Source organism: Artemia sp. Qi Xiang Cuo, chromosome 6 (genome assembly GCF_049724085.1).
Source record: "Artemia sp. Qi Xiang Cuo chromosome 6, ASM4972408v1, whole genome shotgun sequence".
Classification (NCBI taxonomy): Eukaryota; Metazoa; Arthropoda; class Branchiopoda; order Anostraca; family Artemiidae; genus Artemia; species Artemia sp. Qi Xiang Cuo.
This window is the reverse complement of record NC_142799.1, coordinates 18,321,942-18,466,120: the sequence shown is the minus strand read 5'-3', so window position 1 is coordinate 18,466,120 and position 144,179 is coordinate 18,321,942. Positions and strand designations below refer to the sequence as shown.

At 35.8% G+C, this 144,179-nt stretch overlaps 2 protein-coding genes across 2 annotated transcripts; both read left to right on the top strand.

Annotated features, from left to right (window-relative positions):
• Positions 1-25,333: 25,333 nt before the first annotated feature.
• Positions 25,334-55,547, top strand: LOC148950943 (uncharacterized). The gene is made up of 4 exons (XM_089090962.1): positions 25,334-25,350; positions 46,049-46,159; positions 51,820-52,121; positions 55,431-55,547. The coding sequence occupies exons 2-4, from the start codon at positions 46,114-46,116 to the stop codon at positions 55,545-55,547; spliced, it is 465 nt and encodes a 154-aa protein (XP_088947088.1). The 5' UTR covers positions 25,334-25,350; positions 46,049-46,113.
• Positions 55,548-56,446: 899 nt separating this feature from the next.
• LOC148950942 (uncharacterized) lies at positions 56,447-130,521 on the top strand. The gene is made up of 16 exons (XM_089090961.1): positions 56,447-56,785; positions 56,945-57,222; positions 57,960-58,119; positions 60,820-60,946; positions 68,113-68,371; positions 73,016-73,208; positions 77,355-77,586; positions 90,457-90,563; positions 94,772-94,978; positions 99,430-99,558; positions 106,779-106,851; positions 112,616-112,676; positions 115,891-116,300; positions 124,695-124,871; positions 126,027-126,203; positions 129,439-130,521. Exons 1-15 carry the CDS (start codon positions 56,447-56,449, stop codon positions 126,197-126,199), a joined length of 2,925 nt encoding a protein of 974 aa, XP_088947087.1. The 3' UTR covers positions 126,200-126,203; positions 129,439-130,521.
• The last annotated feature ends 13,658 nt before the right edge of the window (positions 130,522-144,179 follow it).

The following is a 144,179-nucleotide window of genomic DNA, read 5'->3' as shown; positions in this document are numbered from 1 at the left end:
GGTTTCATTTATTCTTCAATACTAATTTAAGGCCGTATTGAGCTTGAATTTTAACAGATATTTGTATCTGCTAATTTTAAGTTTAAAATGGCCCTCAATTTTCTTTGAAAAACTTATTTTTTCGAAATTTTTTTTTCAGATAAACTTTTGTTCGCTTTTGATTGCAAAAAGTTTCAAGTTTTGAAAAATTCTTTTTTTCAAAATCAAACTTTGCTTTCAAAATCAAATGTTCAGGAAAGTATCAAAACTAGCATCAAAGTAACAATATCAAAGTAAAAAACTGGGTTTGTGTTCACCTTAGAGTTTTTATTATCAGATTTTTCAACTATTTTTAACTAAATAGCTATCTCAAAATTTTTATCGGATGGGTTTGGGGAAAGAAAAGCGTGGGAGGGGGATGGCTAATTGCCCTTTGATCTCTTTTGAATCTTTACAAATGAACTAGAAATCTCCATTTTCAATCAAATGAGCCCTCTCTGAAGTTTATACAAGCATCCTCAGGGCACAACTTACAACCCCCGGGCACAACTTACAACGCCTGTTCCTGGGCCTTGGGGGGCTGTGTTGACCCTGGAGTTTTAATATCTGATGATTGAAACTATTTTCGACAAAATATCCACCTCAGAAATTTATCAGATAGGTTTAGTGAAGAAAAAGGTGTGGAGGGAGAGGGGCCAGTTGCCTTCCGATCTCTTTTGACTCTGAAAAAGCGAACAGAAAATTTTTATTTCAAATCATATGAGCCCTCTCTGAAGTTTATACGAGCATCCCCTTCATAAAAACCATCTACGGCCCCAGGACACAACATATAATTTCTGCCCCCAGGCCATGGGGAGTTGTGTCGATGGAGTTTTTGCTATCTGGCCTTTGAACTATTTTAAGAAAATGGATATCTCAAAATTTGTATCGTATGGGATCGTGGAAAAAGGGCAAGTGGTGGGGCTAATTGCCCTCCAATCTCTTTTGACTCTTAAAAGTTTAACTAGAACTTTTGAGTTTTAATATCTGATATTTGAAACTATTTTTAACGAAATGGCAACCTCGGAATTTTTATCGGATGGATTAGGGAAGACAAAGGCGTGGAGAGGGGGAAGAGCTAGTTTCCCTCCGACCTTTTTTGAGTCTGAGAAAGTGAACTAAAACTTTTAATTTCCATTCATTTGAACCCTCTCTAAAGTTTATACGAGCATCCCTTCCATAAGAACCACATATGTCACCAGGGCATAGCTTGCAGTGCCTGCCCCTGGGAACTGGGGGGTTGTGTCAACACTAGAGTTTTTGTTATCTGACCTTTAAACCATTTTTCAAAAAATGGCTATATCAAAGTTTTATCGGATGCATTTGGGGAAAAGAGGCGTGGGAGGATACTTGCCCTCTGATCTCTTTTGACTCTTAAAAACTCAATTAGACCTTTCATTTTTTTTTTTAATCAAAAAAGGCCTCTCTGAAGTTAATACGGGCCTCCCTTCCATTGCAGCTATATATGCCCGGCGGACATAACTTACAGCACCTACCCCAGGCCCTGATTGTTTCAACCCCAGAGTTTCCGATATATGATTTTTGAACCACGAAAAAATGGGTCTCTCAAAGTTCTTATCGGATGGGTTTGAGGAAAATAGGACGTGGAGGGTGGAGGCTAGTTGTCCTCTGATCTCTTTTGACTCTTAAAAAGTGAACGAAAACTTTCAATTTCCAATCAAATAAGCCCTTTCCGAAATTTATACAAGCATCCTTTTCATGAGAACCATATATGCCCCCAGAGGCCCTGTCCACTTACAACGCCTGCCCACGGGCCCTGGGGGTTGCGTCGACACAGGAGTTTTTCTTTTCTTACCTTTGAACTATTTTTAACGAAATTGCTATCTTATGACTTTTATCAGATGGGTTTGGGGGAAAAAGGTGTAAGGGGAGGGGTATTTGCCCCCAGTTATCTTTTAACCCTTAGTAAGTGAACTAGAACTTTCAAATTCCAATCAAATGAACCTTCTCTGAAGTTTATACGAGCACCCATTTCAGAAAAATCGTATACGCCCCCAGGATAACACTTACAACCAGTGGCACTATTTCAGAAAACCTCAGGATGAGGGGGGGGGGGGCAATGATCAATTTTGGGCTTCCGTCCAGACTCAAAATATAAGTACTCTGTTTGGAAGACTACTCTTGAAATTATTCTTCAAATAAACATTAAAGCAACGTAATTTATTTAGGCTTTGCCTTTTGCAACCTGGTTAGGGACCAAAAAATTGTTACAAGATGAAACATTTACCCCACAAATTAAAGACTGAATGTTACGTGCAGTTACTAAAGCAATTAATATCTCCTTTACTTTATTTTTGCGAAGTCGTCCACAAGCTTTTCAAAATCAAACTCCTTCATTGCAGACTTTTCAGAGGACATAAGGAGCTAATGCGAAAGTCGCTCATTGTTCATTGCTGTCCGAAGGTAATCCTTCACAAATATCAACACAGAGAAAAATCGTTTATTTGAGCATATTTTGAGTGGGAGTGTCAGGACTACCCTAAAACCTCATCAACCTCAGAATAACCTTCTTTCAATCCTCCCAAGCTTTCGAAAAGATCTAAAGCGTTTGCCGGTTTCTATGGATGCTGCGAAAAATATACACGAGCTATCAAAGCTTGACTCTTTAGCTCTATAACATTGATGCAACCCTTATTAAAGCATGTTGCGACCTCAAGAAGTAAATTTGTGTTCAAGAAGTCTTCGGATATGGGGTTAAAGTATTTTGTGTCTTCTGGTACTGACAGTTGGACAGAAAAACGTTCTTCCAACTCATTTACCACTCTCTCCAAAACCTCGTAGAACACTCTTCGGATTTTCTTTTCTGTTCATGCACCCTCAGATTCAGTGTGGTGCTTTCCAAGTGTTGATGTCGTCAAATAGTCCCAGAGTTTTCCGAACATCTTCTGACCTCTTTTTGATTTTGCTTGTATAGTTGAAACAAGAGCGCTTGTTTCCCATAGATCACCTCCAGTATTAATAGCCATTCCCTGAAACTTACCGTATAGGACTCGAAAATACTCGACATCACGTATTGTCTTCAGTTCGTTTTTTGTTTTGGTAATTAAAGTGCAGGCACCTGAAATGATCAGATCTGAGGCCGGCAGTTGCTCAGAAAGAGGGTTGATCACTACAAGAGCTTCGTGAATGACATGCAAACTGAATATAAATGGAAACGACTATAGTTGATTCTTAAGGCCCTTAGCTTCTGCTGCTTCCTCCCGGTCTGAAGATTCTTGAATAATCGAGTGTCTTCAATACTGTTTGTCAATCAAAGTCCTGTGTCAATTCTGAATTCTTGGTCAAGCTTCCTAAGACCATAAGCGGGCGTGCCTTATTTGCCTCTCATTCCAGGCAATCTGACAGTTCTATGTCAATTTTAAATTCTTGATCAACCTAACTGAGACTCTAGGCCGGCATGCCTTTCCAAAAACTAACACACAATTGTTTGTCAAATTAGAGAGTTATACTTACTCCCACCATTTACCCGTGCCATTTAAACATTTTCGCCTCTCAATTACTCGGACTCTGTATCTTGGATTTTTTCTATAATTAGCCATGTCTTGATGCCTCCTGTAAAATACTTGATTTTCAATTCAAGTATTTTTGATTTATCATTTTGATCTTTGAGGAATAAATTTGAATGGAACAAAAAAATTAGGAAAAGAAATAATAAACGAAGAGCTTCAGAGTAGAAAATTGGGCTCCGCAAAGAGCGAGGGAGGCCATGGTCCCCCTGTCCCTCCCTGCAAATGGTGCTACTGCTTCCAATGCTTGCCCCTCGGGCCCCTGGGGGGTTGTCTCGATATCAGAGTTTTTTAATCTATTTTTTGAACAATTGAAAAAATGCCTATCTCAAAATTAGTAGTGGATGAATTTGAGGAAAAAAGGGTTTGAGGGGGAGGGAAGTAGTTGAAAAGATTGAAGAGGAACCCTTCATTCTCTTGACTATTAAAAAGTGAATTGGAACTTTCAAGTTTTAGGGCGGGGGGTGTATTAACGCCAGAGTTTTTCTTATCTGACCTTTGAACTATTTTTAACAAAATGTCTATCTCAAAAGTTTCATCAATGGGTATGGAAAAAGAAGGCGTTTGGAGGGGGGGGGGCTAGTTGCCATCGGATGTCTTTTGAATCTTAAAAAACAAGCTCGAACTTTCAATTTCCAATCAAATGAGCCCTTTCTGAAGTTTATGCGAGCATCCCTTTCATAAGAACAATATAAGCACCAGGGCACAACTTACAACACCTACCCCCGAGCCCTGAGACTTGTGTTGACACCTGAGTTTTCGTTATCTGACTTTTGAAAATTTTAAACAGATCTGGCTATCTCAAAATTTCGGATGCATTTGGGGAAAAAGGGGCGTAGGGGGGGGGGGGCTAGTTGCCCTCCAATATCTTTTGACTTTCAAAAAGTGAACTAGAATTTTCAATTTCAAACTAAATGAGCCCTCTCTTAAGTTCTTACGAGTATCCTTTCCATAAAAACCATATATTCCTCCAGGGCATAACTTACAACGCCTGTCCTCGGGCCCTAGGGGGCTTTGTCAACACCGGAGTTTTCTTTATATGGTCTTTAAACTATTTTGAAAAAAAATGGCTATGTCACAGTTTTTATCGGATGGGTTTGAGGAAAAAAGGGCGTGAAGGGAGGGTACCTAGCCCCCAATAGATGCTCTCCGATCTCTTTTGACTTTTAAAAAGCGAAATAGAACTTTCAATTTCCAATCAAATGAGCCCTCTCTGAATTTTATACGAACATTCCTTTATACGAACATCCCATAAGAACCATGTATGCCCCTTGGGCATAACTTACAGTGCTTGTCCCTGGGCCCTTGGGGGTTGTGTCGGCACTGGAGTTTTGTTGTGTGATCCTTGAACTATTTTTAACAAAATGGCTATCTAAAATTTCATCGGATGCATTTGGGGGAAAAAGGGTGTGAAAGGGGGGGGGGCTAGTTGCTTTCCGATCGCATTTGACTAGAACTCTCGATTTCCAGTCGAATGAGCCCCCCTTGAACATTATACGATGATTCCTTCCATATGAAGTGCCCCTGGAAAAAAAAAAAAAGTAAAAAGCCTAAATAATAAAACATTGGAGCCGTAAGGCCTTTACTATAGGCAATGCTATAGCGTTGCCTTTGGAAATTTAGACTAAAACAGGACATCACTTTTTAGAGGGGGAATCGCGTATTTGATTTCCAAGTCGCTGTCTTACCAAGTAAGAAATTATATTGATGTTTGGATAGAAGGTAAGTTTGAAAGTGTTAGTCTGGAATTAGATTTAGGAAGTAGAAAACTTTTCATTAGTGTCGTATATAGGCCACCAAGTGCTAGCTGGGAAGAATTGGTGCCTGGGTTTGATCAACTTGCACTTGCGGCGTCTCGGACGGTCTAGATTTTATTTGTATGTGAAATTTCAATTTTGATCTGCTTTCATAGAATGGAGTGAATCTTGATTTTTTTAATCTGATATTTTTCAAGATCTTTAGCCCCTTTTGAATATTCCAACACGTGTTACGAGTCATTCGGCAACTCTCATTGATAATATTTTTGATGGTTGTAAGTATCTTGACCGTAGTTGTGCTGATGCGATTCTATATCCTTGTTCGGACCATTTCCGAGTTGTCACAACGGTACCTTGGGGCCGAATAAAAAGAAATTAATTAAAAAAAAGTAATCACTCAGCCGTTAAATAGATAGTTTAAAGAGGTTTGGTGAAGCAGCATTAGAGGTTTCGCTAAGCAGCATTGATTTTAGTGAAATTTCAGATATGAAAGATGACTCTTCTGGTGGATTTGACCGCATGATGGGGATCGTACAGCCAATATATGATACGACTTGCCCATTGAAATGTTTTAAACCACAGAAGAATGAGCCAATGAAGCCCTGGATAAGTACGGAAATTCTTTAAGTGTCAGATTTAGGAAATCAATTGTATTTGGATTATTTAAATAGTGAGTGTGCCAAAAAACTGAAAGAATTCAAAATGAATACGCAATAAAGTAAACTCGATGAGAAGAAACGCTAAAAAAGAATACTTTGTGAATCAATTGAGTTTAAATAAGGAACTCAAACGATTTTTTGATAAATTGAGTTAAAAAATTCTGGTGCATTCGACCGGATGATGGGGATCGTACAGCCAATATATAAAAAGACTTGCCCAGTGAAATGTTTGAAACCGCATAAGAATGAGCCAAGGAACTTGGAAGGCTATTAATGATCTATTACGAAAGAAGAAAGAAGCTTCATCCAAACTGATTCAAGGAGAAAGTGTTAAAGATGAAATGATTATTACTAATAGATTTACTGAGTTTTTTTCAAGTATTGGCCAAAATGGATAGACCCATATAAATCCTTCCCTTGTTTTGAACACTATTTGAAACAGTTGTGCATAAAAAGATTAATGATCAAACAGTTCATGGTAACGAGCTGTAAGTAAGGAGCGACCCGACCCAATAGTAACTAAAACTCTAAAAAATAAAACTTTGATGCCAATATACATCAAAAGAATTAAATTTTTAAGCTGATTTCAAATATTTAGGTTTCATCAAGTTTAGTTTTACCAGTCAAAATATGAACCTGAAAAAATATCCCTTATTTTTGAAAAAAAGGTGGAAACTCACCCTAAGAGTCATTAGAATCTTAATGAAAATCGAACCATCATATTCAGTGTTCCAGAGAACCCTACTGTAGAAGTTTCAAGCTCCTATCTTAAAAAAGTGGAATTTTGCATTTTTGCCAGAGAAAGATCACGGATGTGTGTGTTTTTTTTCCCCAGGGGTCATCGTATCGATCCACCGGTTATAAAATATCGCGAGAGGGCTCAGTAAACGGAAATTAAAAGTTCTATTGCCCTTTTTATGTGATCAAACAATTGCAGGGCAATTAGGTCCCCTTCCACGATCATGTTTTTAAAGTCACTGGATCAAAATTTTGAGATAGCCATTTTGTTAGTCAAAAACCTAATAAACATGTCTTTGAGAATGACTTAATCCTCCAGAGTCCCAGGGAGAAGGGCTGCAAGTTTTTATTGAAAATAAACTTTTGAGAAAGAGTAAAACTTTAGCGTAAAGGGTATGGCGTTGAGAAGGCGACAGCCCCTTTCATATACGGAAAAAATTCTGTTCGTTTAAAGTTTTAATGTCGCTACTTACTTTCAATTAAAATACTTTTTTTATTTAATTACTTTACGAAAATGGGGATGCTAAGTAAAACCCAGTTCGGCTCTAGGAAAGGTCACTCGACGTTGGATGCCGTGCATTCACTCTTTGATATTGGGAATAACTGCTTTGTACTATTTTAGGTGAAACTTTTTTAGGTGAAATTCCTTTGACTATTTTTATTTATTTTAGAAATGCGTTTGATACAGTAGATTTTAAAATTTTAGTCAAACGTCTACAATCCCTTGGAGTTAGTGGTAACAATCTGAAGTGGTTTGATCGTTTTTTTAGCGGTAGATCTCTTCAAGTAGGTAGAACTTTGTCACATGTGCATAGAGTGCGTTATTTGGGTTTCCAGCTTGATTTGAATTTGCTTTGGAGGCCCCATAGTGATCTTGTTGCAGTTAAAGTTGCTAGAGGTCTAGGAATTTTGCACTGATTAAAGCATTTTTTACCATTTTCAGTTCTTCTATTACTGTACCATACTATTGTTGCGCCTTATATTTTTTATGGTTGTGTTCTTTGGTCTAGTAATTCTTATGCACATTTTAAAACAGTGCATATTCTTAAAAATAAAACAGTGCGTCTTGTTGGTAATTATGTATAAAATGTAAATGATACCTCGTTGTGCTTTAAGAAATTACGAGTGCTTAATATGAGTCAGATTCGCAATTATCAAGCTGCTATTTTTACTTATTGAAGCTGGAATGATCTACGTCCTAAGGGTTTTACCGATTTTTTTCGCGTAAATTGTTTGCTCCACAGGTATGCGATTAGGGAGGCGGATAATTTTGTTGTTGAGTACCGAGACATCGCACGTGCAGGTTTCGGAATTAGGTATTTAGCTCCAGCTATTTGGAATGATATCCCAGCTGGTATTTAGGAGGCTGAGCATATTGGGTTATTTAAAGCAAAAGTTTAAGAAACATTTATTGGGAGAGGGTAGTTAATTTTTGCATTATTTGTTATTTGAGAGAGTGTTTTATACCATTTTTTTTAGTTTCTTGTAAATAATTTTTGCTATTGGTTGCAAATTTGAGGATTGCAGCGGTCCTTCATCAGGTTTTTCGAGCCTTCCCCGGGTGGTCGTGTGCGTATATAATTTATTTTGTAATTATTAGTTAATAAAATAAATTTGTCAAACTTATTGAATTTTGGATGTATTTTTTTTAATAACTTCGTCAAATGTGGAATCGCATTTCACAGTAACTTTATCGGAATGTTACTTAAGTGAGTTGCTTTCAACACACTTACCGGCATTTTTCTTTCCTAAAACATCTCGTTTTTCTTATATAAATTTTGCTCTCTTCAGAATACAGCTTTTGACTTTTTTTTCACTATTTCACCTTTTCTCCTCTCTTCCCTAATTTTGCATCGTTACTATTATCTTATTAGGATTTTGCAGGTTTTTTCTTCGTTATACTTTGTCAATTTTCATTCTAAAAGAAATAAAGCTTTGTCACATTAGTTCAACTTTATGATGGATATACATTTAGTGGTATTTTATACCTGCCCTAAAAGCCTAAATTGAGAAAGCTAAATCAATTGGTCTAACCCCTAGTTAATTAACCAAATATAAATCCATCGGTTGATCTGTGCATGAAGAACACCGAATGTATTTAAATGTATATATATATATATATATATATATATATATATATATATATATATATATATATATATATATATATATATATATATATATATATATATATATATATATATATATATATATATATATATAAATATATATATCTGGCGATATATATAGCAGAATTATGCCTGGCAACGCTAGTGCGATCACGTCTCTTAGCTATTCTTTGCGAAATAATATTGTTTCAACGGCAAAAGCTACCGATTTCGCATAAATCAGATATCAATCGACTCCCTAAAATTCAGTTAATCGACTGTGATAAAAATCCCGACTTCAAACTTCCACCTCGTCTCATTACTGGATTTTTTATTTCAAACAAAATAGCTACTCCGCTGAGTAGTGTTGTCAGAGACTGATTTTTGAACTTTTGTAGGTGTGCCCGAATTTTACAGTACAGTGTTGCCACGTGCTGTAGTGAATGTACAAAAGTCCAAAGCCCAAAAAAAGACAACAGTACCGATTTCCCGAATAAGCAAGCAGAAGAGGGGAGGTTTCTTGTTGCAGGTGCCGTCGTACCTGCCGGGAGTGGGGTCTCCCTTAAACTGCGGGGAATAGGTGGCAAGAACCTACTCTTCCCTTGCTTATCGGCGCTGAATATGGCACAGACGAATTTACATCTCAACCCAATCCTGAACTTTCTCCAGTCAAACAGAAAGCTGGATCTAGCGTTGCTGTCGAAAATGACTTGCAATTTCTTCGAATTAACAGCATTACAGGACGCCTAATTGGAGCTCATTCAGATAACATTCCCTGCAAGAGCCTCTCAAGCTACGAAAAGCTGAACAAAAGATTTAGCGACATCAGAAATCCTGGATTTGCTAGCTGAATACTACCCGAACAACATCTGACTTCCAAATTTTGTCATCACTCATCCTTCCCATGTCCCACAGGTCCCCGAGAGCAATTTCTCTATCGTGCTAGGAGAAATATGGGACCTGAAGAGCTCTATGTCCGTGGTCAAGCAGTATACGACTGGTGTTAAATTGACTGCCTGCCCAGACATTGGTGCTACAGCAGCAGAAAACAACGAGCAACCGATTTGTACTGTAATCGTCGAAGACGCTTCATGTATGGACCCCCTTACTGGACTACAAACATTTGGTCAACTGCAGTCTGAAGATGGCATACAAGGGGTCAGACAACTGAGAAATAATAAGCTTCAAGTCAAATTCAACGACGATGTAAAATCCAAAACTTTTTGTAGTGAGGCCTCTAGCGTCCTTTCCACAAAATTGCCAAGTGGCAGCCAAAATAGCATAAAGTGCAAACTGAGGGAAGAAAAATCGTTTAGCATAATAAGAGGACTTTCCATTGATGTGGACTCTAATGAACTGGTAAAGCATAATGCAGGCTTTGTAGAGGAAGCTCTCCACTTCGGACAAAGCGAAACGGTCAGACTGACTTTCAAATATAAACTGACCATGAACTTTTCCATGTCTAACGGAATCAAGCTTGGATAAGACTTTTTCCGGGTAACGAAGTACAAGCAGGCCCCAAGAAGATGTTGCAGATGTCAATAGCTACGACCATCACATTGAAAATTGCAAGAACAGTCCCAGATGCTCTATATGTGCTGGACCTCAAACTAGTAACAAAGACACGCCATGCAACGAAAACCCTAAATGCGTTTCTTGCGAAGGATCTCATGTCTGCCTTTAGCCTAACATGCCCTAAATTAAAAGAGATTCTGAAAAACAAGAATAAACAATGAATAGGTCTCTTAAAAATTTTAGTCTGAATATTAATGGTTGTCGCAATAAAGAAAATGCCATAGACGATCTTCTCCAGATTTATGATGTAATGTTTATCCAGGAGCATATGCTTTCTGGACTGAACACAAACTTCCTAAACAGATCCCGGTCTCATGATGTCTTCATAGAACCCGCAAGATCTATGGCAGGGCGTCCGTCCGAAGGCCTGGTAATATACGCTAGGAAGGAACTATCGGCTAAGCCGTCGATTAGAAGCAGTAATCTATTATGTGTCTCTGCTGAGGGAATCGAGTTCATCAATGTATACATGCCCACTAACTACAACAATGCTGTCTCTCTAACGAAATTCTCAAAAGCAGCAGATGCCCTTGGACGACATTTGGAGTCTCTTGAGCGCAGTGGGAGTAAGTTGCTAATAGATGGGGACCTCAACTGCGACCCTGTTAAGGACCATAACCTGTCTGATATCTCTCTAAACTGCCTCCAAACCTCTTACAATATCTGGCCGAAGTCCCTGGATTTTACTTACACCCATACTAGTGGTCATACTTCAAATATTGACCATGTACTTACGTCCACATCCATCCCTGGTCTCCCAGTTACAGTTTGTACTGACGATCCAATTAGTGACCATGCCGGAATTTTGTTCCACCTGCATTCAGCACAGAGCACTAATAACGCCTGTTCCAGAAGGTGGGTCTACAAGCAAAACTGGCAGAAGTTTAATATTGTCCTACATATTGCCACTGTTGCTTTGGTCCTTAGTTGCATAAAAGTTCCGTTTCATCTACTACGTCCTGGTCCTTCCAACACGGCAGCCTCTATTGAACTCAACACTTACTATCATCAAGTTACCCACGCTCTGAAAGCTGCTGAATCGAAGCGGTTCCTACAAGAAGATTCAAAATTGGGACAGAGAAACCGATGTGGTCCGAATTCATTGAACTGCAGACGGCTAAACGACCTGCTAAAATGTGGCTAAACATTTGGATTGCTTGCGGAAGACCATTAAGCGGGACTGCCTTCGAGCTGAAAAGGAGTACAAAACGCAAATACAAAGCTGAGATGAAAAACTACCGTATTATCGGGCAACAGTTCACTGAGAACAAGAAATCATGGCGAAATCTAATTAGACCGGACAACCGTGCATCTAATACTTCCCTGACACTGCATGACTGGCACTCTTACTATACTTCGGTATACGGAGACGAGAATCTTGCCATAACCGACCAGTATGAAAAGGAAGTCACCAGCTGGCTTGCACGCTTCTCGGGACAGCGCTGTGTTGTTCCCATATCCCTGGAAAAGATCAAAATCGCGGTCAAAAAGGCACTTTGTGAAGGAAAAACTGGGACAGATGGCGTCGGTCTCAAAACAAAACATCTCAAGCACTTACCTGAAAGTTTTTATTCCCACCTTTAGCTTATCTTCCAGATTTGAATCACCAGGAGTTTTATACTAAACAGTTTCCTGAAAGGAGTCATCACTTTCTATCACAGAGAGAGGAAAAGATCCCAATGACTGTAAATCTTACAGACCCATAACAGTCTCTTGCATCCTGAGCAAAGTATTTGAGTATGTGATTTTCTCCGAGCTGGATAATGGAGATTTTGGGGATAATCAACTTGGATCCCAGAAAGGTCTCGGTTGTCCAGAGGCTCATCGTCTTCTTGCTAACGTACTTATGGACTCAGAGAGAAACAAGTCGCTTCTCCATATGTGCACTAGAGATATTTCAAAAGCGTTTGACAGCGTCAACCACATGCAAGCAATGAATGCTCTACTGCTGAGTGGTGTAAGTGCGAGCAAAGTAAAAACATTGAAATTCTGGTACGAAAATTCAATAGTTTCTGCTAAATGGAAAGATAGAACATCAGATCCCGCCAAAATCAAGAGGCGTGAGGCAAGGGACAGATAATTAAACAAAAATGGAAAATTTTTCCTCCAGTTCAGTCAGGGACACTAATTTAAAGAAGGCTGTTGATCTATTTTTGGTCCAGATTTAAAATTTTCTTCTGTCACCAGTTATTTATAACTCGAGTCAAAATCGATCAACTGCTACTGTTAAACCCTAAACTGTATTCGACTTTTGACCCTGTTTTTGTTTCTTTTTAGGCAAGCATGAGGTTGTAGACCTAGTTTCCAATAATGATAAAAAAGATGATGATAACGGTGCTAGCATGGTCGAATTGGAACCGGATGATGATAGCAAAGATGATGATAACGGTGCTAGCATCTTCGATTTGGAACCGGATGTTAAGTCTGTGTCGGAGCTGGATGGTCAAGATTTTGAGGTATAGCTTATTATTGGTCGGTTCTAGGGATATTTTTGTCGGTAGATAGACATTACCGACATAGAACTGAAGCTTCCTGTCCCCTCTTCAGCTGGTGGAACCGGTCGTGCAGTTCAGGGGCTTGTCTTTGGTTGTGATCTTTCGATGTACGCTTTAAAATGGCAATTCTAGTTGAAACCCGGATGCCCGTGCAATGTTCCTGGCTGATTTTTTTATGCGATTTTGAGTTTTCATATGATTTTGAGTGATTATGTATCATTTTACACGAATATTCTGTATTTGGATAAAGTTTAATTGCTTAAAACTGTCTTGTCCAAGGTCGCCCCATGCCTGTCCAATTTCACCCCGTGCACGGGGCGAAACTGGACACTTGACAAGGTCCTATTTTCATAGTACTCCCGCTTCAGGGTGATCTTTAAAAAATCTGAAAATAATTCACCATTATTTGCCAGACTTTTACCTTTCTAACGACCCACACTAAATTGTTTTATGTCAATCCAGTACCTAGTTATGCTTGGAAAACTAAAAAGTGTCCCAAGTTCGCCCCGTTCTCCCCTATATATATATATATATATATATATATATATATATATATATATATATATATATATATATATATATATATATATTATATATATATATATATATATATATATATATATATATATATATATATATATATATATATATATATATATATATATATATATATATATATATATATATATATATATATATATATATATATATATATATATATATATATATATATATATATATAACTGCTACTAACAACTCAGAGCAGCACCGAGTCGCCTGAGGCCAACACAGCTACGCAAGCTCCTCCTCCATCTCAATCTATTGAGAGCCTCCCTTTTCACCTGCCCACGAAGTTTCCGTTTCCTTTAAATTTGTCTTTATGACTTCCTCCCGCCCAAGACGAGGAAGACCTGTTTTCCGTATAGCCCTATACGGTTGGCCAAAAAGAACAATCTTTGGCAATCTGTCATCCTTCATCCGCACAACGTGCCCTAGCCACCTCAACCCTTCTCTCATTATAGCCCTAGAGAGCGGTATTGAACCACATTTTTCGTCTAATCTAGGTTTACAGACTTATCTTCCTATTCTTCCAAACAATTCTCTTCAATGTGAAAAAACACCCTAAGCCTCGGCTATTCTACTTTTAACATCTTTACTGCTCCCACGATCTTTACTAATAATACTACCAAGATAAGTGAAGCTGCCCATGTGATCAATTTTTAAATTACCCAACGTCACCTTTTCATCTTCACTTATTCCTAGCCTTAGTGACTTAGTCTTCTTAACATTAATTTTCAAACCTATTCTAGCACCCCAAACTCACAAAACCTCTAAGGCTTTATTCAGTTTGTTCACACTTTCTTCTAGGATGCTTAAATCATCAGCATCATTGAAGTCCAGGAGACTTTTTCCTCCCAATTTTTTTTCCGTGGTCTCCCATTGCCTTTCCTGTGCTCCTTAAGACAACGTCCATCAAAATAATCCATACAAAAGAGGATGGAACACAACCCTGCTTAACTCCTGATTTAATACAAAACTAGCTGCTAACTTCATGTCTTACCTTAACCGCAGCATTGTTATTCTCGTAAATAGCACAAATCACTTTAATGTATTCGTCTGGTATACCACACAAGGATAATACCTTTACTACAGCTCTTCTATCAACAGAATCGAACGCTTGCTCATAATTTATAAAATTGAGGACCAAAGGTTCTTAACAACTCAGGCACTTCTTAATTATTAGCCTAAGAGTGGAAATTTGGTCGACACATCCTTTACTTTTTTTTTAAACCCAAACTGTTCTTCTCTTAAAAGTTTGTTAACGGCATCTCTCAGTATAAAAGTATCATATTACTAAGTAATTTATTACCAGATTACTACCAAAATTACCTAAGTAATTTTACTAAAATTGAGTCGGTAAAACCGTGGCGCGCAGCGCCGCGGTTTTACGGACTCAATTTTTGAAATGAATAAATGAGATGAAAGAAAGTACTGAAAGTAGATTAAATCACAGGCGTGACATCCACTGAAATCTAGATCATCCCCTATTCACGAAAACCTCGATGTCAGTCGGTTAATGAGACAGACTATTGTACCTACTCAATTTTTATATTTGATTGAAAGGGGCCACTATCTCGATCTCATTCGGTAATTGGAGCGGCAAAATCGACCGGAAACAATGGATGACTCAATGAATATTTATTCGGTAGCAACTTGTTGAGAACTTCCGGCTTGTGAATCATCGGGGTTCAGTTCAGTTTCACGATTGACTTCAATTGTAAAGAACACATTAACAATAAAAAAGATATGTCAAGTTTAAGGACAAATCGCGTGAAAATAAAGTGCTTGGTGCGTAAAAATATTTTCGATAAGGATTACCGTAAGCGTCATAACGCCAGTTTTCATAAAAATGAACCTGAGCCGAAATGGATCCTAGCGACCGAGCAGGTAGTGACTAACCCATTTGCTGCATCAGCTTCAAAGAAAATGAAATTGGCAGTTCATTCCAACGGAGGAAAAGGTAAGACATAGCCTATACAATTAATTATTTGAAAAAAAAACTACGTTTTTTAAAGAGTTAAAGAGGCTGAGTCACAAGTTCGAACCTTAAAACGTACAGGGATTAGGAGGTACAGTCGTGGGGCTGCCGCCCCCCAACCCCCCCCCCCTTTTGCACCCTTTAAATAAAAAAAAAAGTTTTAAAACTGAAAGTAAGGAGCGACATTAAAACTTAAAACAAACAGAAATTATTCCGTATATGAAAGGGGCTGTACCCTCCTCAACGCCTCGCTCTTTGCGCTAAAGTTTGACTTTCTCGCAACTCTATTTTTGTTAAACAATAAAAAACTGCAGCAACGGCAGAAAGAAGTTTCAGTAAACTGAAATTGGTTATGACACGTTTATGTGCAACAATGGATAATGACTGTTTGGATTATCTCCTCATGATGTGCTGCGAGAACGACATTGCTGACGAGCTGAAACTTGACAAATTGCTTGAAGTCTGGTTGTCGGCCAAGCCAAGACGGTTGGCTTTTTAATTCAAGTTAGTTTTTTTCATTCTGACTCTTTTTATAGATACTAATTGAAATTCTAAATTTCTTACTTTGGCTAATCATAATATCATCATACCTCTCCTCATCAATTGCTTTATTCCACAAGAAAAGAGCAAAATCGTTTACTATATCAGAGGATAGTATAGCCTATTAAAGATGTGCCTCTCGGGGCGGATCGGGCTCAATTAATTCAGGAAAACCATTGGAGTTCTTATGATAGCGATTCGGTATTAACACAAAGCACAAGAAGTAAAACTCAAGTTTTTTTTCTAATAGTTAACAAAATAAAAAAAAGTCGGTAAAAGTGACCAGCCAGTCGGTAAAATCTATTGGCCCCCCCCAAACATTTTGACTAGTAAGGCCCCTGCTCCGGAGAACATATAAACAAGCATAAACAGAAGGGACATTGGATATATGCATGGGTAGGTACGCTTATGGCAGAGGAAAATAATTGGTATGGCTATAATAAAGCAAAGAGTAAAGGTAACATTGGTCTAAGAATCGGAAGAAAAACAAAGAAGGAATTTATAAGGATAGTCAAGGTAAAAATATGTTTTATTTTAACAATGGCATAATGTGATTAACACAAAGATAATTTGATTTGAATCAAGTTATCGTTTTGGTTAAATAGGGGGGCCCCACCTACATAGAGCGTCAGTCAAATGACCACGTCAGTCAAATGGCTCACTAGTATAAAACAAGATTGGTATAAAAAATATTCGTGAGTTGTCTGAAGCCAGATGGAGGTATGGCGCCTTACTAGATCCGTCAATGACCTTGCTTGCATAATTTGGTGTATCTTAATTATCATGCACATTTCACAATTAGCGAAACTGTTGAAAGTAAGAAAATAACGAATTACTACAAATTTTCTGAAAGCAAAATATTATAATTTGCCGACGGCTTGATCGAATACGGACTATGATCTTTGATTTTCATTAATATTATGGAAAGTAAGCTTTTGTGCCCTGTAGAATAGATTTAAATGTATATTTGTCCAGTTTTGAATTTTCTACAGAGACAAATTATTAACAAGGCGGATAAGGACGCTGTTGTTAAACTAGCAGCAAAATTCTACGGAAAAGGTGCATTTAAAGACACTATTGAAGTCTGCCGTGATATTTTTAAGGTGGATACTCTTAAGAGGCGCCGAGGCTCACATCAGAGTGCGGGTGTTATGGTGGACTTTCAAGAATTGCTATCGGACTGAATCTCGAAAGATGATCCTGTTCTACAATTTGTAATTATGGACCCGTCAGATGTTCCAGTTTTTCCTTGCAAAACAAATACTATTGTGGCATCAAGATGAAAAAACTGTATTCGAATGCTAAATTTCCTGTTCCAATGTTATTTTTAGTACTTTACCTGCTAGCATGCAGTCTTCCGACCCCACTAAGCAACGCGAGTTTATTTCAAATTTAGTATGCTTAAACAAAGTCGACCATGTTGAGCAACGGACAGATAGGCTACTGGTGTTTATTAAAAATATTGATTTAGCCGCATCGGTGGTAAGTTTACTACCACCCGGTATACGCATCAGTGCTAAGGTCGTAAAGAAGGAACGTTTAGGAATTATACGGATTGAAAAGGGATTTGACGTCAGTGAAAGTCACATCAATTCGGTTGATGATAGGCTGGACAAAAATACTGAAGTAAAGTGTCCATACCATTAATCCAATGGGAATTTGTTGCGTTAAGCTGATAATTGCGATAATCTAATAGCCTCATTATAAATCAACTTCGTATTATTCCTAAATTTGGTTGATATATTTTTTACTTGTTGTTTCTTCCATGAAAATATCATCTAAAACGTTTTGATGTAAGTTTACATCCATCCTATCCTGTAGCTGTTTCTGAAACTTGTTCAGGCGGCAATGCATATGACGAAAAACATTTTCAAACAGTTCGTGGTAACGAACTGTAAGTAAGTAGCGACCCGGCTCAATGGTAACCGAAACTGTAGAAAACAGAATTTGATATCAATAGATGCATCAAAAGAATCATATTTTAATGCTGATTTCAAATATATAAGTTTCATCAAGTTTAGTTCTACCTATCAAAAGTTGCGCACCTGAGAAAATTTGGCTGATTTTCGAAAAAAGGGAGAAAAACCCCCTAAAAGTTATAGAACCTTAATGAAAATCACACAATAATATTCAGCATATCAGAGAACCCTAATGCAGAAGTTTCAAGCTCCTATCTACAAAAATGTGGAATTTTGCATTTTTGCCAGAAGAAAGATCACGGATGCGTGTTTATTTGTTTGTTTGTTTGTTTGCTTTTTGTTTTTTTTCTCTCAGGGGTGATTGTATCGACCCAGTGGTCCTAGAATATCGTAGGAGGGCTCATTCAAACGGACATTAAAATTTCTAGTGCCCTTTTTAAGCGACCAAAAAATTGGAGGGCAACTAGGCCCCCTCCCACACTCATTTTTTTTCCAAAGTCACCCGATCAAAGTTTTGAGATAGCCATTTTGTTCAGCATGGTCGAAATATAATAACTATGTCTTTTAGAATGACTTAATCCCCTGAAGGCCCCGGGGGAAGGGCTGAAAGTTATTAATTTTACCCAATGTTAACAAATAGTATCGTTTATCACGTTTCAGAGAGGATTTCAGAAGTTTTCAGAGAGGATTTTTTCTGGTAGTCGAGGGGGGGGGCGGGGGTAGGGGGTTATGTCGGAGGATCTTACAATGAAGGAATTTTTCATGGGAGAAGGGACATTGCTATGAAGGGGGCGCCGGATTTCCCAGCATTATTTAAATAAAGATCAGAAATTATATTTATAAAAAAAAACAAGTTGTTTAACTGAAAGTAAGGAGCAACATCAAAGCTTAAAATTACAGGAAACATTACGTATATGATTGAGTTCATCCCTTGGTTAACACCTCACTCTTTAAGCCAAAGATTATACAGTACTTTCATAAGAGCTATTTCTTCTAATTAACGGCATTTGTGATTAAGGGTTCATTTTTAAAGAATTGGAAGAAAATTCGAACTTTAGCTTAAAGAGCAGGGTATTGACTAGGGGGCGAACCCTTTAATAAACCTATTAAAAATATAAGAATATAGAGGTTCGTTACGTAAGCTAATTCGTAAGTTACGTATATTTATTACTAATAAAAACGTTCGTAAATAAAAATAAACAGGTTTCGAGAAAGCCATTTAACCAAATAAAAGTAAAACTGATATTCATTTTTTTTTAATTATTCATGTACGGTGAGCCAAAATCAAAACCTGCATTAATTCAAAAACGTTCAAAAATTAAATAAAAACAAATCAAGTTTTTTTTAACTGAAAGTAAGGAACGACGTTAAAACTTAAAACGAACAGAAATTATTCGGTATATGAAAGGGGCTGTCCCCTCCTCAACGCCTCGCTCTTTACGCTAAAGTTTGACCTTCTCACAACTCTATTTTTTTAACAATGAAAAACTTTAGCGTAAAGAGCAAGGCGTTGAGGAGGGGACATCCCCTTTCATATACAGGAAATTTCTGTTCGTTTTAAGTGTTAAAGTCGTTCCTTACTTTCAGTTAAAAAAAACTTGTTTTTTTTCATTTAATTAAAACAAGAGACTATTCCAGGTAAGAATTATCACTAATCAACATTTCATCCGATATGTTAACAAGTGACTTTTTTAACTATTCGAGATTATAAAATCCAAACTTGCCAAACTGCCTGAATTATAATACCATAAGCATAATTTCTGCTATTAGTTCCCACAGTTAGATCTTTCGGAAGTGATGCTAACAAAATCTGGGACCACAGTAAATTAGTAATAGTAAGCTCAGTGTTAAAATTGCCACAACGCAAAATGGCTTTACAAGAAGCTCATATCTTATGAGAAATTTTTAAGACACTTGCACATGCTTTAGCAAAACGTTCCTTAGATTTTTCGTTTCTGTAATTAGTAGGCATATAGCTGCAATAATAATGGTATGACCTAAATCAACCACAACAAAACTACGATTCGTTTCAAGAAAAACACACTTAAGGCTCTAATTTACTCCAATCATAATACCACCAGAGGGACGACTTCCTGTGATATTCACAAGACGAAAGAAGAACTCTTGTTTACAAGGAACTTCCAACCAATTACTATTAACGCCACCTAACTGGTGCTCAACTATACCCACTATTTTGAATAACAGAAATATTTGGGCTAAAACTCCTTACTTATTTCTTGTTCCATTTCTGTTCTGAAAAAAAAAACAGGTTTAAACTGTCCGAGTCGGTACAAAGGTCCATACCTGTGGGGGGGGGGTGGAATCAGCCTCAAGCTTGAGCACTCGAAGTACTGGCAGGCATATGGCTTTTCAACACGGCACAGGAGAAGCTGTTGCTTCTGTGATTTCCACCAAAATGAGCATGCATTATCATGGCTATTAACATGGACCCCGGCATATTTACCACATTTATGTTCGTTCATACATTCACGAGCAAAATGATCAAAGCCTTGGCATTTATAGCAGTGCTTGGGTCAGTTCACGGGAGTTGACACCCGGAAAAGTGAACAATAAATTTTAATGCCATGCTTTAGAACGATATCGAGATCTAGCTCAGACTTAAAGGACAACTGCATGACTGAACTACCTCCAAAGCGCTTTGCTTGTACAACAGAGTTAACTAGAGCTGGAATAATTTAATTTTCAAATTCCTTTTCAATCCGTATAATTCCTAAATGTTCCTTCTTTACGATCTTAGCACTGATGCGTATACCGGATGGTAGTAAACTTACCACCGATGCAGCTAAATCATTATCTTTAATAAACACCAGTAGCCTATCTGTCCGAGACTCAACATGGTCGACTTTGTGTAAGCATCCTAAATTTGAAATACACTCGCGTTGCTTAGCGAGGTCTAAAGACTGCATACTAGCAGGTAAATTACTAAAAATAACATTCGAACAGGAAATTTAGCATTCGAAATTTAGCATTTAATCTTTTATGCCACAATAGTATTTGGTTTGTTTGCAAAACTGGAACATCTGACGGGTCCATAATCGCAAATTGTAGAACAGGATCATCTTTCGATTTTCGGTCCAAGAGCGATTCGTAAAAGTCGGCCATATGACCCGCACTCAGATGTGAGCCTCGGTGTCTCTCAAGAATATCCACCTTAAAAATATCACGAAAGATTTCAATAGCGTCTTTAACTGCATCTTTTCTGAAGAATTTCGCTGCTAGTTTAACAACAGCATCCTTATCTGCTTTGTTAATAATTTGTCTCCGTAGAAAATTCAAAACTGGACAAATATACACTAAATCTATTTTACAGGGCACAAAAGCTTACTTTCCATAATCTAAATGAAAATCAACGATCATAGTCCGTATTCGATCAAGTCGCCGGTAAACTAAAGTATTTCACTTTCAGAAAATTTGTAGTAATTCGTAATTTTCTTGCTTTCAACAGTTTCGCAAACTGTGAAATGTTCATGATAGTTAAGATACAGCAAACTATGCAAGCAAGGCCATTGACGGATCTATTAAGGGGCTATACTCCTTTCATCTGGCTCCAAATATATCAAAAATATGTTTTATAACAAACTTGCACATAACGCAAAGCTGGAAAGATATTGAAAAGAATAGCGTGGGTCGACCTAATGAGTCATAAATTGGTGCTATCTGAAGAGAATTTTTGCTTAATTTGCAAGTATATGGTAGAAAATTTAAAAAATAATAACAACAAGGATTATTTTATGTTCTTCTATTAATACAAATACAATTCTTTTGATGTCCTTAAATTTATTGAAAACTCACTAAGAATTTCACAAAAAAACATTTATTTTCAGACGTTATGTACTTTATTGGATAAGGCCATTCCACCACCTACTAAAAGAAAAATAAAGCTCCTACATGAAATTATGATGGACATTGCTATGGTCCCGAAATAAAAGTGTAAAATAAAAAAATTTAAAGGAATATTTTTCTTTACCAAGAAGAAAGAAGTTTTGGCAATCCATGACACGATGATGTTATCTAAAACTTAGTATTTTTCTTAAACCTCATAGATATTTGTGTTAAAACTAGTTCCTGCCCCTTTTTGGTATAAAGTTTTGTGGCAAATCTTAAATTGTCCCACCATTTCCTCCATCCATCTTCAAGAATTTTTTGAAATTCCAGCTATTTCTTTGTTGCAGTGTTGATTAGAGGTTGGGATTAGCAATTTCCATATTTTCTAAAATTTAATTCAAACCCCCCTCTTAGAGCTCCTGGATAGGCATCTCAGTTAAATCATACCTGTGAGATGGGACAGCAGCCAACCACTTTGCCGGCTCACCGTATTTCTTTCTGCTTTTGCAATTATGAATAATTAAAAGTTGCACCATTATTCAGTGACTGACTATTATAAATTGGATTGCTGATGGAAAATGAAACAGGAGGAACTTTCTATTTAGGCCAAGATTATTAGACAAATATTTTTGATTTTAACACTACTGACTAAATTTATTTACAGTAGCCCATGATAAGTATATTTTGCAAAATTAATTATTATTCTTTAGCTGCCCCAGGGGTAGGAAGCATGAAATTAGGTGATATAGAATTTGTTTACTCAGGCAGGAAAGATGGGGTACATAGACAGGGAGAAGGGCTCATGATGAATAAGGAAGCTCCTAAGTCTTGTTTAGGCTGGGAAGGTATTAATAATAGAATACTAATTGTTCATTTTATGACTAGAAATTTCAGGGTATCAATTATAGTAGTATACGCCCCTGTAGAACCGACTGACGGAGATACTAGTAACTCAGATGAACTTTACTTACAGTTACAGGAGCAAATGGACTAGGTCCAAGGTAGAAATATGATTTTATTACTGGGAGATTTTAACGCCCAAGTTGGTAGAAATAGGGATAGATGGTATCCTAGCCTTGGTAATTTTGGTATAGGAAAAGAAAACAGTAATGGATACAGACTTTTGCAATTTTGTAGGTATAACAATCTAGTTATAACCAATCCAGTGTTTGGTCATAAAATGGCTCATAAGTTAACATGTTATTCATGTGATGGTAAAACAGCAAACCTTATTGATTATGTTATAGTAAACCAAAGACTGGCAGATCAAAACAAGATACTATGATATACAGAAGTGTTGTTATTGATGCTAAAAGTAATGACCACCATCTAGTAGTGTCTAGGGTTAATTTAAAGCTGAATTTTAGGAAGGGTAACTATCTTCCGTGAAGCTATGATGCCGGTAGACTCCAGGATGAGAATTTGAGAGAAACTTCCCAGGAGCAGTTGAATACTAAACTTGAGAGTTTGAGATTTGACAATGTGGGAGATGGTTGGAATGATTTTGGAAAACTAATTTGTGAAGTTGCTGAAGGTGTATTAGGGAAGAAAGCTAGAACTGCAGCTAAGAATATTAGTGAAAAAGCTTTATGTTTAATAAAAAGGAGAAAGGACTTGTACAAGAATTATCTGAGTGATATATCGTATGAAAACAAAAGAAATGTAAAGAAAGTGGAGAAAGCATTAAAATATGAACTAAGGAGGTGTGAAGTGGAGGCCATGGATAAAATTGCCAAGGATCTGGAAGATGCAGCTAGACGACATAATAGTAAAATATTGCACTGGCATGTTAACAAATTGAGAGGGAGCAGTCAAGAGGGAGAGGGACTTGTCCCAGTTAAAGATAGGAATAGGGTCGCAATTAGCGATAAGGAAAAAAATTAAAGTGAGATGGACCGAACATTTTGAGAACTTGGTTAACCGAGATAGAGTTGCAGGGAAAAATATAGAGGAAAATGAAAAATTTTGTGTTACATTGGATGTGAAGGAAGATTTGTTTTGTGAGGAGGAATTATCAACAGTACTAAAAGGATTAAAGAATAATAAGGCTCCAGGTACTGATAGGGTGGTAAATGAGTTTCTCAAACATGGTGGCTCTGGGGTTAGAAATAAGCTATTGAAGGTTATAAATATGATTTTTGAGAAAGGGGAAGTACCTAACGATTTTAGGAAAACCTTAATTAAGCCACTTTATAAGAAAGGTGATAAAAGTGAGTGTGGTAATTATCGAGGCATTAGTCTGGTCTCTGTAGGTAGCAAATTACTTAGTAATATGATACTTTTTAGACTGAGAGATGCCGTAGACAAAGTTTTAAGAGAAGAACAGTGCGGTTTTAGAAAAGGTAGAGGATGTGTCGACCAAATTTTCACTCTTAGGCTAATAATTGAAAAATGCCTGAGTTTTCAAACACCTTTGGTCCTATGTTTTATAAATTATGAGCAAGCGTTCGATTCTGTTGATAGAAGAGCTTTAGAAAGGTTTTATCCTTTTATGGTATACCAGACAAATACATTAAAGCGATTAGTGCTATGTACGAGAATAACACTGCTGCGTTTAAGATAGGAAATGAAGTTAGCAGCTGGTTTTGTATTAAATCAGGAGTTAAGCAGGGGTGTGTTCTATCTCCCTTTATATGGATTAATTTAATGGACTTTGTTTTAAGGAGCCCAGGAAAGGGAATGGGAGACTATTGAATCAAATGGGAATGAAAAAGTGTAATTGACTTAGATTATGCTGATGATTTAAGCATCCTAGATGAAAGTTTGAACAAAAATGAATGAACTTTTAGAGTTTTTCGACCTGAATGAGCTAGAATAGGTTGAAAATGATTGTTAAGAAGATTAAGTCACTAAGGCTAGGAATAAGAGAAGATGAAAAGGTGACGTTTGGTAATGAAAAGATTGATCGGGTGGGCAGCTTCACTGGCCTTGGTAATACTGTTAGTAAAGATGGTGGGAGCAGTGAAGATGTTAAAAATAGAATAGCCAAGGCTCAGGGTGTTTTTTCACAGTTAAAAAAAGTCTGGAAGAACAGGAAGATAAGTCTGCAATCCAAGATTAGGATAATAAAAGCTACAGTGATTAAAGTGGTCAAATATGCGTCTGAAGCATGGACGCTCCAAAACGCGGATGAAGATTTGCTAGATGTTTTCCAGAGAAATTGCTTAAGGATTGTTCTGGGTACCCGGCTGACTGACCGTATTTCAAACAATAGGCTATACGAAAAAAGTGGTTCAATACCGCTCTCTAGGGCTATAATGAAAGAAAGGTTGAGGTGGTTAGGGCACGTTATGCGGATGAAGGATGACAGATTGCCGAAGATTATTCTTTTCGGCCAACCATCTAGGGCTAATCGGAATGCAGGTCGTCCCCGTCTGGGGTGGGAGGACGTCATAAAGAAAGATTTAAAAGAAATGGGAACTTCGTGGGCGGGTGTAATAGGGGAGGCTTTGAATAGATTGGGATGGAGGAGGAGCGTGCGTAGCTGTTTTGGCGTTAGGCGGCTTGGTGCTGCGGTGAGTTGTTGACAGTAGTAATAATATTGTTTTTGAATAAAAGATTCCGCCATCTATCATATACACAATCCTGAATTCATCATTTTCATCACGAATTCCCAAAATTTTGGATAGGTTTGAATATATTTTGGATAGGTTTCTTATATATAATTAGTGTGTATGTATAACAGAATTAGCGAACTAATTGACTATTAAGATCTAACTTATCTATAAAATTTTAAAAATTATGCTATCAGTCACCAGGTATCAATAACCTATAGCCATTTATACAAGAAAGTGAAGTAGGCCTACAGAACTAAGATTGTCTACCATTTTACTATGGAGAGCTAACAGTCTCTTTTTAAGCGGGAGGGGTAGGTAAGTTAAAATAACTTAGCTTTTGGAAAGCAAGGACATGTTTCAATATAGGCCTAGGCTTCTTTGAAGGAGGAGGTTATGTTGTTACCCCTGTTGGTAATTGGGTGGTTCAACCCAAGGAGCCTATTTCTTCATAAGGAAACTCACCAAAAAAACAATCCTTGGTAAGTATATACTAAATCATATAATTAAGCTAGGAATAAAGTGAATACACCATTTGATGCCTTTTTTATGCTGATTGCAAATATAATTATCATTTCTATTTGGGATGTGCAATTGCCTCCTGTAATCAAACAAGGTGTCAAGAAATTTTCTCACTATTCAACCCTTGCAGCTATAAGCACTAGCTTCTCTGCATTGAATGAATTGCAATAAGGAATTGGATTGGGGCCTGGAGCTTCTTGGTGTGTCCTCTTGTGGTAGTTGAAAAGGACAGGAAAAAGACATGACTTAATAGATCATTTTCTAGCAACTTATGAGTTGCTATTACATCTCCTCATTTCCTACTGTATACTAAGGTAGGGTCTTTGAGTAAGGTGAGATGTTCCTCATAAGATTTGTCTTAGAATGCAGAGATAAGTTAGGTTGCTCTTATTTGGACACTCTCAAGTGCTTTCACATTCATCTTATAGTACAGAGAGGCTAGAGTCATGCCAAATTCCAGGTGAGGACCAACCATGGATTTGTACAGTTTTGTAATCACTCCTGGCTTCCTGGTGGTGCTCACTTTATGAGGCCAATGGCTTGGTTTGCTTTTGCAACTTGAGCTTGGTAGTGGCAGTGAAACTTCAGCTCATTGTCAACAATAACCCCCAGGTCCTTCTCCTCACTGACTGCCTCAAGCTGGGCGTCTCCCATGTGAAATGCAAGTTTTGGATTATTGCATCCAAGATGTAGAACTTTACATTTTAAGGCATTGAACTGTAGACACCAATCCAATGACCATCTAGATAGTCTGTCCAGATCTTCTTGCATAGTTGATAGATTTAGGTTGTTCTGGGCCAGTCCTAGGAGCTTGCAGTCATCAGCATATAGCATCAAAGGATTCTTCAGGTTTGTTGTGCTGTTTTTGATACACATGCTGATAACCCTAATTAGTTCTGGTTAGTTCTTGTAGTCAGATACTACTATGAAACTTGTGCTTTACTTGAAGAGCAGTTTCTCAGGTTTTCAAACAAATCATCAGCCAATGCATTGCATTCAGCTTAAAAATGGAGAAATTTGTGGGGGTTGTTTTTTTTTTAAATGGTAGGAGAAAATATCTGCATGTGATCTGCACCCACTGTGCATCACACAGCTTAAATTTGGCTTTATGTAAAACTAGTAGGGCAGGCCTTGTTAGGTCAACCTTTGCTACTATACAGCAGATTATATAATTTTTATTATCCTCACCAAAAAGAATAAATATGTTTGTAGAAGCAGTTGCTGTTGTTTCTCCTGATAGTCCTGGGAGGAAGCTTGTGAAGTTGTGCAAAACAAGATGGGTAGAGTGTCATGATTGCATTTTAGTTTTTATATCTTTGTATTGTGCAATTATTTCTGTACTTGAGGAAATAGTTGGTAGCATATGATGCATTACAGAAGTTTTTTTCAAAAGCAAATGCATTGGTTTCAGCAGCAAGCAAATTTAGTTTTATGTTCACAATGGCTATTATTATTATTTATTTATAACCCGTCATTACAAAAACACAAGACAGAGTACAATAAAGATAAAAAAAAAGGGACAAATAATACTTCAACGGATACAAACAAGAAAAACACTAAACTGACAAAAAATACAAAACATTTCTACTATGCTAGAGTTTGTAAGTGTCATAATGCTCTCTGTCTCTAAGGCACTGTAAGCCAAAGTTTTAAATTTAGTTGAGTACTGTTGGCGTGTTAAGCTATGTTCTGATACTTTACTGCAGTCAAAACAAAATAATTTTGAAACAAGTTTTCAGAAAGCCCATGAGCTTGCACAAGAGTTAAATGTGGCTCCGACTGTTCCAAGGTCTATCCACTGAAAGTCAATCAATGATAATGAGTCCATCAAGGTTTTTTATTGGAAGTCATTGTTTGAACCTTACTTTGCTTCATTCATGAAAGAATTTGATCAAAGATTTTTGCACCATCAGGAGGCATCTTTAAAAAAATTGGAAGACTTACCAGCTAACTGCAAGTCATTAAAAATTAATGAATTTGTGAATGCTGTTGCTGTTTACAAGGGATTTCACAGGGGTAGACATGTGCTCAAATGTGAGTTAGTCCTTTGGAAACCAAAGTGGCTCAGAATATCTGAGGAACCATCAACTGTTGCTTTGACTCTTGTGTCTTGTAATGCAAAATTTTTCCCATGCATTCAAAGGCTTTTGACAATTTTTCAGACATTACCAGTGACTACTGCTTCTGCTGAGAGGAGCTTTAGCTATCTTAAGTGATTAAAAACCTATCTGCAGAGCTCAATGGACAAGGAGCATCTGAACAGACTAGCTCACATGACCCTGAACCATAATATCTAGTTCAATGCTGACCAAGTTTTTGATCAATTTGCAGCCAAAAAAGACTAGCAGCTGTTACTGTGAGAGGTTTAGGTCATCTATTGTTGCTAGTTTCTCTAAATGCAGTTGATTCTGTTTCTTAAACTTTAATTGTGCCTCATCCTCTGTAAACAATGTTAATATCAATACATTTTTTGCTTTCATGGTCGTATATTAGGTAGACTGAGGCCCCCACCCCTCTGAAACCAAATTCTGGGCAATTGTCTTTGATATAATATTATCTTTTATTTATTTGGTTCTCTAAAACAAGGGTCCTATAGGCAAATATAAGGAATAATGCACTTCTGTTTGTTATATTTTCTAAATTCTGCTGCTTTGTGCCAGTTCCATAACATCTACTTGCCCAAAATAGAAACTCTCACTACTTCTAACTTTTTTTATTCTGACTTTGTTGGCAAAATTTTGTCATGCCCCACACCTTTTTCCCCCCAAACCCATCCAATAAAAATTTGAGATAGCCATTTTGTTAAAAATTGTTCAAACATCAGATAATAAAAACTCCATGTTTGACACAAACCCATTTTTTCACTTTGATATTGTTACTTTGATACCAGTCTTGATACTTTAAACACTTGATTTAAAAAAATGTTTGATTTTGAAATAAGGAATTTCTAAAAACTTGAAACTCTGCAATGAAAAACAAACAGAGACTAATTAAAAAACTTACCAAAAAATCAGTTTTTACAAGAAAACTAAAGGCCTTTTTAAACTTAGGCTCAGGAGATACAAATACATATTAAAGTTCTAACTCAAAACACCCAGAAATTAATATTAAAGAATACATGAAACCCAAAACAAACAGAAATTAAATAAACAGTTATTGCAAAAAACATTCAAGAAGTAATAATATAAATGAATAAATAGATCCTACAGTGAGTAATGCTTAGATTGAATATGAAAATCAATCTTAAAATGAAAAAATATATTTTGCTATTGAAGCATAAATGAAAATTAAAACAAACAGTAATTAAATAAATAATCAATGCAATTAAACAGACAATAAATATTGATTTAAATGAATAAGTAAATATTAAAACGAGTGAAACTTAATTTTAATATACAAATCAAGCTTTAAACAAACAAAAATCACTACAAACAAGAGTTGGGTATTGCCTCCTTCTGTCACTGTAAAAGTCTAAAACCTATTGTGTCATGGGTGCTTTCCTAAAAATCAATTTTATTACAAATGCTTTCTTTTTTACTTGAAATTGAAAGTAAAATTATGGTAAAATTTTGAATTGTTGAGCTTTCAGCAATTAATATCATTATACATCAAATATTTAGTTTACTTTGTTAGTTCTTTCTACAGTTGTTCAAGACAAATATAGTTTCACTACAAACAAGAGTTTGGATAATGCCCCCTTCCTTAACTGTAAATAAAAACCAAAAGGCTGCTGCATTATTGGTGCTTAATTGACAATGAATTACATTTACCAATCTTTTCTTTTCCACTTTTAACAGCATTGAAAATAAAATTACAATGAAATAAATTCTTAAACTGAGTGATCTTTCAACAATTAATATCATTATATATCAAATATTCAATTTGATGTTGTTTATACTTTCCAAGATTGTTCAAGATGCATATAATTTTTAGTAAAGTTCCTTTTGAGAGGGATATAAGTACCTTTAGAACCAAAGTATTTATAATCAGAGTTGATTCTATCTAATTTGATACAGCATATAAAGGAGGTGTAGGATATACAATACTGGAGTTGGACAAAAACAGAAGAGAAATTTTGGTTGATAATTTTGCCTTTCAGCTCAGGATCAGCAACTAATTTACCACTGTGCAGGATATCATTTTTACCCTAATTTTGATAGTAGATAAAATGGTGTTGGAAAGGGCGTGGCTTGTGTATGCAAGTAATGGATGCTTGTGTATCCATTTTTATGCCTCAATGGTTGTCCCTTCTTTATAATTGCACATTAGATTAAATCATATAAAAATATGTTTTTGATATTTTAATAGCTTACTTAAGGATATATTGGATCATAAAACAATTATTCCAAAGAAATGGAATGATGAAATTATGAGCTAGTTGGGTAATTTTGGTACAATATGCTGTCTGGGAACAAGGATGTTGTTGATGGATTTGGATACAGCACACTTGGAGCAGGGATGTTGCAGACATTTTACCTGCAGAGACACATAACTATTGTAAGGGCTTATTCCAATGTGTTGTTATTTTGTATGAATTCAAATAAGCTCAAATATTTTGATGTAGAAAGGTTTCTTTTTTATTGGATATTTGTGATATGAAGTATCACACACATCTCTGTTTACATAATATAATTAGTATTGGATGACCCAAGAGCCATGTAAAAAGTCATGATTGCATCAATCTAACTACAAAGCATTAAAATCAAAATCAAGCACTATAGACTGTTAGTGACATCTGGTCCTCACCTGCATTGTCTTCAATACAAAATTTCCCACCTCAGCAGTTGTACATGAAATCAATGATGTAAGGTTGCCAAGAAGAAGGTCATGAAAATTTGTCCCTTAACCAATTGACCCTAATTTGAAAAAGCTTGTGGTGCCTCTGGAGAAAATAGTGTAAACCATCCTCCTCCATACTGTAGAGTGGGCAATCTTTATTTATTTTAGTGCTTACCCTCAACTGCCAAAAATTTACCCAAAGGTGCTTAGGGTTGTATGTCAGTCTTGTATAAAGCTATTCAGATAAATTTGTAGGCTGTAACATGATTTAGCTAGGATGAATTTAAGTTCCCTACATCCCTTGATATCTTTTTTGATACAATTTTATAATTCAATAAGTACATCTGGGGGAATTACATTGTTAGCCCTTGATTAGGACCCTAAAGGTAAAACAGACCCCTAAAGTCAATAGAAATTAAAATTTTAAAAATATATTTCTGAAATAAAACTGGTTTAAAATTCCAGGAACTTGTCACAAAAGATGTCAGTTTGGCTATGATGTTATTATTTTTAAATGCATCAAATGGACCTAATAAAAAGCCATATGCCTCTTCCACAGAAAAACCTGTAAATTCATAACTTAAATTGTAACCCTTGTTTTTCTATAGATCAGCCAGATGGTGAAACTGATAATCTTTCTAGAAAGGAAGTAGTAATCTGTAATCAGTTTTATAAACTTTTTGTCTCAATGATGATTGTGATTTCTGCTTCTAGAATCTAATATGTCAGTGGGAAATGTCTTTGTTTTGGATTTAGTAAGGTTTTGCACAGGTCTTTAAGTTGATAATTTTACAACTTTAATTATGGCTAGTTAGGTTTGGATCTTCCCATAGATTAAATAAAAAAAAAACAAGTTTTTTTTAACTTAAAGTAAGAAACGACGTTAAAACTTAAAACAAACAGAAATTATCCTGTATATGAAAGGGGCTGTCCCCTCCTCAACTCCTTGCTCTTTATGCTTAAGTTTTTATTGCTTAAAAAATAGAGATGTGAGAAAGTCAAACTTTAGCGTAAAGAGCAAGTCATTGAGGAGGGGACATGCCCTTTCATATATGGGATATTTTCTGTTTGTTTTAAGTTTTAACGTCATTCCTTCCTTTCAGTTAAAACAACTTGTTTTTTTTTTTTATTTAATTTTTGAAAATGTTTGAATTAATGCAGGTTTTGGTGTTGGCTCACCATACATGAATAATTACAAAAAAGTTGCATATTAATTTTACTTTAATTTGGTTAAATGGCCTTCTCAAAACTTGTTTAATTTTGTTTACGAACGTTTTTATCAGTAAAAAAAATTAATTAAACAAACTTTCTGAAAAAAAATTTTTTAAACAAAAATTTAACTCAATTTTAAAATTAAGCTCAGTATATACAAATACCCTTTAAAATTAAAACTCGAAACGACCAGAAATTACTACTACAGAATTAATGAAACCCAAAATGAACAGAAATTAAATAAACAATCATAGCAAAATACATACAACAAGTAATAAAATAAATGAATAAATAGATTGTAAGCAAGTAATGCTTAGATTGAATATGAAAATCAAGCTTAAAACATAAAAAATAGTTTGCTATTAAAATATAAATGGAACTTAAAACAAACAGAAATTAAATAAACAATCAATGCAAACAAACATACAATATATATTTATGTAAATGAACAAATAAATCTTAAAACAAGTGAAACTTAAATTGAATATGCAAATCAAGTTTGAATCAAATAAAAATAACTATAAACAAGAGTTTGGGTATTGCCTCACTGCCAAAGCCTAAAAGCTACTGTGTCATTGGTGCCTTACTGAAAACTATATGAGTCTTGAACAGTCTTGGAAAGTATAAACAAAATCAAATTTAATATTAGATATATAATGTTATTAATTGTTGAAAGATCCGTCAGTTCAAGATTTTTTTTTCACTGTAGTTTTTACTTTTATTTTCAATGCTGTAAGAACGGGAAAAGAATAAATTTGTAATATACAAGTAATTTGTTTTCAGTGAAGCACCAATGACACAGAAGGCTTTAGGTTTTTACAGTTAAAGAAGGGGGTAGTATCCAGATTTTGTTTGCAGTGAAACTATATTTGTATTTACAATCTTGGAAAGAACTAATAAACTAAACTGAATATTTTATGTATAATGATATTAATTGCTGGAAGCTCACCAGTTCAAAAATTTACTGTAATTTTAATATTTATTTTCAATATTAAGTACAAAAGAAAACATTTGTAATATGATTTGTTTTCAGTACAGCGCCAATGATGCAGTAGTTTTTTGGCTTCTGTAGGTTTTTGGGCAGGGCTGGCTGTACACAACAAAATGAGGAGTTTTTAGAAAAAGACCCAATAAAACATTAAAGCCTTATTGATTTTTTGACCTTTTGTTTTCACAAAAGGTCAACAAGATACAAGAGTTCGGGTATTGTCTCACTGCAGAAGCCTAAAACCTACTGTGTCATTGGTTTCTTACTGAAAACTATATGAGTCTTGAACAGTCTTGGAAAGTATAAACAAAATCAAATTTAATATTAGATATATAATGTTATTAATTGTTGAAAGGTCCATCAGTTTAAGATTTTTTTTTCACTGTAGTTTTTATTTTCATTTTCAATGCTGTAAGAACGAGAAAAGAATAAATTTGTAATATGCAAGTAAATTGTTTTCAGTGAAGTGCCAATGACACAGAAGGCTCTAGGTTTTTACAGTTAAAGAAGGGGGTAGTATCCAGATTTTGTTTGCAGTGAAACTATATTTGTATTTAAAATCTTGGAAATAACTAATAAACTAAACTGAATATTTTATGTATAATGATATTAATTGCTGGAAGCTCACCAGTTCAAAATTTTACTGTAATTTTAATATTTATTTTCAATATTAAGTACAAAAGAAAACATTTGTAATATGATTTGTTTTCAATACAGCGCCAATGATGCAGTAGTTTTTTGGCTTCTGTAGGTTTTAGGGCAGGGCTGGGTGTACACAACAAAATGAGGAGTTTTTAGAAAAAAGACCCAATAAAACATTAAAGCCTTATTGACTTTTTGACCTTTTGTTTTCTATTGTCTAAAACTTAGTAACAAAAAAAAATAATTAAAAAAACTAAAATAACTTTACAAAAGAGACAGCAATTGACAAGCACTATATAAGGCTATCCTCACATTTGTACTACAAATGGGAGGATATTAGGGGGTTGGGTTTAATCCTAAAGGGTGGGCGGACAGCACTGGCTGTGCACAACCTTCCTGTTGGTGGCCCTGTTTTCACTAATCTTAGTGCACAACTTAAAAACAATAAAACTTCAAAACTTTATTGCTTTTATGACCTTTAGTTTTCTATTGTCTGAAACATAGTAACATAAGAAAATTAATTTAAAAAACTAAATTTATTTATTAATTTACGTTAATATATATTGTATGTTTGTTTGCATTGATTGTTTATTCAAAATTGTTTTATTGTTTATATGTCCCCAGGGCATAACTTAAAAGGAGGGGGAAGCAAGTTGCCCTCTTAAAAAGCAAGTTTGACTCTTAAAAAGCAAACAAGAGCTTTCAATTTCCAATCAAATGAGCCTTCTCTAAAGTTTATATGAGCATCCCTTCCATAAGAAATAGTATGAAGGATTAAGAGAATCCTTAAATTACAACTCTTGCCCTGAGGGCTGTGGGGGAGTTGCCATCCTCAAAGACCTAATTTCCAGAACTTAAAACTACATTTAATAAAATGGCTGTCTCAAAATTTTGATTGGATCTGTCTGGGGAAAAGGTGGACATGAGAGGGGGGTTAGTTGCCCTCAAATCACTTTTGACTTTTAAAAAGGGCACTAGCCCTATGAATTTCCAATTGAATGAACCTTTTTGGAAGTTTCTACAACACTGCCTTCTATAAAAACCTTATATGCTCACAGGGTATAACTTAGAACCCTTGCCTTGAGGGTTGTGGGGCATATTTTCTATCAGAAAATCAACTATGCTGAACAAAATGGCTATCTCAAAATTTTGATTGGATTTGTTTTGGGGAATAGTGGGTGTGGGCGGTGGGCTAATTGCCCTCCAATCTCTTTTGACTATTAAAAAGGCCATTAGCCCTTTCAATTTCAAATTGAATGAACCTTTTTTGAAGTTTCTACAACAACACCTTCTATAAAAACCTTATATGCCCCCCGGGCATAACTTAAAACCCTTGCCATGAGGGTTGTGGGGGATTATCCTCTTCAAAAACATAGTTTCTATCTGGAAATCAACTGTGCTGAACAAATTGGCTATCTCAAAATCTTGATTGGATGTGTTAGGGGGTTGATTTGTGTGGGGGGGGGGGCAAGTTGCCCTCCAATCACTTTTGACTATTAAAAAGGGCACTATCCCTTTGAATTTCCAATCGAATGAGCCTTTTTTGAAGTTTCTATTATAACACCTTCTATAAAAACCTTATATGCTGCAGGGCATAGCTTAAAACCCTTGCCCTGAGGGTTCCTGTGGAGTGTCCTCCTAAAAAAAATATTTTCTATCTGGAAATCAACTACGCTGAACAAAATGGCTATCTCAAAATTTTGATTGGATGTATTTGGGGAAATGCTGGGCGTGGGGGGGGGGCTAGTTGCCCTCCAATCATTTTCGACTATTAAAAAGGACCCTAGAAATCTCAATTTCCAATCGAATGAGCACCCTTTGAAGTTTCTACGACAACCCCATCCATATGAAGTGCTTCTGGGAAAAAAAAATAATAAAACATTGGAGCTGTATGACCTTTACTATAGGCAAAGCTACAGCATTGCCTCTGATAAATATACGCAACTTACGAATTGACTTATGTAACGAACTTCTATATTCATAGATTTTTAATATGGCGTAGATAATTTCGGAGACCACACTGCCTTTCCATGACAATAAAATAAAAGTTCAAAATACGGATAAAAGCCTTTTTAATAGACAGTGTATAATAAATTTCACAAAAAAAAATACCAGATATTTTGGTCACATATACAGTGACTGTCATCAGTAGTAAAACTGGTTTTATAAACAGAGTTCCTGTTTCATCAGTCCGTCATCTGGTTTTACTGGTTTTAAAAACAAAGTTTCACTACTGAGGATGGTCACTGTATGTATGATCAAAATATCTGGTATTTTTTGTGAAATTTATTTTATGCTGTCTATTAAAAAGGATTTTATCCCTATTTTGAAGTTTTATTTTATAGATTTTTAATGCATATATTAGGGGGTTCATCCCTAGTCAATACCTTGCTCTTTAAGCTAAAGTTCGAATTTTATCCCAATTCTTTAAAAATGACCCCTTAATCACAAAGTCCGCTAACTAGAATAAATAGCTCTTATGAAAGTGCTAAAATACATTCTTAGACCACTCTGGCTATACATGACAAATGAACCTCAGAGAGGAAAGAAACTAACAAAATGAAAAATAAAGGGGGAAAGAGAGGTAATAATCTCTTTAGTCGACAGAGTTTTAAAAATTTGTTCCTGTAATCATATAAATTCTGAATTAAATTATGTCAAGGATATTCTGTTCTGTAATGGTTACCCAATCAAACTCATTGAAAATATAATAGATAGAAGATTAAGAAAGATAAAAGAAAAAATAGGGAGCTTGTCCCCCTTGATTCAGTTACACCAGCAATTGAGAAAATAACTTTCATCTTTTTACTGTACATCCTGAAACTTGGCGATAAACTTGGAAAAATTTAAAAAGAATATAATCTCTCTGTTTCTTTCAAAACCGAACAAAAAGTTGAACACTTTTTCAACTCAGGAAAGGATAAAACTGACCCTGTGCTGTATAGTGGTGTTTACAGAATCCCTTGATGTTGTGGGAAGTTCTACATTGGTAGGACCCACCAACAACTAGGTGAACGTTTTCATGAGCACAAAATTTCAATAGATAAGTCCCTGAGATTAAAAAATAACAATGACAGCTTTGATTCGGCATTAGCTTCGTATATTTTTGTAAATCCGACCCATCTAGTTCTGTTTGACGAGGCAACCTTAATATCAACTGCTAATAGCGTACCACAAACTTTTAAAGAGGTAATTGAGATAAAAAAAATATATGAACCAAACTTTTGCAATAAATAGAGATACTGAAGATATTTCATTAATCCCAATTTACGACAGTTTAATTTTAGAGAACTCAATCAATGTTCTCACCTGGTATAACTTAAAAGAACCTATTTGCATATCTAATGAAAACCAAAATTGTAGACCAGCCGAAACTATTGCAAAGCAAAAGGTTCTTGCCCAATCATCTTGGTAAATTGTTTTTCATTGATTCCTGCCTGGTTTTTATTCAGTGTCTGTTCTGTCTTTGTAGAGTAAACTTCAAAAGGTTAGATTTTCGTTTTTTTTTTCTTTGTCTTTTTTGTTTAACACTGGGGACGACTTGGCGGAGGTCCTTGTTGAAATATTTGCTTATATTTTGTCTTCTTCATGATTCGCCACTGGCTAACAAAATCCTCGTTTTTTCACCCATTTTGATTTTAATTTTCATTTTGTTAGTTTCTTTCCTCTCTGAGTTTTATTTGAAAGTACTAAAAAATCTTTGGCTTAAAGAGCGAGGTATTAACTAGGGGTGAACCCAATCATATGCGTAATATTTTCTGCTTGGTTTAAGTTTTGATGTTGCTCCTTACTTTCAGTTGAAAAAATTGTTTTTTTTCTATTTAATTTCTGATCTTTTTCTTTAATAATGATAGAAAATCCGGCGCCCCTTCATAGCAATATCCCTTCCCCCATGAAAACTTTCTTCATGGAAAGATCCTCCCATATAGCCCCCCACAGCTCCCCCCCCCCCACCTACCAGAAAAAATCTCCCTGAAAACGTCTGTATACTTCCCAATAACCAATATTATATGTTGACATTGGGTAAAGTTCATAACTTTCAGCCCTCCCTCCAGGGACTTCCTGGGATAAAGTCATCCTAAAAGACATATTTATCATATTTTCGAACATGCTGAACAAAATTGCTATCTCAAAATTTTGATTGGGTGACTTTGGGGAAAAAATGAGCGTGGGAGGGGGCCTAGCTGTCCTCCATTTTTTGTTCACTTAAAAAGGGCACTAGAACTTTTAATTTCCGTTCCAATGAGCCCTCCCACGATCTTGTAGATAGGTGCAGCTCTATCAGAAAGAATCTTCAAGCCAACAAGCCTCCTTTTCTAGTGATATGAGGTTGGCTGGGTCCCCCTCCCAAGAAGAAACAAACCAGAAACACTACCAGGAATTAATCCCTTAACTGACAAACCAGATGCACAACCTAACATGCAAACCCCAAATGTATGCTTATTCATTCTAAACTGTAATGCAGTTCAGGTCATGAATATACAACAACTACAGAAAACAAAAATCATTGCTGAATTGGCAAAAATCTACATCACTAATCATAGGCTCATTCAAGCAAAAAAAGACCTTGCTCTACTATTAACAAAGCTGAACATTGATACACAGTCATATGACAATTAAACCAACAACACAACACATATCAATGCTCAAGTGGAATGTAAGATCACTTACAGAAAATAATTTAAATGAACTGATATCTTTTATGAATAATAATTCCATTGATATTGCTTGCCTCCAGCAAATTCATTTAAACCAAAATCAACAAATTAAGTCTCTGGGATATAGTATCCTGAGAAAGGATAGATCATCAGAGAGACAAGGAGGTGGAGTAGCTGTGATAATTAATAATAATATAAAATTCTGTGGCATCAACTTTCCAGATTTTGTAAAAGATGTTGATGCAATTGGTATCAGTTTTTGGCTGAATAATACAAAAACTTATATAATAAGCTTTTACAACCCTAATGGCCAAACTACAGATGCCATGGATCTCTTCAGCTGTATAAATAATTCTAATATGTTGAAAAATATCATTATTTGTGGAGACTTTAATGCCCACAGCCTTTTTTGGGGGAATAAATCAGCAAATAAAGCTGGTAAGTTCATGAGCATATGACTTCAAATAATATTGAATTAGCTGTTGCTACCCCTCCAAACCTGAATAGATATTTCAACCCCAAAGTGGCAATTTCTCTACAATTGACCTACAAATTGTGTCATTCAATATTTTGAATAAAATTTATGTAAACAAAATTGATAGTCTGTGTACTGACCACTTTGCCATAGTTTGCTATCTAAACGAGCCTGCTGAAACTCTATCACATACCTCCAAATATATCAACACTAAAGCAAATTGGCCTATGTTCCAAAATAAGCTAAATGATGAATTTACAAGTTTCACTCAAAATTCATGCATTTCAAACGCAAAAGTTGACACACATTCTGAAGTTTTGGCATCTTTACTAATAAATACAGCTATTCATGCCATCCCCAGGACAACGCCCAGTAAAACCTTCCCTAAGCACATTCCCAAAGCGTGGTGGACATTCAAATGAGTGCCAAAATAAATGGTCAACAAAAACGGCAGCTAGGAGAACTTTGCTAAAAAACATCACCTATTACATATTTGAAAAAATTACACACAGAATCTAATCTAAAAAGGACTATAATAACTGTTAAATATATCTACTGAAATTATTTTGCAAATAATCTCTCCAGAGAAAGACATGAGCCAATTATACATAAAGTCATAAGTCACATCTGTGGAAAAAAGACTTCCCCCGACCCACTCTTGTATGAGCTTATACATAATAATACCCATTATAACAATGGTAATGAAAAAGCTAAGCTATTTGCCACTCTTTTTGTTAATAAGCTAACATCAGATAATTGCAGTGAAGCGTCTCCAATTCCTATGAAACCAAGTTACCTACCTTGCCCAAGATCCGAGTATATAACCAGCCCATTTTCAATCCAGGAAATGAATAATGCAATACATCATGAGGACCAAGACTAGCGGCAGTTATGACAATATACACCCTACATGGATAAAAAATCTCACCCCTTTCATACGAAGAGGAACTTCTCAATTGTTATAATCATGCTTGGGCTTCATCTATGTTCTCCAATATCTGGAAATGTTCATCCCTCCTGCCAATCCTAAATAAAAATAAACCCAAAAATAACCCTGAGTCTTATAGGCCCATAATGATTACTCCTGTGATGGGGAAAATAATGGAGATAATGATCTATTATCAAAATTTTTTGAATAGGAAAAGTGACTTTTGCAGCTTTGACTCTGCAATCTCAAAGGTGCTGCCAGATTACCATAGTACCAGATCATCAGCATATTGTAGATTCGTGTGGTGGAGGTTCATGTCTCAGAGATATAGGGCAAAGAGGAGGCAGTTGAGGACTGCTCCCTGAGGAAGGCCTTTGGTTATTGTCTTTTGGGGTGAAAAGGCTGAACCTACACAAACAATGAAACTTCGCAATTCTATGAAAGATTTTATAAAAGATACTAGCTTGGGGGGTATTCCAATGTTCAATCGAATGAGTTCTTTGATTGAAGCCCTTTCAATTGAATGAGTTCTTTTTGAAGTTTCTACAACTATGCTTTCTATGAAAACCTTATATGCCCCAGGACATAACTTACAACCCTTGCTTTGAGGGCTAAGAGGGGGTTTTCATCCTCAAAGACATTATTTCCAGACCTTTCAACTATGTTAAACAAAATAGCTCTCTCAAAATTTTGATTGGGTGTGTTTGAGGAAATGGTGGGCGTGAGAGGGGGCTACTTGCCCTTCAATCACTTTTGACTTTTAAAAAGGGGACTGGCTATTTCAATTTTCAATCAGATGATTCCTTTTTGAATTTTCTATGACCACACTTCTCATAGAAAAAAAACCTTATATGGCCCTAGGGCATAACTTACAACCTTTCCCCTGAGGTGTGTGAGGGGAGTGTCATCCTCAAAACATAATTTCCCGACTTTTTAGCTATTTCAAACAAAATGGCTATCTCAAAGTTTTGATTGGATGTGTTTGGGGCAATGGTGTGTAAGATGGGTGTTAGTTATCCTCCAATCACATTCGACTATTAAAGTGCACCAGCACTTCTAATTTCCAATCAAATGAACCCTTTTGGAGTTTCTACAACATTACTATCTGTAAAAACCTTATATGTCCCAAGGGCGTAACTTACAACCCTTGCCCTGATGGCTCTGAGGGGGGTTTCATCCTTAAGGACCTAATTCCTAAAACTTTTAACTACATTGAACAAAATGGCTATCTCAAAGTTTTGATTGGATGTGTTTGGATAAATTGTGTGCATGAGAGGGGGGTTAGTTACCCTCAAATCACTTTTGACTATTATAAAGGGCACTAGCCCTTTGAATTTCCAATCGAATGAGCTCTTTTTCAAGTTTCTACACCAAAGATTTCAATGAAAACCTTATATACCTCCAGGGCATAACTTATAACCCTTGCCCTGAAGACTATGGGAGGATTGGCCTGCTCAAAGGTATAATTTCCAGAACTTTCAACTACGCTGAACAAAATGATCGTCTCAAAATTTTGAGTGGATGTGTCTTGGGAAAAGGTGGGTGTGAGACGGGGGTTAGTTGCCCTCCAGTCACTTTCGACTATCAAAAAGGGCACTAGCCCTTTGAATTTCTAGTCTTTTGAATGTATCTATTTGAAGTTTCTACAAGGCTTTCTAAAAAAGACTTATATGTCCCCAGGGTATAACTTACAATTGAACAAAATGGCTATCTTAAAATTTTGATTGGATGTCTTGGGAAATGGTTTCTACATTGTTAGGCGATGCTGATCAAAATGTCTGCTAAAGCACTTGAAGATATTAACTTTGGTGAAAAAAATGTGCTAGAAGGTGTGAACAGAAATGCAAAGACTGCATTCTTACTTGCTGCTAGAAAGCACTATGTAGCTGCTGTGAAGCATCTTGCTGCGAAAGTTTGGTCTGTTTCCAAAGATAATGTACTGTTTCATATGAAATTTCTTGCTCCTCTTTCAAGAAAAAAAAAACAAAAAAAAAAAAAAAACGCCGAAGCTGTGGACGGGGCAGCCTGGCAGTTAGCCAGTTAGCAAAAGGAAACTGAACCTCAACTCAGATGTGTTAAAAAAAATCCCCCTGAAAGGGCCTTAAGAATTACTGCCACCCCTATTGTATTCATTGTTCGTTTTTTGATGTGTGAACCTTTGTATTTGAAATATTTGCAAGTTACATCAATGATACTGCATAAATTTTACTGGCAACTTTGTTCAGATGTAAATGTTTAAATATTTTAGTTGGTTGCTAGTGACTGTTCAGTATTATCATTGAATGTCGTGTGGCTTTGATCTCATTTAACTGAAGGAAAACATCTGCTCAGTTATGGCTCGACTCTAAAGCGGGCGTATGGACTTTTTGTTTATTCTTTTGCCAAATCTCCCCTTCCCGAATTTACATCATCAAGTTTATTATTATCTTTAAGCGTCACGGAGGGTGATGAGGTTCAGCCACTTAGTCAATTAAGTTTGACGAGTGTGAGGAAAAAAGAAGCTGTATGGCTATAAAATTTTATGAAAAAAAAATGTCAAAATGTCATTCACGTAATATTAGCGCAGCCATACATCCTTTTAAGAATCTGGTCCCAAATAGTAGTGTTTAATATAGTTTCATACCTCCTCTAGTTGACGTGAAATAGAAAACTTTATACCTTTCACAAAAAAAAAATTGTTTACTTTCTTTGATTGCTTGAATACACTTATGCTATTTTGATTTGGTTAAATTTGAAGAGTAGATGTGGCCCCGAGAGTTTGAACATAATACCCTCAGTTGGTCTTGGGAAACTACTGAGATGCCTTATTGAGAATTAGCATTTACACTGTTTTTTTTTTTATTTAATCTTAAAGCAACATTTAGTTTTTAAAAATATTTGGAAAATGAGGGGGTGGGCGGGGGAGGGGGACTAGTTGCCTCCCTCAGACAACTAAAAAAGACAACTATTTCGATACGAAGTGCCCTCGTCTAAACGTCAACCTCAAAGACCTAATTTCCAGAGCTTTCAACTACATTAAACAAAATTGTTATCTCAAAATTTTGATTTGATATTTTTGGGGAAATAGTTGGCGTGATAGGGGTGTTAGTTGCTCTCCAATCAGTTTCAACTATTTAAAAAGGCACTAGCCCTCTCAATTTCCAATCAAATGACCTCTTTTGAAGTTTCTACTGCAAAACTTTCAATAAAAGTTCGGTCTGTTTCCAAAGATGATTTACTGTTTCATATGGAATTTCTTGCTCCTGCTTGTAGAAAAAACGCCGAAGCTGTGGAAAGGGTAGCCCGGCAGTTGCCTATTTGCGTTGTCATAGATAGGTTGAGAGATGAATGGGCTCTGATGCGATTGGAGGAAGAAGCTTGAGACCTTTTTGACAAGTGCATTGATACTTAAAGGCTTCACCTCCTTAGATGTAGCAAGGATAAAAGCTGCCCAAATCTGACGATTGTTATATGGTCCAGCCTCACCATTTCGCATGGAAGTGCCAGTGTAGAAAGGGTTTTTTTCTGAGTAAAAAAATGCGTTTGATCAGCATCAAACGCTGATGCTAGAGAGAACCCTTAATGCTAAGTTAACCGTTAAAAGTGCCATAAAACCCATCTGTGGAAAAGTAGAACTGTACCTGATATCATCTGAAATTTTATCCTGCAATAAGTGTTGGATAATGGCTTATGAGAGGTACCTGGAGAGCTTAGCAGCTAGATAATCCAAAGAGGAAAAAGAAGAAGAGTAAAAGCAGTGCGAAAAAGAAAAGCGTCTGGCGTTGACCAAGAGGTTTGTCAAAGATAAGGAATCCATAGATGGTTTGGAAAAGAAAATGAAGGAAAAGAAAGCAGAGTTTTCCGTTCATGAAAAAATTTCTTACTCTCTTCTCAAAGAAGCTGCCAGAAAGCTGGATAGTGCTATCATATCAAACGACATGATTGGACTACAAATTGCCAAAGCTATGCTAGACAGTCTGAAAGTCCAGCGCAGTAAAGATATAGAGTTGAAAGCAGCCGTGGACAAAGTTGAGTCAACAGTTAGCAAAAGGAAACTGAACCTCAACTTAAATGTGTTAAAAAAAAATCCCCAAGAAAGGACCTTAAGAATTACTGACACGCCTATTGTATTCATTGTTCGTTTTATGTTTTTTGATGTGTGAACCTTTGTATTTGAAATATTTGCAAGTTACATAAATGATACTGCATAAATTTTACTGGCGACTTTGGTCAGGTGTAATGTTTAAATGTTTTAGTTGGTTGCTATGACTGTTCAGTATTATCATTGAATGTGTGGCTTTGATCTCATTTAACTAAAGGGAAAACATCTGCTGAGTCATGGGTCGACTCTAAAGCGGGTGTATGGACTTTTGTTTATTCTTTTACCAAATATCCCCTACCCGAATTTACATAGTCGAATTTATTATTATCTTTAAGCGTTGCGGAGGGTGATGAGGTTCAGCCACTTATTCAATTAAGTTTGAAGAGTGTGATGGAAAAAGAAGCTGTATGGCTATAAAATTTTATGAAAAAAAAAAAAAAATATCAACTTGTCATTCACGTAATATTAGCGCATCCACTTGCCAGCAATTCGCCACTAAACTACAAAGTTAGGACTCGGCACATCACTTCACAAGATTTGATTCCCCAGAGACAAGTATGAGCTATGGAGAATACATGTGCAAGAAAAAAAAAGAAAAAAGTTGAACGTCTTAAAATTTCTTGTATCGCCAAAACTGCCCAGGTGGTCCTTGAGAAAAAATTTCACCATAATTAAAAAAAAATTGTTTTTTTTTTGGTTGCAGGGTACCAAGTTAGTGTTATTCTGTTTTATAAGACTCGGTGGGAGAATCTGAATATTCGACCGGGAGGTTTGAAATCGTGAAAGGGGGAATTAAATTATGGGAAACAGAACTACAGGTCCAGATATCTACTTTAAAGATGCATGAAACTGTATCCACTACAGGAAACATCAAACCCAGTTTTTTCAGTAGCTTAAATACTTGGTCACTATTGGACTGCTCGAGAAGCTGTTATGGTAAAGAGAATGTTACTGCTCAAGCAGCTGGTATGGTAAAAAGAATTCAGTACAATAGACTGTTAGGACAGCAGTGACAAGGCAGTCTTTATCTGCTGCTTGACTAAGCAAGCTATTTTGTATAGCGGTGTTTAGCTTTTTCCATGAGCTTCCAAGGCTTGTTGACTTATGGTTCCTTTAATGTTAACCGGAAGGTCACGGCTAGTATTGTTCTTTGGTTTGCTAACCTGGTTACTGAAATGTCTCGATCTGGTCCCTATTTTGGTTTAGGAAGGTCCCTAAGTCCCTAATTTTGGACGTTTCTGACTATACAACCCCTGACATCGTTCTTATATGGTCCCAGGGCATAACTTAAAAACCCTTGCCCTGAGGGTTGTGGGAGAGTGTCCTCCTCAAAAACATGTTTTCGATCTGGAAATCAACTACCCTGATCAAAATGGCTATCTCAAAATTTTGATTTGATGTGTTTGGGGAAATATTGGTCGTGGAAGGGGTGTTAGTTGCCTTCCAATCCCTTTCGACTATTCAAAATGGCACTATCCACCCCAATTTCCAATCAAATGAGCCCTTTTCGAAGTTTCTGTGACAACTTCTTCGATACGAAGTGCCATGATATGGCAAAAAAAAAAAAATACATTGTGCTAACATTGTTCCTTACTTAGGCAGCGCGATTGCGCTGCCTATGATTATTTTGATGGACTTTGTCTTAAGGAGCACAGGAAAGGCAATAAGAGACCAGGGAATCAAATAGGTAGGAAAAAGTCTCCTGGACTTAGATTATGCTGATGATTTAAGCATCCTAGGTGAAAGTGTGAGCAAAATGAATGAACTTTTAGAGGTTTTGCGAGTTCAGGGTGCTACGTTAAGAACACTGAGTCACCAATGCTAGGAAAAAGTAAAGATGAAAAGTTTACGTTGGGTAATGAAACAATTGATCAGGTGGGCATCTTCACTCACCTAGGTAGTATTAATTAGTAAAGAAGGTGGGAGTAGTGAAGATGTTAAAAGTAGAATAGCCAAGGCTCAGAGTGCTTTTTCGCACTTAAAAAAAAGTTTGGAAAAATAGGAAGATAAGTCTCCAAACCAATATTAGAATATTAGAAGCTACAGTGATAACAGTAGTTAAATATGGCTCTGAAGCATGGGCGCTCAGAAAAGCAAATGAAGATTTGCTAGATATGAGAACTTCGTGGGTGGGTGTAAAAGGGAGGCTTTTAATATATTGGGATGGAGGAGGAGCGTGGGTTGCTGTCTTGGCCTTCGGCTTCTTGATGCTGCGGTGAGTTGCTAGTAGTAGTAGTAATGTTACTTTAGTTATTTTCAACAGAACTACTATATCGACTCTTTCAGCCCTATCATCATTCTATGAATCAACTTTTTAAAGGAGAATGAGCATTCCACCTGGCTGTTGACAAACCCATTCCGACATGACGCATGGAGTTGCTGGTTCGTTACAGAAAGAAAATACTAACTCGGTGAAACGCGACGTCGCTGAAAAACACAAAATAGTGAGTAAAAGACCAGGGGATGATGACATTTTATTCTATTTCAGGAATCCAAATCCATCAAGAAACAAACACCCCTGCTCGAATTTTTCTGACGGAGGAAGTAGAAGAAATGCGAAAAAGCAACAGAAAAACCATCCTACCTCAAAAAAGTCAAGGTGAGTCTTCTCTGGAAACAAAGTGTGTTATAGACTACTATACGAAAAAAAAAATTTATAAAAATTAAAAAAAAATCATCCAACTAATTTACTCCTTTTTATTTTTATAATTTCGCCTTTTTTCCTCCTTTTTATGTTTTAATGAGTTTTTTAATTGTTTTATATGGTTCAGCTAGTTTTATTTCTAAAGTTGAGTTGTAGTCGAAACGAGGGGCAGTCGACCTTAATTATTTCTAAAGTTACCAAATTTGTAAGTTTTATTAGTTTTTTTTTCAAATTTTAGATTTACACTCAAATGCATCAACAATTTTCGCCATCAGCGATTCGAGTTTTCCAATAATTTCATTTGGATAATTAATTCCATTTTTCATTTTTCAATAATTTCATTTTTCAATTGTTAGAAACACTTTTTTGCTATGTTGCAAAGTCCCAATTGTCCTTAGAACTGTTTTTTTTTACATCAAGCATTGGATTCTGTTGGACATTAAATAAAAAAAGAATTTTTTTTAAACTGAAAGTAAGGAGCGGCATTAAAAAATAAAACAAACAAAAATTAATCAGTAAATGAAAGGGGCTGTCCCCTCCTCAATACCTCACTCTCTACGATATTGTTTTTATTGTTTTAAATAATACAGTCGCGAGAAAGAGTTAAACTTTATCGTAAAGAGATACGTGTTAAGGCGGGAACAGCCCATTTCATATACGGAATAATTTCTGTTCTTTTTAAGTTTTAATGTCGCTCCTTACTATCAGTTAAAAATTTTTATTTTATTTAATATCTGAACGTTTTTAAATTAATGCAGGTTTTTATTTTGGCTCACCTTACATGCATAATTAAAATGAAATTTGTATATTAATTTTACTTTTTTTTGGCTAAATGGCTTTCTCGAAGGCTGGTTGATTTTATTTACGAACATTTTTATTAGTAATAAGTATTCGTACCTTACGAATTCAGTTACGTAAAGAACTTCCATATTCGTATATGTTTATTACGTATATTCGGGAGGTTTGCCCGCCTAGTAAATGCCCAGTTCTTTATGCTAAAGTTCGAATTTTCTTCCAATTCGTTAAAAACGACCCCTTAATCACAAAGGCCGTTAATTAGAATAAATAGCTCTTACGAAAGTACTAAAAAAAAAACTTTAACGTAAAGAGTGAGGTATTGAATAGCGGGCGAACCCAATCATGCGCAATAGTTTCTGTTCGTTTTAAGTTTTGATGTTGCTCCTTGCTTTTAGTTGAAAAACGTGTTATTTTAAATTTAATTTCTGATCGTTTTTTTTTAATAATAATGGGGAATTCGGTGCCCCCTTCATAGCAATGTCCCTTCTTTCCTTACCCCGTTTTACATGTGGAGATGCTCCAGTGAAATTTTTCGAGGAAAATTTTCAGTGGAGTAGAAATTCTCTGGGAAAATTTAACGTGGGGGGGGTGGGTATTTCTCCTGGGAGAAATTTTCCTTGGAGGAATTATCACCGAGAGAAATTTTACGCAGGAGAAACTTTCCATTGCGGGGGGGGGGTTCCAGGAAAACTCCAGACTGGGGGAGTCAGCCATGACCTTAAAAACGTTCTGAAATTAATTTAAAAAAACAAGTCTTTTCTCAAATGAAAATATGCTGAGGAGCATTTTTCTCGTGGATTCGCCTGCGAGAAATCGTCTGGGGAGAATTCGCAGTAAGGATGAAATTCTCTGGGGACAAATTCTCGGGGGTAAGATTTTACGTATAGAGGAACCTTCTATGGATTAATTATTTGTAGGGGGGGGAGATGGTCCCGGTAGGGGAAAGTAGGTTTCTTGGAATTACTTGGATTTGTTTTTCATTAGCATTCATCAAACTTCACTTCTCGAATGGTTATTATATAATAGACAAGTACCATGAATTTTTACGAGCCCGTAGATCCCCATCGTATAAAAGGTATCTTCAAGAATACGAGCCATTTAAGAGCCAAAGCAGCTGCGTCCAATGTTTTAGTAATAGATGTTTCCAATGTATCCAGAATAATCAAATTTTACTGTCAGTGCACCTAGTTGACTATTAATTTTGTATTCTCATAATGAACTAACTCCAGTTCTTTCGTGAAATTGCTATAACATGTAGCCGAAGTACCATAATTTCTATCATCATTTTGGAAATCTGCTTTCATTTTACTGTTTTGGCTTTTTTGTCTTAACTTATGCTCATGGCCTCCCCCAGGCCACTCGGCGTGTCCCCAGGTGGCAATAGGGGAATGCCATACAGATATATAGGGCACCTCCATAGGAGGTAAGGGCCAAGGGGAGACCTTGTCCCTAGGGGTACATAATAGAAACTGGGACACCCTCACCCGAGGTCATAAATACAGGTGGAGGAGGAAGAAGGCTCCTTAAATGTACACTAAAATTGCCTACTGGTTTGTCCGTAAATCCCATGAGTTACAAACCTTCTCCCAATAATGGGTTACATTGCTGGGTAATGCAGAACACCAACCGGGAGAATACTCTCTAGGAGGACAACTGCGACAGGGCGGAAGATCCAGATATATGGACAACGGTCTTTGCAAAGGGCTGCCTCAACCCTTTCGGGGTACCTGCAAGACTGGGTATCTTGCGGTTGACTCTATTCCCACTTGAGGAGGGGCGCTCCTCGAAGAAATTTTAGCCTAGTAAACGACACAGCATTCGCATGGGATACTGACTAATGGACAATTCTGGGCTTGGTATGTTTAGATGGGTGTCTTTGGGCTGAAAAACCTCTTCTTAGCTAATGTATCTATTATGGACTGCCTCCGTATAGTAGCATAATATTTGAAGGCATGAATATATAATAAGTCGGAGGTAATAAGCTTAAGATTGTCTATGCAGGATTTCGACTCTTGTTGATAGAAGAGCACTCTTGTTGATAGAAGAGCATCGCCAAGTGCTGAAAACCATGATGTGACCAAGATGGACCCAGAATTGTACAAAGCCTGTATTCATGGAGGTGAATAAATACATTGGTCAGAATGTATTCATAGAGGTCCGAGGGACTTCTTGCTCTCCAGCTCTAAGCTGGCTTAAGCACTTCGGTGTAAACTTGAGAAGATGTGATCCCCGTCCTGCACTGGTATCCGGTATCATTGCTTTTCCTGAGGCGAAAATTATTTCAATGATTTAAAGAACATGAAAATTGGAACTTGGAATGTTACGACGTTAAAAAATAACCATGGTATCGGCATTTTGACTGACAAGTCAGGACGATTCGAATTGGATTTATTAGAAGTGTCAGAACCTCATATCCGAGTGGTAGGAAGCATGAAATTAGGTGATATAGAGTTTATTTACTCAGGCAGAAAGGATGGGATACATAGAGAAGGAGTAGGGCTCACGATGAATAAGTAAGCTGCTAAGTCTTGTTAAGGCTTGGTAAGTATTAATAATAAAATACTAATTGCTCATTTTATGACGAAAAAGTTCAGGGTATCAAGTTATAGTAGCATGCGCCCCTGTAGAACCGACTGACGGAGATACCAGTGACTCAGATGAATTTTACTTACAGTTACAGGAGTAAATAGACAGGCTCTCGGGTAGAAATATGATATTTTTACTTGGAGATTTTAACCACCAGATCGGTAAAATAGGGATAGATAGTATCCTAGCCTAGATAAATTTAGTGTTGGAAAAGAAAACAGTAATGGATACAGACTTTTGCAACTTTGTAGGTATAACAATCTAGTTATAACCAATACGGTGTTTGGTCATAAAACGGCACATAAGTTAACATGGTATTCTCGTGATGGTAAGACAGCAAACCTTATTGATTATGTTATAGTAAACGGAAGCCTGGCAGGATCAATACGAGATACTAGGGTATATAGGAGTGCCGTTATTGATGTTAAAAGTAAAGATCACCATTTAGTAGTGTCAAGGGTTAATTTAAAGCTGAAATATCGGAAGGGCAACTACCCCTGGGAAGTACAACAAAAGGAATGTAAAGAAAGTGGAGAAAGCATTAAAATATGAAAGTGATATGAAAGCGAATTTTTAATATTAAGATAAAAGTGAGTGTGGTAATTATCGAGGCATTAGTCTGGTCTCTGTAGGTAGTAAATTACTTAGTAATATGATACTTTTAGACTGAGAGATGCCGTTAACAAAGTTTTAAGAGAAGAACAGTGTGGTCTTAGAAAAGGTAGAAGACGTCTTGACCAAATTTCCACTCTTAGGCTAACAATTGTGAAGTGCCTGAGTTGTTTAAAACCTTTGGTCCTAAGTTTTATAGATTATGAGCAAGCGTTCGATTCTGTTGATAGAAGAGCTGTAGTAAAGGTATTATCCTTGTGTGGTATACCAGACAAATACATTAAAGTGATTTGTGCTATTTACGAGAATAACACTGTAGCGGTTAAGGTTAGAAATGAGGTTAGCAGCTGGTTTTGTATCAAACTAGGAGTGAAACAGGTCCGGGTTATATTCCCTGTTGTATGAATTGTTTTGATGGACTTTGTCTTAAGAAGCGCAGGAGAAGCAATGGGAGACCACGGACTCAAATGGGAAGAAAACAATCACATTGACCTAAATTATGCTAATGATTTAGGAATCCTAGAAGAAGGTGTGCGCAAACTGAATGAAGCTTGAGAGGTTTTTCGAGTTCAGGGTGCCAGAATAGGTTTGAAAATTAATGTTAGGAAGACTAAGTCACTAATTCTAGGAATAAGTGAAGATGTAAAGGTGATGTTGGGTAATGTAAAGATTGATCAGATGGGCAGCTTCACTTATCTTGGTTGTATTATTTGTAAAGATCGTGGGAGCAGTGAAGATGTTAAAAGTAGAATAGCCGAGGCTCAGGGTGTTTTTTCACATTAAAAAAAATTGTTTGGAAGAATAGGAAGATAAGTCTGTAAACATAGATTAGACGAAAAATGTGGTTCAATACCACTCCCTAGGACTATTATGTGAGAACGGTTGAGGTGGCTAGAGCACGTTGTGCGGATGAAGGATGACAGATTGCCGAAGATTGTTGTTTTTGGCCAACCGTCTAGGGCTAAACGGAAAGCAGGTCGTCCTCGTCTGGGGCAGGAGGAAGTCATAATGACAAATTTAAAGGAAACGGGACCTTCGTGGGCAGGTGTAAAAGGAGGCTTTCAATAGATTGAGATGGAGGTGGAGCGTGCGTAGCTGTATTGGTCTCAGGCGGCTTGGTGCTGCGCTTAGTTGTTAGTAGTAGTCATATATATATATATATATATATATATATATATATATATATATATATATATATATATATATATATATATATATATATATATATATATATGTATATATATATAATATATAAAGCGGGTTATCCAGTAGGGGGCAGCTATCTAATTTCTATTTAATTCCCAATTAAAGACCATCCCATGGTGAAATCGCATGTACTGAAGCATTCCACTTCATTCAAAAGCATTTTAATTTATTCAAAGAAAAAAAAGCCTAACCTAAAAAAACGGAACAGATCATTAAAATAAAATTGACAATTTTTTATTCCGTGCATACAGTGGTCATCCTTAACATAGTTTGTTTTACAAGTTTGTTTGACCCGTTTAAATTTTTTCGTATTTATAATGTCACTTATCAATAAGAGAAACTATCTATCTACTGCTACGGTTAAAACATAAACTGTATTCATATTTTGACCCTTTTCTTTTGTTTCTTTGTAGACAAGCATGATGTGGTAGACCTAGTTTCCGATGATGAAAATAAAGATGATGACGGTGCTAGCACGATCGAATTTGAACCGCCTGTTGCAGCAAGTATGTCTGATGCTACTATTGCTTTAGGAGAGGCTGAAAACCTAAGGGATCCAATCAGATTGGAAAAATGGCCTGTTGGACTTCAAAATGTTAAGAACAATTGTTGGTTTTCAGCTGTAATCCAGTCCTTCTTCTATATTCCCGAGTTTCGTAGACTGGTTTTTGAATTTACACCGCTTAAAGTAGAAAGCAAGGATTTGGAACTTCGGGTAAAGTATTAACTTTTCCTATGTAAGTTCAGATCAATATTCAGGTTATTCAGATCAATATCAATGATCTGATCTGATCAATATCAACGATCAATGATCTGAATGGTTATTCAGATCAATATCAGGTTATTAATATTCAGGTTATTCAGGTATCTCCAGGATTGTCGTCTGAAAGCTCAAGTTTTAATTCTGTAGCAAAGCTAGTATAATATTATGTTTCCAAGTCTTACAAATTTATAGGTAGTTACCATTCTAATGGAATAGCATGTCTTTTTTAAAGGGATATATTTCTTCTTTTTGTTGCTGTCTAGTGTTTCTTCTATTGCTTCTGTGGTTTTGTATTAGACGTTGATCATGTTCCTTTTTCAGCATTATTACGTTTGATAAATAATGCATCGAAAGAGAAAATTTTGATTGATTTGAAAAAAGTTACTTGAATAAAGCAAGTATATTGGTCTACTTTTCTACTGTCATATGAAGTCTATGAAGTTAGCAAGGAAATTCCTGAAGACAGTGAATAAAAATATTCAAGCATAGTGAATAATAATAAAAATAATCTATACAAATGTTTCGACCATATATTTAATGCCTTCCTAAGCAAAACAAAAAGTAAAATAAAGGTGAAATTCAACTTGCACTAAAAACAGGAAAACTTAAATTAAAAGCATATATTAAACAATTCTGACATCTTTACTTAGCTCAAGTTGAACATTCTTCAAGTTGAACTTGAGCTGAGTAACGATGTCACGACTGTTATATATATAGCTTCAGTTTTAATTTATCGTTCATTATCTCATTTTTATGACTAGAAAGCTCAGGGTATAAGTTATAGAAGTATACGCCCCTGTAGAACCGACTGACGGAGATACTAGTGACTCAGATGAATTTTACTTACAGTCACAGGAGCAAATAGACAGGGTCCCAGGTAGAAATATGATGTTTTTACTGGGAGATTTTAACGCCCAGGTTGGTAGAAATAGGGATAGATGGTATCCCAGCCTAGGTAAATTTGGTGTAGGAAAAGAAAACAGTAATGGATACAGACTTTTGCAATTTTGTAGGTATAACCTTCTAGTTATAACCAATACTGTGTTTGGTCATAAAATTGCTCATAAGTTAACATGGTATTCATGTGATGGTGAGACAGCAAACCTTATTGATTATGTTATAGTAAACCGAAGACTGGCAGGATCAATACAAGATACTAGGGTATATAGGAGTGATGTTATTGATGTTAAAAGTAAAGATCACAATCTTGTAGTGTCAAGGGTTAATTTAAAGCTGAAATATCGGAAGGGTACCTACCTCCCGGGAAGTTATGATGTTGGTAGACTCCAGGATGAGAATTTGAGAGAAACATTCCAGGAACAGTTGAATACTAAACTTGAAAGTTTGAAATTTGATAGTGGAGGATGGTTGGAATAATTTTAGAAAAATAATTTGTGAAGTTCCTGAAGGTGTATTAGGGAAGAAAGCTAGAACTGCAGCTATGAATATTAGTGAAAAAGCTTTATGTTTAATAGAAAGGAGAAAGGACTTGTACAAGAATTATCTGAATGATAGATCGTATGAAAAACAAAAACAAAAAAATGTAAACAGTGGAAAAAGCATTAAAATATGAACTTAGGAGGTGTGAAGGGGAGGCCATGGATAAAATTGCCGAGGATCTGGAAGATGCAGCTAGACGGCATAATAGTAAAATATTGTACTGGCACGTCAACAAATTGAGAGGGAATAGTCAATTCGGACTTGGCCCAGTTAAAGATAGGAATGGGGTCGCAATTAGCGATAAGGAAAAAACTAAAGAGAGATGGGCCGAACATTTTGAGTATTTGCTTAACCGAGATAGAGTTGCAGGAAAAAATATAGAGGAAAATGAAAAAGGTTGTTATACTTTGGATGTGAAGGAAAATTTGTTTTGTGAGGAGGAATTAGCAACAGTACTAAAAGGATTAAAGAATACTAAGGCTCCAGGTTATGATTGGGTGGTAACTGAGTTTCTTAAATATGGTGGCTCTGAGGTTAGAAATAGGTTACTGAAGAAGGTTTTGAATATGATTTTTGAAAAAGGGGAAGTACCTAACGATTTTAGGAAAACCGTAATTAAGCCACTTAGAATAAGAAAGGTGATAAAAGTGAGTGTGGTAATTATCGAGACATTAGTCTGGTCTCTGTAGGTAGCAAATTGCTTAGTAATATGATACTTTTTAGACTGAGAGATGCCGTAGACAAAGTTTTAAGAGAAGAGCAGTGCGGTTTTAGAAAAGGTAGAGGATTTGTCGACCAAATTTATTTATTTCAACCCTCACTTCGCTTCTTTTTACTATGCATGTTCTGTATCACTACCTTCAGTGTTGGATACCAACGAATAGCTAAGCTAGCATTAGTCAACCCTTAATTAAAGTCGCTGAAAAATGAAAACTATTGTTTAAAATATGGCTTGAATTTGTTCGACAAATTTCTGGATATTTGGCTAATCTTAGACGTAAAACTAAAATGACTGAACGCACGATGGATTTTACTGTGAGTAGGAATAATGGCAAAAAGTGATTATTTCTGATACCTTAAACAAATGTATTAGGGCTAGTAATTGTCTTCCGCCATCTGCTTGATTTTTCGAGTCCATCAATAAATGCTGGCCCTCTTACCCTTCTTGTCGGTACTCTCCTTTCGCAGACCCATATAATGCCTATATTCTCTTCCTTTGTTATTGACGCTGTACACAATTGAAAGCCTGAGTCAATAAAAAGTTGTGATACTTTTTAAGTTTAATCTGTCGACTAATTACAACTCCCTTATGTTTTACCTTCAGCTTTTATTTCAAGTGTGTCTTATGTGCTTCGAACATACCTGAGAATTTACGGAGGTGGCACAGTTTGTTGATTTTGAAAAAGGTTAACTACCTTTTATTATTTAGCAAGTGAAATAAAGAAAATCAACTTACGAAAAAGGTCAAAAAGTAAGAAAATAGATAAAAAATATAAAGAGATAGGCTAGACAATATAAAAAAATCAGGCGATATATTTTAAGACCAAAGTATTGACAGGTTTGATTTTCAACGCATTTACTGTTATTGCTGCCATCCGACAGAAGGACTTTCAGTCTTTTACAATGGATTGTGCATTCGGTCTTACCTTAGAAGTCCAACAGGTTGGAAGATTGTATTTTTAGAGCTAAGTTTTTTTTCTGGTTCGTCCTAACATTTTTTTTTTCTTCAGTGAGGCTATTTAATTGGAGTTGACATATGTCTAAGGTTTCATACTATGAGGTATGAAGTTCCAACAGTTCCTCTATTTTTCAATATCATAGAAAAAAGCCTTGTCCTTTGTTGAAAACATCGATATCAGCGACATGGAAGATAGCGGAGACGAAACCAACCCTGAGTGGTGTTTAACCGGCAACACATGTGCAACAGATGAAGACTAAGTGTCCTCTGATAGTGAAGAAGAGTCTCAAGGCTTTCTAGATCGGACTAATCTCAATGACTTCTCAGTCCTATTTGATGAAAAAGAGGACGATATTCCACTAGCGCATTATATTCCAGCATTCAAAACTGATTCCGTACCAGCAAGTCGCTCAGGAAAAATTCGCTGCCCAAACAAAATGTGGACCAATTCAGATACCTTGAACGAGCATCATTCATGCCTTCCCTTGTACTCAGATCAAGTCAACGGGAAAGCTGGAAGCCACATGAATACTTTTTTGAAGCACTTTCCTGACTCATTTTTTTTAGACAATGGCTTTTGCAATGAATTGCCATTACCAGAAGGCCACAAACAAATCTTTGCTCGCTAGTATCTCCGAACTGGCGGTATTCTTTGACATTTCAATCGTCATGAGTAATCTGAAGTTTCCTCGTCTTCAAATGTTTTGGAGCAAGAAATTTTGAGTCCCTGTCATCTGCGAGAAAATGCCTCGAGATCGGTTTTTCAATCATAGACAGAATGTGAAGTTCCTTTTGTTTGACGAGGTTGACGAGGATACCAAAAGAAATCATCTTCTTTGGAAAGTGCATCCCTTGCTGAATTTGGTGCGAGTTGAGTGTCTAAAGCTTGAGCAAGAACAATTCGTTTGTATTGACGAGAAAATGATTCCCTTGGCTGGGCAATGCAGCCTGAAGCAGTACGTACCAAATAAGCCAAATCCTCTTGGCTTGAAGAAGCTTGTTTTAGCAGGTTCATCAGGTCTGGTGTATGATTTCGTAATCTATCAAGGAAAGACAACCTTTCTGCCAGAACTACAAGCTAAAGGTCTGGGCAGTGCCACACCTATGCCAAGATCTAAGTGAAGGTTCATATCTTTTCTTTGATAGGTACTTCACTAGCATGTGTTTGCTCGAAAAATTATCCGAAAAGTGCATAAATGTAACTGGCACTTCCATGAAAAATCGACTGGAAGGTCTACCAGCGAAGACCGGTCGTGGACTAAAGAGAACTGGACGTTGGACGTCCATTAAGTTCACGCGAGAAGATCGAGTTGTAGCCGTTACGCAGTGGTACGACAACAAGCCCACTTTTCTACCTTCAAGCTGCTATGCCAAGGAACCCGAGCTACCTGTGTCAAGATACAACAAGTCTGAAAGAAAGTATGTAGATATTCCCAGTCCTCTTGTGGTAAGACAGAACATCAAGTATATGGGCGGAGTTGATCTCTGTGACCGCATGGTGAGCTATTACAGATTCAGCAGCAGGACAAAGAAGTGGCTAGTTTGAGTTCTTCATCATATCATTAATTTGGCACTTTCGTATGCCTGTCTACTCTAAAGGCAGGATTCAATCAAAAGGAACACACCCTACGATCAGCTGATCCACTTCAGATTTCAGGTAGCTGACTATGTAGTTGAAGGTCTTCGGCGATCAACCGAGGGTACCTTCAGCGAATGTGAAGACGATAATGATGAAGATAAACTGGAGCAGTCAGCTAGAAGAAGAAAAAGATGCCCTTGGCCATCCGGACCAGAGAAGAAATTGAATGCAAAGCATCTATATCACTACGACGTGACGTTGAGGAATTCGGCTCGATGCCGAATGGCTGGATGCAAAATGCGAACGAAAGTGTTCTGCGAAGCGTGTCAGTTCTATTTCTGCTTTCAGGTTGGCAAGCAAGTTGGAGAATGTTTTTCAGATTTCCATAAATGAAGGATGTTTTTGTGTGTTATTGATTGTATGTTTTCTCATGGCATTTTGTAACTTGTGTTTGAAAATTACATGAAGTTGAGTCCCAATGTCCAACGGGTTGTACATCCCGCCCGGACCCTCAGAACCTAAAAAAAAATAAAACTTTCATTCCATCGTCTTGTGCTATTTTTTGTATCGGTAAATTCCAAATTTCATATTCGCCCCAACTCAGGAACATACCCAGGACTCAGGAGGTTAAAATGAAAGTAAGGAGCGACACTAAAACTTAAAATGAACAGAAATTATTTCGTATATGAAAGGGGCTGTCCCCTTCTCAACGCTTCGCTCTTTGCGCTAAAGTTTGACTCTATCTCAGAATTTTATTTTTTAAAACAATAAAAAACTTTAGCGTAAAGAGCTAAAAGAGGCTTTAGCGTAAAGAGGCGTTGAGGAGGGGACAGCCCATTTCATATACGGAATAATTTCTGTTCGTTTTAAGTTTTAATGTCGCTCCTTACTTTCAGTTTAAAAAACTTGTTTTTCTTTATATATTCCTATAAGAGCCATGATAATTCGTTGAAGATCCTACTCTCTTTAGTTTCGAATGTCCTTTTCCTAGAGTCTTGAAGAGTTGACTAATCATGGGGAAAACATGAAACAAATTTCTTTTTCTTCTCATATAATTACTCAATGGATTTTATTAACTTTGCTTAATATTTAGGAACTACGAAATGTTTGCTTTTGTCACCAATTTAAGAAGACTCTTTGCACTCATGCTGCGCCGTCAAAGAAATATAGATCCATCCGAATGTAGCTCTATTCTAAGAATTGGTCTTGGAGGTAATTTTAGTCATCATGATGCTTCAGAAACTACCCGTTTGGTAAGTCGTAAACATTTAGTGTTGAAATTATCAGTGAGAAGTCTTTCTTTATCTAACGATTATTTTTACTTGACTTTTATGTTTTATGTGTGTACTTCTTGAAATGGAGTGAGGGGGGGGGGTGTATTTGCTTTTAAAAATTAAATATAATTTTAAAAATAAGGGAAGTGATGTCGCCTCCGCCTATCCCTCAGTCTTTACATTTAAGCTCAGCTTTTTATCACAACGCTTCTATATTAGAAAACTAATTTTTTCTCTTAAAACTATTGTTTCCCCAGTACGAGAGGAAATCGCCCCAGTGCCCATTGATTTTGCTTACTCCAAATATATTCCTAAAAATAAATGATACTAAATTAGGGTTCCCATATTACAGACTGTTTTTAATATTTAGGAACGAATGCACCACCGCTCTCTCTGAGATTAAAGGGCTAACGGATTGAATATTTCCTTTTAATTGTAATTAACGTATATCAAGTAATAGAAGTGACAGTTTTTTTGTATTCTCTGCAACCTTTGATCAGCATTTATCCATTGTATTATAATTATGAAAAGCGACTGATAGCTTTATTGAACCGAGTGGAGTCAATAGATTATATTACAATTTTCTGAATAATTTTAATAGTTTGAATAATTGAAAAAAAATTGATTCATTTTAGTATAATCAAGAATGAACCGTAAAAAGTGGTTGGGTAACTAGAAAGAAATTCACTTTGTATTTACATTGTTCGCAAGGGTTCTCCTGTATACAACGTCTGTACATATATTTCGTTACACTTAGGTGTATGCTTTGGAAGCAAATGGGGTATATATCCGACACTCTCAATTAAGAATTTTTATTGTCCCCTTTTCTCAAGGCTTAGGACTATTTCCACCCATGAATTTTCATGCTTATATTGTTGGTGTTCCAGCCCTTGTTCTTTTTTTTCCAGATAAATACCTGTTTTCTTTTCTGTAATTACATTTGCTTAGATTTGCCTATAGTATAATTTTCAATGATTAGTTATCTCGTTTCTATACTATAGTTGTTTTGCAGCAAATAGTCTTCCCGTTTTGGGCAATTGAAAGATGATGTTATTCAAAAGAAGCTAGGGATTTGAACCTTAATTTAGCGGATTGGCTTGGGCCAATCTTAGGTCCACCCCTTTGCAAAGTTCGTTGTATCGAACTGGTGATTTAGTTTTTAGTCTGTATTGACAGTCTAAATAGAGACACTGTTTAGAGAGTCTGTCTTGGGAGTTTATAGATGTGTTTTTTGTGACCTTTGGAAGAATACAAGTAAGCTATATTCTATAGCCATGTGAGATTTTTTTTTCAAGAACCCAGGCAGGGTAGCTCCAGTAAGTGGTGCTGCACAATTTCAGCCACAATCATTTAGTAAGTTGATATACCAATGTTTTTTTTTCAGAAGTGAAGTGAGTTTATGACATTCTAACGATTTTGAAAGCCCTGCGTTTTTAGATTAGGGAATTCAATTGCCAAATATGTTGTTATTATATTTAAATAAGTGCAATTTTAGCTGATTATTTGGAAAAGACCCAAAATCTTTTAAATAGCCGAACGTTTATTATTGATTTTTAGTGTATGGACTAAAAAAATGCATTGACAATGATTTGTTTTTTTTCCTGTTTTTGCAACGGTGCCAATGTGACAGAAAACCTAGTTTCGACATAGATTAAGATGTTTAATTAGAAATCAATTTGAAATCTGTTTGAGTAGTTTAAAAATTACTGTAACAACTTTAGTTTAATTGTTTTGAAATTTAAATGCACAGTAATTTTGTATTAAAAATTTTTAACTTATTAATTAAAGAAAAAAAAAATCGAAAAAGAAGTTTTTCAAAGAATAGTGAAGAGCCAAAAAAAGATCGGTAAGTCTCTTGAAAGGGCATAAACGCCCACTTTGTGACTATTCCTTGTGCCTAACTGGTGTATGAAAATATTAAAAATAAGCAAAAGAATTTTTTAATGCTTTTGTAATTCTTTCGCGACCCGGAAAAATTTTCCCGCGGCCTGGCACATTTGCCCAAGTTTCTAGAAGCCATTAATAGGTTGTATAGTCCCTATCCAGCTAGTCTGAATTAGCAAGTACAAAAATTATATTTTCCTATTATTACCATCTAGTAAGTACAACTTACGACTCTGTAATCCCCATAAATGTCGATGGGTCGACAGATTCAACTGGCTGTCCCTCATGGAACCTGACTACTACCAAAAATTTCAAAAATAATTCAGTATTTAATCACCAGAAGACCTTATCATAAATCTAGCGCTAGAAACATTATGAACCTTCTTCCTCCTCTCCATCAAGTAGTAATCTTTCAAACAAAACTGAGCGTGCCAGAAATCGGAAGACCAATAATGCTGCATTTTTTATCAGTGCCGCAGCAATTATATCCGGTTGGAAGTTGTGCATCGCTAATGCCCAGGTGAATTGCGTAATTTAGTCCTGCCTAGCAAATATGAGCTTGAGGTCTAATTATATCTGCATGCAGAATAGACGTGGTTTAATCGCTCATATAGATTCTAGCAAGCAATAAAGCTTAATTAGTGTTGATCGTCGTAGTTACTTTGTTTCAGAAATACAAGATGGAGCCATCATAAATCCCTGTCCATTTGACCCTGTACATATGTTTATTATTTCAATGGTTTTGACCCGTAACTGTTATTATTTTTGAATTAAATTATGAGTATTTTCTTCCAGTTACTTCAGTGGTTGGAAGAGGATTATAGGCTATTGAATAAACAACTTATTAAAGAAGAAGGAAAGGAAACGAATCCGCTGATTAGTTGTTTTTTTGGCCAGTTTACCGTTGAAACTGTGAATAATGGTAAGTAATGACGGCAATGTATTTTTCAGAAAGCACGTAGACAATAATAAGATTTCTGAACCTGGAGGTAATAGGCTTACAATTTTTCAAAGTATTCTCATATAGATGAAGTATCTCTTAATAAATAATATGTCTTCTTTCTCTCAATGATATGCTTCTCTGTCTCTCACTCTCTCTCTCTCTCTCTCTCTCTCATTCTCTCTCTCTCTCTCTCTCTCGCACTCTCTCTCTCTCTCTCTCTATCTAACTCTCTCTATCTATTTCTTTCTTTTTGTCTCTCTCTCTCTCTTTCTCTCTCTGCAATGCACTAGGGCCAGTTCCCACTTAATGCCGAGGACTTCCCTATTCCCATATGAATGAAATTTTCTTAAGAGATATTGAATTGTATCTTATTTTTCGAATCTATTACTATCACTTTCTTGAAAGTACTCTCTCATTCCCATGTGAAAGAAATTTTTTTTCCAAAAGTAATGAGCTTTTTCTCCTTCAAAGAATTTGATTTTGCAGTGGCACCTTCCTTCACACCCTTTTTTTGCAACCACAACGCACTGTCTCACGACAGATCTTTGATGCTAGCGAAAATTAGCCTAACCAATTGGGAAGTCACTTTCCATCGGTACCTCTGACCCAGCTAGAGTCAGAAAAACTGGAAGGGTGGGTCTTGATTCCAGGCGGCGATCCCACATATGACCTGGCTGTAGTACAGCTCCGAAGGATATGTTGTAAAAGCGAAGCACTAGCTGCAGGAAGTCTCTGTATGTTCTTAGTCTTTTGTCGTCGAAATGTTTCTTTCCTAAATTCATTCACGTCGCCGCAGTCTCATTTTACATCGTATGTCTTCGTGACAAAGCATTCAAGGTCGTGTAGTTGCAGTTCTGTCTCTAGGGAAGGCTGGTTTTTCAGTATAAGGAAATTCTCCGTCACTCCTGGCATATTGGGTCAAGTCGCAAAGAACTGCCTCTTTGAGTGAGGGATATAAGAAAAAACGGTATCACATCGTGTAAACGCGTGGAAGAACGAAAGTGCCTGCGATTTACTCGGCCTGAGCTATCTAACTATTTGATGAATGGGAACGTAATTTAGGTTGGTACCGACGCCAAACGCAATAAATAGTTCGGGCACTCCAATGCGATCAAAGCATGAGGTCGCAATTGCAATCACTTGTATGTCCACCGTTTGTATGGTAATCGACCGATGTGCTTGTAAGACTGCGTCACAAGTGTGAAGCAAAAGGCGGGTGTCAGCCTGTACGTGTGAACATAACTGGATGAGGCTCTGCTTTTCGAACACCTGGTTAGATATGCACGTGTTTCCAATAGTGCATGGTTAGAAGGTTAAACAAGTCTGTTTTGTTTGCATCCACTTGCAGGAATTCTTTCGACTTCAATGGGATTTGTGTGTTCGGAACAACTTTTAGTCGTGAACCCTTGCCTCGCTCACTTCTGACCGAAGGTTTTAGACAATCCAATCTGTAAACATCGATTGCGAGGTCAAGTCTCTCGAAATATCTCAGCTGATACTCTATCATGGGGAAAAATACGATCAAGTGGGCAGCTTCACTTACCTTGGTATTATTATCAGTAAAGATGTTGGGAGCAGTGAAAATGTTAAAAGTAGAATAGCCAAGGCTCAGGGTGTTTTTTCACAGATAAATAAAGTTTGGAAAAATAGGAAGATATGTGTGCAAACCAAGATTAGAATATTAATTAACATAATTTGCACTTTAGTGAAAAAAAAATGTTTTTACTTCTATAACTTTAATAAATCAAATAATATTAACATTTTGACTACTAAATATCAGTATATGCATGTTAAACTGACAATGCACATTCATTTGTATTTTTTGAGTAAAGTGCAAATTATGTTCTGGCCTTGGGAAGGCATAGGGGTTTTGAACCCTACTCGTGTTAATTTCTGCTCGTTCTGAGTTTGACTCGGTTAGTTATTGTACTTTCTGTTCGTTTTGGGTTTCATTTATTTATTGATGGTGATTTGTGGTAGTTTTACGATTGGTAGATTATTTGATTTTATTTTTGCTCATTTTGGTTTAATGGAGTTCTTTACTTTTCTTTGAAAATCTTATTTTGAGGAAAAGTTTTTTTTTAAATTAATTTCTATTCATTTATAGTGACATGGGCTTTTTGGGGCAAAATAAAATAATTCTTTAAATTTGTTCGTTTTTTTAAGACTTTATGGTTTGGCCTGCTATTTGTATGCTAGAGAAAAATTTTCAGCAATTTTTAACAACATACACCCTTTTAAAAATCTGGACACAAATAGTAGTGTTTAATTTAGTTTCATACCTCCTCTAGTTGACCTGAAATAGAAAACTTGAAACCATTCGCTAAAAAAATCTATTTAGTTTCATTCATAGCTTGGATATACTTACGCGATTTTGATTTGGTTGAATTTTAAGAGCAGAAGTAGCCTTGAAAGTTTGAACATAATACCCTCAATCGTTCTTGGGATACTGCTGAGATGCCTTATTGGGAATTAGCATTAACACAGTGCATTTTGATTTAATCTTAAGGCAACATATAGTTTTTAAACATAGTGGGCAAATGGGAGGGTGGGCGGGGGTGGGGGACTAGTTGCCCTTCAATTACGTTCAACTTTTAAAAAGGGCATTAGCCCTTTCTATTTTCAATTGAATGAGCCCTTTTCGAAGTTCCTGAGATAACTGCTTCGATACGAAGTGCCCTGGTCTAAAAAAAAAGAAAAAAGAATACATAATACATTGTGCTTACATCGATCTTTACTATAGAATTGTTAAGCCTTCCAATCACTTTCGACTATTAAAAAGGACACTAGCCCTTTCAATTTCCACTCGAATGAGGCCTTTTTCAGTTTCTACGACAACGTTTTCCATAAATACCTTATATGTCCCCAGGGGATAAGTTACAACTCTTACCCCAAGGGCTGTGAGGGGGTTGTCATCCTCAAAGACTTAATTTCCAGAACTTTCAACCACGTTAAAAAATGGCTATCTCAAAGTTTTGATTGGATATATTTGGGGAAATGGTGGGCTTGAGAGGGGCGTTAGTTGCTCTCTAATCACTTTCAACTATTCAAAAAGGCACTAGCTCTTTCAATTTCCAATCGAATGAACCCTTTTGAAGTTCCTACAACAATGTTTTCAATAAAAACCTTATGTGCCCCAGGGCATAACTTAAAACTCTTGCCCTGAGGGCAAGGGTGTCATCCTCAAAGACCTAATTTCCAGAACTTTCAACTACGTTGAAGAAAATGGCCGTCTCGAAATTTTGATTGGATGTGTGTGGTGAAATGATGGGCGTGAGAGGGGGGTTAGTTACCCTTTAATCTAAAAATCTAAAGCTTCCGACTATTAAAAAGGGCACATGCCCTTTCAATCTCCAATTGAATGAGTCCATTTTGAAGTTCCTACGACAACGCTTTCTATAAATAAAAAACCTTATGCCCTAGGGACTAACGTACAACCCCTGCCTTGAGGGCTGGGTGGGACTGTCCTCCTCAAAAACATAATTTCTATCTGGAAATCAACTACGCTGAAGAATGGCTGTCTCGAGATTTTGATAGGATGTGTTTGGGGAAATGGTGGGCGTGGAAGGGGTGTTAGTTGCCTTTCAATCACTTTCATCCTCAAAGACCTAATTTCCAGAACTTTCAACTACGTTGAAGAAAATGGCCGTCTCGAAATTTTGATTGGATGTGTGTGGTGAAATGATGGGCGTGAGAGGGGGGTTAGTTACCCTTTAATCTAAAAATCTAAAGCTTCCGACTATTAAAAAGGGCACATGCCCTTTCAATCTCCAATTGAATGAGTCCTGTTTGAAGTTCCTACGACAACGCTTTCTATAAATAAAAAACCTTATGCCCTAGGGACTAACTTACAACCCCTGCCTTGAGGGCTGGGTGGGAATGTCCTCCTCAAAAACATAATTTCTATCTGGAAATCAACTACGCTGAAGAATGGCTGTCTCGAGATTTTGATAGGATGTGTTTGGGGAAATGGTGGGCGTGGAAGGGCTGTTAGGTGCCTTTCAATCACTTTCGACTATGAAAAAGGGTTTAAGCCACTCCAATTTCCAATCGAATGAGTCCTTATTGAAGTTTCTACGACAACTCATTCGATACGAAGTACCCTGGTCTAAGACGAAGAAAAAAAAATACATTGTGCCCAAATCGTTCTTTTCTTAGGCAGTGCTATTGCGCTTGCGCTGCCTATGATGATGAAACTGACAGCTAGATGACAGGTTGAACACAAGCAGTTGACATGGAGGCAAATTTAAGCCGTTTGTAATGTGTCATGTTTGAACTAACGAGCGTTTTTTTTTTTTTTCCTCTTCTTATTGAATATCGGGGTCTCGTATTTTTACTTTAGTCCACTCTTACTTTCATATACGATGGCCATCGATTACCCCGGACTAGCATATTTGAGCGGTCATGTCTTCTCATTTTAACAAACTCGTATTTTTGTCCGCCATTTTGAATTTGAGGCACCTAGCGGCCTTACGGAACATCTTAGGTTATTTTTGCGTTCATATTCGGAACCTATGCCATCAATTAACCCATACTAGCCTATTGGAAAGGCCACGTCTTTTTCTTAAGCTCATATTCAGAACATCTGCCATCGATTACCCCATACTAGCCTATTTGAACGGACATGTCTTCTCATTTTGACAAACTCGTATTTTCTTCCGCCATCTTGGATATCAAGCTGCCTAGCGGCATTTTAATGAAAAAATTCACTTGCAAAACCGAGCCATATTAAAGAACATTCTCGAAAGTACATATCAACCAATATTGGTGCTTTCCTCAAACACGAAAGTATTCTGATGTTTTTCGACTTTTTTCGCCCGCCCTACTATCCTTTCAAAGGGATGCAAAATCTTCTTAAACTTTTTGGTGGCCATTTGTTTTTAGCTTAATTTTGATGATTTTTAGCCAAAATTTTTTTATTTTTTTCTTTTTTAATTTATCCCCCGGTACTGCAAAAAATTGCAGATTCTAATTTGGGCGTCTTTAAAAAAAAAATAAATGGATTTGCGGTTTTTTTTCTAAGGTTTTAAGATCCGCATGGTGGTGTGTAAATTCCTATTTGTCCTTTCCTTAGCACTTGTCAACGAAAAGTTCAAACTTGTTTTTTTTCTTTTTGGGTGCATATAGTAAATTAAAAATACACTTTTTTAAAGCTGAGGATGGGATCCACTCAAATCTTGTCAAATCTGCTCCCACTTCTTTTCTTCTTCTTCTTTTGACATTGTTTTAATCTTATCCGAAGCCTGGTAATGTTCCTTCATCTTTTAAAGTTGGGGTGGTAATTCCTGTTCCAAAATCTGGCAAAAGAGCTATCCGATCTTGTGATTCTTTATGACCTATAGCGAAGGTTTCTATAATTGGTAAGCCTTTTGAATTGGGTATAACGATCTTTTTGAACATTTGGATGTTGGTCTTCATCAAGTGTTTCAAAAAAGGAATGGGCTGTGACCATGCCCATGCAACATTTGATACAATTATCAATGAATAAAGGTCTTCTGGCTCCACGCTATCTACACTTTTAATTGATATAAAAGGAGTCTTTGATAATATTTCACGTGCTTCCAATCTTTCAGCTCTAATTAGTGGTGGTATTCCCCTGTCTTTGGTTAGAGTTCTTAAATCCTGATATCGATGGCTTATAATAAAATTTGCTGCTTCTGATTCTTTTTCTAATCCAATTTCTGTTGGTTATGGAGTTAGAGAAAGTAGATTTTTATCCTCTTATATTTTTACTATATATTTGACGGAGTGTCTGTAAACTATCTACAACCCTTATCTCAAGCTGAACTATAATCGACATTAATCGAGCTGAACTAATTTGCCACAAGAGTACTTTATTTCCAGTTTCTGATACTGTTCTTCATTGGTTACCCTATCGAGTTTCAACTCGAGATTCGAAATCAATGCTAATTTTGAATATTCAAGAAAAAGTTCTAAAGGCATTTGGCTCAATAATACGGCTTCGTGGTGTCTATCCTCGGGATATTTAAATTTCTCTTTCTATTATAGTTGCCCTCCCCCATGTTCTCTATCCTACCTCTCCATTTCGAGATTTAAAATACGCGATTTGTCTTCAATTCGCTTTTGCTATTTTAGATATTGTAAATTTTACTTGGGTTTTCCCATTTGTTTTAGTAGCACTGAGTTGGTTTTGAGATTTAAAAGGAAAGAGCCGTTGAAATTAGCTAGGATTAAGAAGGATAATTTATATTATAAATTTGAAAATTATTTCTTAATGCATAACCTTTTCCTTTTTTTTCCAGAACTTAGACAATATTTTTGAAATTTTATCGTTTTGTTCTTGCGTATTCTATTCAGTTATGGCATAAAACCTATTTTAAATCAATGCTTTGTTTCTTTTGTTGATATATTTCTTCTTTTTTATTGCAATTTTATTTGTGTGTTTTATATACTCCTTGATTTTGAGAGAAATAAACAAATAAATTATTGAAACATGTAGACTTCTGCTGTCAGTTGTGAAAGAGCGAGATTTTTGGTGCGATTTCAAATCTTTTCTAGCAAATAAGCCAAAAATTAATTTATTTGGAATAAATTCCAAAAATTAATTTGTCGCTCTCATTAAAATCAAAAAAATGAAATAAAAATAAAACATATTATTTTTCATTGATGACTTGGTCATCTTATGCTAAAATGTCTTTGTACAATGTGCTGTGAATTTTTCCGGCTGGGGCAACCTACTTTTTCCCTATGTCCCTTTCCTGTCCTAAGTTGCCGTGTTTCGAGGTTAGGTTTTTTCCACTTGTTTTTGTGTTGTTGTTTTTTGGCCGTTGGTAAATATAAATTTTTAAATAATAGCCGTCATTTTAAGCGTACCTCCCTGATGGTCCTTTTGAAAATATTTTTTTGTCTATTTTGTTTGCTAATTAAAAATCTGGAATATTGAAAAAGTTTTGTAGCGGCCTAATATACTGTTTTCCCTATACATTGTTGTTTAACTAATGGATTTTTCTAGGAATTTCAAAGGAACCGATCAAACAGGAATAAGATTCACTAAAATAATTGTCTTTCTAAAAAATTAAAACTAAACTAGTGTAACTCATGTGTTGTGTCAAGAAATTTTCACCGAAAATAAGTACCGTGTTGCCGCCCCTTAAACCTTTGCTTAATCTTTTCAAACTTTTCAGATCGTATTGACCGACAAATAGAGCAGTTTAGCGAGTGTAACATCCCTGTGATTGGTTTCTCAAATTTATATCAAGGAATTGAAGCTTTCACAAATTCTAGTCAAAGCTATCGTACGCGATCATCAGGACTAGTTGAGGAGAGGTGGTTTCAAGATTTACCGCCGGTCCTGACTTTTCAGTTAAAGAGGGTTGTTGAAAGCAACCCAGAGGAGAAAATTCATGATCAAGTGATATTCTATGAAAAAATATACATGGATAGGTATGTTCAAATGTTATTTTTGCTAGTGCAACTGAAGTTTTTTTGTTGTACTAGGCCAAGTTTTCTCAATTCAGGTTGCATCTGTTAATCCGGAGTTCAATATTCATATTGTCAATAAAAAAAACATGTTCTAAAAGTTTTGATATAAATTTACAATATTTACTTTATATGTCAACTAACCCAATTACTTGTTTAATAAATGAAAATTTTGTTTTTGTTCTTTTGTTATTTATGGAGATTGCTTGTGGGGTCACATTGAAAATTTACTTTTTAATTTCGGTCAAATTTCAGCTCATTATGGATATCCAATTTAATTAACTTGCTTGGTAGAGTAAGATTGTCGAAACAAGAATATGAAAAAGACAACTAATTATACGATTGTCATTAAAACTCAGTTTCTCCCAATCAGACTATTAATGAAACTGGAAATGTTTCAATTCCATTGTCAACCTGACAGTAGGATTTTCAATCAGAAAAGCCTCCCTTTCAATCACCTTATCTTTTAAGTAAATTTTTAGAACCACAACTTCTAAGTTTTGAAAGTTTTTGTCTTTGTCATGCCGAAAAGCTGTTCCATTATGACATAGAAAAACTTTCAAAACTGCAAGTGGTGGAATAAAACAGACCAAAAAGATAAAAAAAATTCAGTGTCAATGTTGTTATTGCTAAATCATCCAATTTGAAAGTAATGAACACCTTAAGTTTGACTTTTCTTACTTTAGCGTCTATAAAATTATTGATTATCTTGTCCCAGTTGATTGCTTCTAATTGTTTTGCGTGCTGTGCTCATTAACAATAAATCATTTAGTCGCTCATGCTCCATAGTCGATCTTGACGCAAGTGCTGACCTCCCAGCACCAAAGAAGTGACGACAGCTGTGAAAAATTTGAAGAATGTGCGTGCATCTGGAGTCGATGGAATCACGGCAGAGATGCTGAAGACGCCCCTTCGAGCCTGCATAGCTGTTTGGTCTGCTCTCTTAGTGGTCAACTCGAATAATAAAATCTGGGACAACTGAAGGGGCATCAACTAACATCTGTGCCTAGTAAAATACTAGCCACAGACATATTACAGCGTCTAAGAACAGCCCTAGAATCACACTTCAGGGAATAGCAACACTGCTTTAGACTTTTGGGTCTTGCTCTGATCTTATTTTCATTCTTAGACTAATGGTTGAAGACTCCAGGTAATGGGACAAAAACACAGTCATGCTCTTCATTGATTTTTAAAAGGCATTCGATATTGTTGATCGAAAAATTTTAGGAAACTTTTGAATTATCACGGAGTACTTGATAAACTAGTCAAAATGATAATCTTGTTGTGAATATTGTTTGTGCAAAGAATGTTACGATACGTGTTTCTTCTAGATAATGTCTGGTATCGAACAGTGATGTGTCCCATTCCCATTGCTGTTTGTTATTGTTATGGACCACAATCTAAGGCAGCCTCCAGGCTCTCGAGTGAAAATTTGCAGCCGGCAGATCTCTGATCTGGACTTTGCTGACGACGCTGTTCTTCTCGGAAAAGCAAAGCAGTGACTGCAGTTGCTACTAGACGCGATAGATGAAAAGGCCGAAAAAGTGGGGCTTATAATGAATTTCAGTAGGATAAAGAGTATGGCTACATTTGACTCCACTGACAATGGATTACAAACATAAACCAAATGAACTGGTCAATGAATTTGAATATTTCGGGATTTGGATTGATTTTAGTGGTGAAATAGCCAATGAAATCAAGAGGAGGATTGGACAAACTACATTAGCTTTTAATAAGTTGAAACTAATTTGGTGCAATAGGAAATATGCGCTTGAAGCTCCGCCTCACGAATAGCAATGTGAGGTCCATTCTTCCATATGCTAGTAAATGTTGGAAACTAGATGACCAACTGGAGAAACGCGTCCTAGCCTTTGAAAACATATGCCCTAGTATGAACAGGATCTGATGTTTGCAATGGCTCTGTGATGTCTGGCGAGGTTTCGTAGATGCCCTATGCGCCATTTCTGGCTCTAGAGAGTCTAGAGTAAATGACTGCTCATTATTGGCCACTGACTCTGCAATCACTAATAATATTTGATAGGCAACCTTTATTTCTTTGAAGACCCCTTCACCTCCAAATTGCACAATTAATTATAACACTCCTATAGGCTCCTTTAAGGAAATTTGTCGGTGTTGAATCTTTTTTCATGGAGCTCATGGAACAACTGAATGGGATCTAAATTATCTAAATATTTTTACTTTTATTGCTGCTTAATTTTATTTTCAGAAAATGGCGAAAAAGATATTAAAAAAATTAAAATTTTGGATTCAATTTGCTTATACTTACCACCAACTGTGCCCTCTGCATGGAAAAAGAATGTCAAAGATTACACCCCCCCTCAATTTTCTAGTTTCCTAATTTCCCCTTAATTTGAAATCCCCCTTCCCCTAAAATTTCTGCGCACGGATAAAGTGCCCCCTCCCTAAAACCGCCTCTGACCCTTATGATTTACAATCAAGATTCTATTATATTTATATTTAGCATGATAAATAGAAAAAGAATGTCAAAGATTACATCCCCCCCCCTAATTTTGTAGTTTCCTAATTCCCCCTTTATTTGAGATTCTCCCCCCTAAAATTTCTGTGCACGGGGAAAGTGCCCCCTCCCTAAAACTGCCTCTGACCCTTATGATTTACACTCGAGATTGTATTAATTATATTATATTTAGCATGATAAATATTGCCAGACATTTTCTATCCTAGGACCTGAATCCAAAAATAGAAGATTTTGATAGACAATTTTTTCATATCTTCCTAGGTCTTTGGGCTAAATATTGAGGATAGAAGGGGGGGGAGCAATCCGCCTCTGATTGGTCCTGAATTTGAAAGATTATATTTGATTTTGCATAGAGGGCCTAGATCATTTCAGAATGGCTGTAAATGTAAAATGGAAGCAATCAAGGCGCTGTTGGGCTTCTATCCTAATCTGTAAATTGACAATATTGAGAAACATAGAATCTTAGTAACAAGAAATTATTCACCCTCATTGATGCCCAAATAATACAACATTGTGTTTAAAACCGGCAAATAGGTCGTTTTTAAACAACAATTAAGAAAAAAGACTGCAATTTGCCAATTTTTATATCAGTTAGTGTCACTCGGGCCCCAAATACAAACTTCTATTTTTTAAAGGGAAAGAAAGATAAGCTACGCAAATCAACATAGTATCTAGAGTGATTGCAGGGGTATTTTATTTTCTTCTTAACATCTCCACGTCTAAAATTGAGTCGGTAAGACAAATAAAAAAAGTTTTGTATAGCAATTCTAGCAAATTCCACCTAAAGGCATCTAAGGCAATGTAAAAGGCTTGACTTAACACTGCGAAAGTGTCGACAGTTTTAACGCTTTTAAGTACCATATTTCGGGTGTCAAAGATCCACCGTTTTTCAATTTCCTAATTTCTCTGAACCTGGCTTATTCTTGTGTGTCCAAAATAATAAATCAGGTGGTTTTTGTTAACATGCTTCTCAACTACAAATATTGGTACTCTCATTGTTATTTTAAGAACTGTTTATTAATGTTATCTTCAGCCCTCCCATAATTATGTGAGCCCTCCCTTATCACATTCATTCAAATTCTTTATAAATAAATGCTTTCCCGTCATTTTAGCCACGGTATTTTTTGTTCTATATAATGCCTATTTTGAATGGAAATACCTTCAATAATTGTTAGTTCTTGCAGTTATAGAGATGATAAAAACATGTTGAAAGTGAAATGGATAGAGATTTGTAGGATTCGATTTTCGTTTTCTAACACTAAAGGGTTTTGGCGATCGATATTAATCTGTTTTAACTTGAGTAGTTTTCTCTTTGATCAGACTGTTCCTATAGTCTCGGAACGCTTGAGTTTCCTCTGCTAACTAGGGAAAACGAGTATCTGTATATTTATTGTCTTTATTATTGTAGCCAATGAACGTTTTCTATCCTAATGCTGCTGTTGTAGGTCTTTTAAAGAATATTTTTTTTAGCAATGCAACTTCTATGACAATCATATGTTTCACAAGTTGTGCTAAAGTATATTAAATGAGTAAATAGCGGATATTTTTCTCTTTATTGTACTCCGGCACCTTCATACGCTTAAAGACGAAAATGTGACTTGCATTTAATTGACTTATTGCTGGATCTTTATTTGGAAATCAAACTGAAGAGAAATGAAGATATTTGGATTCTTCATAATAGAATTGGAGCATAATCTTCATAATAGAATATATAATAATAAACAGGTAGATTATAATAATAGATCATTTGTTTAATAAGAATATGTACTTCAACATTTTTCTTTTAGAGACCAAGAACAAATAATTATTAATAAATAATCTGTATAATATAATGTATATGAATCATATAACTAAAAAAATAGATATGCAAAAGAATGCAATGTTAAAAGCAAGAGGATTGATAAGTGAAAAGAAAGCTGAAAGTACAAGCCAATTGCCACTTACTTTTTTCTGTTTTAAAACATGATAATCCCTGGTAATCAGCTTTTATTTTAGCTATAAATTTTCAATAAGAAAAATAAAAGCTATAGGCACACAAACGGTCTTTGTGTGAATTGAGCCCGACATGAATGATTTGGTTCTCTCCCTAAGATGTCTTTTAATGTTTGCAGGTATTTGGTAAGTAATCGGGGAAAGGTAGCTGAGTGTAGTACCAAAGCTGAAGAGCTAGAGAGCCAAAAGGCGCGATTAAACAAACGAATTCGACGAATTGACAACGAGACTTTGAAGAATCGAATCGAAAAAGATGTGGCTGAAATTGACGCCAAAGTAAATAAGCTGTATGACAACCCAGATTTTAAAACGGTAAATTTGAACGTATTTGTCTGTTTCTTTTCTATGCTATTTTTTTCTAGATGGTAGATTGATAAATATTTATTCACACACATGTAAATAACTTTGGTCATACCTTTAAACAGTGGACAAATAAAAAATTTACTCAAAGCTCCGTCCTACCGGGTGTTCGATAATTATCTGGAAGAAAAAAAGTATTTCAGGGCAAGTTTTAATTTAGTCTCACTTTAGCTCTATACATTTAGTTCAATGGTAGTAAAACAATTTGGATAGCCTACCTTCCGCGAATAAGGGTTCTTTATCATTTCAAAATTAGCCTTTGTTTCGTAAATAGATTCACCAAGAAAATTTTAAAATTTGAAAGCAGGAAATAATCTGGAGACTATAGCTAAAGAATTCGGTAGACGAAGAAGCAATGTATATCCTAGTTTATGCAATTCTATCGTGGTGTCAATACATGTGGACATTTTCAAATCGACCTGATGAAAAAGACTTTCTTCGCGGAACGCTTACGTTTCCTTCTAAGTTAAAAACATTATCAAACGGAATAATTGGTTGGAAGTAATACTCACCTGTAATTATTTTGCTCAGTATAAGCTAGTGAATGTGTTTTATTCTAGATTTATCAAAAAAAAAAAAAAACTAGCATGAGCTTGATGGCTGATAAAGTTGCTATTTACTTCTTTGGTGCCGATTCCCAACGAAAACTCCAGTATTTGAATTGTTTTTTTTTGTCACTGGTGTACTGTGACGGATCCATGTTTCATTTGTAACCATGAATCGATGCAAGAAGTCCTAAGGATTGTGGGTTTATATCTCCAAATACTTTTGAAACTGTCCCACGTGTGTGTCTTTGCCAAATTGTAAACAATTACGGCAAACAATTAGGCTTTGAACTGTCCAGAGATAATCTCCATTCTGCTGGATAAGTAACACACAATAGGCCATATGCCATGACTCTTGACGATATACAAATTGATTGTTCCCAGTGAAATGGGAAGGGGACTTTATAGTATTCTATCGTGAGACGTTCTTGTGCATCCATCCAGTTAGGCTTTTTCTTTCAATCTTCATTTTGAATCTGGTTTGATATTTTGCAACTGTTACGCCTAAATAATAACGTCTGAATAATCGCCAAAAACTATCTTCTAATTGCTATTTTGCCATTTTCTTAGAAGGAGAATCAGTAGGACAATGAGTGGTTAGTGACACTTTGGTTGTTCAATGACACATTGCCCTGCAGATCGTCCCTTTGAGAACAGCTTAGCAAACAGTTTTTGGTAGTTATGTCAGAAACGTGAAAATGTCACATGTGGCCTCTACGTGTGGCAGCAACAATTTGTCATATGAGTAAGTTTGAGTTTCATCATCAGCCATTGATGCGTCTTTATTACCACCACTGTTGCTACTTTCTTCTTCTGGCTCTGGAACCTTCTTAAAAAATGGCACAGGATGCTTATCAGAGTGTGACGTTGGGCAGATAGGTAATAGGATATTAGAGTAAGTAATTTTTTGTCGAAATTTCTTGTTAACCTCCCTGTATTTTTTTTGGACAAACATACCAGTCTTTAATATGATCGCTTGGGATTCTCCGTGTCATTAGAGCTTCAAATAGCAGGCCTTTTAACTTTACTTTAGTCCAGTCGCGTTATCTCTACAGTTTTGGCATACAATATAAGGGACCCATAACTTATCTTGATCACCAAGAGGAATTCAAGAGGTATAGATGCTTAGATATTTTAGGAGTGTAGGGAGCACCAATGAAAGCCCTGAGCATGAAATTGTCACATATCGCGTGCGCAGGAAGCGCCTTCGATAAGTTAAGAAACTTTCTCTTTGGTGCCACTTTCTCTTTGAAGCTGAAAATGAGACTCTTCAATAGTAATGTCCTTTCTGTACTAATGTATGGTTCTGAAAGCTGGGCGCTGACAAAACAGCTAGAGAAAATCCAAAGTTTTGAAAATAATTGTCTTTGACGAATTCTTGGAATCAACTGGAAGGACAAATTTACCAGCTCATTCATTAGAGAGAAGACTAAACAACCACTCGTTACTGATAAAATTATAAGCAGTAGGTGGTAATGTTACGGACACATGGTAAGACTTGGTAGCAATCGCCTGCCTCATGATGTTTGGTGTTGGACTCCTCCAGGAGTTCGACGGCGTGGACGACCGAAGGCTACACTTGGACGATGCCTAGAAAAAGACGCAGCACTCTCAAGAATATCCCTTGATGATCTTTGGCCGAAGACGCTGGAGAGGTCATCGTGGAGAGGCATCGTTGCCGCCTTATGCGCTGACCGGCGTGGGAAGTTCCAAGTCTAAGTAACCTGTTAAAGTTCAACAATATGACAGGGAAATTACCCAACAGTTTATTTTAAATGTTAGCATTGGAATGTAAATTGTAAAAGATACTGGTTTGAAAGGAACTGCTTTACAAGTTTGAAAATTTTAAATATTTATCAGTTACGGGATTACCAGTTAGCAATTTTTATTTATCAATGTTTGAATAAGTGTTCACCGGAGGTATTTTGGGAAATTTTTAAAGCTAACTCATCTTATCACTGTTATGAGACTAGAAATGCGAATGACCTTGCATCGGAGCTCCGGAATACTCAACTTGCTGCATTTCTACCTCGTTTTGCGGGACCGGGGGTGTGGAATTCCCTCCCGGATGCTATTAGACAAGTTGATAATGTAGGCCAGCTCAAGAGTAGATTGAAGCGTTACCTTTTGGGTTATAATCTGAATGATTAGATTTTTGAATTTGATTAATGTTTGGTTTGAAAATTGTTTGGACAGATAATGGTCGCATTTACGCGAAATTACCCAGCCAAAGCCCACGGAGTCGGCTCTATAGCCTAGCTGATACTTATTGATTTTGTCATAGTTGATTTAGTTAGATGTATCTTCTTTTTTTTTTCTTTTTTTTTTTCGAGTGTATGTTTTAAGGATGATATGTGATATTTCTCACTTGCGATTTCTAGAGTGTAATCCTTTTAGAGTAGGAGATGTTCTTTATGTTGATTCAGTTCAAGTGCTGATTTTTCCCCGTAAAGAAATAGTTTTTATATGGATGTAGAGCTTTATAATAATGGATTTGCAGCCATCGAAACAAACCTTCGGGTTTTTATAGATGGCCGCTGTAAATTTGTTTGTATTTTTTTTATGTTAAATAAATTAATTTGAATTTGAATTTGAAACTGGAGCTTCCAGTTCAAAATTGGGTTTCCTCAAAATTGCGTTGCCTGTCCGGAAGAGACTGGGCGGAAGGTAATCCCCCCCTCTTAGAAAAAGAGTGACGATAATACACCTCCTTTTGAGACCTAGTCCTCTATTTATTTGTTCTCATTCCTCAAGTCTGTTTAAAACCAAGTATTTTCATTTTAATGAATATATTGTTACCTGTTAACACATTTAAAGTGCTTCAATTTATTCCATCACACCTTTTCATTCAAAGTCTCCCCCCCCCCTCCGAGACAATTTCCGGGTGGACTCCTTGCTAACTGCACAGGATATCTCGGTAGCGAGGTGATCTCATGTCGAAGATATATCTAGGCGAAAACCATATATTGTCCGGAATTTTTATGAATAATTTTATACAAATAACAATTCAATAGGGACAAATCCTTTTATTTGACAGTGAAAGAGCAAAGATAAAAATTGCTGGATATTTTGGTTAGATATACAGGGGCCGTCATCAGCAGATAAACTCTTTTGTTCACTGTTATTTATACGTCATGGAAAGGCAGTGTGGTCTTAGAAAATAATTTTATAGGATAGTATTAATGAAGAGTAAACAAAAAGGATATATAGATTATATAATGTAGTTTTTACCTTCATGTAGTTTAATTTGTAGTAAATCTTTGTAAATACCGATATTTGTTTTGAGAAGTTTTATTTTAATGCGGTTTTTTGGGCCTAATCACGTAACTTAGATGCCAGAGTCTTCCGACATGCTGCCGCATCCCAGTGGCAAAGAAAGTGGATCTGTATTCCAGAGGTTGCTCATACATATCTCACTGAAGACTGATTTTCATAACATGTTTGTAGCTACCTGTTTGTTTTTATAGATTAATTGGTGTCTTAAGTATATTAATATAATATTATATATTTACATTTGATATTATTACATAAGTATGTTAATATAATATAACAGGTAGAATATGACCTTCACGCAGTCATTGTTCATGAAGGAGGAGTCACTTCTGGCCATTATTGGTCTTATATTAAGAACAACAAGGACAATTACTGGATGAAGTTTAATGACCATCTTGTTACTATAGCCGATTGGAATGACGTGAAGAAAGATGCTTACGGTGGCCCTGATACCAACGCAAGTGCCTGCTGCTTAATATATGTAGATGCAAACAGGATAGACACTTCAACAGGTAAAAAGGTTGTATTATATAACACTGCTATAAACATATTAAGTCGTAATATGCGTAATAGGCGGTATAAGTCGCAATCAGTGTTGACCGCAAACATTAATGTTTTCATCAATTTTTCTCAAATTACAGCTTAAATTTACAACAGATTCGAGCCTATTCATGAGCTCAAAACTTCACAAGTCGCTGGCGGGAAACTGGTCTTCTTTGTTATTCATCAAGGGAGTAGAAATCTGGTAGAAACGAAATGGCTGTGGCGTTTCTGAACCCTTGCATAATAGTTGAAGTATCTATTAGCTATGTATTCTTAACGTAAAATAATTATCAAAAATAGTAGTTTTTTTTTTATCGAGATTACTGCATACAAAACTTCAAATACCGTATCACAAAATTCGTCAGTTATCTGGGTAAAAACTTCGAATATAAGTTTGAACTTAGAAGCTTAATTTTTTCGTAATGCCCTTTGCCTTTATCGGTTTTGTCACCTTTAAAACAGTTAAAATGGGCGACTTTGATGCTGATTTTTTTTGGCTATTTTGGATACCTAAAAAGCCTTCCTTGTATTAAAAGCTGGTTTTTAATAACAATTTAAAAAAAATTCAAAACTCATGTTCATTCCAAATAATAATTCATTCCAAATTATAAACTCATAAATACCTAATATCAGCTAAATTATAAACTGGATCTACAAGAAGTAAATTTATCATATTGAAAAATACATGATGAACACTTCATATGAGAACATTTCAATTACAATGAAACAAAAAACACTTCATGGTTTATTCGGTATGAAGAAAAATGAAGTGCCAGTTTTTTTCTCAAGTAAAAAATGAAAAGCTCGTCCGTTTTAAATGTAATTAAATGCAATAATATGCAGACTGAAGTAGCTCCAGGAAGATGTTGAGATTTTCTTCCTAGTTCGTCCCTTTTAATCCAAGCAAAATGTTAGGAGTCTTAGTATCAGTTATTGAGTTTAAGCTTTGATTTCCAAATACTCACAAAAATTACCAAATTTAAGAAAATCGCAACAATAAGTCGCATGTGGTCAAAATACTCAAAGGCTCCTCTTTGATCCCCAACCAGGTTCAAAGCTTCTGCTATGGTCATTTCCATGGAAATATCCAAAGAGTTTCTTTTAAAATAGCTTCCAAGCGTAGTTAGGGGCCTTTCTTCCTTTTCTCCAAAGCTTTGAAAAAAGTGTTATAATATTCCAAATGTTACATTTGTTATATTTGTGCGTACTTTTGGTCATCACTTGTGGGGTGATTGAATTTTTAACCACTGTAGATACGTAACGTTGCAACATCTAGTATCCTGAGGTCATGAGACTGTCAAAGACTCCTTCTTGAACCTCCTAAATTGACAGTTTTTAGTATGACCTGGTCTTTTAATGTAATTTGGACACTGAACCAAGGGCGCCATTGTCACTCGAGCGCAACGTTAGGTGGGGATGTCGATATCGCTTTTGTCACACCAATTCGTTTCAGTGTTAATCTGCCTGGTACTAATGAATGAATGTTTTCAAAGTAAACTCGTTTCATCAACAAGGAAAAAAACGGGCTGGACGCATGTGACTCTTTCCTTTTGGACGATAAAACTATACAAGTGCTGTATCACGTATAACTCACAAAAATCTTGTTCATTTTTTTCAACTTTTCAAGTTGCCCTTTTTAATAGTTGAAAGCGATTGGAAGGCAACTTTCCCTCCCCCCTCCCCACGCCCATCATTCCACCGAATACATCCAATCAAAATTTTTAGATAGTCATTTAGTTCAGTGTAGTTAATTTTCAGATAGAAAATATGTTTTTGAGGAGGACACTCCCCCACACCCCTCGTGGCAAGGGTTTTATGTTATGCCCTGAGGGAATATAAGAACGATTTTGGCACAATGGATCATTTATTATTTTTTTTCATTTAGAGCTGGGCCCTTCGTATCGAAGAAGATATCGTAGAAAATTAGAAAATGGCTCATTCAATTGGAAATTGGAGTGGCTTTTGCCAATTTTAATATTCGAAAGTGATTGGAAGGCATCTAAAACCCCGTCCACGCCCACCAGTTACCGAAACACGCCCAATCAAAATTGTGAGATAGAAAATTTGTTAAGCGTCTTTGATTTCCAGATAGAAAATATATTTTTGAGTAGGATACTCCTCAAAATATGTTATTGAAGTTGTCGTAGTAACTTCGAAAAGGGATCATTCAATTGGAAATTGGAGTGACTTGTGGCCTTTTTAATAGTCAAAAGTGATTGGAAGGAAACTAACACCCCTTCCACGCCCGCCATTTCTCGAAACACATCCAATCAAATTTTGAGATCGCCATTTTGTTCAGCTTAGTTGATTTCCTGATAGAAATTATGTTTTTGAGGAGGACACTCCCCCACAGCCTTCAGGGCAAGGGTTGTAAGTTATGCCCTGGGGCGATATAAGGTTTTTTATAGAAGGTGTCGTCGAAACTTCAAAAAAGGCTCATTCTATTGGAAATTCAATGGGCTTGTGCCATATTTAATAGTTGAAAGTGATTGGGGGGCCACTAACCCCCCCCCCCACGCCCAATCATTCTCCTAAACGCACCCACTCAAAAATTTGAGATAGCCATTTAGTTCATGGTAGTTGTTTTCCAGATAGGAAATATGTTTTTGAGGAGGACACTCCCCCACACCCCTCAGGCTAAGAGGTTTCAGTTGGTAACGGTGTAATAGAATACATATTTTTGCACAATGTATTATTTATTATTTTTTTTCCTTTAGAGCTGTGAACTACGAATCAAAAAAGTTGTATTAGAAACTTCCAAAAGGGTTCATTATATTGGAAATTGAAGTGGCTTTAGTCCTTTTTTATATTCAAAATTGTTTTGAAGGCATCAAATAAACCTTACACGCCCACCATTTACCGAAACACGACCAAAAACAAATTTTAGATAGCCATTTTGTTCAGCGTATTTGAGTTCCAGGTCGAAAATATGTTTTTGATGATGATACTACTCGATATATGTATTTGAAGTTGTCGTAGTAACTTAGAAAAGGGCTCATTCAAGTGGAAGTTGGAGTGTCTTGTGGCCTGTATAATATTCAAAAGTGAGTGGAAGGACACTAACACCACTTCCACGCCCACCATTTCCCGAAACACATCCAATCACATTTTGAGATCGCCATTTTGTTCAGCTTAGTTGATTTCCTGATAGAAATTATGTTTTTGAGGAGGACACTCCCCCACAACCTTCAGGGCAAGGGTTGTAAGTTATGCCCTGGGGCGTTACAAGGTTTTTATAGAAGGTGTTGTAGAAACTTAAAAAAAGGCTCTTTCTATTGTAAATTAAAAGGGCTTGGGCCATTTTTAATATTTGAATGTGACGGGGGGGCAACTAGCCCCCCCCCACGCCCATCAGTACCCCCCACACCAGCCAACCAAAGGTTTAGAGAGCCCGTTTGTTCAGTGTAGTTGATGTCCAGATAGGAAATATGTTTTTGAGGAGGACACTCCCCCACAACCCTCGGGCCAAGAGTTTTAAGTTGTGCCCGGATGGCATATAAGAACGATGTTGGCACAATGTATTATTTATTATTTTTTTTTTCTTTTAGAGCAGGGCACTACGAATCGAAGAAGTTGTCGTAGAAACTTCCAAAAGGGCTCATTCTATTTTAAATTGTAGTGGCGTGTGACCTATTTAATATTTGAAAGTGATTTGAATGCAACTAATACCCCTTCCACGCCCACCATTTCACGAAACACGTCCAATCAAAATTTGGAGAGAGTAAATTTTTTAAGCGAATTTGATTTCCAGGTAGAAAATATGTTTTTGAGGATGATACTACTCGAAATATGTTTTTGAAGTTGTCGTAGGAACTTCGAAAAGGGCTCATTCAATTGGAAATTGGAGTGTCTTGTGGCCTTTATAATATTCGAAAGTGATTGGAAGGAAACTAACACCCCTTCCACGCCCACCATTTCTCGAAACACATCCAATCAAATTTTGAGATCGCCATTTTGTTCAGCTTAGTTGATTTCCTGATAGAAATTATGTTTTTGAGGAGGACACTCCCCCACAGCCTTCAGGGCAAGGGTTGTAAGTTATGCCCTGGGGCGATATAAGGTTTTTATAGAAGGTGTTGTAGAAACTTCAAAAAAGGCTCATTCGATTGGAAATTCAAAGGGCTTGTGCCATATTTAATAGTTGAAAGTGACTGGGGGGCAACTAGCCCCCCCCCCCACGCCCCTCAATACCCTAAACACATCCAAACAAAATTTTTAGATAGCCATTTAGTTCATTGTAGTTGATTTCCAGATAGGAAATATGTTTTTTAGGAGGACACTCCCCCACAACCCTCGGGCCAATAGTTTTAAGTTATGCCCGGATGGCATATAAGAAATATGTTGGCACAATGTATTATTTATTTTTTTTCTTTTAGAGCAGGGCACTACGAATCGAAGAAGTTGTCGTAGAAACTTCCAAAAGGGCTCATTCAATTGGAAATCGGAGCTGCTTGTGCCCTTTTTAATAGTCGAAAGTGATTGGAAGGCAACTAATACCCCTTCCACGCCCACCATTTCCCGAAACTCATCCAATCAAAATTTTGAGATAGCCATTTTGTTCAGCGTAGTTGAATTTCAGATAGAAATTATGTTTTTGAGGAGGAAACTCCCCCACAGCCATCAGGGCAATGGTTGTAAGTTATGCCCAGGGGCGATATAAGGTTTTTATCGAAGTTTTTGTCGTAGAAACTTAAATAATGGGTCATTCTATTTTAACTTCAATGGGCTTGTGCCCTTTTTAATAGTTTAAAGTGATTGGAGGGTCCCTAACCCCCCCCCCCACGCCCCATAGTATCCTAACCGCACCCCCTCAAAAATTTGAGATAGCCATTTAGTTCAGTGTAGTTGTTTTCCAGATAGGACATATGTTTTTGAGGAGGACACTCCCCCACACCCCTCGGGTTCAGGGGTGTCAGTTAGGCACTGGGGGCATATAATACATATGGTTGCACACTGTATTATTTTTTGTCTTTTAGACCAGGGAACTTCGAATCAAAGAAGTTGTCTTAGAAACTTCAAAAAGTGTTCATTCTATTGGAAAGTTGAGTGGGTTTAGCCCTTATTTATATTAAAAAGTGTTTTTAAAGCAACAAATAACCCTTACAACCCCACCAAATACTGAAACACAACCACACCCAAATTGTAGATATTCAGTTTGTTCAGAGTAGTTGATTTAAAGATAGGCACTATGTATTTGAAGAGGACACTCCCCCACAACCCTAGGGGCAAGGGTTTTAAGTTATACCCTAATGTCGTCTTAGAACGATGTTGGCACAATGTATTATTTTTTTTCCTTTAGAGCAGGGAACTTCGAATCGAAGAAGTTGTCGTAGAAACTTCCAAAAGGGCTCATTCAATTGGAAAGGCAACTAATACCCCTTCCAAGCCCACCATTTCCCGAAACTCATCCAATCACTATTTTGAGATAGCCATTTTGTTCAGTGTAGTTGATTTCCATAGCTGTAATATGTTTTTGAAGAGGACACTCCCCCACAACCCTCGGGCCAAGGGGTTCAAGTTATGCCCTGATGGCATATAAGAAGTTGTCGTAGAAACTTCCAAAAGGGTTCATTCAATTGGAAAGTGGAGTGGCTCGGGCCCTTTTTGATAGTCGAAAGTGATTGGAAGGCAACTAATACCCCTTCCACGCCCACCATTTCCCGAAACTCATCCAATCAATATTTTGAGAAAGCCATTTTGTTCAGCGTAGTTGAATTCTAATTGAGGAGGACACTCCCCCACAGCCTTCAGGGTAAGGGTTGTAAATTATGCCCTGGGGGCATATAAGGTTTTTATTGAAGGCGTTGTTGTAGAAACTTCAAAAAGGCTCATTCAATTGGAAATTCAAAGTGCAAGTGCCCTTTTTAATAGTCGAAAGTGATTTGAGGACAACTAACCCCCTTTCTCACGCCAACTTTTCCCCTAACACATCCAATCAAAATTTTGAGATAGCCATTTTATCTCGTAGAAACTTAGAAAAGGGCTTATTCAATTGGAAATTCAAAGGTCTAGTGCCCTTTTTAATAGTTGAAAGTGATTTTAGGGCAGCTAACCCCCCTTTCTCGCCCACCTGGTCCCCCAACACATCCAATCAAAAATTTTAGATATCCATTTTGTTCAGCATTGTTGATTTCCAAATAAAAATTATGTTTTTGAGGAGGAAATTCCCCCAAAACCCTCAGGGCATGCCTAAGACTCTAGGCAGGCATGCCTTTCCAAAAACTAACCTGACAAGTATGTGTCCAATAAGAGAGTCATTCATACTCATGCCATTTACCTGTGCCCCAGCCATTTAAACATTTGCCTCTCAATTACTTGGACTATCTGTCTTGGCTTTTTTTTTGTCTACAATTACCCAGCCCAGTCCTGATGCAACCTATTGCAACCCAAAATACTTGATAACTTCAATTCAAAATCAACGGAGCTTATTCTTAGCTTAAGGGCTTATTCAATTGGAAATTCAAAGGTGTAGTGCCCTTTTTAAAAGTTGAAAGTGATTTTAGGGCAGCTAACCCCCCGTGCTCGCCCACCTTTTCCCCCAACACATCCAATCAAAAATTGTAGATAGCAATTTTGTTCAGCATTGTTGATTTCCATATAGAAATTATGTTTTTGAGGAAGAAATTCCCCCAAAACCCTCAGGACAAGGTTTGTTAGTTATGCCCTGGGGGCATATAAGGTATTTATAGAACGCATTGTCGTAGAAACTTCAAAAAGGGCTCATTCGATTGGAAATTTTAAGGGCTAGTGCCTTTTTTAATAGTCGAAAGTGCTTTGAAAGCAACTAATTCCCCTGTCACGCCTTCCTTTTTCCCAAACACATCCAATCAAAATTTTTATAAACAAATTTCATTAAATTTCTGTTCCATGTCTGTAAATTTTGTGTTTACTTCTGACAAACCCCCCCCCCCCACAAACGACAAGGCCAGGTTTGTTGGTTTTGCCCGGGGCGTAAGTAAGATTTTTATAAAAAGCGACGTTGTAAAAACATCAAAAAGGGCTCATTAAATTAAAAATTGAAAGGGCTAGTGCCCTTTGAATTGTCGAAAGTGATTGAAGGGCAACTAACCCCTTCTCACGCCCACCATTTCCCCTGACACATCCAATCAAAATTTTGAGATAGCAATTTTATTCATCGTAGTGTTAAGTTCTGTAAATTAGGTCTTTGAGGATGATAACCCCCTCACAGCCCTCAGGGCAAGGGCTGTAAGTTATGCCCAGGGGTCAAATAAGGTTTTTATAGAACGCTTTGTCGTAGAAACTTCAAAAAGGGATCATTCGATTAGAAATTAATATGGCTAGTGTCCTTTTTAATAGTCGAAAGTGATTGGAAGGCTACTAACCCCCTTCTCACGCCTAGCTTTTCCCCAAACACATCCAATCAAAACTTTGAAATAGCCATTTTATTCAACGAATTTTTGAGTTCTGTAAATTAGGTCTTTGATGATGACGACCCCCTCACAGACCTCAGGGCAAGGGTTGTAAGTTATGCCCTGTGGGCAAATAAGGTTTTTATAGAACGCGTTGTTGTAGAAACTTCAAAAAGGGCTCATTCGATTAGAAATTGAATTGATTAGTGCAATTTTTAATAATCGAAAGTAACTGGAGGGCAACTAACACCCCTTCCACGTCCGCCATTTCCCCAAACATATCCAATCAAAGTTTTGAGATAGTCATTTTGTTCCACACAGTTTGAAGTTCAGGAAATTATACCCTTGAGCAGGACACTCTCCCCACAGTCTTCATATGTTTTAATTGAAATCTTTGTCGTAGAAACTTAGAAAAGGGCTTATTCAATTGGAAATTCAAAGGTCTAGTGCCCTTTTTAATAGTTGAAAGTGATTAGAGGGCAACTAACCCCCCGGTCTCGCCCCCCATTTCCCCCAACACATCCAATCACAATTTTTAGATAGCCATTTTGTTCAGCACTGTTGATTTCCAAATAGAAATTATGTTTTTGAGGAAGAAATTCCCCCAAAACCCTCAGGACAAGGTTTGTTAGTTATGCCCTGGGGGCATATAAGGTATTTATAGAAATTAGTGTCATATAAACTTCAAAATGGGCTCAATCGATTGGAAATTGAAATGGCTAGTGCCCTTTTTAATAGTCGAAAGTGATTTTAATGCAACTAACACCCTTTCCACGCCCACCATATCCCCAAACATGTCCACTCAACATTTCGAGATAGCCATTTTGTTCCACGCAGTTTAAGGTTCAGGAAATTATACATTTTATTAGCGCACTCCCCCCACAGTCTTCAGGGCAAGGTTTCTAAGTTATGCCCTGTGTGTATATAATGTTTTTATTTAAATCTTTGTCGTATAAACTTGAAAAAGGGCTCATTCGTTTGGAAATTTTAAGGTCACGTGCCCTTTTTAATAGTCGAAAGTGCTTTGAAGGCAACTCAATCACCTGTCACGCCTTCCTTTTTCCCAAACACATCCAATAACACTTTTTATATACTAATTTTATTCTATGTAGAGTAAAGCTTTGTTAATTTGGTCTTTAATCATGACAACCCCCCCCCCACACCCGGCAAGGAAAGGGGTTTAGTTTAGGCCCTGGTTGTACTTAATATTTTTATAAAAAGCGAAGTTGTAAAAAAAACAAACCTGGCTCATTAAAATAAAAATTTACAGGGCTAGTGCCCTTTTAATTGTCGACAGTGATTGAAGGACAACTAACCCACTTCTCACGCCCACCATGTCCACAAACACCTCCACTCGAAGTTTTGAGATAGCCATTTTATTCACCGTAGTTTTAAGTTCTGTCAGTTAGGTCTTTGAGGATGATAACCCCCTCACAGCCCTCAGGGCAAGGGCTGTAAGTTTTGCCCAGGGGTCAAATAAGGTTTTTATAGAACGCTTTGTCGTAGAAACTTCAAAAAGTGATCATTCGATTAGAAATTAAAATGGCTAGTGTTCTTTTTAATAGTCGAAAGTGATTGGAAGGCTACTAACCCCCTTCTCACGCCTACCTTTTCCCCAAACACATCCAATCAAAACTTTGAAATAGCCATTTTATTCAACGTAGTTTTAAGTTCTGTAAATTAGGTCTTTGATGATGACGACCCCCTCACAGACCTCAGGGCAAAAAAAAAAAACAAAAAACAAAAACAAAAAAAAAACAAAACAAACATGGCTCATTCGATTAGAAATTTAATTGGCTAGTGCAATTTTTAATAATCGAAAGTAACTGGAGGGCAACTAACACCCCTTCCACGTCCGCCATTTCCCCAAACATATCCAATCAAAGTTTTGAGATAGTCATTTTGTTCCACACAGTTTGAAGTTCAGGACCTTATACCCTTGAGCAGGACTCTCTCCCCACAGTCTTCATAAGTTTTAATTGAAATCTTTGTCGTAGAAACTTAGAAAAGGGCTTATTCAATTGGAAATTCAAAGGTCTAGTGCCCTTTTTAATAGTTGAAAGTGATTAGAGGGCAACTAACCCCCCCTTTCTCGCCCACCTTTTCCCCCCACACATCCAATCAAAATCGGTAGATAGCCATTTTGTTCAGCTGTGTTGATTTCCAAATAGAAATTATGTTTTTGAGGAGGAAATTCCCCCAAAACCCTCAGGACAAGGTTTGTTAGTTATGCCCTGGGGGCATATAAGGTATTTATAGAACGCATTGTCATAGAAACTTCAAAAAGGGCTCTATCGATTGGAAATTGAAATGGATATTGCCCTTTTTAATAGTCGAAAGTGATTTTAAGGGAACTAACACCCTTTCCACGCCCACCATATCCCCAAACATGTCCAATCAACATTTTGAGATAGCCATTTTGTTCCAGGCAGTTTTAGGTTCAGGAAATTATACCTTTTAGTAGGACACTCCCCCCACAGTCTTCAGGGCAAGTGTTATTAGTTATACCCTGGCGGCATATAAGGTTTTTATTGAAATCTTTGTCGTAGAAACTTGAAAAAGGGCTCATTCGATTGGAAATTTTAAGGGCTAGTGCCCTTTTTAATAGTCGAAAGTGCTTTGAAGGCAACTAATTCCCCTGTCACGCCCACCATTTCCCCTAACACATCCAATCAAAATTTTGAGATAGCCATTTTATTCAACGTAGTTTTAAGTTCTGTAAGTTAGGTCTTTGATGATGACGACCCCCTCACAGACCTCGGTGCAAAGGTTGTATGTTATGCCCTGGGGGCATATAAGGTTTATATAGAAAGTTGTTGTAAAACTTCAAAAAGGGCTCATTTGTTTGGAAATTGAAATTGCCCTTTTTAATAGTCGAAAGTTAGTGTAGAGTAATTAACCCCCTCTCACGCCCACCATTTCCACAAACACATTCAATCAAAGTTTAGAGATAATTATTTTGTTAAACGTTGTTGAAAGTTCTGGAAATTATATATTTAAGGCTGACAAACTTCCCAGAGTCCCTAGGGCATAGGCCATAAGTTATGCCCTGGAGGCATATAAGAATTTCATAGATAGAGTTGTCGTAAAAGCTTCAAAAGGGGCTCATTCGATTGGGAATTGAGAGGGCTAGTGCCCTTTTTAATAGTCGAAAGTGATTAGAGGGTAAATAACCACCCTCTCACTCGCACCATTCTCCCAATCAAATCCAATAGAAAATTTTCAGATTGCCATTGTGCTCAACATAGTTGAAAGTTTTGGAAATTAGTTCTTTGGGGATGACGAACCCCACCCCCCAACCACAGGGCCCGGGGGGTTATTTATTCCCAGAGATCCAATAATTTTTTTATTGAGTGTTTTCCTATAAAAATAAAAAATTCTCATTTGATTAAAAATTGAAAGGGCTAGTGCCTTTTTTAATAGTTGAAAGTGATGGGAGAGTTACTAACGCCCCTCCCACGCCCACCATTTTCCCAAACACATCCAATCAAAATTTTGAGATAGCCATCTTGTTTAACGTAATTGAAAGTTTTGGAAAATATGTCTTAGAGGATAACATCCACCCTCACAGCCCATAGGGTAAGGGTTGTAACTTGTGCCCTGGGGACATATAAGATGTTTATAGAAAGCTTTATCGTAGAAACACAAAAAGGGGTCATTCGGTTGGAAATTGAAAGTTCTAGTGCAACTAATCCCCCTACCACACCCACCCTCCCATTTGCCTTTATGTTTAAAAACTAAATGTTGCCTTAAGATTAAATCAAAATGCACTATGTTAATGCTAATTACCAATAAGGCATCTCAGCAGTATCCCAAGAACGACTGAGGGTATTATGTTCAAACTTTCCGGGCAACTTAAGCTCTTAAAGTTTAACCAAGTCAAAATAGCGTCAGTGTATCCAAGCTATCAAAGAAAGTAAACAGATTTTTTTAGCGAATGGTATCAAGTTTTCAATATTAGGTTAACTAGAGTAGGTATGAAATGAAATTTAACACTACTATTTGTGTCCAGATTTTTAAAAGGGTGTATGTTGTTAAAAATTGCTGAAAATTTTTCTACGGCATACAAATAGCATGCCAAACTATTAAGTCTCATAAAACGAAAACATTTAAAGTATTACAAAAAGATTTAAAGTGTTATTTTCTTTTCCCTGAAAAGACTATGTCTATATAAAACCAACAGAAATTAATTAAACAAAACTTTTTCCACAAAGCAAGTTTTTCAAAGGTAAGTAAAGAATTCCATTAAACAGAAAATGTGCAAAAATAAAATCAACTAATCTACCAAGCGTGAAACTACCACAAATCAGCATCGATAAATAAATGAAACCCAAAACGGACAACAATTACAATAAAGAGCCAAGTTGAACTCAAAACGAGCAGAAATTAACATAAGTTAGACTGAAAACACTTATGCCTTTCCAAGGCCAGAACATAATTTGCGCTTCACTTAAAAAATTTCAAATTAAAGTGTATTTTCAGTTGAATATACATGTACTGATATTTAGTAATTAATGTTAATATTATTTGATTTATTAAAGTTATAAAAGTAAAAACATTTGCATTTTTTTAAAGTAAAGTGCAAATTATGTCATGGCCTTGGGAAGGCATAGGGGTTTTGAGCCCAACTTATGTTAATTTCTGCTCGTTTTGAGTTCGACTTGGTTATTTATTGTAATTTCTGTTCGTTTTTGGTTTCATTTATTTATCGATGCTGATTTGTGGTACTTTTCTGACCAATGCTGACTTTTCTTTGAAAAACTTATTTTGTGGAAAAAGTTTTTTTTAATTAATATGAATAAATAAATCTACGCTGTTGAAATCCAAGACCTGAGAAGCCATGTAGCAGAAATATAAAATTAATTTTTTCCATCCCCCTGGACGCGTAGGAGCAGACTTTGATAAAATTCAACAGGAACATCCTTTGCGTCTCCACAGGAGCTCTCGAAATAGGCGGATAATTTTCTCGTCTTTCTTGAAATTTTATTGGTTCATATTTTGTATAACAACCTATCCAATGGGTATTGACACGTCAGAAATTGCTTATGTTTTTTGTTTCTTTGCTCAATTGAATTGTTAGAATTAATCCATCTTTTGGACCTTCTTTTAAAGCAATCAACATATGATCTCAATAGAATGCCTCCCTCTCCCTCTGCAGAAAAACCGTTTCAGATGAATTTACAGTTTTGGTTAGGTTACATTTTCATTTTGATTAGGTACATTTCAGGTTTGGTTAGGTTGAACAAAAAGTATGTAATTTTTTAAAATGTATGGCGCGACTATTTTTGTAACGTGCTGTTTATTTGGGAGATAAAAGCCATAAACCTAACAAACTTAATAGGAGGAGGAGCCTAGTTATAATAAAACAAGATGAAACAATAAACAGATAACATATATATGTATGTTCTATATATATGTTCCTAACTAGGATGATACAACCACCATACATGTATATGTTTATTTTTATAGCGTTTAATTTTGAAGAAAAATTACCATCGGATTTAGACGAATTCGCTCCAGAAGATTCGGAAAAGGTGGACGAAGAATGCCAAGCTTGGGATGAGAAGCAGAGGGAGGTTAGTTTTATACATTTTTTTTTACTTTTTTCTTTAGAGAATGGCTTCAACTTCCATTGAAGGTTACTAGGCTATATGAATGACATTCCGATGAATAGACCTACAACCCAAATTTTAGCCTGGGAAGGTTCTAAGTTCCTACCTCCGTCACTTCCCTATTGTAACCATTAAAAGAGGCCACTATACCTATATTAGCCTAGATTTTTATTTATTTTTTCTTTAGTTTGTGTTGTCGTCTTGCATGGACTCCAAGAACTGTTATATGTCCTGCTCATGGACTACTCAAGACGGTCCCGAGGATTTGAGCTGGATTGCTAGCTAGTATTTCTTCGATTTTTAGTTATGACCTTTAAGCTCCATCTAATCTGTAATCCTTAAAAATAGGGACGCAATTTAGTTAGCAGGTTGAAATCGTATTTTGAGGACATCTTTTCCAGTTAATACAAAAATATTCTTCTTCTTTTTTATTGCTTCCTTTTTTCTGCGGTAGTGAAGCCATTGGAAAATAATGCCTTAGAAGGTTCTGTTTTTTATGCCGGTGTCGAATCTTGTGTCCATTTGAATGTTCAATAAATTTGAACAATAAATGAACAGAATATATTTGAAATCCTCGACACACCAAGTTGCTACCGTTTTAAATGGGAACTGACTCTTGTCAAAATTTAGCAATTTTAAATCCTAACAAAACATGGAGGAGGAGGAGAACTGTTTTAATACATATTTTTTCCTTGAGGCCCAATGTGATTTTCTTATTGATTTGTCGTATCTTTGAACAACAGTTATGATTAAATGGATAGCCCTTACTAGTCGAAAGTCTGAGACGAACAAGGAATATTGAGCCTAGTAATAGAACACATCCCTGGTGAATAATTTCTTAGACTACGCTGCCTTTCCCTATGTAAAATGAAATTAAAATAGTAACGGCAAAAAATTCAATTAAGATTGTGAAACAAATGTATCTTGAGAGAAATTCACGCTCTGTAGCCTTTATAAAAAAGAAAAGAAAACTAAAGTTGGATTCTTGATGTAAAATTAAAGAAGTTTAATCAGCATAGAATAAAACTGGAGTTTAGTAGCCAATGATAAATGGTATGCTTTCTTTAGTAATGAATATTATATCAAAATCCTGTAAAAAAGGACAATGCTCAATTAAGAGAAGGATAATTGTTTATCAAAGAAACAAAGTAAAAATAATATTTTTATTATGTAGGATGCTGTTAACGTAGAAAACCTTTTTAATAATCCTTGAAATATAATTAACAAAAAAAACTCTATGATCACTATTGTTATTATTATTATTATTATTATCGTTAAATTGATAATAATGTTATTAACTCGATTCATTATTAGCTTGAAATACCAAATAGCGACACATGGTGTGATTTAAATTACGTACATTTGATTTGTATATTATGACATGATTATCATAACTAGCTTACTTTTATTATCTTCTTTGCTCTTTCTTCTCTTACTCTTTATATCCTTTACTTCTATGTCAAAATGGTCGACTTACGTAAAAAGACTAGGGGTTTGGGAATCTGTCACTTTCTTACTAATTTGTTAACGTGAACCGTTGATTTATTGCTCATAAGCTACCTCAAAAGTTTACTTAAACTTTACTCAAACTCGTGAGTGAAAAGCCTCCAAAACTGACAAATATTGTCTTAGTCCACAAAAAGTGCAGTAGTTCTTTTTGAATTTCACTATTCTTTTTTTTTATAATTTTGAATATAAGCTGTATATGTAAATATTGAACAAGGAGAATGTAGCCAAGGATCAATCTTCCCTTAGTTTTTGGTAAGCACTATCATCCATATATAAAAAATCTTGAGGAAATAGCAATATGAAAAAAAAAACGCAAAAGAAATATATGGTGTTGGTAGCATTACCATAAAAAACTTTAATGGTCTCAAACAAATAGCTATTACACAATTCCTATAAACATCGCTTTTAAAGTAATGTTAATAACTGTTTGTAAAGATTAGAAATGGAAGAAAAAACAAATTAAAATACTCCTCATTCCCAATGGTTTGGTAGTATCTAACAACGAACGAAATTCCTGCATTTGCAGCTTTTTAATCCTTAATGCATGCTGTCTGTCCTTTTGCCATACAAATTTGCATAAAATTTGGAAACTCTATAACATTATTTTTTTGCTTAATAATTTATGTTTTTTTAAATAGCGTTATCTGTACGGTTTTCAGTGGGTAAGGCATAAAGGGCAGTTGCCCCCCCCCCCTCTTCGCCTGTTTTTGCACCAAATTTTCGAGATATATAAAGTGGAAAATTTTTGAAATTTTTTTTTTATAGACATATTTTCTTTAATCTTTATCCCGTCTATCTGGATTTTTTTTTTAAGACGTCTTGTCTACAGTTTATTTGTTTCGCTATTCCGCATCGCTCTTTTTCTTTTGGCTGGTGTGATGTGACAAACTGTGGTTTCGCAAGCTTGCACAGACAAAATCCATTCTTAATTACCAGAGGTATGGGATTTAAAGCTCAAAATAGTTCCACCCTCATTGCGTATGAAGAAAGCATGTAAAATTAGCGACAGTTCTTAATAGATATCGTTCATGAAAGATCATATCTTGCAGCCCTTCCCCTGGGAACTGTGGGGGAATAAGTCATCCTAAAATACATGTTTATTAGATTTTCGACTATGCTGAACAAAATGGATATCTCAAAATTTTAATTGGGTGACTTTGAGAAAAAAATGAGCGTGGGAGGGGGCCTAGTTGCCATCCATTTTTTGGAGGGCACGCATCGTGATCTATCTTCGTGCAAAAAATGCAAATTTCCAAATTTTTGCAGATAGGAGCGTGAAACTTCTTTAATAGGGTTCTCTGATAAGCTGAATGTGATGGTGTAATTTTCGTTAAGGTTCTATAACTTTTAGGGGGTCTTTCCCCCTTTTTTCGAAAATCAGCCAAATTTTCTCAGGCGCTTAACTTTTGATAAGTAAGAGTAAACTTGATGAAAGTTATATATTTGAAATCAAAATTAAAATCTGATTCTTTTGATGTATCTATTGGTATCAAAATTCTGTTTTTTAGAGTTTCGGTTACCATTGAGCCGGGTCGCTCCTTACTTACAGTTCGTTACCACGAACTGTTTGATATCGTTCATGAAATAAGTTCTTTTAGGTGTCGAAAATCGTGACAATATAAGGGTTGGCTGCGATACCTATTTTGAGTTCTAAAGGAACATCCTCATTGAATATTTTGTTGTTTATAAACTTACCATTTATATTAAAAGTAATTATATCGTTGCTGTTATGCCTGATAGTCGTATCCGGCATTTTCAAAAGTCTGAGGTAATTGCCAACAAAACCGTTTGGCAAGCTGTTCCCAAAGGAAGGACCAGAATAATGCTGTTAATCAAAAGGGTTGAAGTGTAATTAAATGCACATTGACCTGCTTATGCTCCCTTATAATGCTGCCCAGATAAAGCTTTGGGGTAAATTAATTCATAAGTAGGAAAATGTCCGATGCGACCTTTAGGTGTTAGAACGACGGTATATTATGGACTAATTTTCTTCAGTTCTAATTTGTAATGCTTATGAAATGTTAGTAGAAAATGAATTTTGACGTCAGTGCATATTTCTATTGAAACTCAAGGAAAAATAATGATAGGCTACGTTTGAAACCTGCATGCGGATCACCTTAGAAAAAACACTTGGCCTTTCAACTCGTTAAATGTAATTTTCGCTAATTGAGGTCAACTAGATATCCACTGTTGATGCAGGCAATACTGAAGAACCTGCTTCAGCCGTGGATTGTATTCCACCTAACCCATTGGAACCCCATGTAATGTTGACGTATCAAGTTGTCCTACTGGGATTGGCCGATTTTCCTTTGTTTGTTGTTTGTTGTTTTTTTTTTCAATTGTCCAATTAAGTCGGATAATGCCGAAAATAATTGGTGAAATAGTTGTTAAAATACTATTTTCGCTTTCTTGGGAAATTTTCGACTTTATAATTTAACTTTTAGTATTGAATCCAGACACTAAACTCCTATATTTGCCCCTTTCTTATTTTAGGGTTTAGACAATAGCAGAGACAGGTTTAGGTAGCAGTCTAGTTTAGACCCTCTTTTAAACTGATAACTGTAATAAGAAAATTCTTATTTCATTATATTCAGGGAATGTTTATTTACTTGATTTTCAGTTGTTCTTTCAGTTTAATTTGTAAATTATCCTTATAATTTTAGCTACCTGATGTTGATGAAACGTCTACTGTTAATGCAAGCATAGTCAACATACCAAAATCAGGCGTAACCTCCCTTCCGACTCAGGCAGCTGATCCTCAAATTGAATTGGCTCCTCCTAGTTGTAATTGTAGCATCGAGCAATTTAATTTGGAGAAAGTTCAGGAGAAATCTAGTTTGGGGAAATCTGGAAGCGGCGCGTTTGATATGGTAATGTTTATGTTCATTTCTAAATTGGTTCTTTTTTCTATTTTTTTTTTTATTTAGAATTAGAAGATAAGAAGAATTAGGAGATTCGAAGAATTAGAAAATTTAATGTTGGGTTTCAGATAAAAAGAAAATTTTAAAGGGGAATCTAGATACAAGATTTGAATATTATGGAAAATAAAACTGTAAAACAAAATTGATTGCCACTTGTGTTTCAGAATGAAAATGAACACTCCTGGAGACTTGATCCAATCCCTGAAATGTCTATCTCTTTGAGGTTTGCCTTTAAAACGTTGTTGTCTCTTATTGCTGGTGAATGGGTGGCTTATTTTATTCAGGGTCACATTGTCTTAAAATTGCAGCTTTCTTGACAGAATTTAACTCACTAGTGGATGTGGATGCATTCAACAACCATTTTATGGGGTATGGCCAAAAATGTTTCCTGAAGGAAGGAGGTTTTATTCCCAAATTATTGTTAGGGATATTTGGTTAGTGTTAATGGGTATTTTTCAATGGGAAGGGGGATCTGCTGCTAAATGCGGCACCGTTGGGGGACGAACATTATTCAATCCTGAATGTGGTAGGCATCTTGGGGGATTATATTTCATACAGTTTAAGGTTTGCTCCATTAAAAGCTACTTCTGAAGCACCAGGTGACCCCAGCCAGAGTTTGTTCATATAATAAATACCCTGATACTTTTTTTTTGCACATTAATCCAAATGCTAAAATCAGCTATGTCTGCTACATATGGGGATGGGCTGAGCTTTTTATGGATGGGTTGGCTTTCTTTAAGTGCCCCTCCAAGATCCTCGCTGGTGTTTTGGGGATAAATCATTTTACAAAGAAAATTTTGAAAGAAATGCTTTGTTTATGGAAAATGATCAATATTTTATATTTTAACAAAAGAGATTGCCAAGTTACTTCAATATTAGTTTAAGAAATAACAAATAAAATTCAGTAAAAATATCCATGTGGTAGAACTAATTGTACTTTTTCATTAAATTAATCTCGTAAGGTGAAATTGGTGCAGTAGCGTCAGAGAAATGAAGCTGTAACTTATTTAGAAAGTTCAACAGGTTAATAAATCTAAGTATTTTCAGATAATTTAGTGACATCTATAATCAGGAAAGTGTTTTTCGCTAGATGGCTATTTGACAAAATTTTTGTTCTATTGAGCATTTTTGTTCCAGTTTTCATTTTTTACTCACGATAGTTGCCAGTGATTTGAATATGTTTTTGCTCTCTTTCTTTGCCTTAGGTCAGGTAGAATCTACAGTGCATTAATAGCAATTTGGATGGTGTTTGAAGATTTTTTTTTCAATTCTCTTAGAAGTCTGCGCTATAATCTCAGAAATTAGAATTTATTCATGTGTAAGTAGTGGGTTTAAATAGCCTATATAAAATGTGTACTTAAAAATGTGTATGTTCAGTATACGTACATTCTGCTATATACAGTATTTCGAATGCTACTAAATTTGGTCTTCTATTTGGTAATAGCTCAGAAATTTTCAAGGTCTTTTCTTTTTCAAATTTTCTTTTACATATTTCCTATTATTTATATTAATTATTTTATATTGTTATGAATCAACTTTCTTTCACAAAAATGGTGTTCAACAAAGGTAAGGCCTGTGATGGTAATATTTATATTTTAATAATTATTGTTGTATTTTTATTCTGATATATCTACTACTACTACTACTAACAACTCACCGCAGCATCAAGCCGCCCTCCTCGCACGATCCTCCTCCACTCCAATCTATTCAAAGCCTCCCTTTTACATCCGCCCACGAAGTTCCCAGTTCCTTTAAATCTTTCTTTATGACGTCCTCCCACCCCAGACGGGGGCGACCTGCTTTCCGTTTAGCCCTAGATGGTTGGCCGAAAAGAACAATCTTTGGCAATCTATCATCCTTCATTCGCACAATGGATGTGTCACTTTAATGTATTTGTCTGGTATACCAGGCAAGGATAAAATCTTTGCTAAAGCTCTTCTATCAGCAGAATCAAACGCTTGCTCGTAATCTATAAAAGTGAGGACCAAAGGTGTTTGATAACTCAGGCACTTCTCAATTATTAGCCTAAGAGTGAAAATTTGGTCGCCACATCCTCTACCTTTTCTAAAACCGCACTGCTCTTCTCTTAAAACTTTGTCTACGGCATATCTCAGTCTAAAAAGTATCATATTACTAAGTGATTTACTACCCACTGAGACCAGACTAATGCCTCGATAATTACCACACTCACTTTTATCACCTTTCTTATAAAATGGCTTAATTAAGGTTTTCCTAAAATCGTTAGGTACTTCCCCTTTTTCGAAAATCATATTCATAATCTTCAATAATTTATTTCTCACCTCAGAGCCGCCATATTTAAAAAACTCATTTACCACACTATCAGCACCTGGAGCCTGATTATTTTTTAATCCTTTTAGTAGTTTTACTGATTCTTCCTCGCAAAACAAATCTTCCTTCACATCCAAAGTATCACAAACTTTTTTAGTTTCCTCTATATTGTTTTCCTGCAACTGTATCTCGGTTAAGCAAGTTCAGCGCGGTTAAAATGTTTGGCCCATCTCCCTTTAGTTTTTTCCTTATCGCTAATTGCGACCCCATTCCTATCTTAAACTGGGACAAGTCCGGATTTATTACTCCCTCTCAATTTGTTAATGTGCCAGTACAATATTTTAATATTATGCCGTCTAGCTGCATCTTCCAGATCCTCGGCAATTTTATTCATGGCCTCCACTTCACACCTCCTTAGTTCATATTTTAATGCTTTCTCCACTTTCTTTACATTTCTTTTGTTTTCATACGATATATCTACCTTGATGGTAAATATCTAAATGATTCCATTTCTGACGTAGTGACAAGGGAGCACACTTCTTGATGCCTATTTTATTCTCTTTCTAAGTATAATATTGGTTTCACTTGCAAATTCACCTTATATGTCTTATACTTATGTAATGTAAGTTCGTCTTATATGTAGCTTTAGTTAAAATATTTCTCTGTTTTTTGGCATCTTGTCTATGCTTTTATTTTGTTGTGAACGAGTTATGTTTCCATAACTCGAAAAACTATTAGATCTATATCTGACTGAAAAGAATTAAAAATTTTTTGTCTATCCAACATTATTTAAAAATGATTTATGAATGCGGAAAACAAAAGTAAACATGACAGTGTCATTAAAATATGCGTGACAGTGACAGTGTCATAAAGGAATGCAGAAAACAATAATAGTAAACAGAACAGCGTCATTAATAAAAATACTATTTTTATTATGTAGAATGCTGTTAACTTGAAAATCCCCTAAGATCCCATAAGAGCTTTGCCTTAGTATTCTTACCCTTTTCTTGAAACCAAAGAATCAAACATCCTCCCCCCTCTTTACAAATCACTAATCCTGTATGTACACAATCAGCACACTCTACAAACAACAGTTGTTACCCAAGAGTTGTGTGGGGTCGTGTCATCCATAGAGGCATAGTTATGTGACTTTTTGGTTATGTTGAACGAAATGTCTATCTTGAAATTTCAATCGGATGTCTTTGGGGAGAGGGCAGCTAAAAGGGGTGTTGGAGAGGCATGGTTTCCCCATAATCACTTTGTTTTAGGTTTTCCCAAATGACTACCATAAAACTCTCCATTGGTGGGAAAATAAGATAATTTCAAACTGCAGTAATTAGAATTTACCAACGATGCAAAACTAAACTTATTTCAGGCCCCTTGTCTTAAGTCTTAACTACTCAAAAAATACCGACAAAAAAACAAAACAAACAGAAAAGTAAAAAAAAAGTAGCAAGTACATGGAACAGAATTGCTTCAGATGCAACGCTATTGCGTTATTTACACCAAAGAGCCATAAGGCTTTAAAGATTTTTTCATTACAATTTTTCCAGGCTAATTTCATACGGAAGGAATGGTCACATAAACTTTGGAGGGGGTTCATTCGATTGCAAATTGAAAGTTTTAGTGCCTTTTTAACATTCAAAAGTGATCGGAGGGCAACCTGTCTCCCCATGCTCTTTTTTCTCCAAATGTATCTGATCAAAATTTTGACGTAGCCTGTTCAACATAATTCAGAGCAAAGCATTTCCAACTGACAGGGCCCCCTGCAGCCCCCAGGGAAAGGGCTCTAAATTATGCGAGTTGCCCATTGTTAAAATATAAGGTTTTTCTAGAAGGCATAGTAGAATAAATTTTAGAGGAAGCTCATTTGATTGGAAATTGAAAGTTCTAGTTCACTATTTTTTAATCAAAAATAATCAGAGTACAACTAGTCTACACCTTTCAACTGCTGTTTTCTCACCAAATGCATCAGATCAAATTTTGAGATAGCCATTTTATTCAAAATTGGTCTGAGATGAAATACAAATCGTGAAATTTTTTTTGGACAATTGGGAAATTGTTGATTGAATACGTTTAAAACTCCCATATTTGATCCTTTCTTATTTTAGGTCTTAAAAAGGATACACGATTTGAAGGAGGAATATCAATTGGAAGTTAAGGCGAAAGCCAACCTGGAGGAACATTTGAGAGCAGCCCGTGAAGAAATAGATCATATGAAAACTGTGCTACAAGATAAGGTAGGTCAGCGTAGTTCATTCTTGTAGTAAGACTTCCTCAGCTTTTTCAAGTTTTAGTATGGCTAGCAAGCTATTCAATATGATTTAGTCTTGCGAGCTTGAATGTTATTCCTTTTGCAATGATATTATATATCTTCTTTTAGGATTCCAAATTTTTCGTGGATTTTTTCAATATTTTGTAGGTTTAGAGTTTTCGGTATATGTTCTTAAATTTTACTAGAAAACATTATTTGTACTACTTTTCTTGCTACAATAATCGTGTCTATCGTATCAGGTATCTGATTGGAAATATTTTAACAAGATTATCATAAGTAGTGCAATCGCGCTGCCTAAGTCAAGAACGATGTTTGGTAAAATGTATTATTATTATTTTTGTTTTGTTTTTTGTTTTCCATACCAAGGTACTTCGTATCGAAGAAATTGTCGTAGAGACTTCGAAAAGGGTTCATTCGATGGGAAATTAGAGTAGCTAGTGCCCTTTTTAATAGTCGACAGTGATTGGAGGGCAAGTAGCCCCCCTCTTACGCCCACCTTTTCCCCAAACACATGCAATCAAAATTTTGAGATAGTCATTTTGTTCAACGTAGTTAAAAGTTTTGGAAACTAGATCTCTGTGGATGATAATCCCCCCCCCTCACAGCCCTCAGGGCAAGGGTTTTAAGTTATGCCCTGGGGACATAAATGGTTTTTATAGAAAGCGTTGTCATAGAAACTTCAGAAAGAGCTCAATCGATTGGAAATTGACATGGCTAGTGCCTTTTTTAATAGTCGAATGTGATCGGAAGGCAACTAACACCCCTTGAACGCCTACCATTTCCCGAAATACATCCAATCAAAATTTTGAGATAGCCATTTTGTTCAGCGCAGTTGATTTCCAGACAGAAATTATGTTTTTGAGAAGGACCCTCTCCCACAGCCCTCTGGGGAAGAGTTGTAAGTTATGTCCTAGGGGCATATAAGGTTTTCATTGAAATCTTTGTCGTAGAAACTTGAAAAAGGGCTCATTGAATTGGAAATTCAAAGGGCTAGTGCCTTTTTTAATAGTCGAATGTGATTTGAGGGCAAATAACCCCCCTCTCACGCCCACCATGTATCCAAAAACATACAATCAAAATTTTGAGATAACCATTGTGTTCAACGTGGGGGCATGTAAGGCTTATAGAAAGTGTTGTTATAGACAACGCTTTCTATAAATGTTAAAGTTATAGTGTTGCCTAAGTAAAGAACGATGTTGGCAAAATGTATTATTTATTTGGTTTTTTGTTTTCTTCCATACAAGGGCACTTTGTATCGAAGAAGTTATCATTGGAACTTGGAAAAGGGCTCATTCGATTGGAAATTGGAGCGGCTATTGTCCTTTTTAATAGTCGAATGTGATTGGAAGGCAACTAACACCCCTTCCACGCCCATCATTTCCCCAAACACATCCAATCAAAATATTGAGATAGTCATTTTGTTCAAAGTAGTTGATTTCCTGATAGAAATTATGTTCTGAGGAAGACAAATTCCCACAGCCCTCAGGGCAAGGGTTGTAAGTTATGCCTTGGAGGGCATATAAAGTTTTTATAGAAAGCGATATCGTAAAAACTTCAATAAAGGTCCATTCGTTTGGAAATTCGAAGGGCTAGTGCCATTTTTAATAGTCGAAAGTGGTTGGAGGGCAACTAACCCCCCTCTCACGCCCACCCTTTATCCATACACATCCAATCAAAATTTTGAGATAATCATTTTGTTCAATGTAGTTTAAAGGTCCGGAAATTATGTCTTTGAGGATTACAACCCCACAAAGCCCACAGAGCAAGGGTCGTAAGTTATGCCTTTGGGCATACAAGGTTTTTATAAAAAGCGTTGTCAGTAGAAACTTCAAAAAGGGCTCATTCGATTGGATATTGAAAGGGCTAGTGCCCTTTTTAATTCTCGGAAGTGTTTGGAGGGCAACTAACCCACCTCATTTCCCCAAACATAGGCAATCAAAATTTTCAGATAGCAATTTTCTTCAACGTAGTTGAACCGTCTTGAGGTTAGGTTCTTGAGGATGTCCCCCCCCCCTTGGCCCGCGGGGGACGGGGTGTTATTTATGCCCTGGGAACATATAAGGTTTTTATTGAAAGAGTTGTCGTAGAAACTTCAAAAGGGCTCCTTGGATTGGAAATTGAAAGGGCTACTGCCTTTTTTGATAGTTGAAAAGGATTGGAGAGCAACAAACGCCCCTCTCAGAGATAGCCGCTTTCTTTAACGTAGTGGAAAGTTCTGGAAATTAAGTCTTTGAGGATGACAACTCCCTCACAATCCTCTGGGCAAGGGTTTTAATATATGCCCCGGGGACATATAAGATGTTTATAGAAAGCGTTATCTTAGAAACTCAAAAAGGTTTTTTGGAAATTAAGTCTTTTACGATGACAACCCTTATACCCCACAGCCCTCAGAGCACGGGTCGTAAGTTATGCTCTGGGGGCATATAAGGTTTTTTTTTATAGAAAGTGATGTTGTAGAAACTTCAAAAAGGTGTGCTTTTACATAGTCGAAAGTGATTGGAGGGGAAGTAACTCCCCTCACGCCCACTATTTTCCCAAACACATCTGATCATAATTTTGAGATAGCCACTTTGTTCAACGTAGTTGAAAGTTCTGGAAATTTGGTCTTTGAAGATGACACCCCCCCCACAGCCCTCAGGGCAAGGGTTCTAAGTTAGGCCCTTGGGGCTTGTAAGGTTTTTATAGAAAGTTTTGTCGTAGAAACTTCAAAAATGGCTCATCCGATTGGAAATTAAAATGGCTTGATCAATCAAAATTTTGAGATAACCATTTTGTTCCACGCAGTTTAAAGTTCAGGAAATTATACCTTTGATTAGAGAATTCCCCACACAGTCTTCAGCGCAAGGGTTATAAATTATGCCTTGGGGGCATATAAGTTTTTTTTTAAATCTTTGTCGTAGAATCTTAAAAAAGGCCTCATTCGATTGGCAATTCAAAGGACTAGTGCCCTTTTCAACAGTCTCAAAAGTGATTTTAGGGCAACTAACCCGCCTCTCACTTCCACCTTTTCACCAAACATATCCAATCAAACTTTTTAGATAGCTATTTTATTCACCGTAGTTAAAAGTTTTGGAAACTAGGTCTTTAAGGATGACAACCCCTCCAACCCACACAGCCCTCTTGGCAAGGGTAGTAATTTAAGCCCTGGGGGTATATAAGGTTTTTTATAGAAATCGATGTTGTAGAAACTTCAAAAAGAGTTCATTCAGTTGGAAATTGAAAAGGCTAATGCCCTTTTAATAGTCGGAAGTGATTGAAGGGCTACTAACCCCCCTCTCACAGCCACCATTTCCCCAAACACTTCCAATCAAAATTTTGAGATAGCAACTTTCTTCAACGTAGTTGAAAGTTATGGAAATTTGGTCTTTGGGGATGACAACCCCCCCCCCCCCGACGCCCTTGGGATAAGGGTTGTATCAGGGGGAATTTACTGTTTTTAACGAAAGAGTTGTAGAAACTTCAAAAGGGCTCATTCAATTGGAAATTGAAAGGGCTAGTGCCTTTTTAATAGTTAAAAGGGATTTGAGAGCAACTAACGCCTCTCTCACGCCCATCATTTCCCCAAACACATCCAATCAAAATTTTGTGATAGCCGCTTTGTTTAACGTAGTTGAAAGTTCTGGAAATTGGGTCTTTGAGGATGACAACCCCCTCATAGCACTCTGGCCAAGGGTTTTAATTTATGTCCTGGGGAGATATAAGGTGTTTATAGAAAGTGTTGTCGTAGAAACTCAAAAAGGGTTCATTCGATTGGAAATTGAAAGGGCTAGTGCCCTTTTTAATAGTCGAAAGTGATTGGAAGGCTTGACATTTTTATTGTAAAAATCAACGTGGGTACAATGTAATATTAATTTTTTTTTCTTTTGTTTGGACCAGGGCACTTCGTATCGAAGGGGTTGCCTTAGGAACTTCGGAAAGGGCTCATTCGATTGAAAATACAAAGTGCTAATGCCCTTTTTTATAGTCGAAAAGTGATTGGAGGTAAACTGGGATGTAGATTTTTGCCAATTCTGCAATGATTTTTGTTTTCTGTAGTTGATGTATGTTCATGGCCTGAACTGCATTACAGTTTAGAATGAATAAGCATATATTTGGGGATTGTATTTTGGGTTATACATCCTGTTTGTCGGTTAAGGGACTGATTCTTTGTAATGTTTCTGGTTTGTTTCTTCTTGGGAGGGGGGTCCAGACTGACCTCATCTCACCGGATAAGGGGGCTTGTTGGCTTGGTGATTCCTTCTGATAGAGATTTTAGCTAGGGGGCTTAGCAGAGGGTGTTTGCTCTGGGGGGCGTGATGCATGGGGGGCGTTTGACGTGGGGGTTTTGGTTGGTTTCATTACAGGCTTTATTTGGTATTGTTGGGCAGCATTTGCTTCCATTGCTGCAAAGAGGTATGGGATGGCCTTTTCTGTTGATATTTGGAGTGTTAGAGCTCTTTTCTTGTATGCAGGGCATAATGATTTATTTGTAGATTCATGTGGGCCTTTGCAATTGATGCATGTAGGCTGAGTGTTGTTGCAAGTTGTCAGCTCTTTAGGATGGAAAGCTTTACAATTACTAAACTCTCGGAGAATTTCATTGCATTTGTTTGTCGTGTGTCCTAGTTTGAGACACTTCTGACACTGGATAGGCTTAGGTTTGTATTCCTTGTGTGGTTTGATTTGCCCAAATAGGAATAATTTTTCTGGGATATTAATTTTTTCCTTCAGTGTGAATAAGAAGGATCTGCTAGTTTTTAGGCCATTAGAGTTAGGCTTGTCAAGTTGGGTAACATCCTCAACTGGGATGGTGTTTCCAGCCCTATCTGAGAGGCCTTCTTTTAACTCCTGAGTGGATATCTCTGGGGGAATATAAACTACAACTTTTTGTTCATGATTGTTTTGGGTTCCAATTAGATGCAATAATTGGGGTATTCAGAAAGGATTTTAGGTTAATTATTGTATCTGCTGATTTCTGATCTTCTACAGCTATTAGCAGAGATCCATCACGGTTAATATTAAGAGAGAACATTGATTTTAGCAATTTAAAAATGGAAACTCTTATTGCAGTGATCATTTTTATTTCAAAGGGGGTAGTAGGAGTAATTTTAAGGTAAATTCCTAAGTTTTGGAAACTAGGTCTTTAAGGATGACAACCCCTCCACCCCCACAGCCCTCTTGGCAAAGGTAGTAATTTATGCCCTGGGGGTATATAAGGTTTTTTTTATAGAAATCTATGTTGTAGAAACTTCAAAAAGAGTTCATTCACTTGGAAATTGAAAAGGCTAATGCCCTTTTAATAGTCGAAAGTGATTGAAGGGCTACTAACCCCCCTCTCACAGCCACCATTTCCACAAACACTTCAATTTCCCAAACACTTTAATATATTTTAATGTTATTTGATTTTTTTTTATGTTATAAAAGTAAAAATATTTAAATTTTTTTCAGTAAAGCATAAATTATAAAACTAGAAATGGGAACTTTGTGGGCGGGTGTAAACAGGGAGGCTTTGAATAGATAGGGCTGGAGGAGAAGCATTCGTAGCTGTGTTGGCCTCAAGTGGCTTGGTGCTGCGGTGAGTTGCTAATAGTAGTAGTAGTAAATGTTAGCTATTTTGTGACAGATGGAGAGTTGGTGGTATCGCAAATACACATAGTTGTTTATTCGTACTGGAGATGAGACACAGACTTTTTAGCCTAACTGAGCACTAAGAACACGCTGGACCGTATTCTGCCACTGTATTTACGCTCTTCTGTTTAGGGAACCATGATTTTCTCATCTGCGTCTCTGTTTGCGGAATCCACCCAAAGGGTCAAGGTTTTTCTTTATTGTGACATGCCAGGATTTCTTTTGGCCTTCTTGTTGTTTCTTCCACTGGCAGGTCAGGTACTCGTTTGGGTGCCGCACAATGCGTCGAATCCACCTGAATTTTCTACTTTTGACTAGCGTAGTGGGAAGCGAAAGATGGTTCTTAGGCACTTTTGGTCGAATAAACGTTTTGAGTAAATCGTTTGCCTTCTGCTTTAATGACCTGGTTTCGCATTTACACAGTAGAATGGAGCAAACATGCGCCACAGAGGCTCGGAATTTGGTCTACAAACTGATGTCATGGGTCCTGCCGTTAATATTAATCAGTGACCTGAGGTACCAGAATTATTTTACCTATTCAAAATTTTAGCTATTTTTTATGACCCAACGGATTTCTGTTTATAAACAGGAACTTGGTTTTGGGGGCACATGTGGTCAGGTGTGTTTAGCACTTTTTGTGACTCTCTGCAATGTGTCAATGGCGTGAATGGCTGGTTCAACGAGGTGTTTCCCACCGTCTCCGTATTCTATATTCTCTACTTTCTCAACGCTGGTTAAGTCAATTCCATCTCCTGATCTTATGGAGTTCTTGAAGATTAAATCAATTATGTAGTTGAAGAGGATCAGAGAAGTTGGTCAGTCTTGCTGCACGCCCTAGTTAATTTCTAAGAGCTATGTTATCTTCCATCACATGCGGATTTTACTATGCTAGTTCTCATAGTTAACTTCTGTCTCACTAGCTTTGGCAGGATTCTGTCTCCTTGCACGACTTCCCATATTAGCAGGGGAGGTGCTGAGTTACTGAGTTATATGCTGCAATAAAATTCAAAAAGATAGTTGTTGTTTCTCGGTTATGGATAGAGCGCCGTTGTAGGGGATCCAAAACGAGAAAATATCATCTACACGACCCAGTCGTGGGTCTTGTTGAAACCTTTTTCTTTATTATTGTACAGGACGGGAACTGTCTGAAGCTGAATATTTTTTCTTTTGTTTCTTGTTTTTTTTTTCGTTTCTTTCTTTTGTTTCGAATTCCTCTTGTTTTTCTTAATATACAATTTTGAATTTTTCATTAGTGCGTATGGGCGTGTATTTCTGATTTAATTAGTTGAATCATTGTAGACAAGCTAGTTGGCTTGCTAGAAATTTTATTTTCTATTTTTTTTTTTATTTGTTTCGGATCTTGCGACTAATAATTTTGAATTGCCCAAATCCTACTATTCCAACAACCGAGAAAAAGTGATCGTTATTCTTTCACAAAAAAGTTCTCAGTTTTTTTGTAAACAATTGAACTATTTTTCTCCTGTTGTGAGAGATGAATATATTTTAAAATTTCATTTGTTTTCTAATTTTACACCTTTGAGTTATTTCTACTCAGCCTAAAAGTTTGAAATTTTTCAGGGAGAAGATATGCAAAAATTAGAAATGAAACTTGGAATGGCTTTAAGAGAAAAAGAGCTCCTGTCGGTTAAAGGTTAGAAAATATTCTTTTATCCTAATAAAGTTATTGTTCTTTAATCTAAATTTTTTTATTACAGAGTGCCACAAAAAATTATCTGCGCAAAAAATTGTTCGCAACGCAAAGCGAAAATATCTTGCCAATTCACACTGAAGGCAATTTTTTTCGCTTCAAGAGATGAAGAAAAAAATGAGATTACTTTGTGCTTCTGCTTGTGCCCTTACTTTGCTTGCTCTTTAAAGCAAAGGAAAAAAGAAAAAACTGTGGGTGAGACCTATTTTTCAGGGGGGATCGGCTAATGGTGCATTTAATTTACTTATCGAAGAACTTGAGAAAGAAGACCCTGATTTTTGTTTTTATTACTTCAGGATGTATCCTGATCAGTTTAAAATTGCCCATAATCTTATCGATCCTCATATACAAATAAGAAAACAAACTGGAGACAGCCAATCTCAACAGAAGAACGTTAGGCAGCAACTTTAAGATACCTAGCTACAGGAGAAGGCCAAAGGTCTCTTTCATTTCAATACAGAATTGGCAGGTCTACATTGACTTCATTTATTTCAGATGTTTGAAAAGCAATATATTTTGCCTTCCAGCATTATTACTTGCCTAGTCCTACTCTGAAACTTTTGAGGCAATCTTCCAAAGGTTTCTAAGAAAAATGGAACTTTCCAAACTGTATTGGTGCTTTAGATAGAAAACATGTAAAAATTCAGTGCCCACCAAAGACGGGATCAGAACACTATTGCTATAAGAAACACTTCAGCTTGACTTTAATGGCTATGTGCGATCCTGACTATAAGTTTATTGTGGTTGATCTAGGATCTGAAGGAAGAAATAGTGATGGTGGTGTATTTGGACATTCTTTATTTGGAAGAGCTGTGCAGAAAGGAGATTTTTCCATTTCCCCCGGATTCAAACTTATCTCAAACCAATTTTCTCATGTGATTGTAGTAGATGAGGCTTTCCCTCTTCAAATTAATATAATGAGACCTTTTCCTGGACAGCAATTGACAACCGAATAAAAGATTTTTAATTACAGACTAAGCAGAGCCAGAAGAACCATTGAAAATGGCTTTGGAATTTTAATGGCAAGGTAGAGGATTTTTAGAACTGAAACTTATGAAGAAGAAATTAATTGTTTGTAGTCAGACTGATAAAATGTGCTGGTTTATTAAAAATAAAATTTATATATCCCCAAATTCTGCATTATAAAAAAGCTAACATTTTTATTTTCATGAGAGCTTTGTCTTAGCTCACACAACCTTTTCATGGGCTCTTGAAAGCTTTTCAAAATTAGCATATCGCTATCCTCAATGATGTCTGGTGCATTCGCAATCTGAAGCACATAATCCATTTTCTCCATTATCTTACTTTCAAATGCAGCACTTATTTTTTCTTGTGTTTCTTTTGGGAGTTTCACTTGCGCTTGGTTCACGGGTTTCTTCTTGTATCAGTTCTGACTCATGGCTGAGTCTCTGCTTGAGCACATGAGAGACTCATGCTCTGCCTCAGCAACACTTTCAAAACTGGTTGAAGTTTCTGAAGTTCCACTGCCTACGTATGGTAAAATGAAGCTCTTTATATGGAACCAAGCCCATGGCCTTTTCTTCCACCTTTAGCTCCACTTTTCGACAAATTTTGAATCTTAGCCTCTCTCATGAAAGTGTCCCTCAGACCCTTCCATTTTTGCTTGCACTTCAAAACTGAATAAAAAAAAAACAAGCATTAAATTATTATTGACTTTATTTATTTTTTATTTTTTCGTAAGCTCTTAATAGCTTTATTAGAAAAAGAAACATTCCAAGAAATGGGCTAATTCAACCAATCATGTTGAAATCATTTATTAATCAAACTTTGTATATGCTAACTAAACATTGACATTGGAGCTAAATATAAACATTGGAGCTGCAATCAATGCCATGATTTGAAACAAAGCCCATGAGCTTTTTTTCATCTTTGAATCCACTTTTGAGAGCTTTTGAAGCTTGGCTTACCTTATAAAAGTTTCCCTAACTTCCTTCCATTTCTGTAGAAAGTTTAAAAATTAATATAAAATAAAGCTTTAATTAAAGTATTATTGATTTTAATAATTTTTTTTCATTTGTAGGTTATTTAAATATATTTATGACAAAAAAAAAAATATTAAAATAATTAGGCTAATTCAAATAAACAATTTGATTTTATTTATTAATAAAAATTTGAATAATTTAAATAAACATAAACATTGTAATGAAAACAAGGGGGAATTGATCTTTGGAATCAGGGCTTTGGAGCTAAGCTATTCATTTCAAAATTAAAGTTTGTAGAACCTGACCTAAACATTAGTTAATATTTATAATAATGACAACAAGGGGGGGGGCTGATCTACTTTAAAGAAATAGGCTACTTAAACTAATCAAGTAGATATTATTTATTATGAAAACTTTAAATGAGGTAACTAAAAATAATCAATCTAATTAACACAAGGGAGAATTGAATTTGGAAAGAGGGCTTTGGAGCTAGGCTATTAATTTCAAAGTTAAAGTTTGTAGAACCTGACCTAAACATGAGCTAATATTTATAATAAAGACAACAAGAAGGGGGGCTGATTTACTTTAAAGCAATAGGCTACTTAAACTAATCAAGTTGATATTATTTATTATGAAAACTTTAAATGAGGTAACTAAACATAAACACTATACTGAAAACAAGGGAGAATTGATTTTGGAAAGAGGGCTTTGTAGCTCGCCTATTAATTTCAAATTTAAAGTTTGTAGAACCTGACCTAAACATGAGCTAATATTTATAATAAAGACAACAAGAAGTGGGGCTGATTTACTTTAAAGCAATAGGCTACTTAAACTAATCAAGTTGATATTATTTATTATGAAAACTTTAAATGAGGTAACTAAACATAAACACTAAACTGAAAACAAGGGAGAATTGATTTTGGAAAGAGGGCTTTGGAGCTAGCCTATTCATTTCAAAATTAAAGTTTGTAGAACCTGACCTAAACATGAGCTAAATATTATAATAAAGACAACAAGAAGTGGGGCTGATTTACTTCAAAGCAATAGGCTACTTAAGCCAATCAAGCTGGTATTATTTATTAGTAAAACTTTGAATAGCCTGACTAAACATAGGCTAAACATTATAATAATGACAAGAAAGGGGGAGTGATCTTGGGGAACAGGGCTTGGGAGCTAGGCTATTCATTTCAATAGTAAAGGCGGCTTATCTTATCTATTTCAAAGCAGTAGGCTAATTCAACCAATAAAGGTGATATTATTTATCAGGTAAACTTTGAATAACCTGACTACATATCATAATAATTACAACAAGTGGGGAGTGATCTTGTGGAATAGGGCTTGGAAGCTAGGCTGTTCATTTCAAAGAATCAACAAATACATTTTTTTTTACCTGGTTCATTCAGTGACTTTGCCACTTCCTTCCACGTATTTCCCTTCACTGCCAGGTTCTTATATTATTTACTTTTCATGTCATATAAAACAGGAAATGATCTTACGCTTGATATCAATTTTTCAACATCCATATTTAATTTTCTTAATAATTTCGCCGAGCTACACGATTTTTTTCAACTTCAAGTTAGAGCGCAGCGAAGCGATTTTTTTGCCTTGGAAGGCCTTTTTTTGGCTCAGCGAAGCAATTTTAGGTTTGCTAATTAATATTCGCGGTTTGTTATAATTTGGGTTTGCTATTTTTAAACAATAAAAATTAATATTTTTTACGCTGGGTAAACAAACTGTTTTTTTTTTTTTTTTTTTAGAATTCTGTGATTTAATTTTTGGGATTACAAAAAAAAATATGTACTTCCAATAAAATTTATTAAACTGAATTTGAAAATACTTTAAGAATTTTTTCATTAACAATGTATCGTCAAATATAGTTTTCTATTTTATGTTTTTTTATTTACATAGAAAGAATATCTTTTTATTTCCAATCATATTATAGTTTTCTAAAGTTTATTCTGTTGGGGATTTGAGTTTTCCAGAATAGAATTTTGTTTTAAACGCTTGTTGGTCTTCAAATGCAGTATGTATGCTGAATTTGAAGTATGCATGCTGAATGACAAAGTAATGTATGTGCATAAAGTGTATGCCGATTTCAAATGTGTATGCTTCAAATAGTGTTTGCTGAATTCAAATGTGTAATTATTTTTTCTAACTCCAAGGGGTTTTAAGTGATAATTTTCGAATATGCGTAAAATTTACTATTTTTGAAATCACGTCTGCGATCCTAAAAATTGAACTTGCAACTACATTGAAAACTTTCCCAATCAAATTTTTTTTTTTTTATTATTTAGTCTGCAGACAGATAAGTGAAATACAAGAAAAAGGGTTTTTAATCACATTAAATAACACCGTGTAATTTTTCGATACTAATCATTAATGTAATACTAATTTTCTACCGCCCATTTAATTTTTTATGATTCCCTAGATTTTTTTTTCGTCGAGAATATGGAACATTCGTCCAAAAAAGTTAAGAAATATTTTCCAACAACTAGAAGTATAATATCAGCTATTTTTTATCCGAAATTTAGCACACAAAATTACTTTAGCAAATTTTAAAGTCATTATTTTTTTTTAATTGAAAAACAAAACATTTTTAAAAAAAAATAAACTTACTGGAAAACATGACGACCCAGCTTGTTTTGACCCCCCTCCCCCCCCCCAAAAAATCCGTGTGAAAATTGCACTGGAAACTTAAGAAAATGTCTTCGAGCCAAAAACTATATTTCATATATATATAACTTGAAAAAATTATCATGCTAAAATTATGGTCGCATAAAATTTATCTTTATGAAAATTTATCCATATTTGTTAGATAAATTGACTCCTCTACTGCTTTCCTGTGATTGGATGAGTAAAATTATTTTAAAACAAAGGCTAACCCTAACATATTGTCAAAAATTGGAATTGGAAAGGTGTGTATACCACCCATCTATCTCAAGAAACTATTAGAAAAACTCTCCTAAAAGTTCTATAAATATAAATAGAATACCGTTATGTCATCTTCCATAGTGGCTGCCCTACCAATATCAATGTATCTTTCATAAGATCATACCCATGCCAGGTACAAAAAAGGGGTGTTTGTTTCTTTGTAAGTGAAGATCCAATGAATGTAAAAAAACATCCTATTTTGGAAAAAATCTTTTTATGCATAGTTAGACGTGTTAAGTCTTATCACCGTGTTAGGATTAAGTGAATTATAATACCAAACGTCTATAATTTCTAGCCAAGCTCTAAAAGATCAATTGAAGAATCAGTAGAAAACTGTTCTATCTCTCGAGACCACTGTTCTACCTCTTAGAAAACCCCTCTAAAATTTCTATAAAGATCATTAGAAAATCTTTGTGTCTCCTTTCATAGTGGTCGCCTTACTAATAACAATGTATCCGCCATATGATCATACCCTTGTCAAGTGACAATTTACGAAAAAGTGAGTTCGTTTAATTATAAATGAACATTTATTGGATACAAAAATCGAATATTACAGAAAACTGAAAAACGGGCAGCACATGGGAAAGAATACGGAATTTTTGGGGCCTGGATCTAAAATTCCAGGTCCCATAATAAAATTTCCATACTAAAATTGTAGAATTTTATACCCTTTTAGTTCAGAGAACAAATGTAACAGCAAATGTTAATGGGGAAAAAAAAGACACTCGTTTGCAGGACTATAAGGGTCGAAACTGCTATGAAAGAATGCTGAATAAGGTTTCTCTAAATTCAAAGAATTTTTCTGTTTCCTTAATGCTTTCCTTTCCTTGCAGTGACTTTATTATTAGAGGAGCGGGAGAAGCTGAACGAGTGGAAAAATAAGCTGCCTAAAAAGTAAGTTTGAAAGTATTAACTGTTTTTTGTTGTTGTTTTTTTTCATTTTTTTTATTTATTCATTACCCTTACTTAAAATAAATAGTACAAAGGCGGAATAGCAATAAGAAAGAGAAGAAAAACACAAAAGATATAACACATAATTAATGAAAAATCGGATAGGGTAATGTTAGCAAAGCTTTATGTTTAATTGAAAGGAGAAAGGACTTGTACAAGAATTATCTGAGTGATAGATCGCGTGAAAACAAAAGGAATGTAAAGAAAGTGGAGAAAGCATTGAAATATGAATTAAAGAGGTGTGAAGGGGAGACCATGGATACAATTGCCGAAGATCTGGAATATGTTGCCAGACGGCATAATAGTAAAATATTGTACTAGCATGTTAATAAATTGAGAGGTAGTAGTCAATCCGGACATGGCCCAGTTAAAGATAAGAATGGGGTGGCAATTAGCGATAAGGAAAAAGCTAAAGCGAGATGGGCCGAACATTTTGAGAACTTGCTTAACCAAGATAGAGTTGCAGGAAAAAATATAGAGGAAAATGAAAAAGTATGTGGTACTTTGGATGTGAAGGAAGATTTGTTTTGTGAGGAGGAATTAGCAACAGTACTAAAAGTATTAAAAAATAATAAGGCTCCAGGTGCTGATGGGGTGGTAAATGAGTTTCTTAAATATGGTGGCTCTGAGGTTAGAAATAAGCTATTGAAGATTATGAATATTATTTTTGAAAAAGGGGAAGTACCTAACGATTTTAGGAAAACCTTAATTAAACCACTTTATAAGAAAGGTGATAAAAGTGAGTGTGGTAATTATCGAGGCATTAGTCTGGTCTCGGTAGGTAGCAAATTGCTTTGTAATATGATACTTTTTAGACTAAAAGATGCCGTAGACAAAGTTTTAAGAGAAGAGCAGTGCGGTTTTAGAAAAGGTAGAGGATATGTCGACCAAATTTTCACTCTTAGGCTAATAATTGAGAAGTGCCTGAGTTTTCAAACACCTTTGGTCCTCACTTTTATAGATTATGAGCAAGCGTTCGATTCTGTTGATAGAGGAGCTTTAGTAAAGGTTTTATCCTTGTATGGTATACCAGACAAACACATTAAAGTGATTAGTGCTATGTACAAGAATAACACTGCTGCGGTTAAGGTAGGAAATGGGGTTAGCAGCTGGTTTTGTATTAAGTCAGGAGTTAAGCAGGGTTGTGTTCTATCCCCCTTTATATGGATTATTTTGATGGACTTTGTTTTAAGGAGCACAGGAAAGGCAATGGGAGACCACGGAATAAAATGGGGAGGAAAAAGTCTCCTGGACTTGGATTATGCTGATGATTTAAGCATCCTAGATGAAAGTGTGAACAAAATGAATGAAGTTTTACAGGTTTTGCGAGTTCAGGGTGCTAGTATTGGTTTGAAAATTAATGTTAGGAAGACTAAGTCACTAAGGCTAGGAATAAGTGAAGATGAAAAGGTGATGTTGGGCAATGAAAAGATTGATCAGGTGGGCAGCTTCACTTACCTTGGTAGTATTATTAGTAAAGATGGTCGTGAAGATGTTAAAAATAGAATAGCCAAGGCTCAGGGTGTTTTTTCACAGTTAAAAAAAGTCTGTAAGAATAGGAAGATAAGTCAGCAAAATATGGCTCTGAAGCATGGACGCTCCGAAAAGCGGATGAAGATTTGCTAGATGTTTTCCAGAGAAATTGCTTAAGGATTGTTCTGGGTACCCGGCTGACTGACTGTATTTCAAACAATAGGCTATATGAAAAAGTAGTTCAATGCCACTCTCAAGGTCTGTAATGAAAGAAAGGTTTATGTGGTTAGGGCATGTTGTGCGGATGAAGGATGACAGATTGCCGAAGATTGTTCTTTTCAGCCAACCATCTATGGCTAAACGGAAAGCAGGTCGCCCCCGTCTGGGGTGGGAGGACGTCATAAAGAAAAAATTAAAGGAAATGGGAACTTCGTGGGCGGGTGTAAAAAGGGAGGCTTTGAATAGATTGCGATGGAGGAGGAGCGTGCGTAGCTATGTTGGCCTCAGGCGGCTTGGTGCTGCGATGAGTTGTTAGCAGTAGTAGTAGTAGTATATATTACATCCCGATGTTCTGTATATGTATATATATATATATATATATATATATATATATATATATATATATATATATATATATATATATATATATATATATATATATATATATATATATATATATATATATATATATATATATATATATATATATATATATATATATATATATATATATATATATATATATATATATATATATATATATATATATATATATATATATATATATATATATATATATATATATATATATATATATATATATATATATATATATATATATATATATATATATATATATATATATATATATATATATATATATATATATATATATATATATATATATATATATATATATATATATATATATATATATATATATATATATATATATATATATATATATATATATATATATATATATATATATATATATATATATATATATATATATATATATATATATATATATATATATATATATATATATATATATATATATATTATATATATATATATATATATATATATATATATATATATATATATATATATATATATATCTATGTATATATATGTATATATATGTATCTATATATATATATATATATATATATATATATATATATATATATATATATATATATATATATATATATATATATATATATATATATATATATATATATATATATATATATATATATATATATATATATATATATATATATATATATATGTATATATATATATATATATATATATATATATATATATATATATATATATATATATATATATATATATATATCTGTATATATGTATGTATATATATATATATATATATATATATATATATATATATATATATATATATATATATATATATATATATATATATATATATATATATATATATATATATATATATATATATATATATATATATATATATATTTAAATTTATTATAATGATTAAGAAACGGTAAATGTAACCTTATTTATGTAGTTAGTCATTAACCTAAATGGGTTATTATAACTTGTATAACTTATAATTTATTATAACTTATAAAAAAATTATAAAAAAATCGAGCCTAGAAATGTTTTAATGATTATCTTTTAGAATCATTCAATGCTTAGATGCCAAGTTGAAAATGCCAAAGTTGAACGACACATCTGAGGAGGTCTATGTGCCCCGAATTGAAGGCTTTTCAGCAGTTCCTGTTTCCGTTTCTGGAGGGTCACCGAGTGATTCGAGCAGAGTTTCAAGCTCTCATTTAACTGGTAACGAGATGCAACGATGTAGTCCCGTAAATGCAACTCTTCTCCCACCGGTGTCAGCTCCTGGGCCAACAACAGCAGTTATAACGACTCAAGCACCCTGTCCAATGCAGTCCTTAATGAATTCGGTTGGTACCATTGCTCCAGTTTCTGGATCCCCAAGGGGTAGCCCTCCGACAAGTCAGGCATCTACTTTAACATCTAGAGCCTATTCAAGGGGCTCTGCATCGCAGAATTCTCCTAGCTCCTCAGGTACATTTTTTGTTTTTCGAGTTGAGGTTCAATAAAAGAGTATGCATTTATGGACTAACACGCTTGTAAGGTTAGCTATGAGAGGGTGTTCAGTTATTATTTTGGGGGGCGGGGAGAGGATCGCCTATGACAATTTGTCCAGGTAGTTTACGTTAAAAGAGGGTTTTATGTAAGAAGTTCCGTATTTTTCAAGATATCTTAGAATTTTCTGCTTCAATATATCATGACTCTTAGAGAGGAGGGCTTATTTTCGGACTATGGGCAGTAATCCTTGCCGTGCTATGGAAACATTTCTATGAAATATTATAAACTTTTTATTAATGCAGCCCTCTTTTTCTAGGGCCCGAAAACTGTAGCTTCGTTCTCTTTTTTTGTAAAATAAAAAAATGTTTTTGTATTTGTTTTTCAAATAATATAAAGTGTCTACTTAGGATATATGTGTTATGATGGAAGACGTAAATCAAACCAGTTCGCTTACTAACAAAGGATCGCCAATTTGTGCGTCATTTAAGGTCCCTGTGGAAACTTCCCTCCCCATGGAAATACTATAATAAATAATTCCCTTATACTAATATGTATGAAGTGACTTCTAACATTTTTTTTCTCTTCCTTATTGCCTCAATATTACTAGCAAGAAAAAAAAATACAGATATCCTAAGGAGCTCTGCTATTTTTTTTGGGGGGGGGGGGAGGAAATATTTCACCTGGCCATATAGGGCATGGGGTATATCGGTGAAAGTATTGCTACAATTAGTATTGCTAAAAAAAATTCTGAGAAAATTAATTGCAATTTGATTGCCTTGGTATTGCTACAATTTTTTTTCTGTGATAATTGATTACGATTTGATTACAATTTACTTGCGCATTGCGGAATTTCTTGCAAACATTTATTTAACCAAACGTATTCTTTTGCTGTAGGATAGGACTCAGTAACAGTTCTCCTACCAGTGGGCAAAATAAAGGTCCTAAATAAGGAACTTCTAGGATATGAAGGGCGGTCAACTTTGATCGGATATGCTCTTGGAAAAGTGGCTTTCAATCCCTTCGGCTAAGTTTTAAAAGTAGTGATTTTAACATTTAAATATTAGGTGTACCTGACAACACTTTGAACGTTCTCAATTTGTAGATAACAAGCAGTTTTAAATGAAATTAGTTTTAAAGAATAAATAAGTAAAAAACAAAATTCTCCCATTGGCCCTCCTTCCCCCTCTTATGTGGGTATGTAAACTAGGAACCAACAGATCTAATATTAAAATATCAAAGCTTTGTTTTTGCATTGAGTTAATCATGGGCTGGGGCATAGTCAGGATGAAAGAAGATTTCATGATATAGTATTCTTGAACTGTCTTTTTAGCTAATTTTACCCACAGTTTCCTCAAAACTTTTAGAAAATAGGCTCCTGTGACTGTTTTTCAACCTTCTTAAAAGTGTTCAAATACAACTCCTCATAGTTCTAGCAAACTTGCTATTATATTTTTTTTATTTGAAAAAAAAGGATTAACTAATGAGGCTATAAATTTTAAAGCCAAGTGTAATTTTAAGGTTTTGTTCATAAACTTTTTAGTATGAAAAAAAAGCTAAACTGATCAACATAGAAATATGAAAATTGATGCAGAATGTTTCTCGAATAATGATAATTAACTTAGGCTATAAATGTCCGAGATACATAAAACGAGCTTAAAAAATAATATTGGAAATCAAGCCTCATGATAACAACAGTGCGTTGACTGAAAACTCGAGCTACTGACCCTAGCAAGAAAAGTGATTAAATAGTATTTATATGAGGCTATATTTGCAAGGGCTGCAACAACTTGTACATAGAAGTATGGATTGGATTTTATGTTGGATTTAAATTTGAACCTGAAATTGTATATCTGTTCCTGTATAAAGGGGCAAAAAAACTTAATTTGAATCAAAATTACCTCATGACTTGGTGAGGCTTAAACTACTGAGCTGCTGATTGTAACAAGGGGTTTAAGCAACGGATGGTGGTAAAACATGCGACATGACATATCCAAGGTATAAATATGACAATTGCTGACTATTGCAGGTTATACTTTTTAACCTTAAATAAGTATGATATGCATCAGTCAATCAAGTGTGATATGCATCACTCAATCAAGTATGATATGCATCAGTTGATATATGATATATCAGTTGATATATTTATATATTAGTTGATATATGATGCATATCAAGTATGATATGCATCAGTTGATATATGAGATATCAGTTGATATATTGATATATCAGTTAATGTATTTGATACATGGTGTGATGTGCATTGCATTGATCTAGTTAAAAACTAATGTATTTTTTTTTGCAGCGATTGGAAAATGAAATTTCCGTATAAAGGTAACTGTTTTATGCCTGGTTATCAATAGTTTGGAATGGATCTTTATTTGCACTAATTGCTTGATTTTAGTTGGTATCTTCCAGTGGTGGTGTTTTTTTCTGCACGTTCTTAATAAAAATAATTTGGTGCTTTAATAAATTTAATTTATAATTAATTCCCAGAGGATATACAATTTAAGACAATTAACACAATGCAGCGTAAAAAAAAAAACAAAAAAAGTAAAATCTGATGAGAGGAAGGAAAAAAATAAAGAAGCTTAAAAACAAAAAGAAATGAATACATACTCGGCCTCAGACGCCCAAGCTGCACAAAAACATCGAAATTTCCAAAAAAGTTACTCTACTAGGGAACCCAAAAAAAAAACTCCAAGAACCTGACATTATGAAATTTCTTATGTGTCAAGTGTTCATTGTTTTTGTTGAAAAAAACTAAAAATATAATGGATATCTATAATTTTGAGTAATTATACAAGTATATCCTAATATTTTGTTGATTTTATATTAATTTAGTAGTGTAAGCTGATTATTAATTGAACTTTATGGAATATCATTTTTGACTCTGATCTATGTAGTATTTTATTTATTTTTTAGTTTTGCTTTTTTTACTTTTTATTTTTGTTCGTTTTTTTTCTAGAAGTTTATAAAACTTATAATGTATATCTAGAGCTGGGAAAAATTAAAATGTATATATTTTTGTTAATTTAGCTGTATAAACTAATCATTTAGTTGCTGTAAATAGCAATGTAGGCACTGATATATGCAGCCTTTTTCTTGATTTAGTTTCTGTAAAGCCCCATTCTTATAAATATATTAAGACTAAAACTAATAACCGTTCAAATGTTGTTTTAGAGATATTACGCTCGCCTTCGCCCTCTGCGTCACCAACCAATTGTAAATTTGTTTGAGTGACATTACACTACCGCCATCTATTTTTGTGACTGGTAGAATATCCTACTCAAACAATCCGACTAAAACTTGCTATATACATGTAAATATGTATATATGATATGTTTTGTTTAATACCAATCGACATATCAAAAGAATTGCATTTTTGTGCTGATTCAAAATATATAACGTTCATTAAGTTTAATGTTACCCTTCAAAAGTTACGATAATTAAAAGTTCAGTGATAGAAATTTCCAAAAAATACCAGATGTATCGGTCACATATGCAGTGACCGTCATCAGTTGTAAAACTGTTTTACTTCTGATGACTGTCACTGCATATGTGCCGAAATATCTGGTATTTTTGGGGGATTTCTATCAGTGTCTATTAAAAGGATTTTATCCCTATTTGAACTTTTATTTTTCGTCATCGAAAGGCAGTGTGGTCTCCGAAATTATCTTCAAAAGCTACGACCCCGAGAAAATTTGCTCTTTTTGAAAAAAAAAGGGGGAAACATTCCCGAAACATCAAACAAATTTAATAAAGATCATGCCATCAAATTCAGCATATCAAAAAACCCTACTTTAGAGGTTTCAAGCTCTTATATACAAAAATGTGGAATTTTTTATTATTTTTGCCAGAAGAAAGATCAAGGATGCGTTTTAATTTGCTTTTTAGTTTGTTTTTCCCAGGTGTGATCGTATTGAACCAGCAGTCCTAGAGGATCTGGAGAGGGCTCATTGGATTTGAAATTAAAAGTTCCAGTGCCCTTTTTTAGTAAACAAAAAAATTGGAGTGCAGCTAATCCCACTTTCATGCCCATTTTATTCAGCAGTTTTGAAACGTCCAAAAACTATGCCTTTGGGGAAAACATGACCCCCCACAGTCCCTGGAGAAACGGCTGTAAGCTACGAAATATATCCATTGTTTACGCATAGTATTTGTTATTGGGAAGTTTACAGACTTTTTTTGGGGGGAGGGGGTCGGCTTGGGAGAATTTACTACCGTGAAAAGTTTCCGTGAGGAGGGAATTTTCCGGTGTTGATCTTTCAGGAGAAATTTTACTCCGGGAAGCTTTGCGAGGATCCCTTTACGAAATTCTTTTTATTTGTCTTTCTTTCTGTTTTTCAAGTAAGTTTAATTTGTTAAGATGTTCCTGGGGGAATTATCTGCGGGATCAGGATTGTTGGGAACGGTTTTCCATGGAGGAGGGAGGATTTTCCGCGGGAGGAGCTTTACTTAGAGAAATTTTCTGTGGAGAGAGGGAATGTTACGCCGAGGGTTGCCGGATTTCTTAGCATTTTATGAAAAACGATCAGAAAACAAATAAAAACAAGTTTTTTGACTGGAAGTAAGGAGCAAAATTAAAACTTAAAACGAGCAGAAATTTTTCTGTATATAATGGAGACTGCCCCCTCCTCAATACATCGTTCATTACGCTAAATTTTGACTTTGTCCCAAATGAAAGCTATGAAATACTTTAGTCTGAAGAGCGAGGTATTGAGTAGGGGGAACGTACCTCTGATCTTACCTTATTATTTTACGGTCTGATCACCTCGGGTTTTAGGAGCCTTTTTTTATTTTTTGTGAACCCAGTGGTTAAAATTTTGCGTTTCTTAGTAACTTTATTGATAACTTGGAAAAGATAATTCACTATTTTTAGAGTTTTCCAAGCTTTTTTATCTTTTGCGCTGTATCCTTCATTCCTTGATCTTAAAAATCCTTCATCTTCGTCAAAATTATCTGTTTTGAAGATTTATTCGTTTTTCTAATTGAAAAGAATGATTCTTCTGGATAACTAGCCATACATATGAGCCATACAATCTGAATGAGCCATACATATTATAGTTTAGATGCAATTTTAACAACTGTTCCTCCTTATTGGTATTCTAATTTTGGCAGGAAACTTGTGATTGATGATATTATAGAAAATTTCCAGCAATTTATCTTTCACCTGAGAAAAGAAATCAAGTCTAACAGGACCTTATTTAAGTTTTTAACTTAAATGTCAGCTGGGTGGCGTAAAGAGAATCGTCCAACTTTTCTAGATGATTTGTAGGTACACTCTGGACATAACATAAAGTGAGACTGAACCGTGTTTCTTTATTACTATTATTACTAATTAATTAAGAAGCTTGAACCAAAAAGGCCTCTAGGCAGAATGAGCTCTGTAAAGTGTATCAATTATTACTAAATCCCTTCAGAATTACATATCTTAAGCATTTGGTTGTAAAGGTTCGATAATATCTTAAGTTGAGGCTGATTTTTTCTAATTTCGATCCCAAGGAAAAATTAAAATAATTCAGATAGTATGCCAATACCTGCGATGGGTACTGACGAGATCATTACTTTCAGAACAAATTTGCTTGAGAGGGTATTAGTTAGTAATGGAGGTGGAAGAAAACAGAGAACAACTTTAGTCGATGCACCCCTTTCCCTCTAAAAGCAAAAAAAAAGAATGTTAAGTCAATGGAACATGGTTTGTCTACCACACAGTATTCTTTGTTTATTTTTATTGTAGAAGATATCAGCCGGGTTTTTTATAATTTTTAATAATACGAATAGAAGCATATTATATTCTTGTTTCTCTTGTTTTCAACGAAAAAGCATCAAGTGTATCCTATTTATAATGCGTTCTAATGATAGATCTAACGACGCTCAAGGAATAAATTGAAAATAATTTTAACAAGTAGATTAATTGAAAGACACGGTTATTGAATCAAAGAATCAAATGTTATGGCACAAAAAAATTCCCAAGTCAATCATACACAAGATTGAATAATGATTAGTCGTGGTATGTTTTTAGATTGGTCTAAAAGAGGCGCTGACAACATTTTCGCACTTCGGCTCATTATCCAGCAGTTTAAAAGGTATAATTTGCCCTTGATTCTCATATTTCTGGTTTTCGTTGCCGCCTTTGACTCGATCAGTTGCCAAAAACTTTAGTAAATTCTATAAAATGATGGAATGCTCCTGAAATTCGTCAAACTGCTTAATGCATACTTCAAGGAGTCAGTGAGCCCAGTTCGAGTTTACAGAAAAGGGACTGAAATATTCCTGGTTGACTTTGGAGTAAAACAGGGCTGAGTCCTATCTCCGACTCTGTTTAAGTACTGTGTTGATTTGATACTTGAGAATGCGGTATCTTCTCATCCAGAAGTTCAGATTGGACAGAATATTTCACTTGAAGACCTTGAATACGCTGATGAGGTCGGAATCCTCTCAGACCCAGAGAAAGCCCAAGCTATGCTCGAGGATGTGGTAATTTGGACATATCGTATTGGCTCAAAAAACAGTACAAGGAAGACAAAATTTAGGGCAATGAGTCATGCTGATCCTCTTGCCTTAACTGTAGATCAACTATAGTTGGATTAGGTCAACAGTTTCCCATACCTTTGGCTCCAGATTTCTACTGATGGATCTTCAGATGCCGATATTCTGCAGCGATAGCAGAAAGCACAGATGGTCTATGTTTTCCTCAGAAAAGCATTTTGGAACTGGTATGAAATTAGTGTACGCGCTAAAGTTCAAGTCTACCTGGCTTTGGTTCGAACACTCCTTCTTCCTGGATGCAAAACTTGGTCACTGAAGCGGCTACATTAAAAGGTAATGAAGGTGTTCGAGCATGCCTGTCGGCGTAGTATCCTCAGGATACACTTGAGTGATCGCATATCAAACGTGGATATACGACGAATGCATGGTATCAAGAGATGCGTTGCTATCACGATCAAGGAGCATAAACTGAAATGGTTGGGCTATAGCCTACGGAGGCCACCAGAGAAAGTGCTTCGCTGAATCCTTCTAGCTAAGAGTGTTTACTCGTGGAAGACACCGCCAAGGAGAACAGCGGAAAAAATGCTGGGAATTGGTTAAATCAGGTCTTGAACCTTTTTTTTGGGGGGGGGGGGCAGAAAGTTCGGTCACAGAAGGACAGAAAAGTTTCGGTCCTTCTTGTTTCTTTGAAAAGTGAGTGGTCTAATAATATTTTTGTTAACTTGTATCCTTTTTTACGTCTACCTGGTTTTATCGTATAGCTTGGCATTTGAAGTTAACTTCTTAATGAATATCTGTCTGAGTTTCTAACGTCCTGTCAGGACCTGTAATTCTCTTCTTTGTGACCATAGCCGTTCTTAAGAAGTTAAAAGTCCCAACAAAACTTGTATATAAATAAAGGGAAACTTGCAACATATACAGCCTTCAAAATCGAGAGAGGAGACTTAAAGGAAGGTTACAACTTAAGGAAGAATTCGTATTTTTCCCAGGGTGGTTGTATCGAACCTATACATATATACATATAAATATATATATAAATGCAAATTCTTCCTTAAAGTTGTAACCTTCCTTTAAGTTCCCTCACTCGATTTTGAAAACAACTTATTTGTGTGATTTTTTTTTAACCTTTATCTATGCATTTAGTTATCAACAGCTCTAAGTAAAAATTCTAAAAACTAGAAATTTTCCATGGGGGAGTTTTCCATAGGATAAATTCTCCTGAGGGAATTTTCATGGGAAGTACCTTTCTACTAGGGGGTCTGTGGTGTTTGTGAGAAGAATTCTCCACGGACGAGGGATGTCATGCATGATTTTAAAAACAATCAAAAACTAAAGTCTTTTTCAAATAAAAGTGTGCTAAGAAAATGTGCAGCCTGAATCGTCCGCAAGACGTTTCCCAGGGTTAACTTTCAGCTTGTATGCACCTGTCGGGGGTAATTTTTTTTGTGGGCGTGGGGGTTAGTTTAGTCGGGAGGACCTTGACATGGAGGGGGGGGGGTCGGATAGTACGGCATTATTTAAAAATTATCAGAAATTATATTGAAAAAAAATTTTTTAAACTGAAATTTAGGAACAACATCAAAACTTAAAATGAATTGAAAGGAGTGAGTATATGAGGGGGTTACCCTCTCCTCTACTTCGCTCTTTGCGCTACCCAATGAAATTATTAACTAATCATTTTCTTCGACTTTTGAAGTGGGAAAATGGCCCTAGAAGTTGCAGAAGTTTTAGCTTTGCTCTATTCCTTTACGTCTCTGCATTCCCCAAAATTAGCTCTGAATAATTAGCGTTAGCAATGGATCCTCTCGATTGGGTTTCCGATTCACTTTAGATATGGACTTAGTTATTAACAGTCCGGTTTAAACTTCAATATATTTTTAGGTCAATTTAGCTGTTCGAAATGTGGACGGAACTATAAAAGGAAGCAGTCCCTAGTCAGACACGTCAACTATGAGTGTGGGGCGAAAAAACGCTTCACCTGTGGGATTTGCAGAGACAAATTTAATCATAAATGTACTTTGGAGAGGCATGTCAGGTCTCATAGTGATTTATCACAAGGTATGGATACGTATATATTGTTGAAAAATTTTACCCAAACAAAAGGGTGAATCTAATATTATAATAATCTTAATGATGATTGGAAGTACGGATTTTAAGCTTCTGGGAGAACAGATTTTGTTTAAGGATCCAAATAAGAAAATATTTGTAAGAGTTATTCTGTAGCTAAATAATGCGGCTTCAATCTGTCATAGGTTGTAAAATTATATTGAGCAACTTTAGAGCCAGAGGTGCTGAAACATGTTTCGTTTCAATAACACTGGCCTCTTCTGCCTTCTGTAAAGTAAAAATGCCTGCCGTACACAATTAATTGAAAAACACAATAATTTAAGTACTCAACGAGACCTCAGGGACAGCTGAGGCTGCACATTTTGGTGGCAATTTCTGTATAATTACCTTATAAGGTACATAAAGTGGTAATTTGGCAATTACCTTCTTTTTCAAAAATATGGTGTTATGAGATGTAATTGGGAATTTTATCAATTATCAACCCAATTTTCACCAAGTATACGATACTTTTATTTTGGTCACATTGGTATGATGGTGCCCGACCATTACGATCAAATAATCTTTTAATTCTCGTCGGCCTGTATCTGGTGGCTTTGATGCTGAGTAGTGTCAAGGCCACCATGACATTAAGATATATCATATGGAAGTCAAGTATTGAGATACTTTTAAATACTTTCCCAGACAAGAATTGTATACGTAAAATTTGAAAAGGGTGAAACCAAAATTTTAAAAGGGGAGGTTTTTCAGATGACTCAAGACCACAGAGACGTGTAACAATAAACTTGCCTCAAAGAACATGCTAATGGGATCTATGGAAAAATGGGCTCTTGTTATTACAGTTTATTTAGCAGCTAATTGAGTTGTCTGAAGAGCCGTAATTCCATGATCTTTCCATCATTCATGACCCAACTGGAGACATCAGTGTTGGGTTATATTGAAGTGTCAGATCACGTTAATTCATCCAGAGCATGGCCCTAGAAGTTGCAGAAGTTTTAGCTTTGCTCTAATCCTTTACGTCTCTGCCTTCCCCAAAGGTAGCTCTGAATAATTAGCTTTAGCAATAGATCCTCTCGATTAGGTTTCCGATTCACTTTAGATATGGACTTAGTTATCAACAGTCCGGTTTAAACTTCAATATAATTTTAGGTCAATTTAGCTGTTCGAAGTGTGGACTGAAATATAAAAGGAAGCTCTGCCTAGTCAGACACGTCAACTATGAGTGTGGGGTGAAAAAACGCTTCACCTGTGAGATTTGCAGACGCACATTTAATCATAAATGGAGTTTGGAAAGGCATGCCAGGTCTCATAGTGATTTATAACGAGGTATGGATACGCATATATTGTTGAAAAATTTTTACCCAAACAAAAGGGTGAACCTAATATTATAATAATCTTAATGATGATCGGAAGTACGGATTTTAAGCTTTTGGGAGAACAGATTTTGCTTAAGGATCCAAATAAGAAAGTAATTGTAAGAGTTATTCTGTAGCTAAATAATGCGGCTTCAATCTGTCATAGGTTGTAAAATTATATTGAGCAGCTTTAGAATCAGAGGTGCTGAAACATGTTTCGTTTCAATAACACTGGCCTCCTCTGCCTTCTGTAAAGTAAAAACGCCTGCCGTACACAATTAATTGAAAAACACAATAATTTAAGTACTCAACGAGACCTTAGGGACCACTGAGGGTGCACATTTTGGTGGCAATTTCTGTATAATTACCTTATAAGGTACATAAAGTGGTAATTCGGCAATTACCTTCTTTTTCAAAAATATGGTGTTATGAGATGTAAGTGGGAATTTTATCAATTATCAACACAATTTTCACCAAGTATACGATACTTTTATTTTGGTCACATAGGTATGATGGTGTCCGATCATTACGATCAAATAATCTAATCAATTCTCGTTGGCCTGTATCTGGTGGCTTTGATGCTGAGTGTCAAGGCCACCATGGCATTAAGATTTATCATATGGAAGCCAAGTATTGAGGTACTTCTAAATACTTTCCCGGGCAAGAATTGTATCCGTAAAATTTGAAAAGGGTGAAATCAAAATTTGAAAAGGGGAGGTTTTTCAGATGACTCAAGACCACAGAGACGTGGAACAATGAATTTGCCTCAAAGAACATGCTAATGGGATCTATGGAAAAATAGGCTCTTGTTATTACAGTTTATTTAGCAGCTATTTGGGTTGTCTGAAGAGCCGTAACTCCATGATCTTTCCATCATTCATGACCCAAGTGGAGACATCAGTGTTGGGTTATATTGAAGTGTCATATCACGTTAGTTCATCCAGAGCATGATAGGGTTATACTAATAAGCATAGCTAATGTTTAAAGATCGAATACTATGGTGTACCCAGGCGATTATGAGGCTCAAAATCCCACTCGCTTCCAAAATTTAAATAATTAAAAAATTTGTATTGTAACTGTGGTTTGTGTCATCTAATGGGTGTAAAAAAGCTTTTGATACATGTCAAACTCCCCCCCCCCCCCCTCCTACCGCCATGAAGTAATTGTGACTAATTTATCCGTAAAGATATTTAGATTTTTGAGCAAATTGATTTTTGATTATATATATATATATATATATATATATATATATATATATATATATATATATATATATATATATATATATATATATATATATATATATATATATATATATATATAAATAATGTGAGCCTCTTTTTGATGTCATAGCGTCAGCACAGGTTCGATACAACCACCCTGGGAAAAAATACGAATTCTTCCTTAAAGTTGTAACCTTCCTTTAAGCTCCCTCTCTCGATTTTGAAATCAACTTATTTGTGTGGTTTGAGCGACATTAAAACTTAAAACGAACAGAAACTATTCTACATATGAAAGGGGCAGTCCCCTCCTCAACGCCTCGCTCTTTTCGCTAAAGGTTGACTCTGTCTCACAACGATATTTTTAAAACGATAAAAAACTTTAGCGCAAATAGTGGGGCGTTGAGGAGGGGTCAGCCCCTGTCATATACCGAGTAATTTCTGTTCGTTTTAAGTTTTAATATCGTTCCTTACTTTCAGTTCAAAAAACTTGTTTTTTTTTATTATTAAGGAAGGAGGCAGTATCCAAACTCTTGTTTGTAGTGAAACTATATTCGTCTGTAACAATTTCAGAAATAACTAAATTAAACTAAATATTTTATGTATAATCATGTTAATTGCTGAAAGCTCATCAGTTCAAAATTTTACTGTAATTTTAATGTTTATTTTCAATATTAAGTACAAACGAAAATATTTCTAATACAATTCGTTTTCACTGAAGCGCCAATGACGCAATAGGTTTTAGACTTTTATAGTGAGAAAAGGAGGTGATACCCTAAATCTTGTTTACATGGATTTTTGTTCGTTTCATTCTTGATTTGCATATTCAATTTATTTTTGACTTGTTTAAAGATTTATATATTCATTTCAAAAATCCTATCCACAATATACTTTTTGATGAATCTACCCTTATTAGCAATGATCTAGGCATAAAACAGGTAGTCCGAGAATCAATTGAAATCAGACTTAAGATTAATAATAATATTTTCTGAATTAGAGACAACATACACTAAATGCTCTATACACAAATTTAATTTAAAATGATCTTACAAAATATTTTAAAAAACCTAAAGACATTAACACAGAACCGTCATAAAAAGACCTTTGAGGTTAGCTGCCAAAAAGGCTGGATTAGCAATAAAAATGTGTTTTTAAATTATTTTTCTTTCATTTCATTGAATCGCCTTGTTTTACTTTACTTTTTATCAGTCCTGGTTGAACTTCGCTGAAGTAAGGATACTAGGACTGCTTTGAAAAAAATTTAATATTTGGTTTTTATTCGTCGCATGTTGTTGTGTGTCTTTTTTCTTTTATATATCTTTGTCTTGCTGAGGACGGCCCTTGGACATAGGGCCGAAATATTCATTCAAATTATCTCCACTGTCTTGCAAAAAGATTTCCCTATTGTTCTTCGTGCTTTTGCTGTTTGTTATGGAATGGAAGTGTGGTCTTCGTCGCTATTTTCGAACAACTTTTCTGCAGTGTTTGACTCATTTAAATCTTATGAAGGGTGACCATGGGCATTAGAATCACAACACAGAATTGTTTTTTGCCCAATTAGCTGTTCGCGTAACACGTTAAAAATTGGAAGATAAACAATAGAAGCTTAGTTGAATCTAAAGAAATCACATTCCATTGGAGGATCCTCAAAGTTTTAAAGCCCATTATTTTCTTCTAATTTGTCATTTTAATTGTATTACTGTTGCTTGCAAAAGAGAGAAGATCATCTTCTCTTTCTCTTTCTGTTTGCTGTTTCTGATCAGTTTGGTTGCGAAGTGCTTGTTTTTCCCCTTTACTAATTTTTTTTAGGTTTATCATATCTTTTCCATCTGTCTCCTCGATTTTGTTTTTTTGGGGGTGAAACCGGGATGGCTATTGTACTTTTTAGGAGAGTAAATTCAGCAGTTGAAGAAGTCCATATATCCGGGTCAAGAAGTGTTGCGGATATTTAGGATTGTTGAAACATTTATCCTCTTTCTATTCTAGATATAAAAATCCCTATTTCTGATGACAAAAAGTCTGCACCTGTCCTATCGTCAACTCAGGAAGAATAATTTCCAATGCTATGTTGCAATTCTGTGTTGTGATCGACAGTGTTGTATTGTGATTAATTGTACAATATATGTGATAATTCTTTGAGCAATAACGATAGGATGTAGTCATTTAGTCGACAAGTATTCCCGTAGAAAAAGTCTGTATTGGATAATTCAAAGAATTTTGCCATATTTATACTCGTTTTTCTTGATCCTAAAATTAAAATCCTAAAATACATTTATGTATTTGTCCTTGTTCCTAATCGCGCCAAGTTATTATTATATTCATAATATTTTTTTTATTTTAAGACAAAGTGTTAGGTAGTTAGACTTACAGTCTATTTTTTTTTTTTTATTTTTCTCTCTCTCTCTCTCTCTCTCTCTCTCTCTCTCTCTCTCTCTCTCTCTCTCTCTCTCTCTCTCTCTCTCTTTCTTTCTTTCTTTTGTTCTTTCTCTCTTTCTTTCTCTCTTTCTTTCTTTCTCTCTTTCTATTTAAAACATTTTTAAGTATACAAAATATAAACTTTAAGAATGTATGTTCCTTATTTGTGATATCTGATAAATATGCCTGCCAGCAGGAGCGTCCCGAGGCTCATTTAATTTGGAAGGGAGGGTGATCTTTGTAAATTTGCTACCTGATTTATGGCTGATTTTCTGCAGAAATCAAGAATTTTGCCAAATTTCGCCAATTTTTGCAAAATTTCTGCCGAAATTGTTGCCCTTTTCTAACCTTTTTCCGAATGTCAAAAAACGTAGGGGGGCGGGCTTGGGGGGGGGCTTTGATCCCCCTGAGTGAAACATTTAGTAGTTATAAAAAATTATTTGGTTAAGTAAGAAAAAAGATATGCACTCCATCTCAAATGTGAAGTTTGTTGTAGTTTGTTTGTGAAGTTTGTTGTACTTGTTCAATAACACTTATGTGCCTTTTGATATAAACCGCTAAGGTTGATTAGTATGCAGCATTCCTTAAAAAGATAAATTTATAAGTTTTGTGAGGCGACATCTCGTATTTTAAATATAACTTTTCTGAACAGTGCTATTTGATTTGTTGTATAATCGATGAGGTAATTGGTATTCAGAACTATTAAGTAGTAATGCTGAAAACGTAAGTTAAGACTTAAGAGAACAAATGATGGATTGATTGGAAAGCCAGCAATAAAGAAGAATGCCGTCGAAAAAAGAGATGAAGGGGAAATAGGTTTTGCTGTAGGAAACTTACATCTTAGCTGAAGGAAACTTTAGACAATATCCAATATTAGCCAGTAAAATAACATAAGTTTATATTAAGATAAAAGGATTTCAAATATGAGACAATATACACGAAATAAGAATTAAAACCAAAAAGCGAATGAGGCTTCTAGGAGTTGCTAGTAGTTGTATCTTGCAAGTGGGATACAGAACTTGACACTGACGAGATACGTCTAAAGAGAGAAAATATATAAAAATTCAGAAGTTTAGGCCAGAATGATTGTTCAAATTTGTTCTTACTTTGCCTCCTTATTAAGCTTGTATGTTTAGTTGCTTCCGAAATGACAGTCTACTACGGTATGAAAAGTAAATTATTTCCAGCAGCCGTTTATCTTCCTGTTTCAAAATTCAGATGATAAAATAGCTTAATTGCTTAATATTTCTCGTGGAAAAAGCTAACACTTTCAAATACTCTTTCATGTTGGCTGCGTTTAGCATAACTAATTACAAACATAAAGTAGTTTTTGACCGGGGTGAAACTTCACAACACATTTTTAAAGCTTTTTATTTTTCACTTTGGTGACCGGTTTTCATAGCAGACGGTGAAATAAAATTTTCCACGACAAAATTAAAAAGCGCAAATATTTTCCTCAAATAAAGAAAACTATTTCGGCCAGGCAATAGCACCGTACGAAATGAAGTTCGCGTTAAGTATTGGCGCTATATCTGTTTTCAGAAGAACAGAACCGGAAAAAAAGAAGAAAAAACAGGTCCGTCAAAAATAGGTGACCTGTTTCTACTTTCTGTTCTGGTTTTTGGAAAACAGCTGTTTTTTTTCGTTTATCTCTCTATTTTAAGATGTTGCACCCTGTCAACTATACTGGGCGAGATATATGCTGTAATTTCCAAGCTTGCATAAAGAAACCACCTTGAAACTCTCCCAAATCCACTAATCCATCTTATTTTTAATGAACTACGTGCGCTTACAATACGATCTCGACTGCACTGGCGATTCTAAAACCTGTTAGGGAATCTGGGCATAGCACGATTTCGTTCTTACCACCTCAAGATGTTGAATAACAGAGTATGAAATAAAACTTTTTTTCTGAAAAAAGGGAGGTGACTCCTCTAAAATTAGTGACTACTTTTTACCATTAAACCGTACAATTTTATTTCATCGAAAACTTATTTAGCTTATACAAAATAAAAAAAATAATTGCTAGTTTATTTAGAGATTTTTACTACATAGCATATCATATATTGCGTCTGCTCCGTGTACACCACATATGATGGAAAAATCAAGTTGTTCAGGACACGATAAAAACTGATTTGTGGGGCCTATTTTTTAGACAAAACCACCAAAATATTCCATATGAACCAGAAAAAAATCCTTTATACATAGATATATAATATTAATTACCATAAATAATATGAAATTGTGTTAACAGCTCATATACTGTGGTGCGCAAGAATGAATAGCTGAGTGACCTTGTGCCTTGAACAGAACTTAATCAATGCACGACATTTGGAAAACACACACAAAAAGAATGGAAATTATGTATGCATTCTACGTTCTATAACCAGTTTTCCAATACCAATCAGGAATGGTTTATTCTTGAACTTCAAATAACAATAAAGACGCAAGTTTGCATAACATAAACACTGACACGAACCTTGTAAATCCATATCGTAATTTTGGAACACCGACTTATCTTTGAGAGGAAATTTGGCAGTACATTGAGTCAAGATTTTCCATGACTTTGTAAAGAAACTTGACTCCCCTTTTGAAGGGCTAACGAACCGGTCGTCAGCGGCCAAATTAACGCAGCTATCGGTAAATTTTTGTTTTTGGGCATGGTTAAAACTGTTCAATACAAATCACATGCCAGAAGTTTTGAATTTCCCGCACTTCTTGAACACCGGCTGGAGCGCTATCTGTGGCCACAGATGTAAGAGTAGTGAGACAGCTGTTCCGCTAACCCATTTCAGCTAGCCGTGAGGAAAATCACAACAGTTTTCGATTCCCGTCACCTAGCGACAGAACGCCATTTATCTCCATGTTGCAAAACAGTCGAGTCGGGGCGCGAATCGGAAACCCGCTCTGTCAGAACCAAAAGTAAATAACCGTAACAGAAGTAAGAAAGTCGAGCGCATCTAATCAGGCTATACCCTCCACGTTTCTTCATGCAAACGTTTTCTTCCGGCCCAATCACCTACCTTTCCGTACGAAGAAATCAGTCGGTAGAAAACGGATACGCGGGTCTAGCCTGATTTGAGACCAGCATTGCGCTTATGACAGTTTCTTACCTCTTTAGCGGTTATTTACTTCTGGTCAGAACCTAGCTTTACTCTTGGTTCACACAAATGCGATCTCACAGTTTTTGCATTTATTCACGGTTTCGCCCTAATGACGGAGTACTCAAAATTTTGCTGGTTAAGTTAATCAGGTCCTAACTTGGTTAGGACTTGGTTTTGGAATCTTAATAAATTTGATTGAAAATGAAGCTAAGTCAAAGCTGCAGATTGACTTAGTGCAAAACTTGTATAAAAATTTGAGGGGGTGCTAGCCCCACCTCACATCCCCCTTATTCTTAAGAATAGATTATCGTTGCAATCTACTGAAAAAATATGCTATGAATGGTTTTTCTTTAAAAAGCAAAACCATAGCGAAAAACACCTGGCAAATTTTTTCGTACCTTCAGAAATAGATCGTGCCTTGGATTTTTTCTTCGGCTGGTGGCAACCCTGGAGGCTGGCTGCCATGGAATGGCAATAGATTTTTTTTCTTACACTAGCCACGAATTTTTTTTTTAGCTAGTGGCAACCGTGGTGGAAGTTAGTATGTAAACAGCCGCCAGACAGTTAAACAAGAGGGTTAAAGTCTCCCAGGAAAGATAAAATAGCCAAGAAGACTGGAAAGAAACTTTAGAAGTCCTATTTGAGACGCATTGAATAAAAAACGTATGAAAAAACGAAAAATTACGATGTCTGATGTGCATACAAATCAATATATATTTACCTAAATAAACCCTCCCTAAAAATCTGACTTGAAATTTGAACTGACCTCCAGGAAGAACTGACAGAATATTACCATTTGAATTTTAATATAAAAAAGTGCAAATTCATGTTAAAAAGAATATTAGTTATTAACGAAACTTGTATATTTTAATCCTGCTAGAGAGAAATCATTGACGGTTTTGGGTAAATCGCCTGGAGTATTTGATTTTTTGGACTTAAGGTGGTTCCCTCCTTTTTTTTAAATCACCGGCTAGAACGTGAATTCCTGCCAATGGCTACCATGAACAGCCCAGCTAACTAAGATGTGTTAAAGTTTCTTCTGATCATCTTGGCCAAAGTCCGAAAAGGGATCTTGTGCTTTTGATTAACATTTTGACCAGCCAACCCATTGATTTTTGAATAACTGACTCTTGAATAACTGACTTTTGAATAACAGACGCATCCTCGATATTCACGAAACAGACAGGGTCACCATTAAGTTTTATCAAAAAGACGAAATAACAAAAGACATTTTTTTTAAAAGAGGAAAGGGACAGAAGACTCGCCCTTGTGTTTTCAAATGACTGTGGCCTCTCAAAGGACTCATTCTAACCGAAATTACAAGTTTAGTGCCGTTTTTAGGTGACCAAAAGATTATCAAAGTCAACTGATCAAAAATTTTCAAATGTTTAGATACTCATTTTGTTCAGCATAGCTGAAAGCTAAAACAGAAAACAGATCAGATCAGAAAGAGAACAGATCAAATCAGACCGAGAACAGAACAGATCAGGCCGAGAACAAATCAGACAGACCAAAAACAGATCTGATCAGACCGACAACATATCAGATCAGACCGAGAACAAGTCAGACAGACCGAGAACAGATCAGATCAGACCGAGAACAGATCAGATCAGACCGATAACAGATCAGATAAGATCGAGAACAGATCAGATCAGACTAAAAAAAAAAATCAGATCTGAAAGAAAACAGATTAGAGCAGAACGAGAAAAGATAAGACAGACCGAGAAAACATGAGATCGAGAACAGATCAGATAAGACCTAGAACAAGTCAGACAGACCGAGAAAAGATCAGACAGGACCGAGAACTTTAACTGTTCCCCTGGGGATAACATGTTCCCCCACAGCCGCTAGGGAAAGGTCTGTAAGTCACGAAGTTGCACATTGTTAACGTATAGAATTTGTTATTGAAAAGTATACAAAAACTATTTTAGATTTCCACCGTGGGGGTTTTCCCCGGGGAAAATTTTCTGTGGGGAGGGAATTCTGCAGGGGGTGAACTTTTAAGGGGGAATTTTAAACTCAGGGAATTTGCCGGAAATTCTATACGAAATTATTTTTATTTGTCTTACTTTCCCATTGCCAACTCAATTTTACAAATCAATCAGTTCTGTCACTTCAAATTCGTAAAGAAAGTTACTGCGTCTGCTTCGTATGTTGAGTCTAAAGTTCTGCCTCCCACCAGTGAGGCTTGCAGCTTTACCTCATTTCGAGTTCATTCGCAAGCTAGGTTATGGAAAACCCTGGGATGGGAAAACCCTATGGAAAACCTTCCCAGTTTGGTTGGGTAATTCTGAATGGATTATATTGCCCTATTTTTGACGAACTCCCAGCTGCCCCCAACTTCCTCCTTGCCTTTTTTCATTGTAAATACTGACTGGTCAAATATGCGATGGGCTTGCAAAAGAAATTTCATGAATTGCACCTGTGCTGTGGACTTTGCAAAGGAACAAGTTGTACTAATTGTGTTACAACTGGGTTTTTCAGAGTTGATGATCTGGAAGATAACGAAGATCTATGACTATTGATATGTAGTTTTTTTATCACATTTGTATATAATATAACTTAAAAAATTGAGAATGTTTTAATCGTTAGTTAAACCATCGAATCGGGTGATGGTTGTCATTCTAAATTTTAAGACCGGTTTCTTTTAAATTTCAACCTCAAAAAAGTAAAATTTTAGTTTTACGTTCAAAAATAGCGGTTTTCATAATCACCATACTCTAATACCCTATTCTAGACATCAATTTCGTTGCTGTACGCCTTTACATGGAAGCACGAATCTCACCTCCTTAAAATGAACCTCAACCAAAGAAAAACTAATTTTTAATTTAATTCATAATTACTGTGATCTATATTGCCCTTTTCTAGACACCAATTTTGTTGCTCTTCGTGAAAATAGAGAAGTATAAAATTCACCCCCTCAAAACCAACAAAAAAAAAACATGTAAAACGAGAAATTTATTTTGTCTAGATGAGAAATTTATGTTTATTTGGAATGAGGACATTTTCTTGAGTCGGATTGTCAAAGAATCTTTTCTCTTGCAATTTGTTTTCGGTCAAACCGTTCCCTTCCTCGACTGTTAGTAACACTGAGAAACATTTAGAATACAGATGTTCCGAAATTTCTTAATTTGAAAGTCTATATTTTAATCAATATTGAAAGTTGATATTTGAATTTGAAAATTGAAAAACACTACATTTGGTGCCTAAAGACACCAAAATGACAACTTCTTTCCATCTGTCTTCATTCTTGTTTTCCAGAGTTATGACAAGATCTTTCTCTCTCTTTCCATCTGTCTTCATTCTTATTTTTCTTTTTCCTTTCTTTCCCTTCATATATATTAATCATAGGCAGCGCAATAGCACTGTCTAAGTAAAGAACGATGTTGGCACAATGTATTATTTATTATTTTTATTATTATTTTGTTTTGTTTTGGTGTTAGACCAGGGCACCTCGTATCAAAGGAGTTGTCGGAAAAACTTCGAAAAGGGCTCATTCAATTGGAAAGTGGAGTAGCATGTGCCCTTTTCAATGGTCGAAAGGGATTGAAAGGCAACTAATATCCCTTCCACGCCCACCAGTTTCAGATAGAAATTATGTTATTAATGAAGACAATCCCCCACAGCTCTCAGGACAAGGGATATAATTTATGCCCTGGGGGACTAAAAGATTTTATAGAAAGGTGTTGTCGTAGAAATTTCAGAAAAAGGCTCATTCGATTGGAAATTTATAAAATTAGTGACCTTTTTAATAGTCAAAAATGATAGGATAGCAACACGCCCACCTTTTTCCCAAACACATCAAATCAAAATTTTGAAATAGCCACTTTATTCACGTAGTTGCAAGTTCTTGAAATTCGGTCTTTGAAGATGACGACCCTCCCACAGCCCTCAGGGCAAGGCTTGTAAGTTGATCCCTGGAGCATATCAGGTTTTTATAGAAAGCTTTGTCGTAGAAACTTCAAAAGGGGCGCAATCGATTGAAAATTGAAATGGCTAGTAACCATTTAGATATTCGAAAGTGATTGGACGGCAAGTGACACCCCGTCCACACCCACCATTTCCCTAAACACATCCAGTTAAAATTTCAAGATAGCCCTTATGTCTAATGCAGTTGAAAGGTCATAAAATCATATCTTTCAGCTGGGCACTTCCCCCCCCCCCCCACAGTCTTCAGGGCAAGGGTTGTAAGTTATGCACTGGTGGTATATAAAGATTTTATCGAAACACATGCAATCAAATCTTGCAATGCTCCAAACACATGCAATCAAAGTTTTAAATATTCATTTTGTTGAACGTAGTTTGAAGATTGGAAACTAAGTCTTTAATAGTCGAAAGTGATTGGAGAGCAGCCAACCCCCCTCTCACGCCCACCATTTTCCCAAACACATCCAATTAAAATTTTGAGACAGGTATTTTGTTCAATGTAATTGAATGTTCTGGGAAATAGTGAGCCTGAGAGGGGGGTTAGTTGCCCTCCAATTACTCTCAACTATTAAAAAGGGCACTAGCCCTTTCAATTTTCAATCAAGCCCTTTTTGAAGCTTTTGCGTCAAAACTTTCTATAGAAACCTTATATACCCCTTGGCATAACTTACAACCCTTGCCCTGAGGGCTGTAGGATATCCTCAAAGACACAATTTCCAGACCTTTCAATTACGTTGAACAAAATGTCTATCTCAAAATTTTGATTGTATGTGTTCGGCAAAATGGTGGGTATGAGGGGGTTAGTTGCCCTCCAATCACTTTCAACTAATGAAAAGACCACTAGCCCTTTGAATTTCCTATCGAATGAGCCCTTTTTGAAGTTTCTACGAAAATACTTTAGAAACCTTATATGACCCCAGGGCATAAGTTATAACACTTGTCCCAAGGGGTTTGGGGAGTTTTTCATCCTCAATGACACAATTTCCAGAATTTTCAACTATATTGAACAAAATACCTATCTCAAAATTTTTATTGGATGTGTTTGGGGAAATGGTGGGTGTGAGAGTGGGGTTAGTTGCTCTCCAATCACTTTTGACTATTAAAAAGAGCACTAGCCCTTACTTACAACCCTTGCCCTGAGGGCTATGGGGGGGAGTGTCCTCCTTAAAACATAATTTCTATCTTGAAATCAACTACGCTGAACGAAATGGCTATTGCAAAATTTTGATTAGATGTGTTTTGGGAAATGGTGGGCGTAGAAAAGGTTTTATTTGCCTTCCAATCACTTTCGACTATCAAAAAGGTCACAAGCCACTCCAATTTCCAATCGAATGAGCCCTTTTCAAAGTTTCTACGACAAATCCTTCGAAACGACGTAACCTGGTCTAAAACAAACAAATAAATAAATAATACATTGTGCGAGCATCGTTCTTTACTTAGGCAGCGCTATTGCGCTACCTATAATTAATGTTTATGAGGAGAACGAGAGAAAAAGGAAAACAAGAGTGAAGACCGATGGGAAGAGAGAGAAAGAGCTTGTCATAGCTCTGAAAAACAAGAATGAAGACAGAAGGAAAGAGCTTGCCATTTTGGTGTCTTTAGGTGCCAAATATAGTGTTTATCAACTTTCAAATATTGGCTTTCAATATTGATTAAAACATAGACTTTCAAATTAAAAATTTTTGGAAAACCTGTATTCTAAATGTTTCTCAGTATTACTAATAGCCCAGGAAGGGAACGGTTTGACCGAAAACAAATTGCAAGAGAAAAAATACTTTGACTACCCAACTCAAAAAAATTTCCTGATTCCAAATATACAAAGTTTGCTCATGTAGCTGTTTCACATGTTTTTTTTAGTTTGAGGTTGATTTTAAGGGGGTGAATTTCGTGCTTCCCTATTTGGGTGTACAATAACAAAATTGATGTCTAGAATATAGATCACGGTGATTATGAAAATCACTTTTATTTGAAAATGAAATGAAAAATTAGGTTTTTTTTAGGTTGAGGTTCATTTTAAGGATATGGGATTTGTGCTTCCATGTAAAGGCGTCCAACAACAAAATTGATGTCTAATATAGGGCATTAGAGTACGGTGATTATGAAAACTACCCTTATTTGAACGTAAAACTAAAAATAGTTTTTTGAGGTTAAGATTTATCACCAAATCACAGGCCAAAGAGCCTGTTGGAAGAAAAGATTAGGATAAATAACAGTTCAAATAGGGATAAACCCTCATGTTAGACATTGAAAGAACAATAAAAGAAATACTGGATATTTCCATCACATATATTTCGATCCCAGTGACCGTCATCAGCAGATGCACTAGTTGACGGTCTGCTCATGACGCTCACTGTGTATGGGATCGAAATACCTAGCATTTTTTTATTGTTTTTTTTTAACTGTCTAATGAAAGCATTTATCACTATTTAAACTGTTAATTATCATAGACAGCGCAATCGCGCATCCTAAGTAAAGAACGATGTTGACACAATGTATTATTTATTTTTGGTTTTTCCATGCCAGGGCACTGCGTATCGAAGGAAATGTCGTAGAAACTCCTTCGTTTCTAAGTAGATGTCGCAGAAACTTCGAAAAGGGATCATCGATTGGAAATTGGAATGGTCAGTGCCCTTTTTAATAGTCGAAAGTGATCGAAGGGCAACTAGCCCCCCACCCATACCCATCATTCCGCCAAACGCATCCAATCAAAATTTTGAGATAGCCATTTTGTTCAGTGCAGTTGATTTCTAGATAGAAAATATATCTTTAAGGAGGACACTCCCCCACATCATAAATGGCAAGGGTTTTATGTTATATCCTGGGGAATTAAAGGAACGGTGTTGGCACAGTGTATTATTTATTATTTTTTTTCTTTTAGAACAGGGCACTTCGTAACGAAGAAGTTGTCGTAAAAACTTCGAAAGGGGCTCATTCAATTGGAAATTGGAGTGGCTTGTGCCTTTTTCAATAGTTGAAAGGGATTTGAAGGTGACTAACACCCCTTCCACGCCCACCATTTTCCCTAACGCATCCAACTACCCCCCCCCCCCATACCCATCATTGCGCCAAACACATCAAATCAAAATTTTGAGATAGCCTTTTAGTTCAGTTCAGTTGATTTCCAGACAGAAAATATATCTTTGAGGAGGATACTCCCCCACATCCTTCAGGGCAAGGGTTTTATGTTATGCTCTGGAGGCTTAAAAGAACGATGTTGGCACAATGTATCATTTATTATTTTTTCTTTTACAGCAGGGCACTTCGTATTGAGGAAGTGGTCGGAGAAACTTGGAAAAGGGCTGATTCAATTGGAAAATGGAGTGCTTGTGCCTTTTGTAATAGTTGAAAGTGATTGGAAGGCGACTAACACCCCGTCCACGCCCACGATTTTCCCAAACACATCCAATTAAAATTTTGAGAACGGTATTTTGTTCAATGTATTTGATTGTTCTGGGAAATTGGAATTGGAAATTGGAGTAGCTTGTGCCTTTTTTAATAGTTGAAAGTGACTGGAAGGCGACTAACACCACTTCCACGCCCACCATTTCCCAAATCACATCCAATCAAAATTTTGAGATAGCCATTTTGTTCAGCGTATTTGATATCCCGATGTAAATTACGTTTTGAGGAGGAAACTTCCCCACGGCCCTCAGGGCAAGTGTTTTAAGTTTTTCCCTGGGGGAAATAAGGCTGTTATAGAAGGCGTTGTCGTATAAACTTCAAAAAAGGCTTATTCTATTGGAAATTCAAAAGGCTAGTATTCTTTTTAATAGTCAAAAGTGATTGGAGGGCATCTAACCCCCCTCTCATGCCCACTTTTTCCCCAAACACATCCAATCAAAATTTTGAGATAGCCATTTTCTTCAACGTAGTTTTAAGTTCTGGAAATTAGATCTTTGACGATGACAACCACCCCAGCGCCCTCAGGACAAGAGTTGTAAGTAATGCCCTGGGGGCATATAAGGTTTCTATAGGACACGTTGTCGTCAAAACTTCAGAAAGGGCTCATTCGATTGGAAATTGAAATAGCTAGTGCCCATTTTAATGGTTGAAAGTGATTGGAAGGCAACTAACATCCCTTCCAAGTCCACCATTTTCCCAAACCCATCCAATAAAAATTTTGAAATAGCCAATTTGTCCCACGACATTCAAAGCTCAGAAAATTATACGTTTGAGCAGGACACTCCTCCCACATTCTTCAAATTCAAAATTCAAATTCATTTAATTCAAAAACAAGACATAGCTCTCGTGGGCAGAGCCCAAATATGTCTCTTAGTTATAATTAGCAAAAAGAAGTTGTCTGATAAAACTTCGTCAGGATAAATAAACTAAAGGATAAAAACACTTGAGATTGTGAACAAAATTATCTGATAAAACTTCGTCAGGATAAAATAAACTAAACAATAAAAACACTAGAGATCATTGTAATATTTCACAAAGCTTGGCACAAAGTTTTTACTCTAGCGCATGGTGTTACAGCGGACTGGGGTTAGTAAAGTACAGTCTTCAGGGCTAGGGTTATAAGTTAACTCCTGGGTGTATATAAGGTTTTTATTTAAAGTGTTGTCGTAGAAACTTAAAAAGGGCTCATTCAATTGGAAATTGAAATTGCCCTTTTTCATAAGCAGCGCAATCGTGGTACCCAAGTAAAAAAGGATATTGACACAATGTATTTTTTTTTCCATACCAGGGCACTTTGTATCAAAGTAGTTGCCGCAGAAACTTTGAAGAGGGTTCATTCGATTCGAAATTGGAATTGATAGTGCCATTTTTAATAGTCAAAAGTGATTGGAAGGCAGCTAACACCCCTTCCACGCCCATCATTTCCCAAAACACATCCAATCAAAATTTTGAGATAGCCATTTTTTCAGCGTAGTTAATTTCTAGATAGAAATAATGTTTTGAGGAGGACACTCCCCCACAGCCCTCAGGGCTAGGGTTCTAAGTTATGCCCTTGGGGGATATGAGGTTTTTATAGAAAGCGTTGTCGTAGAAACTTCAAAAAGGCTCATTCAATTGGAATTGAAAGGGCTAGTGCCTTTTTAATAGTTCACAGTGATTGAACAGTGACTAAAGCCGCTCTCTCGCCCATCATTTTCCCAATCACATTCAGTAAAAATTTTGAGATTTCTATTTTGTTCAACGTAGTTGAAAGTTTTCCAATGAAATTAGGTCTTTTAGGATGATGGCTCCCTCAGAGCTCTTGGTACAAGGGTTGTAAGTTATGTCCTTGGAGCATATGAAGTTTATATAGAAAGTTGATGTAGAAATTTCAAATAGGGCCAATTTGATTGGAAATTAAAAATGTTGGTTTTAATAGTCGAAGGTGAGTATAAAGTCATTAACCCCCTCTTACACCAACCATGTCCCCAAAAAATTCAATCCAAATTTAGAGATAACCATTTTGTTCAACGTAGTTGAAAGTTCTGGAAATTGTGTGTTTAATGGTGACAAAGCCCTGAAAGCACCAAGGGAAACGGTGTTAAGTTATGCCCTGGGGGCATATACGGTTCTTATAGATTGAGTTGCCGTAAAACTTCAAAAGGGGGACATTCATTTGAAAATTGAGAGGGCTAGTGCCCTTTTTAACCGTCAAAAGTGATTGGAGGGTAACTAACCCCCCTGTCACGCCCACTATTCCTCCAAACACATCCAATCAAAATTTTCAGATGGCCATTTTGTTCAACGGAGTAGAAAGTTCTTGAAATTAGGTCTTTGAGAATGACACTCCCTACCCCAGCCCTTAGGGCAAGGGTTGTAAGTTATGCTCTAGGCGGATATAAGATTTTATTGAAAGTTTTGTCGTAAAAACTTCAAAAAGGCTCATTTGATTGGAAATTGAAAGGGCTAGTGCCATTTTTATTAGTTGAAAGTCATTGGAGAGCGACTACCACCCCTCTCATGCCAACCATTTCCCCATACACATCCAGTCAATATTTTGAGATAGCTATTTTGTTTAACGTAGTTTAAAGCTCTGGAAATTAGGACTTAAAGGATGGCAACCACCCTAACAGCCCTTAGGTTAAGGCTTGTAATTTACGCTCTGGGAGCATATAAGGTGTTAATAGAAAGTTTTTTCGTTTCAAAAAGGGTTCATTTGATTGGAAATTGAAAGGCCTAGTGCCTTTTTCAAACAGTTCGTGGTAACGAACTGTATGTAAAGAGCGACCCGGCTCAATAGTAACCGAAACTCTAAAAAACGGGATTTTGATAGCAATAGATACATCAAAAGAATCAGATTTTAATTCTGATTTCAAATATATATGTTTCATCAAGTTTAATCTTACCCATCAAAAGTTACGTGCCTGAGAAAATTCGGCTGATTTTCGCAAAAAGGGGGAAAGACCCCCAAAAGTTATAAAACCTTAATGAAAATCACACCATTATATTCAGCGTATCATAGAACCCTACTGTAGAGGTTTCAAGCTCCTATGTACAAAAATGTGGATTTTTCCATTTTTTGCCAGAAGAAAGATCACGGATGCGTGTTTATGTGTTTGTTTGTTTCTTTTTTGTTTGTTTTTTCCCAGGGGTGATAGTATCGACCCAGTGGTCCAAGAAAATAGTGGGAGGTCTAATTTAAACGTAAATTAAAATTTCTAGTGCCCTTTTTTAGTGAAAAAAAAAATGGAGTTCAACTAGGCCCCCTCCCACGCTCATTTTTTTCCCAAAGTCACCCGATCAAAATTTTGAGATAGCCATTTTGTTCAGCATGGTCGAAAATATGATAAAAATGTCTTTTAGGATGACTTGATCCCCCAAAGTCCCCAGGGGAGGGCTGAAAGTTATGAACATTACTCAATGTTAACATATAGTATTGGTTATTGGGAAGTATACAGACTTTTTCAGAGGAGATTTTTTCTGGTAGGTGGGGGAAGGAGAGGGACGGGGGCTATATGGAAGGGTCTTTCCAGGAAGTAAGTTTTCATGGGGGAAGGGACATTGCTATGAAGGGGGCGCCGGATTTCCCAGCATTAATAAAGAAAAAGATCAGGAATTAAATAAAAAAAACAAACAAGTTTTTCAACTGATCAACTGATTGTGATTAAGAGGTCATTTTTAAAGAACTGGAAAAAAAATTCGAACTATAGTTTAAAGAGCAGGGTCTTGACTAGGGGGCGAACCCCCTAATATACGTGTTAAAAATTTATGAATATAGAAGTTCGTTACGTAAGTTAATTCTAAGTTACGTATATTTATTACTAATAAAAACGTTCGTAAATAAAATTAAACAAGTTTTGAGAAAGCCATTTAACCAAATATAATATGCAAATTTTGTTT

What these genes read in the sequence shown, in the direction of transcription:
- LOC148950943 (XM_089090962.1), top strand. Translation starts at nt 46,114, where the DNA reads ATGCGAAAAAGCAACAGAAAAACCATCCTACCTCAAAAAAGTCAAG. An exon ending in CCTACCTCAAAAAAGTCAAG is followed by an intron (nt 46,160 to 51,819) that starts GTGAGTCTTCTC and finishes GTTTCTTTGTAG; the next exon opens with ACAAGCATGATGTGGTAGAC. An exon ending in GCAAGGATTTGGAACTTCGG is followed by an intron (nt 52,122 to 55,430) that starts GTAAAGTATTAA and finishes TCAATATCATAG; the next exon opens with AAAAAAGCCTTGTCCTTTGT.
- LOC148950942 (XM_089090961.1), top strand. Translation starts at nt 56,447, where the DNA reads ATGTGTTTGCTCGAAAAATTATCCGAAAAGTGCATAAATGTAACTGGC. An exon ending in TTGATCTCTGTGACCGCATG is followed by an intron (nt 56,786 to 56,944) that starts GTGAGCTATTAC and finishes TTCAGATTTCAG; the next exon opens with GTAGCTGACTATGTAGTTGA. An exon ending in GAATTCTCCTAGCTCCTCAG is followed by an intron (nt 116,301 to 124,694) that starts GTACATTTTTTG and finishes ATATATTTTTAG; the next exon opens with GTCAATTTAGCTGTTCGAAA.